General features: G+C 39.3%; 4 protein-coding genes across 8 annotated transcripts in view; 2 read left to right on the top strand and 2 right to left on the bottom strand.

Annotated features, from left to right (window-relative positions):
* Window positions 1–25,183, bottom strand: part of cdc42 (cell division cycle 42) — a 57,157-nt gene extending 31,974 nt beyond the window's left edge. For both annotated transcript variants that reach the window (XM_039755800.1, XM_039755801.1), the window contains exon 1: window positions 25,079–25,183. The gene's annotated coding sequence lies outside the window, so the exon portion shown is untranslated. The remainder of the gene's footprint in view (window positions 1–25,078) is intronic.
* Window positions 25,184–40,867: 15,684 nt separating this feature from the next.
* Window positions 40,868–57,250, top strand: ap5b1 (adaptor related protein complex 5 subunit beta 1). 2 transcript variants are annotated; one of them, XM_039755794.1, is made up of 3 exons: window positions 40,868–40,992; window positions 49,370–49,531; window positions 53,867–57,250. In XM_039755794.1, the coding sequence occupies exons 2-3, from the start codon at window positions 49,382–49,384 to the stop codon at window positions 56,537–56,539; spliced, it is 2,823 nt and encodes a 940-aa protein (XP_039611728.1). In that variant the 5' UTR covers window positions 40,868–40,992; window positions 49,370–49,381; the 3' UTR covers window positions 56,540–57,250. The 2 variants fall into 2 exon arrangements, with proteins under 2 accessions (XP_039611728.1, XP_039611729.1); XM_039755795.1 differs by lacking the exon at window positions 49,370–49,531.
* A 26-nt stretch (window positions 57,251–57,276) lies between these two features.
* c6h1orf50 (chromosome 6 C1orf50 homolog) lies at window positions 57,277–68,737 on the bottom strand. Of its 3 annotated transcripts, none has more exons than XM_039755797.1 (5): window positions 68,508–68,737; window positions 67,652–67,767; window positions 63,684–63,770; window positions 62,277–62,408; window positions 57,277–58,098 (listed from the first exon to the last, which is right to left on the bottom strand). In XM_039755797.1, the coding sequence occupies exons 1-5, from the start codon at window positions 68,545–68,547 to the stop codon at window positions 57,913–57,915; spliced, it is 561 nt and encodes a 186-aa protein (XP_039611731.1). In that variant the 5' UTR covers window positions 68,548–68,737; the 3' UTR covers window positions 57,277–57,912. The 3 variants fall into 3 exon arrangements, with proteins under 3 accessions (XP_039611731.1, XP_039611730.1, XP_039611733.1); XM_039755796.1 differs by lacking the exon at window positions 68,508–68,737 and adding an exon at window positions 68,355–68,500 and having other exon boundaries at window positions 57,379–58,098; XM_039755799.1 differs by lacking the exons at window positions 57,277–58,098; window positions 68,508–68,737 and adding exons at window positions 58,657–60,489; window positions 68,355–68,500.
* An 18,193-nt stretch (window positions 68,738–86,930) lies between these two features.
* p3h1 (prolyl 3-hydroxylase 1) lies at window positions 86,931–143,037 on the top strand. The gene is made up of 15 exons (XM_039755793.1): window positions 86,931–87,460; window positions 89,669–89,821; window positions 97,419–97,608; window positions 97,693–97,824; window positions 99,280–99,419; window positions 99,535–99,624; window positions 100,099–100,151; window positions 108,030–108,151; window positions 108,749–108,876; window positions 115,478–115,573; window positions 115,655–115,805; window positions 123,670–123,787; window positions 129,140–129,215; window positions 133,129–133,269; window positions 142,699–143,037. The coding sequence occupies exons 1-15, from the start codon at window positions 87,011–87,013 to the stop codon at window positions 142,942–142,944; spliced, it is 2,286 nt and encodes a 761-aa protein (XP_039611727.1). The 5' UTR covers window positions 86,931–87,010; the 3' UTR covers window positions 142,945–143,037.
* The last annotated feature ends 1,142 nt before the right edge of the window (window positions 143,038–144,179 follow it).

Here is a 144,179-nt window from a genome sequence, read left to right as displayed (position 1 = left end):
CTACCTGCATCTCCACATCATGGGATCCATAGAGGCTCTAGAAAGTGCATAAATATTATAAAAAGTGATGAAGTTCTAGTCTCTATCATAAATATTACAGTTCATTTCAAAGCAGCTCACTTTATTGAAAAAGTATTTGCTAATTTGTAATTAACCCTAAAAGTGCTGGTTACACAAGCAGCTGTTCACTGCCAACCCAAAAGCAGAATCTGGGACGGTAAATTTTCATTTTCAGATGATGTTCTGGTATCTGATTACAGATAAAAGCAAAATAGTCCACATTGCTGAAGACTAGGGCTTTGCAAGATATCCTGCTACAGCAAACTGTTTTAACATTTATGCAGAAAAATAAAAAATGTTTTCTGCTAGCTAAGTTTTCATTTATTGATTCGCTTAACTCAAGGATTTATTCTATGCTCACTGTTATTTTCAATCTAAATGCTCTGATCAGGTCAGACAATATCAAAACATAAGGTGAACTACTACAGTTGTGCAAAGGACATTCAGCTTTACTTCTCTATAGCAGGTGATGACTATGATGCTCTGGACTCTCCACTTTGTATTTCTGAATGAGTAATTAGTAATTTCCTCAAGCTAAATGACGGTTAAAAAAAATGGGTATCTTAGTTATTGTCAAAAATGGAAAGAGTGAAGGTCTTAGAAACATTCTTGATCCCTTAGCATGAAAAGTCAAGTCAGAACTGCCAGGGCCCTAAAACATACTTGGTTGTAATGAAAATTTTATTGTAATGAGATTCTGTACAGTCATGTGAAAACATTAGGACACCCTTTGAAAGCATGTGGTTTTTTGTAACATTTTTAATAAATGGTTATTTCATCTCCGTTTCAACAATACAGAGAGATTAAAGTAATCCAACTAAACAAAGAAAACTGAAGAAAAGTCTTTTCAAGATCTTCTGTAAATGTCATTCTACAAAAATGCCTATTCTAACTGAGGAAAAAGATAGGACACCCTCACATGTATTCCCTCTTAAATTGGCTCAGATCTCACACAGGTATATCACACCAGGTGCACATAATTAGTAGATCGTTACTCTGCATGTTGAATGAGGCTTGCCCTATTTAAACCTCAGACATTTAGTTTGGTGTGCTCCTGACTGTTGAAGTGAGAGTGAGCACCATGGTGAGAACAAAAGAGCTGTCAGAGGACTTCAGAAAAGATTGTAGCAGCCTATGAGTCTGGGAAGGGATTTAAAAAGATCTCAAAAGATTTTGAAATCAGCCATTCCACTGTCCGGAAGATAGTCTACAAGTGGAGGGCTTTCAAAACAACTGCCAACATGCCCAGGACTGGTCGCCCCAGCAAGTTCACCCCAAGAGCAGACCGCAAGATGCTAAAAGAGGTCTCCAAAAACCCTAAAGTGTCATCTCGAGAACTACAGCAGGCTCTGGCTACTGTTGATGTAGAAGTACATGCCTCTACAATCAGAAAGAGACTGTACAAGTTTAACTTGCATGGGAGGTGTGCAAGGAGGAAACCTTTGCTTTCCAAGAGAAACATCGAGGCCAGACTGACATTTGCCAGAGATAAAGTTGACAAAGACCAGGACTTCTGGAATAATGTTCTTTGGACAGATGAGTCCAAAATTGAATTATTTGGACACAACAGCAGAGGACATGTTTGGCGTAAACCAAACACAGCATTCCAAGAAAAGAACCTCATACCAACTGTGAAGCATGGAGGTGGAAGTGTCATGGTTTGGGGCTGCTTTGCTGCAGCAGGACCTGGTCAGCTCACCATCATAGAATCCACGATGAATTCTACTGTGTATCAGAAGGTGCTTGAAGAACATGTGAGACCATCAGTTAGAAAATTAAAGCTGAAGCGGAACTGGACCATGCAACATGACAATGACCCAAAACATACTAGTAAATCAACCAAAGATTGGCTGAAAAAGAAGAAATGGAGAGTCCTGGAATGGCCAAGTCAAAGTCCAGATTTGAATCCCATTGAGATGCTGTGGGGTGACTTGAAAAGGGCTGTACGTGCAAGAAACCCCTCAAACATCTCACAGCTGAAAAAGTTCTGCATTGAGGAGTGGGGTAAAATTTCCTCAGACCGATGTCGAAGACTGGTAGATGGCTACAAGAACCGTCTCACTGCAGTTATTTCAGCCAAAGGAGGTAACACTCGCTATTAGGGGCAAGGGTGTCCTATCTTTTTCCTCAGTTAGAATAGGCATTTTTGTAGAATGACATTTACAGAAGATCTTGAAAAGACTTTTCTTCAGTTTTCTTTGTTTAGTTGGATTACTTTAATCTCTCTGTATTGTTGAAACGGAGATGAAATAACCATTTATTAAAAATGTTACAAAAAACCACATGCTTTCAAAGGGTGTCCTAATGTTTTCACATGACTGTATTTGTCACTGTAGTGCTTTCCTTAACTTAGGTCCAGGCGTTTGCAATCATTTCAACAGCTTCTTACGAGTTAATTGTAATTTTCTCCTGTATACAAGTTATGCTGTGCAAATGGGAGTGAGGAGTTCAACGCAAACATTATCTAAATGCGGAAGCATGTTGTGTGCAGCACAGTCATCAATCAGAAGCTGAATCATTCTTTTCTTCTTCATATTGTAAAGTTTCTGAACTTTTTTGGGATCCCCCCCGACTCCCCACCCAACGAGAACGTTACGGTGAATTGTGTCCCGAAGCGCGATTGCCGCGTCTTTGCAAGATTGTTTGTCCATTGCCGGGGCAGGGCAACAGTAGACTCAATAGCGGTGCAATGAGGTGCCACAGAAGCAAATCCTAAAAGATCGTGGTCACACAATAAGCCCCTGTCTTACACCCCAAAACACGATGCTAAGTCTCAGTACTATAGCAAAACCAGCTTTACACAGCTTAAAACTGGAACAGCATGGTTATTTATTGTAGTGGGATCTGCCACTCTCCTATAAACAGACACAGCAGTCAGACAGGGTTGTGATTATGTTAGTGGCCAAGTAATCCTGTTACCTGCATTTTACAATGCATTACCCAATGATATCTTTTCTGTTTGCTTCAGTGCCGAGCCACACCAGAGCTATGAGCCTGCTGTTGGTCCGGCAACAGATAAACAGTATGCCACAGATGCGGTGATCGCACTTAAGGATGCTTTTCGGCATGTCGTCCAGTTGGGGAAGGTCCCAAGAGAGTTTAGAAACCTCACATTTTCTTGAATGACTGCAGCATTAATAAGAATATTTCTTGAACGAGCATCACTTAACCACATAAAAACGGCTTTTTCAATGTCTTCAAATGTAGCAGTTCGCATACATTTGCAACCCGAGATTTTTCTTCTTTTTTGCTCGGTCTTTCAAGAAAGTTGAGAGTGCCAATGGCGAAATTCCGAATTCACTGGCAAAGTCTTTTTTCTTTTTGCTGCTTTTTCTAATATGAACTGTTATAGTTTTTTCGTGTCTGCCGTTTCTACAGGAGAGTGACAATGAGTTAAATTCCAATGGATGTTTTTCAAATGTTGATGAGCAATAAGCAAAAGGTATCACTGACAACCACCGAAAACAAAAACAGCAAAAAAAAAAAAAAAACAGTACAAAGAAAGTTCAAAAAAAGAATATATTTTTTATTTTTTTTTTTAACAATGTTTCTGTTTGGGGATTGTTGTGCACAACTGAGCTGCGACCACAGAACTAAATGCTCTGTGGCCAATTCATTCAAGCATTCAAGGTCTTTTGGGCACTTAATTGTAATGAAAATAGACTTGTGTCATATGAGAAATTGTCGGGACCATAAAAACACTTCCGTTGTAATGAAAATTTCATTGTAAAAATATTCATTGTAACGGAATTTTACCTGTATATATATTCATTATATATATAATCATTCGTGTTAATGCTTTTGTCAGACACTGCTCCTGTGCTCTCAGCTCTTATAAATTTTTACATTTTACTCACTTTAAGTTCCCAATAAAAGACTTATGTCCAAATCTTATTGAAGAATTTCATCCTCAAGTATTATCAACAGAAGAAATTAGTACACGGGCAATCCTAGCACCAAGAAACAATGTAGTTAAATTAACTTACACGAAAATTGTTGATCGGTTACATGGCAAATTGGTTAAATGCGTATCAATAGACTATGCTCAAAAAGTTGGTGGTAATGTTGTGGAAGATAAAAATATCAATTTACAATATCCTGTAGAATACAGTATCTACAACTGTTAACACCGTCCAGTTTTCCACTGGCCGAATTACAGTTGAAAGAAGTTTGTATCATAATGTTATTGCGTTATGTCTTGAGTGATGGGATATGCAATAGGACAAGATTAGTTATATTCAAAATTGGACGAACAATTCTGACATGTAAAATTTTAACAGGCGACAAGACATGTAAAATTTTAATAGGCAACAAGAAAGGTATTGTAGTAAATCTTTCGCGGATAACATTATACACCAAAGGAGACCTTGATATGCATTTGTATTAAAACGTTTACAGTTTCCCATTAGAATAGCTTTTGCTATGACAATTAACATATCACAGGGACAAACATTAAAAAAAGTCAGTTTATTAGTAAGAAAGAAACTATATTCACTCATGGGCAGTTATACATTGCATTGTCACAATGTAAGTTCAAACATAGAATCACAATTCAATACAATATTGATGAAAAGTTAATTTAAAAAATTGCTTTTACTCAACTTTTACAGTAAAAGTGTAAGTTTAAAAAGTAATTGTGTGTTAATTTCAAAGCCAAACAGAACAAAAATATATAATGCACCTCAAATGCAACATGAAAACAATTTTCTTTCAATTTATTACATTTAACTAAGGTAAATTACTTGCTGTAATGTAAAACAGTTCTATTATGCATATGTAACAATTCCCATGAAAATAACAATCTGTTTAAATTGTATATCCACATCCCCATAAGCGAGTGGCTATATCCACGAAATGACTAGCGCATACCGCCCGCCCTGGCGTTGTCGAAGCGAGCAGAGCCCCCTAGTGTGTATTATATATTTACTTATTTAAATATTTGCATGGAGGGGTATGTCCATCACGTGAAACTGAGAACGAGTCCAGTGTAACAGTATTTCACTAGTATGCCAAGAAGCTGAAACTGGAAGAGCATTGCTCAGAAAAGTAAGAAAAGGGAGAACATGCAGCAGACAACATCCAGATAAGGTAATAGTAACCATGATGCTTGAACTGTAGAAGTGCACAATGCAATGCTTCAAACGTATATCATAAGCAATATTCACAAATCAAGCATTGCATTGAGTCCTTCAGCAAATTCACTGTTCTCAATAAAGTCAAAACTAACTCAGTTATTTCATATTTTGTACCAATAGCATTCTGTAAACTTTCCTGCTCTTCCTCAATCATATATATTTTTTTTTTGAAAAAGAAGCAGACATTTCCTCAGTACAAAGTTCAACTCTAACTGTGCATCAACCATACAATTTCCAAGCAGTCTCGCAAAAGCTTTGTGATAAAGGTGAGATGTCACATAATTTAATTATTACATGTAGTATAAAGGATCGATCATAGACAACTATACATCACTCTACAACAATATATCTCTGATTTCTTTTGTTTTATACTTTGGTGGCATTTGAGCCGCCACCACCACCACTTGACCAAGGCACTATGCAGCTGCCTGTGATGCTCAAATGAAGGTGGATGTCCCAGCTGGTCCTTGAGGCCCACGATATCATATCCTCTAAGACAAAGCCTAATTAACAATAAGGAACATCATAAGTACATTTATGCTAATTAGAATACTCAGTAGAGGCTAGAAGTATTTTGGTCTTAGAACCTGTACATATTTTGTTTTATTCACTGGCATCTCGCCCATGGAGGTTTTTTTTTTTTTTCCTATCCTCCATAGCCACCTGTAAATACCATCTGACTCAACATTAGAGACGTTATCCTTTTTTTTTTTTTTAAGTCTATATTAGGACTCTTCTCATATATTAATTGTAACCTTTTTTTCTGCATGTTACTTATTAATATTAACTAATTATAATGTGTTTTTATTTTCTTATAAACATTTGGTTCACATCTTGTTAAGCACTGAGATAAATCCTGTGTAAGAAAATGTTCTATAGAAACAAATGTTGTTGTGAAGTTATCCGTTTCTGGACAAAAGGAACCCCTGCCAAACATGGTAACATCAGGCATAACCACTGTGGAAAGGGTACCAATGTATCACACATGCATTCAAAGTTAAAAAGTCAAACTTCTATTCAAACCCACAAACACAAGGAGAATGTGAGGATTCCCCTAAAACACTGACCTTGTTTAGAATGAAAGCCCTGCTTCCAGGACAGGAAAAAGCAACAACACTAACCGCTATGCTGCCCAACAAGTTACAAATTTCACATAACACTTCTATTGCAATGAAGTCTACCTTTTTGATTAAACCATATATTGCAAAATAAAAACAAATGGGATATATACTGTAGTGTACTATTTTAACCTCCACCAATGAACATGCAGACTGATGAAGTATTATTCTATAAATTACCTGTGCTGAATAGAGCTCTGAATATTCAGTGTTAAGGCTGAATAGAGGTCTGCATATTCAGTGTTAAGGCTTGCAGTGCACTATCTATTGGAATGTATTTTTGTAATGCATGTAATAAAATCTATATATATAATTCACTAAGGCAAGACAACCATGGAAAGCACGCCGGAAGAGGCGTGGATTCACTAAGCTGCCGACAAGCGAGACACCTATGGCGCACACAGGAAAGAGCCACACCCACCAACTCCAAGACCATTGGATATGACGAAAACTCGCAGGGCCACGCCCACCAACTCGGACGCGACGACACAGAAAAAATGGCGTCATTTATATTCGTCTGTCGTAGAGGCCACATGCAGTGCAGGTCAGGTTAATGTCATGTGCATTGACTGTTCATAGAGGCATGTTTCTCGCGGAGGTGAATCGCCATATGCAGCGTGTGAAACGGTTTGCGAGGGGTATCCCATGGGATCCTTAAAACAATCCTTTACAACTGAGGTTGAAGCACAATGAAGTAAGCAGTCTTTAAAAACCAACTTTTCGGTTATGATGCATGACCGCGTGCACCATACCAAACTGTTTCACACGCTACATGCAGCAATTCGCTTCAGCGACAAACATGCATCTTCTTAGATGCTCCTGCACTTTGTTCACACCCCCCTCCCACCTCGCTACTACCGTGATCTGGTATCTTCATGGATTATATATAGAAAGGCAGCCAAAACTGCACAGAGCAATGAAAAGTTCCATCTTTTCATTCTCATTCTGTTGTATCCTCAAACCCTCTCTTTTTAGACAACTGTATCTTTCCAGAAGTGTTCAACCATCATTAAAAAGTTATGCGGCCTTGGTTATGCCACGGGTTCACTATTGTGTTGTATTTTGCTCTCTCCAGAGTTCCATCTTTTCATTTGCTTACTGTTGTATTCTCACACCAACCCATTTTAGACAACCGTGTCTTTCCAGAAGTGTTTAGCATTCAATAATTAGTTATGCATGACATTGAGCGTGTGTCGACCCGGCGTGGGTAAGCCGTTGAACCCCATTCAGGCTGCAAACTAAGTCCCACTAAGTGTGACTCCTACGCTCCTACTGGTTGCGTCCCAACCCTTTGTACACACCCCCCTCCCACCTCGCTACTACCGTGGTCGGGTGTCTTGGTGGATTATATACAGAAAAGCAGCCAGATCCGCACTGAGCAATGAAAAGTCTACGTCACTCACAGGTACATCTGGACTATGTAAAGACGGCAACTTGACGAGTTGGAGGTGGGCACATGTGTGGGCAGTGCATACTGAACGAGAAATCAGCAGACTAGCATGACGGACAGAGCTGAATGGACGTCATTCTCCTTTCCTCCCGTTCCACACTCCGCGCCATGCACCCCCATCCATCCGTCTGGCAGGAGAAGCGCGAGGGCGGCGCCAGTTTTCAGTCACTTCAGACGATTGTGTGTTGATTCGTTCCGTGCATTGTTACAATGTTGCTTTTCTTGCTGATTTATTACATTACCGATTTTTCAAATGTTAATTTTCTCCCTGTGCTTAAAATTCATTAAAAAACCGGCCTCATTATGTGGCGTATGGTACGCCGCGGGTTGGCTAGTATATTGTGTTTTTCATTCTTACAGATTGTGCATTACAAATATTTATAGCAATAAAATGCATTACACTGGTCACTCCAACAAATGGTACATCAAAAACATTGGCACTGATTTTTTGAATCCCATAGTAAATGGCATGAAACAGAGGCACAGCAACCAGATGGACACACTGATACAAACACGCACACATACTCTTGTTTTAGGTGGATAAGAATTAATTTATTTTCATCTTTTTTAGAATACATTTATAATTGCTCTATTAAATATAGTTTTCTACTTTTTAAAGATTAAATATTTTACCAAGTAAAAAATAACAATTAATAAAACCTGGATCAAACTAAGTTCAGACTTGCAGCCAAACATCGCTACAGCCCTGTGCAAAACAATTACCATGACTCAGTAAACACTGTTTAAATATGCAGAGACAACAAAATACTAATTTCACTAACTGTTGTTTACCCCATATCGTAGCACTAGACTTGTATCCTTGCAAAATAATAGGAGATATGTTCAATGCATATTTTCATCTTGTAAAATTATACATTTTCTTTGCCCAAACAGCTCTAGTTACATTACTGTTGGTAATAATCACAAATATAAAATATACAACTCATCAGAAAAGCATATCGGCTAGTGACAAATTATGTCAAACACTGTAACCCACCTTGGCAGTACCATTTTAAAATAAGTACTATTTAAGTGTCTAAATGGCTTGAAACTCTTTAGTTTATGGTGGAAAATAAGACAATATCTCCTTTACTCTGAAAAGTGTGTGAGGTAACACTGCTAAAATACCATAAAGCTTACTAGCAAAATTACATTTTCTTACATGCACCAACTTGACACAGGAAACACTCTGTATCTGCGTCACTTATTTGTTATATCCACTTTCTTGAGTTCAAAACTGTGGGCAATTGAAGCCCCTCGGTAAAGAAGTTAATACGCTCTCTCCAACACACATATACAGAGGCAATTTACAACTGTCAAATCATCTAACATGCTTATTGTAAAATATGGGAGGAAAACTCAAGTAGCAGGGAAAAAAAATGAAGCAAAAATATTCAAACAATAAATATTAGTGTCAGAATCTGGAATTCAAACCCGGTCTTATGAAGCTGCAAGGTAAACTACCCTATCCATCAAGAGTCTAGAGAAATGATTGCTTTCTACCACATAAATTAGAATATATAAAATAAAATAAAAAAATGATCTAAACTGATCTAAAAAGTAACTCGGACGTTTACTTAACTTGCCACTCTTTATTAGCTGAACTCTGCTGTACTTAGCAGTTATATAGCATATGTATCATTTAGGTTTTCTTCTAAAAAAGCCAACAACAACAGAAATGGGGATCACAAAGCAGCTTTTGAATAACAGTAAATGACAAGTAATCACAACAAAGTACCACCAACTACAACGGACAGACACTCAGGTTATGATATTTCTGCAGCGTAATTTAAATTATAACTGAGTTACTAAGATAATGGTCAACATAAATACATTTTAAATCTAATGGATTTGCTATATCAATATAAAAAGAGGTTATCTGTGTATTATTAAAAAAAACTTAGAAAGGGAATATATTCCATTAAAAATGATACTTCTTGTTTTAGGATAAATATCTTTTAATCTTCAGTATAGAGATGGAAAGATTAAATAGCTGTTTCTCTTTACATATCATACACTGAATCTGTATATATTTCATTTTTGAATGCTTTATTCCTGCAAAATATATTGCCAGGGAGACTTACACATTCTTCTAGACATCTATTCAGTTTTTTGCAATTTAAAAATCACTTTTCCATACATACTAAAAAGTATGATTAAAAAAAAAGTCTAGATAATAGTCAAAAACAGCAGAACATTTTTTCCTTCAAGCATTTAAACCTTCTCATTCAAAAACATCTGGGACATCTGACAAAAATGAGTCAAAAGTTACATCTTCAACTAGACAGTTTAAAACGGTTGTGTTCTTTTAACTAGGAACAGCCACCCAAAGCTAGCTTACTCTTCTGTTTCACACAGAGGAGAAAGCTACCAATTAAAGCAACCATTTAATATTTCATTAGTTTGACTGAAGAACCTTGCAGCTGCCACTCAGCTTATTTCTGCAATTCATGTGCTGATTTTGTACTGAGAAAATGACTAAACACTTCTTAAAAATTGAAGAACATCAGATTTATATGAAGAGTTGACAACTCTAAGCTGCTTATGTTAATGTTACTCTAGATGAATAAAATGTAATGTGAACTTTCCTGATAGGGAATATCAATCACACGCTGCAAAAGTATTAGTGTGACTTATGGATGTTACAGGGTGAGCACATACTACTGTGCATTACTGAGCACACAGAGCCTCAGTTACCATCATACAGACTTTTCTGGGAATCTGTACATTTTTGTGACACAAAAACAAATTTATACACATTTGTGACCCTGTTTCATGTTTAATGTAAAACATTAAAAACCTTTCAGGAAGATAAGTACAACTCAAAAGCACAATTTACACTTTTTTGAGTGTATTTTTTATCAGAGAATGATGAACTGGTTGTTATTATCAAAAAAATACACTTGCCTGCATAAGAACACATATTTTAACACATCTGACAAACAATTTAACTATGACAACTAAACACCTGTATGCACAAAACAGTGGAAGAATCACAACTAAACAACAATAGATTTGTATGTTTAGAGGGGTATCTATACTTAAAAAAAAAAAAAACTACATTATATGAGGTTCAGGAACATGAAATGTAAAAGCCATCAAAATTATGTCTAGGTCTGGCTGCTCTCCTATTGAGAGCAAAAAGGAAAGAACATCTTTTTTTTTAGATAAGGGAGCAGGATCTCTGTGGCCACACTCCACAATTCAGATGACAAATTCAAATGTCAACAAAGACAGTCTTAGCTTATTAAACATAATCCTTTGCAATGTATTCAAACACTGGTTTTTCTTTCACACTGCTTCCTGTTATATAACTACTTATAGTTGTAATGAACAGATTTTTAAATACTTCAGCATGCTTAAAGTAGCCTTCAGCTCCCGATCCTGATTAAATCTTGTAACCAAAATCTATGACTTACTACTATTTAAGCCGGAACTTTTAAATATCCATAGCAGAATGTTGGTTTACAGTGGTCAAACTTGCTTAAAATGACTAAGTGTGAATACTTAAGTGAGCAGAAGATGAACTACTCTCAAAAAGTAATAGACACATTTCTTTAATATTTTAGGCAGAAAACATTTTTATTTCCACACTTCACAAGTACAAAATACCAAAAAAAAAATGAAAAGGGCCTGAAGGAAAAGTCTGGGCACCCGACATGTTCAGTACTTAGATACTTTATACTTGCCAAACGGGGTGTTACTATCTATCTACCACAGCTTATAAACACCTTTTTGGGCAGTTAAGAGTCTTTCAGTTCTTACCTGGTGTACTTTCACCCATTTGTCCTGGCAAAAAGCTTTTAATTCAGCAAGATTCTTGGGTGGTCTTGCATGCACTGCTCTTTTAAGGATTTATCCACAGATTCCAAAGATGTTTAGGTCGGGGGGCTGGGACGGTCCGAGGTATTCCATTGTAGATTTTGAGATGTGTCTAGAATCATTATCGTGTTGTAAGACGCATCCTCTTCAACTTTGATACAGATGGTGTGATGTTTCCAGAATTTGCTAGTATTTATTTGTATCCATACTACTCTCTACCAATGACATGTTCCCCGTGCCACTGGCTGTAACACAAGTCCAAGGTATGATCTATCCACCACTATGTTTAATAGTTGGAGAGTTGTTCTTTTCCTGGAATTCGACACCCTCTTTTCTCCAAACATACCTTCACATATTGTAGACGAAAAGTTATATTTCGAATTCATCAGTCCACAGGACTTATTTCCAAAATGCATCAGGCTTGTTTAAATGTTTATTTGCAAACTTCAGGCAATGAATTTTGAGGCTAGGATGCAGGAAAGGTTTTCCTCTGCTGACTCTACCATGAAGGTTGTAATTGTTCAGGTGTCACTGCACAGTAGAATAGTGCACCACCACTCCAAAGTCTGATAAATCCTCTTGAAGGTCTTTTGCAGTCAAACAGAGGTTTTTATTTGCCTCTTGAGCAATCCAACAAGCACTTTTGTCAGCATAGTTTCTTGGACTTCCAGATCTCAACTAGACTTCCACTGATCCTGTTAACTGCCACTTCTTAATAACATTACAAACGGAGGAAAACAGCTACCTGAAAATGCTTTGCTATTTTTGTAGCATTGTCCAGCTTTGTGAGCATCATTTTATTTTTCAGAATGCTAGGCAGCTACTTAGAGGAGCTCATGGCTGCTGATTGTTGGTACAAGGTTTGAGGAATAAGAAAATGTATACAGCTTTCCAATTTGCATCACATGGGGATTCCTAATGATGACTATGAACAAGCCATAGCTGTAATAAGCTCATGAAGGTCTGTGACCTTAGTAAAAGTTATCCGAGACCTCAAATATCTTGGTGTGCCCAAACATTTGCATGGTGCTCCTTTGCTTTTTTCCACTGTACAATGGAACGAAACAAAAGCAATACACTAATCTTGCATAAAATGCTGAAAAGAAATGTGTCACCTTTAACCTTACACCTTTTGGTGATCAGTTCATCTTCTGCTCACTTAACTATTAGCAGTAATGGGGATTTTAAGCAAGGATGCCCACACTTTTACATGCCATTGTAGCTTTCTCATTAAATACAATATAAAAATGCTTTTGTTAATACAAGTTTTAAAATTACTATTTTAAATAAAATGTTCAGCTTTAACAATACTCAGTTTAGCTACCTCAGCTAACCAGGAGTTTAGCATGCAGTCTGTGCTTTATTTGGCTAATAATTTGACTTTTGACATTACCTAAAAATAATGGAAACAATTATTCAGGTGACCTGTACTACATTATCACTATAACTAGAGCATGGGATTGAGTGTAAGAGAAACTTACTTTAGTTTTCAGTAATTTTTTTTATCAGCAACTCTAAAATGGCCTCCCATGCAACAGAATATCAAGTCTATACACCCTATTGTCCACTAACTGCATTTTTAAAGTTTTCATTTAGAATTGGAAAAAAAAAATAGTCTATGCTTCTAGTGCTTTACTGTAAAATTATGTACTGTGTTTTGTTAACTTTGTAATTTCCTGATAATCAAACATAACTTACTGATTTTTTTGCAAGATAACTTGAATAAAGGCAAATACATAAATAAGTCAGACATTTTTAAAGACTGTCACAGTGTAACATATAGTACATTCACTTGTTTCATTTGTAAAACATGCAACTACCTAAAGTTATACACTGTAAAGTATGTATGTAAATATTACATCTTCTAATCTCTAGAATTAAAAAACAGCATATCTGAATAAAGGAAATTTAAAAAAGACCAAGTTTAACATGTGCGAGCACCCAATTTGCTTGGATTTCGTCATGTGTAGTACAGTTACATACAAACAATGTGAAGTATGCCGAATTCCTTCCTGATGCTCAAAAATGTTAAATACTAACAGGTGTTTGTTTTGTGTATGTGTTGTATATGTAAAGTTAAAGCTAAGAAAATACGCAGCAACATTTTAAGTGTATGTTTTGACGTTCATAAAACATTCCCACTACTTTACTTTCAGTGGTTTGTCTATGTTTCGTAAAAATTGAGAAAACACCAACATCATGTAAAATATTTTTTGGACTGCCCAAGCCTTCATTCTCAAATCTGTTGCTGGAGATATCATTTGTCCTCATCTATTTTGCTTCTAGGCAGCATGTGAAACCAGCTGACTTGAAGAAAAAATAGAGAAACAAAGTTAACTAAGCAGTCTTAAATTATAGATTACACAAAGCGGATTTTGTACCTTGGAATGGCAAAACATTTGTATTCAGCTCTCTACAAGTTCACTTACTGTGCCATTTTCTGTATAACTTTAATATTTGTTGTAATTCTGCTCTATAAAAAGAAAAAAAAAACACATTGGGAAGCAAAACTTATCGCTTCTCTATCATGCAAAACCCTACCCTAATTCAAAGCTGCATATTATAATTGCTGATGCCAGAATGAGTATAACATCCCAACTCAGCTGCTGCATTGTCACTGACAGTATGCAAGTATAAGCACATGAAAGCAGTCAAAACATTCAGAGAATGCAGACTGTGCAATTCTCACCTTGCTTACATCTCCTAAATTTACATGAGCAAGCATATCCTGCACCATACTAGAGCAACTTTAACAGAGTATGTTGTGAACTCCTGAATTGTCTGTGAGCTGTAAAGGCTTAAACTGGAATTGATCAAATTTATGCACTCTTCTGCAGAGTTGGATTGATATGATGGTTCTTATCAATTTAAACTAGAGCCCAGTGACACTAATGTGTTAAAGCCTGTACTCTTGTCTGAAGTTTTCTGAAGCAAGGCAAAATGCAAGCTTCTTTTGTGTAAAACTTCCAGCACTACTGGTAGTTTCTGTGAGATCAAGCAATAAATACACATTACAGTAAATATTCAATTACACTAGTGGGATGATGGATGATGGCCCTACTTTGCTAAAGGGAGGAACAGATTGTGACAATGTACGACAAACATATTTTTTTTTTTTGGATACTTGAAGTACAATGCCATTTTAAATTCTAGATTGGAATTTTAAAGTTTCAAAAAGGCTTTGAAAATAAATCACAGGTAAAGGACTGTGAATGAAGGAACATAAAGATAAAGCAGCTAAACAAAAATGTATCAATAAGAAGGCCAAGAGAACACAATTACAAAATGATCCGTGCAGCATCATAGTCTATTAACAGAAAGAAGTACAGAACCACGATTCAGCCTTTCCAAAGTGATAAAAAAACTCTATCCACAATGCATACCTGTAATGTTCTAGGCAGCACATAACCAAAAGAAGGTGTAGTCTCAAATAATTCTGGGTAGCTAGTCTGACCAGTGTTAAAGAATATGGGGGGTTTTCTATCAAACTGAAGGGGAACTGGCAGACTGAACTATTTGCCTACTGATTTTAATTTATGCAACTAAATATTAATTTAAGGTAGAATACTGTTATATGTGTGTTTACTTAGAATTCATATGCACAGAAGAACAAAATACTAGCAACCTTTAAAAATACATACATTTTATGAACTTTTGCATGTCACTTGCAAAAAGCGGACAGGAATTATACTATTAGGAAACAAATGAAAATTACCCAGAACATGGTGTAAAAGACACACAACCATCATGTGACAAACTGATCAAGTTGAGTGAGAGATTAGTAATTAAAAAGCAGTCAATCAAAAATGTCTTGGGTCAGAATTCTATATATGAGTAAAAACAGTTAAGCCTGAGTGTCTCTCCGGTTAAGTCGTATAAATGTATAGTGTTAAACCTGAAAATCTCTCAGGGTAGGACTCTGCTGTCATCTAGAGGATAAAACAACACAATGCTGCAAAAAAAATCATGAATAGATCTATGCCTTTTTCCACTTTATGGTAACTCTTCAATAGTCATGAATAGGGAAGAATCCTCAACCACACAAAAAAGGCAGTTTTAGAAGAAACTCAAACCGAGCGATTACTTGAATCAAGCAAAAATGGTAACAATGTAAACTGGTCATCAGATGTTGACAAATAGTGAAACTAATGCATTCAGCACTGTATGATAAAACCACCAATATGCCTGGTGAATTCAGTCGTGTGTGGATGTGAAGCTGCAGTGGGGCAAAAAGATAAAATGACTGCAATCAAGTAGAAGGACAAGTACTGCCCACAATGCTTCAACAGTCAATGTTTATGTCAGGGGAAATAAGTAAGTCACTAAAGCCTTATGCTGTGGTAGCCCACAATAACCCAATGGGCAATGTCGAGTGTGAGAAGTAGGCACTGACATTTTACTCCTCTCAAGCGCAAGTAGCAGAAAAAAATATGTTAAGTATGCAAAGAAACCTGTTTCTACTTTGCCAACTATGACACTGGGCTGTGTGTTACTGACTGTTGAACAACATATCACACAAAGAACATGTACTAAATCTGCATCAGTACAACAGTAGACACTAAATATATCTTTCCTACTTTTTTTATGTTGACGTTTTAGTATTTACACATTTTTGTTACACATAACATTTTTTCTTGTCTAAACAAATTCACATTTTTGGGTTTTGGTAAATACAACATTAAAGAAGTTACTGTCAAAAAATGTATAAGAGAACAAATACAGCAGTGATGGAAGAGATTTTTTTTTCAGCTTTACCTTAAAAGCCTTAGGTCTCATTTATACTTTACGCTCAGAACGCATATGCTGACGCATCATGGCTGCCACGCGTTCCCACCATTCATTTGATGCGTCCTCTGAGCAGGTCCTCAGAAATTAACGCAACTCGTGCGGGAGTTGCAGTACCAGCAAAAAGTCAGGGGGCGCAGCGTGCTAAAAGTTGGAATGTGACGTCAGAGTCTCTGTTTACTATGTACACGTGACAGAAAGCCTCTATGCGGATCCTACGGGATAGATATGTGCACTTCGATGTTTGATGAATGGTTCGATGCGGTGAAGCAAAATGCCGACATATAGATGCATTTGTGGTGCTTTTATATTCAAGCGTCACATATTCCCGATCGTAATGACATGATACATTTTAAAAGTCTCACATACCATCTTTTGTGTCGTTATTTTTTTTTTTGCAACATCACAAGAGCAACATAATGCACAGCGCTGTATTTGAGCCACAGAGAAAAAAATTAAAGTCATGGTGAAAACGTGTATTTTGTGATTAAAGTGGAAATTTTGGCTTTAATCTCAAAATGTCCACTTTAACCTCGTAGTTTACTTTATTATTAAAGCAGACCGTCGGAAACATCATCCCAGTTTTTAATCGCTACGAGCTTCTTGGACCTGACCTGCAGCGGCAAGCAGCAATAGATTACATTAAATGTATGATATTCCAACTCTCTGCAAATTTAGAATCTTTAGATTTATACTTGATATCACTTTCATGATGAAATGCAATAAAGTATGTATGTTACATTTTACAAATAAATTGTTAATTTCGTTTAAATAATGAATACTGTTAATAATTACACACATGGGGGTGACAGCAGTGCTTCAGCTCCGCCACTATGTCTCGCAGGGAGTCACGTCGTTGGTATTCCCTGCTTGGAGTTTACACGTTTTCCTGCTGGGTTCCCACACTGTGCTCCGGTTTCTTTCCAAAGACATGCAGATTTGGGGATTTGGTGCTGCTAAAATGATTCCAGTGTATGTGTGTGCTTGTATTCACCTTGTATTAAGCCGAGGCCCCGTCCAGGGATTGTTTCTGCCTCATTCGTGCCCAATGCCTGCTGGAATGGACACATCCCTGGACTGATGGATTTAATCATTAAACATCCTTTTCAGAGATATTTCGATAAGGTGTAATCGGAATTTAATGGGTATTCCAGGCAATTCACAACACAGAGAAGCCGAACCTGTTCTCACCGTGATAATATCTCGCACTGCCACCTGCTGGATTCCTCCAGATTTACGTAAAGTATGCGCGCAAGTATAAACAGTCAAACGCTAGCGTAACAAGAGTGTCCTCTGCAACATGCATCGTGTCACGTTAAGTATAAACCCAGCATTACAGTGCAGGATACCTAAAGTTAAGGATGATGCTGCATCCAACCTTCATAATTCAGGGAAATGCAGCTAAAAACATTGTTCTGGTTGAAAATGGTAGGATGATAAGAGAGGTAAAAAATCCAAAAAGATTACTGTTGGAGAAATACAGAAAAAAGCAGAATCTTGGGGTTTCCAAAGCTACCATCAGACAGCACCTCCTTGCCAGAAAAAAAAAAAGCTTTTCCTGTTATTTAACCACAATTGTAAGTGCTTTTAGTTTGTTGAACAGAACTGGAACTTTAACTGGAAATGTGTTCTAGGGTCAGACTAAATGAAAACTGTGCCTTTTGGCAACAAAACACTCAAGGTGGGTTTGGTGTGAAAAGAAGAATGGCTATACCAAAAAGAACCTGACCCCCACTGTCAGGTATGGTGGATGCTCTCTGACACTGTGGGGCTGGTTTTCTTTCAGGTCCAGAGAACCTTCTTGGGGTACAGGAGATTTAAAATTTAGATCTTGGTGATCTAAAACATGCTAAATCATATGTCCAAGTCAACACAATAATGATTAAAGGAACAAAAAATTAAGCTTCTGCCTTGGCTGTATCAGACCCCAGACCTAAATCCAATAGAAAACCTGGGGTGAGCTGAAGAGTAGGGTGTAGAAGGCAGGACCTAGGAATAGTGTTAGATTGATATTAGAATTTTGTATACACGCTAGCTTTTGGACCTCAGTTCTGGTCCCAAAACAGTTTCAAAGCAAGTAACAGAAAACCCCAACCCCCACCACAGCCTCCCTTCTTATTTACGTCTGTCTGGTGCACCATGCCATTGTGCAACACTACATACCACTTCCCTCTACATACCAATGAAGCCCTGATCACATCCAAGTAATAAGGGGTGGTGGGTCCACTTGATGTCTTAATCATCTCAAAGCAATAAATTGTCCCCTATGAAAGTTCCAATAGCATCAAAACATTTTATTTTGTTTAATGAACTCTATGAAAATGGATATTTTCCCACAACTGTAATAGTGAGTGTTGAGAGAAGAAAATATAGAGGAAAGCTGCCAATTGCTTCTGAAACTGTACCATTTTGAATCTTTTAGGTGGTTTTCTGGTACAGTACTAGTATATTGTGGATGGCCCAGTAAGATTCTGTAAAAAGGAGTGGTATTAGATTTCCCACTTTATATTCTCCAACCTTATAAGATGTTATAGAAAAGACTCAGTGATGTTTTATTAGCAAAAGGAAGGTTAAACAAAATATTAAATGCAGGTGAGCCAATAATCACTGCACATGTGGTTTTGTTAAAATTAATTTCTTGATGAGGATTTTTTTTTTTCTCAAGATAAATTAACTTCAGGTAAAGGTTAGACTTCTCTCTTTTTTACAGTGTGAGCTTAAGGTAATTAACCAAAAGGTGATTTTTGAACAATAGTTGTTACTCATCTATACCAGGGGTACCAACAATTGAGAAGCTGACTCAAATGAGATTGCCAAAAATATATAGGTCGACTTTTAGCTATGTGCAGTACTGCTCCAAGAGTGACATTTTATCACAACGTATAGGTTTAAAAACTGAGTGTAATTAATGTAAGGTTCTAATTTATTCTGAAGTTTCAACTTCAACTATCAGTATAAAGCAAATAAATTTGCAACAGGGTGGTATAATTACACCAAAATTAAGATAAACATTCCTACATCAAAACTATTACATTTGAATATGTTTCAATCATATTCTAAATATTTCAGGTACTCCAAATATATTTGTACATATGTGCTAGTCTAAATTTCCCATAATTAATATTTTTACATTTTTCATAGTGTATCTGCAAAGCATGAAGTGCTTACGAGTCATGCACATTTGCTTTAAATTGAAAATGAAAACTGCAGACTTTAAATAAATGCAATCTAGATGGTGTAGTCCTTTACAGAAAAGGGACTTTTACACAGCCAGCAGATGACAGAGACAGCCATTAATAAATAACAAATGGGACAAAGCGAAACGTGTGTTAAATGTGTGTGAGCTGAAACGGCTAAATAAGCATTGCTAGTTCTCAAAAGACTCTTTAAAGTGGTTAAAGCCATTTAGAAAAAGAAAGCCTGAAATGGTGCTATATAAAAACATGAAAATGCAAATTAACTCATCTCACATTTAACATAACACATTTCTTAAACTCATCAGTCATATACCTGTATGAGTCACTAAATATAGAAAATTTTCCATCAAAAAATTCTATTCTAAAGAATTGACAAGCAGCCCCAACCAACATCCCCCCAACAGTCACCTTCTAAAATATAAAAACACAGGCCTGTGATGCTGGAGTGTTGTTTTTGTGTCCACTTTCCTTGTATCTGCTAATTTGGGGGGTAGATTGGTGTCACCACAGAATATGTACAGAAAGTGCTAGATTAAAGCATAACAAAAACCAAAACCTATTTCGACAGCAAAAAAAAAAAAAACTACCATTAAACACCTTGCCTTGCTCAAGTTAAGTCAAGTTAAATCTGCCTTTTTCAATGAAATATTACCAAAGGAGAACAAAAAACTATCAGGCTCCTGACATTTTCTGTTTGGAAAATATTTACCATTTTAAACAAATTAAGAAGATTTTTTTTTTTTTTAAAGAAACACTCAAAACTATCAGTGAAAAAGCGAAGATATGCAAGCCAGATTTTGCAGAGTGACACCTAGCATTACCATACAGATTTTAAAACTTTACAAAATGAGGGAAACTTTAAATCTGGAAATAAGGAAATGGAGTGGGCCAAATACCCTAGCTATTAAGTGGTAAAGGGGTGAAAATCATTGTTAGCCAATTAAAGACAAAGGATGATGAAGGGCCGGAATGGACAAAACCATGGTGGGCAACTTAGGCAGGTCATCAAGAAACACCCTACTCTTTTCAAAGGATGCTAAACGATCCTTAAAGACCATATAGAGTAAGGAACCCGGTTTTACATCTCATCCGAAGTATGTCAAAATTTTTTATAGCACCATGACCCCGTCACTGCACTGGAACACTGGGAACCACACACTTACTAAAACTTCAAGGACCTCAACAGAGATCTAAAAATGATGTCCCATTTAATGTATAAACTGGCCTTTTCTCATTTCTCTCTAAATAGATAAAGTTATAAGATATAGGCATTTCATCAGTATGCAATGTCTGTGAGAAGATAATCTGTTCTAGGCATAAATTGACTGGACAGATCAATAGACGGGGCACCAGTACAAGCCTGGAAGCATTCTGAAAGATCTAGACTTGTGAAACTCTATGGACTATGTTATTGCTACAAAAAATTGTTGAATCATTGATACAGCAATCTTCTAAACATTACACCCAACCTGGCTGACTAATGCTTACATTCTCAATAATATCATGGAAATCATCAGTATAAAACAAGATCTAAGCAAGCTTAAATAAAAATAAAACATTGCACAGGAACTCACTAACTATGCTGGACTGCTCTGGAAAGTTAGGACAGAACCGGCAACTTGACACAGCTCAGAGTTAACCACACAAACATGTTTTCATCCAGAAGCAAAAAAATGTAAAAACGGTAAACTATTTCTTTACTCTAACACAGACAGATTAACTTTTTTCAATTTTATTCCTTAAAGGTGTTGCATGCCCCCTTGTGAAACTCTTATTTAAAAGACAAGTTTCCTATTATAACTAAATATACAAGCATGAGAAGAGATAAAAAACACCCATCAAGACACTGCACAACTATCTCATTGTTTTAACACTATTATTAACAAAACTTTTGTCGTGCCAATAAAAAAAAAAATCATTTTAATTCAGAAACCAGTGGTATGAAATCACCTGTAATCTTACTTGATGCATGAAAGTACTTGAAATGGGCAGACACAAGCAGACCGGATACAAAAACACTTGTCTTTTTCCTCTAAAGCAACTCAAACAAATCATCCGTTTAAAAAAAGAACTTAAAAGCAAGAAGTAAGGCTCCTACATGTGCACTTGCTTAAGCTTTACAACCTGTTACAGCTGCTTCCACCATCGCCTTAGACCTGTCATGAGAACATCAAGTAAGCATCTAATGGTCACTTAAAATAAACTTTACAAAGGATATAAACAAGAGCAACTCAGAAGGTGCCACCAGTACTGTGGTGTATCTTTTTCTATATAAAAATTGCACAAATTTCATCCAAGCTACCCAAATCAAAGGACACTAGCCACAAAACAAATTTATGAAAGTCAACAGCATGAATGGTGTTTCAAGCATGAATAATGAGAAAGCCAAACATTAGTTGCTTGTAAAACCTTGGAAGAAATAAGTACTTTACAAAGTCTAGGTGATATGAAGGTAATAGAATTCTTAACAACAACAAAAAAAAACAAAATAGCACCATTCTGTTCTGTTTAAGACATCTATCAAAACAATTACAACTCTGACAGAAAACAGTTTAAATTCAACAATCTGCTGACCAGAGAAAAGGTTTACGACCAATACAATTAAACATAGAAGATAAGAATTCCTTTTTGACTGTATAAATCAAACTGAAAACAAACTAACCACATTAAATGATTTCCGTTGAATGTAGTATATACTTGTGAAAACAATTAGTCTAGCACTTGAAACAATACTTTTAAAGAACAATTTCATTATTGAAATATGCTGCTGATTAATTCTTTGTTTCAAACATTCCAGGTCATATTGACTTAACACAAATGAATGGCAAAGCACATGAATTAATAATATTCAAAATTTTACAACCTCTCTGCATCAGAAACAATAAACATGGCAGTGCATGGAAAATTTATTTCCCAGCTTCCACGTGTCTATCATTTCTTATTCTTTACACTCTTCAATTTCCTACCCCCAGTTGCAAAAGCAACTATTAGCTAGACTACGATTTTTGGTGGTTGGAAGCTGAGGTTTGATTGATAACAGAGATTTAAAAAAACAAGAGAAAAGAAATGCACATCTGATTTCTCTATAAACTGAAGATCTTCGACAACTAAAAATCATATTACTAATCTGAAATTCGGATGTAACTATTTAAAATCACACTAACTTAAACACTGTCTTAGTCTAAAACTTAAAGAATCTTAAAGTAAAACCTTCCTGTTATCTGATGAAAATAAATAAAATGAAATTAAACATGTTAGAGAAAAGGTAATTATACTGAATGTATTTTATATATGAGAAAGTAGAATAATAAAAGAATTTGGCAAATGCACAAGCAGTATAAGATATAAAAAAAATAACCAGAACATAAGTTTTCAGTGACAATTTAAAATGTTTACTAAAAATAAACTGTGAATTTTAAACTAATATTAAGTCAAACTACAGGATATGAGATGTAACTAGTTGGTGCCATACCCAGCAAAATACCTGCTAAGCACTTATTACACCTGGGACACCAATTACCCTTAGCTGTAATAACATCATTAAAAAATGGTTGTCAATATTAATTTTTTCCCAAAGGCATCAAATATGAAATGAACATTACTGAACAAAAATGTACATTGCTTACAGTGTAACTGAAAATCAGTCTCTTTTTAAATACTAAGAAATCCTTTAACATCACATAAAATCTTATTAGTTGTAACAAAACAACAGTCTATAGAGACTGCTGACAACTATCCACTTTTTGAAACAATATTGCCTTTGTATGAGACTAAACACAATTAAAGCTTCTTGACCTAAATAAAAGTGGAATTCTAAAATAGATTTACCAAAACTATTTCACACAGTGATTTACTCTGTAAGAATTATAAACCTATAATGTTGTTTTAAAAAAGAAAATTAGAGTATCAAAAATACTGCCATTCCCAGTATCTAAAATTACAGACTTCTACAATGGCATAAACTACAGTAAGTTCACATATTAAAAGTAATATAAAGTGAAACTTCATTCCTAAACCAATGAGAACGAAATTTAAAAATGGTTTACTTCAAGTAAATGCTCAACATACCTGAATTCTTGTTTGATGGCCTTATTTAAATTCCAATTTTTCCCAAAGCAGTTGATGTTGGAATTTAAATAAGGCAGTAATGAAAAATGTATCTGTACAAAATTACTAACGTTTGAAACTTGAACAACATGAATTGAACTAGTTTCTTCTGTATTAGGTAATATAATAATCAAGTATCACTCTACTGTAGTCCGTCAATTTGCTCTACAGTTCATATACATCATTTAAAAATGCAAGTGATGGAAAGATGTCTAATGTTATACGCAGTATAATAAAACAGCATGAATACTTCACAACATTAACAGAACTAAACGAAAATGTTTTTAGTTTAGCATAACTGTGATTTTATACAGTTACTAGTTTTGCAATAATGATACAATAGTAAAATGAGTGAGTGATTTCGATTTATACAATTATGCTGTAATGATCAGCATTAACATTTCTTATTGTATATGTAGCCTAAACAAAAAGAAAGGGTTGCCAATCAAACTAACCACAAAAATGAAATGTCGTCTTGCTAGGCAAATGTTGACGACCGAGTTCATCACGGAGGCTATGCGCCAACAGGTAAGATAAAGATATGAAAATTAAAATTGCACATAAAGGGGTCACTGGCTTTAAGGTTACACATGTCGTCTGGCCGCATCTTTGGTGGCTAGATCAACTCTATTCACCACATTTCAGCGCATCAGATTAAGGCAGCGATGGGGGTGGGAGGATACCAAACTGCTGGGCCAGCAATTCTGCTCGATGACAGCGGTCGACATCGCACAGCAAAACATTTAATGGACTTATTAGGATGGATCGGTCATTTACTGGAAATCTCACTTATAGTTTTGTTTTTAGTCCCGATGATTAAGGGTTTCGCTGGGCGTTTCGACAGTCGCCCCAAGCTTCTCTGACCGAGCCCTGCATTTACAGACTATGTCACACTCCCTTCCGGTGCTTACTTTTAAACTCGCTTCCTCCTCTAGGTTCACCGGACCCAGTTCTTTCGATATTACTAAACAGTGTAGCTTTAATTCTTAACTATAGATGAAACGGACAATTCTACATGATTTAGCGCCTCTTTAATCTGCTTCCTACACCACTTCCTCCCTCTCCTCATCTCTCGCCATTTCGTTACTGACACATCGGCCTCTTACCACACTGACAAAAGGGACAAATGTTCTAGGCTTAAAACCTCAGCACACACCGTAGTCTTGCCAGGTGACCGATGACCGGGAGACCCGGCGGCAAACCCGATGCTCAGCCTCCTAGCATTTAACCCCCTATGTTACTGGGTGCTTGTAGGGAAGACATTTTCGTCAATATTAGTCTAATGTTAGCACAGAGAAACAACAAAACCCACAGACGACACACCGTTAGTTTTCCGAAACAATCCCAAGTTCACCGTTCCTTCGAAGCGTTTTTTAGCCACCGTTTTCCGCCTATATTTCTTACCGTAACTCGCCGCTGTTTGTGTCTCTGCGCCGGGCGTTGGCAGCTCAGAGCAAGGGGTTTCTCCCTCACTTCCAAAGGGGCACGTCCGCACGCAAGCGACGCACACTTACGTCATCTACCGGAAGACCTGAGGCGGAGTTAAAAGGAGCTCAAATCACAGGAAGTATCGTTTGTGTTCTGTGCTGGTGTATTAAATATATAAATTAATGTATGTCCACAGAAAGCGATATAATGTTGCATATCCATTGAAAATTCACAAAAATAAAAACATCACGAGACAATAGTTTACATGGTTTAAAGTGGAGAATGGATCTATTCATGACACGTTTTAAACACAAACGGTTAAAAAAATACAGAGTCATTGTATTGTACAAATAATGTGGGTTAATCAGTCGCATCATGGATTCATTTAGTACTGTTAAAAGAACCGAAACGTGTCTTTTGATTCCTTTTTAAATTACACTAATAACGCACGGGTACCACTTTTGCTGCTGTTTCTGATGTATGCATTTTTAATGACGCTGAGAAGTTGAACCAGCAAGAGTTGAGCCACCATTACCATGACTTGATATTCCATCACAAGCAGCAGGGGCCCTAATGAAAACTGCAAGTCTGCAAAGTCACAAACAGAACTGTATCTAGGGTGGCAACAGCGAGCAGTTCTTTTAAGGAAAAGGATACATGTTAAAGAGCCACATCAAGAGCAAATAAATCCATTCTACAACTCAGCTGTAGAAGCAGGATGAAAAGAAGACTTACTGTTTCATTTTAGAAAGTGCTCAGAAGACCACAATGGACCTGCTTGGCACTTTGGACGAGTTGCTGGAGAGTCTAAAGGCTAATATCAGGGAAGACAGCTAAAAGTCTGCTACCTCTGCAGTACAACTACTGCTTCTCAATCTGATAAGGCCCATTGGCCTGGTTACGCAGACACCGGTGGAACGTCCAGTTCATGGATGGTGGGGAAAGTGTTGTTGAGTTGTCACTGACTTCAACACTGACTTCAAGTGAGGCTTATGAAGCAGAGCTGGTGGTAAAAGTGCATAGGCAGAAAACATGTAGCAATGGAAGAAGAATTGCAAAGCTGATATCCAGACCTGGAATGGTGTTTGCAGCATCACTCCATTGAAGGAAAATAGCCAAGAGACCAGTACAAGTGCAGCTCCAGACAAGGAGGTTCGCTTGTTCAAATGTAATCATCATGTGCCTTATGTATAAACGGTGCCTGCGCACAATAATGTTGCGCACGTCCATTTCCACGCTCACGTTGAGATGTGTAAAAACTAAACTTGCCGTAATGCTACGCACATTTTCATGGCAGCCTCAGACCATGCATACGCATGTTTCTGCTTGGTTTTGTAAACGGGCAGCACCCAGGGTCAAATCAGTGCTACTGTTTCTGCATGGTTTCCCTTTCCTTTTTAGATTCACATCAATTATGCGTTTGCATATTGCATATTGTTTACAAATTTGATTGTAATCAATCTGTAACAATATAATGGTGCATGGCCAAACTTTAGCATTGTTGGAAGACATTGTAAATGGAAAAATTAGAACAGAGTGTGTATTTAGAGATCATACTGATTTCTTGTCCCCTAATGATGACTGGTGTTTGAGTCGATTTCAATTTCCAAGAGCTATCCTCTTGGAGCTGTGTGCTGAACTGGTACCGGCTTTACAAAGGTAGACATTTTGGAATTGTGCTCTACCTGTTCCTTTGCAAGTTCTGTCCACTCTCGGGTTTTCAGCCACAGGAGCTTTTCAACATGAACTGGCTGACCGATCGGGCATTTCTCAGTCACCAGTGAGTCAAAACATGCCAGCTGTATGGGATGGTATCATCTGTTCATCATCAGATATAAAAAATTTCCTTACACTGTGGTTGAACAGGCAAACATAAAGTGCAATTCACAGCAACGTCCGATTTTCCAAATGTAATTGGAGTTGTTGACTGCACGTATATTACTATGAAGGCACCTTCAGAGAATTAATTTGCTTATATATATATACAGTATATATACTGTATACACATACAGGGTGAGTCAAAATTATTTTAACATTTGAATAGCACAAACAATTTATTCACAAAACATACTTCATATGTGCAAGATGATCTACTAGAATATCTTAACCTGTTGGCCATCATGTTCAACAAATGTACCCTATATGGCACATAAATTGCCCACAAAAATTGTATATAAGTATATACATAGCAGTACCATTAGTGTTAACATAATTTTGCCCAGTTAGGATGCCCCTTTGACACTGGATCTGGGGGAGTAGTCATGGGATGGACACTTCGTCCTCCTGAACACTTGTTGGAAGTCCCTCTGGGTTGCATCAGGGCCAATAGTTTGGAACACCAGAACTCATTCCTGTTGGGCTCCATGGCCACTGCCAGGGGGAGGTGCATGGCCTAACAAGCCTGTCTGAGTGGGAACGCAGCCACACCCGGAGGTGCAGCCGGAAGTAGGTCAATGAGCACCTGCAGCACTTCCAGGTGGACTATTAAGGGGGCGACAGTCACCACTACACATGCCAGAATCAGGAGAAGGATGGCAAAGCTGCCTTGGAGGGGTGGAGGAGAAAGAAGAGTGTTTTGTGGTGTGGTGTGGATTTTCTTTTCTTTGGTGGTTTTGGAAACTGTGTTGTACCTGTGCCACACAGGTGAAGAAAATAAATCTTTGTTAATTTTTAAGCATGCCTCTGATGTCAGTCTGTGTTGGGTTGAAGCCTATATAGCGCCTTTGCTACAATATATAAAAGGCAAATGGACTGACATCCCAATTGGAATGGAGAATTGTTTTACAATGGAAGGACAGCTTGGCAGGAGCTGCAACCCAGCTGGGATAGTTAGCCATCCCTATCCTGAATGGAGTAAAAAGATAATGAATAAACTGAGTAAACATTGATGTCAGAGGCAGTTCATACCCCAACACAGTCAGTGCAGTATTGCAAGGGAGTTTCAGTGTAGAAGAGCAACACTGATGGGGTCCTTTGGTGCGGAAAATGGGTGCTATTGGAGGAAGACTGGCCCGGTTTCCGTTTGACCTGGAACTGCTCTGGATGACCACTGTTGCGACAATGGAACCATTCCCAAGTCCATTTTAAAAGAACCCTGCTGCATCTCTTCAGAGAGTTACACTCATGAGGCAGCGGACAAAACTCACTTTAAGAAAGGAAGGAGAGAACTTATTAGTTGGTGCTGGTGCTCAATTGTAAAGGTGCTTGTTGTGTATATATATATATATATATATATATATATATATATATATATATATATATATATATTACTAATAAAAGGCAAAGCCCTCACTGACTGACTCACTCACTCACTCACTGACTCATCACTAATTCTCCAACTTCACGTGTAGGTAGAAGGCTGAAATTTGGCAGGCTTATTCCTTACAGCTTACTTACAAAAGTTAAGCACGTTTTATTTCAAAACTTATTGCGTAACGGTCAATGCTGGTCGACAATTGTGTGTGTGCTTGTGTGTGTATATATATATATGACAGCAACACTCATAACAGTGACAAAACAATTACATTGACAAACATGTTACGTTATTTTCAAAATGTTTCCTTTAATTTTTCATTATAACACACTACTTCTCCGCTGCAAAGCACGGGTATTTTGCTAGTATACTAATAAAAGGCAAAGCCCTCACTAACTCACTCACTCATTCACTGACACACTCATCACTAATTCTCCTACTTCCCGTGTAGGTAGAAGGCTGAAATTTGGCAGGCTTATTCCTTACAGCTTACTTACAAAAGTTAAGCACGTTTTATTTCGAAATTCTACACGTAATGGTTGTAACGGTCGACAACGTCCACCATGTTGAACTTTCTTATTTATGGCCCCATCTTCACGAAATTTGGTAGGCGGCTTCCCTGCGCTAACCAAAACCAAAGTACGTACTTATTTCAGTAGTATGATGCCACTGTCGGCCGCCATATTGAACTTTTCAACGGTCTTTGTTACTTATGGGCCCATCTTCAAGAAATTTGGTGCACGGGTTCCCTACGCTAACTGAATCCTACTTATGTACATATATACAGTATGTCCATAGCCTGCAGCTCAGTCACCATGTGAGGCAGCATTGGGTCCCCCATCCCAACGCCTCCCACGTTGTTGGCTGCCTGCCTATATAAGGCCGTCCGTCGATCCGGTCTCTACATTCCCTTCCTTGCTTCGCCACGGGATTCACGTCTCCCTGCTCATAACTACTGCCTTTTTATTTCATCCACGGCTTCTTCGCTGTTTTATTGTTTATTTATTACGATTATAGTTATTATGTAGGTATTTACACTTACTTTACATTGTTCAGGTACCCATTTCCTTTATCATTCCAACCGTACCCCCATTAACATGTCTATCAAGGTGATCACCATTGATCAAAGAACTGTCACTTACCGAGTGGTTTCCATGCCCGGAGATGGCAACCACCTTTTCCATTCTCTTTATTACATATTGCACGGCATTATCAGGCTCAATCTTGATATCCAGAGGAACATTGTGTCTTATGTATTGAATGACTGTGATAGATTCAAGGTGTGGACTGATGACGGTACAGGAGATAATTATACTACACAGGAGTACTATAAGAGTGAAATGCTTAAGCCCTTCACCTATGGTTCTGCATGTGAGTTGATGGCTGCCGCTGAATTGTTCGGTTGCCGCTTTCAAGTGTACCGAAATGACCAAATATTTTACACCTTTCGACAACCGCCAATGCCTCTTAAACATCTTAGATTCACAGGTGATGATTTCAGTAGTGGACACTTTGATGTTTATGAATGCTTAAACTCTCAAAAACTGGATGTGAAGTTATCGATGAAACCAGTTGTATGCTTACAACGCTTGACAAATGCCGAATGTCACTTCAACACAAGTCCTGCAAATACTGTCGTAATTGAAACAAACCATGAAACTCAAACCGATTATGACAGCAGAAATCCAAACTGTGAGATTTCAGACAAGATTACTTTTCACATGGCCAACTGTATGTTGCATGCTCAAGAGTAAGCTCAGCGCACAGCTTGGTCATACTACAACTGGAGGGCTGAACTGACAATGTGGTATACAAAGAGATCCTTAACAAATAATTATTGGTATATTTTCCCTCAGTTTAAAAAGGTTTAATTTTCTTCTTAATAAAAATATTAAGGCAGTGCTTCGCCGCTGCAAAGCGTGGGTATTTTGCTAGTATATATATATATATATATATATATATATATATATATATATATATATATATATATATATATATATATATATTGTAATGGATGGCCGCCATTTATCCCGCCAATACCCCAAGCCAGGTGGAGCCCTCCTTGCAGCGTGGAGGTCCCCAGAAGACCAGCAGGGCATCATAGACATTGGAGTTTTTATGCAAAGCCCTGCTGGATGCCGTGGGGGCCACAGGAGGGAGCTGCAGGGAGGACCGAGGGCTTTTTCGTGCCCTGTGACCCGGAGGTTCGTCACAGGAAGAGCGACGGACTTCCGGGTTGAAGAAAGGGACTATTTACCCTGACCCGGAAGGGAAAAGGACTTGTGGACTATTGGGCAGAAACACTTCCGGGTCAGGAGGTATAAAAGGACTGTGGGAACTCCCAGACAACGAGCTGAGCTGGGTGGAAGGGTGGCAACGCGTCTGGGAGCTGGAGGATTGGTTTATTAGTTATTATTATTGTTGTTAATGAGTATTGTGGAGGAGAGTGTGCTTTGTACACTGTGGCAAGAAAATAAAGTCAACTTGAGGACTTTTACCTGGTGTCTGGAGTTGTGGACAGGGGTTCAAGGGCGAGGCGCCTATCGTTCACATATATATATATATATATATATATATATATCTTATATATAAACGTCTAAAGAGTGACTGGCTGTTTGTCTGGCCCAAAAGTGAGAGGTGGAGTCGGGTAAGGGCTCCACCTCCGAGGAAACAAACTCGTTTGGCTGCTAATACACAAGCGAAGCCAGCACGTTGGCAAAACAAAACCTCGAAGAAAGAAACACTTGCTTAGTCTCTAATACACAAGCAAGGCGAGCACATCAGCAAAACAGTATCCCTTTTACTTCCCCCGCCAGTAATACACAAGTGAGACAAGCACATCAGCAAAACTAAACTTCAGAAGAAAAAGACATTCATTTAGTTGCTGATGCACAAGTGATGCAAGCATGTCGGCAAAATGAAACCTCCTAGGAGAAAGATGCCCAGAGTAGTTCCTTTCAATTACCTGACATCTCTACATTTCAATAGTTTCTAGGACCCTGGGCTTTTTAAGAGCATGGGCTTATATATATATATATATATATATATATATATATATATATATATATATATATATATATATAAAGCATATTTCTCCTGTTCTTCTTTGGTCCCTAGCTGGAAGCTAGAAGAGGGGGCTGACCACACAACCAGTACTCTGCTTTTTATGCTGCAGTATTTCAGACTCTGCTTGTAACATCTTTCAATGCTTTACAGTCTATGGCAATTGTCCTGGCCTGATCAAGGTCAAGGCACTGGCTCTTCAGATCCACTAGCACTTGTTTGGTTCATGTTTTCTTGGGTGCAGTTCATTGGATTCTCCACTGGGTAGGGCGTTGCCTCCAAAGAAGTCTGTGCAGTAGACAGTCTGGGCCCATTCTTCACATATGACTAAGCCACCTCAGCTTCCATAGTTGGATTTGTTTTTCTACTATTGGGTGCTGCTCACATCTGAACCAAATCATTTAATTGGGAATATGATCATGGAGTGAGAGATGCAGGATCTGCTGCAGGCATCACAACTAGAATGTATTGAGTCTGTTCAGATCCATTTGGAGCAGGGACCATGTTTAAGATCCATCATAGAGGAGAACTAGCAGGATAAGCATATGACAGAGATAGATTTTGGTTTTGATGGTGATGTTTTCTCTTTTCCACAGTCACCATTTAAGTGAGGAGAATTGGCCCTTCTGATCCTGCTGTGGATTTCTGTAGTGGATGCCACTTTTTTCTTCAAGACTAGAGATCCCAGGTACAGTGGAACCTTGGTTCACAACCATAATTCGTTCCAAAACTCGTCGTAAAAACTGGTCGTAAAACGATTTGGTCGTGAACCGAAGTAATTTCCCCCGTAGGATTGTATGTAAATACAATTAATCCATTCCAGACCATACGAACTGTATGTAAATATATTTTTTTAAAGATTTTTAAGCACACATATAGTTAATTACAGGTATAGAATGCACAGTTTAATAGTAAACTAAATGTAAAAACACTGAATAATACTGGAGGTTAAAATCCAATAGAAAAAAGTCTTCATTAAATACAACAAGGTTAAAACAATGCTCCGATCTGTCTCTTTAAAAGCAAGCCTTATGCGTCCAGCCGTGTCTCTCTCTCTCTCGCGCGCGCGTGTATGTATGTGTGTCTCTCTTGTGCGTGGGTCTGTATGTGTGTGTGTCTCTCTCACGCGCGAGTCTGCGTGTGTGTGTGTGTGTGTGTGTGTGTGTCTCTCTCGCGCGCGCTTCTGTGTGTGTAACTCTCTCGTGCGTGCGTCTGTGTGCGTCTCTCTCACGCGTGTGTGTGTGTGTTTGTCTGTCTCTCTCTCTCGCTGCACTGGGAATGCATAGGGAGAGACTGAACACTTGCGGAAATCATCGGCGCGCACAAACCGAAAGGGAAACTGGCTTGTTCGTATACTGAGTCTGTGTTTGTGAACAGATGCAAAAGTTTGGCAAACTCTTTGGTCCTAAACCGATTTGTGCATGTTCAGAGACGTTTGTGAACCGAGGTTCCACTGTACTTGATTTCCTGGATTTGTTCGATTTTTTCTCCCTTAAGATGGACAGTGCTATTGCCTTGTGTTTATTTAACCATATAACTGCACAATACGGTCAATATTACAGAGAACGCCCAAGGCCTCTGTGACACTGTCAGCGAATATGGCTGTCATTAACAAACATCAGATCCATCAGGAAGTGATCCTTATCATATTGCACTCCACCCCTGCCCACAATCACCTTCCTCATATTCACATCAACCACTATGTTGAATAGCAGAGGAGGCCACGTTCTCCTGGAGAACTCCAGTCTGAATGGAAAACTCTTTGGATAATTAATTTTGCATCCGCACATAGCTGGTTGAGCCATTGTACAATGCCTGGAGGACCTGCTGTGGTTAGAAACCTGCTTATCCTTCTCCGTCTGGTCTGTTCCCAATTTTTCAGAACCATCGATTGAATGACCTTCAAGAACACCTTGCTGATAACTAAGAGAAGATTGATATAATATTGCACATTCCTTATTATTTCCTTTCTTCTGGATTGGCACAATGATAGCTTTCTTCCATGCTGATGGTACATGCGTTAGAGCAGTTGGAAGAATGCATGGAGTCAATGAAACAGGATGTCTCCCCCAACTATCGTTGCCTCTGAGATGACCTGGCCCAATCCAGCTGTCTTGCATTTTTCAGCGATCTAATGACTGTTTTCACTTCCTCAATCATTGGTCCAACACTCTTGAGTGGAGTCTCAGTTATTTTTGTGTGGTGGAGCAGCTGGCAGTCCCTGCAATGGGTCATTATTGTAGAGTTTTCAGGAAAATTCCCTCCAGCACTTCAGGCATTCACTTGGTGATTGCACAAAGTAACTGTCCAGATGTCCCGGTTTAGCTGCTGATAGCATTCCTAGTTGGTCAATTTTACTTGCCTCTGTTGGGCCATTAGGTCTAGTCTCTGGTCTGAGATCCATGGCTGTGTTTGGCAGAGAATGATGGGGCACAATGGTTTGGAAAATTCCAGGATAGTCTTAGATATCTGCTTCTCCTCTTCATCCACATCTTCTAATAAGGCCAGTATTACAAATTAGTTTCAAATGGCACATAGGGTCCAGCAGATGCAATCAATTGAACTTGGCTGTGGATGGTACCTTGTGCTTCACCCATTAAAGGCATAGCTGCACTTTAACTGAGATGAGGCAGTAACAAGATCCACAATCTGGTCCCCTCATGGTGCATTGTTCTGGAGTGAGAATTGGCATATGGCTGAGTCTGTGCTAGATGGCTTGTGCAATATGTTTGTGTTGTGACTGGTCTCGGTTTGTGTGTAGATGGAGAAGATATGGGTTATGATGGTACCGTCAATGGTGAGGGCTGCTAGCTGACATGATATTGGTTGGAAGGCAATTATGCTTCTGGCATCCCAGCTGCTTACTATGAATCTGATGCATGCTTCTTGTTTCTTACCGCAGGAGTAGAATAGTGTCATTGTTCCATGAATAGTATTGATAGGTGGTGGTAATTTAGTCATCATTCAATATCTAGTGAGTCTGAATTTGAATAACGCCACAATCAATATCTTGCATTTTGATAACTCCTGGATGCTAATTTTCTTTTGACTGACATGATGTCCAGTTCACACGTTCAATGTTTTCACTAGAATTACTGCTTTTGGGATAATAAGTTTCCTGTTTTTGCCAGTAATCCACTCCTTACCAGCAGCCTGGATGTCCCAGATGTGGTAGCACAAGCAAAAATTAAATCACAACCACACAGCACAATATTCTGAGTGCTTCTCTCAAGCCTCTATCACTATTAACAGTCTGTGAAGCATAAAATACTAAATAATTTTTAGTAGCTTTTCCTGGATGCAATTTCAATAAGTTTACATTTCAATAGGGGAACTTCAAGGAATTTAAAAATAACATTATTTTCTCATTTTATGCTTAAATGAAAAGTAGAAAATATTTACTGTAGTCTTGCCATGACACCATATTTGTTCATTGATTATGTCAGCCATTGCTGTGGCAATCTATCCCAGAATAACTCAGGAATGTGTGACATGAGCCATGTTAGCCTTGGAAAGCAACATGGGGCAATGGGACAAAAATTTGCCTAACCCAGCCACATGACAAAGTTTCAGGAAATAATTGAGCAAACAAGTGGCATTGTGAGGGGCAACTTAAGAGGTTTAAGTCCCCCATGTTGTCCCCTAGCACCTGACTTTTTTGTTCATCATATACATGAGTCCACTGATCAGTCTGGCTTTTTATCCATAGCAGCATGATTGCCACTGAAAGTTCAAAGATGTGCAGCATTGGTCATAATGGCACTCAATTTTTCCTTCATTCTCTACTACTTCTGGTGGTCTAGAGTACATCCCATAACTGAACCTTCCTTCTTAATTATCATTTACTTTATTGTAGAGTGACTAGCAAGAGGCAGGTGGCCAGTTGGCCAGGGTCTTCAGGACTGTGAATGTGTCTACCTTTGTCATGTTTATTGTCTCCAAGGATGCTACTGACTGAGATTTTGTTTTCCTCTCCTCCAATGTCTACAGGTTATAGTTCAAAAATTATATTATTAGAACATCATTATGTTGTTCAGTTTTGAGTTACTTTATATCTTGTCTTTTTGATTCATTGTGTAAAGTATTTAGTAATTTGCTTTTGTGTCTACCTGTGAACTTGTCACAGGGTTCTTTGCCTGCACTCAATGAAGAGAACTATACAAAAATAAACTGAATTCAATTAAATTAAATTGACTGGGAAAATGAAGAACGTATTAATCAACAACTTCAATTAGAGGAAATATCTCAACACCAAGTCAAAGAGCTTCTGTCAGATCACAGAGAAGGTGAGCAGAACACCACTGGCAGAAAGTCAACAAGGCAGAAACAACTCCATCCAGCAACTGAGCACTATGGTTGATGGTTCAAAAACTATAGCAAATTTTGTGCTAAATTTTAAAGCAACTGATATACTTTCATTTTTTATATATTAATCTATTTCAGAGATTTTTACATCTCTTCCTAACACAAAGCAGCTGAGAATCATAGCCCAAGATCTTTGTGATGCTAATATTATTGTACAAGAAATCACAGATGTGATAAACAGTTTAAAAAGCAATAAATCCCCTACAACAGATAGACTCACAGCCGAGGTTTATAAATTATTTGTTAAGATATTAGCACCCTTTTTAAGAAAACTGTATGACAAAAATATTCTGAAAATATGACTACCTGCTAAGCTGAATAAATTTAATCTTAAAAGCAAAGACCCTCTCTTGGATGGCAACAGGCACCCAATTTCTTTGTTAAATAATGATTATAACATGATTGCCCTAATTTTCCCCAAGTGACTATAGATTGTATTAGATATTATAATAGATGAAACTGGCTTTATGCAAAGTAGACAAATAGCTAATAATGTAAGGACCTGATTAACAATGGTAGCTTTATTTTTTTAGATTGCTCTAAAGCCACTTAAATCATTAACTCACTACATAAAGCTGAATTGTTTTGTAGATCAGTAGAAATTACGTACATGAATAGTAACAGCTCCATTAGGTTAGAGAGTGGCACATCCCCGAGATTTGTTCTAAACTGTGAAGTCCATCAGAGTGCCCAGTCTTCCTTTACATTGCCTTTTTAGCTGCATAGTTCCTCAGTTTATATGTTTATACTGTATGTTAAAGAAAATTCATTATTGTGATTATACCTTATTTATAGCTTTGTGTACCATGCTATTTAGTTGTTTGTTGTTGACAGAGTATTATTTCATTCTTGTGGGAGAATAAGGGCTCATTGTATTTAAACTTTGTAATTCTAAACTCCTATAAGATGAGTCGTTTACATTTTATTGATTTTAGTTCTCTTCAGCACACTTAAAATCAACTGGTGAAGACATGTTATGAATGCCCATCATCTGTTTGGACAGTGATCCCTTACTATGCCTTTTCACACTTTGGAGGTTTTGAACTTGATCTTCAAATGTAATTATATAATATTACAAAGCTTCCTGTTAAGCATTCCAGTTTTCACCAGCAGGCCTTATAAGCACTGGCTCATCTATACAAACATAACCTTCTTCGCAAACATGTTTTATTTGCCCCAACTGTAATTTTGTGTTCAGAAATAAGTTTTTATTTTATTAATGTTAGCTCAAGAAGTTTGTATTGCTGATGAGTTGGTTAATCAATAATGATGGCCTCCTGTACAATGACAGGGAATTCTTATGCAGATCCATCAAACTCATCAAAGCAAGAGCAATGCATTTTGGTGGGCGTCCCATCTGACATATGTAGGATGTTTAAGAATGGAGGCCACAGGGCATCCCTAACAATGTCCCCTCCTGAGCCAATTAATTTGGTGAGATTTAGTTTTCTGCTTCTGATGGAAACAATTTGTAAATAGCTTGTTTCCTGACAATATCATTTAGATCCTGTCTTGTTGGGGCAATTTACTTCAAAATACCAACTGGAAAAGAGTCTGCTCTAATAAACTAAAAGAAACCTCTTTTAAGATAATTAAAAAATGTTTGCCTGTTAAAGACTTCCTAGGGGAAATCTTGAGGTTCATGTTGATGTAAAATGCTGTTTCAGTAAATTGCACCCCAACGTATTCTTAATTTATTTTGGATTTGAACTCATAAACTTTGGAAAGATTTTAACACCACCATTGATAATAACATTTTAAAAGGTTTCTCTCTTTCTTTAAAAATTATTATTTTAGCTGCTATGAGGATAAATAAAGAGAATGCCTTCATTATTATACATGTATTCTTACTTTTTGAAACATTTCTCATTTATAAATGAAAATTCACAGATGGAAAGCTCCATTTTACAATTTCTATAAAGGAAATTAAACATTTAGGTTCAATTTCCCCATCTTTAGATATAAAACTGCTAAAAGAATGGCAGTATGCTCATAATATAACATAGTTCGTTAAATCTAAACCTTTCCTCTCATACTTATTCAGTTTTTTCTTCTTTATTACCCCTATATTTTATTATCCTAGAACCACAATTGTGTGTTTGGATATATGTATACTTCAGTGAACTCTATATACGTCATATCTTAAAACGTTTTGTTCTATTGTATTTCATCATTCATAACTGAAATAAAGAATTCTTTAAAATATTTTATTCACTCACTGCTATTTAGCTAAAGATGCTGTTTACATTTTGTCCAGTAAGTGTCAGTGTAACGCAAACCTTATGAAACCTTTCTTTCTGGTTAACTTTTTCTCAAATTCTATCTGTACAAAAACACTTGGACGTACATTCGTCATAGAGACACCTGTCATGAAACACAGTTGACAGTCTTTCTTTCTTTCTTTCTTCCTCTCTCTCTCTCTCTCTCTCTCTATCACTTTGGTGGCCCATTTCGTCCGGAAAAAGATAAGGAGGAAACCCACAATCAATAGTTGTCTGAAGAAAATTTTGCAGGGTGGGGTAAATTTTTCATCATATTTGTGTGCCTGTTCGGGGTGTGTTCTGTACCGCTTTGATTATAACATCACTGTTGTTTAAACAGACAGTCGGAACCTGTTTTGCCCAAACTTATGAAGACTGCTGGATGGGAAGTTATACTCTTCTTATCCATTTTTTGTAAACATTTATCATTTAATAGGTGTGCAAGCGAAAAATCTAAAGCACAACACTGTTAACCAGCGACAGCATAAAACGCAGCCTTGATTGAGACAGACAGTCAAACTTCTCGACAGTGTGTGCGCTTTTCACATTTTTTGACGCAGATTTAGAATAGGGGATTTTGATGTGTATATATGTAAGACGCATATACAGTATGTCAGAATAACTTTTGCATAGAGTGATTACAAATAATGAAGGATTGGTTTACAGCTGAGTATTAAAAACCCACCATGCAAACTAAAAGTTGAAAGCGCAATATAATTTACAGATTTGCCCAAGTAATTGCAGCCCAAATCAAAATCGAATGCAATAACGGTAATACAGTACTGGAAAAAAACAAAACAATCAACCCCACATCTATCGCAACCACAAAACCCCCACCTCCACCAGCGGACGCCCTTGCGCTTTACAGTCAGCGTAGCCTACATTTGAGCAACATTTACGTCACTTCTGTCTTGAAACTGCTGCCCTAGACCTGGGATGACGCATGGCGCTTTAGCTCTGCAAGTGGATATTATTGAAACCCACAGCCATTGTCATTTTGTCAACTAGGACACACAACCACTTACTGTGTATATACTAGCGCAGCCGTTGCTGTTATCGAAGGCAGAATTTTGTTGCTGAGATACTCCGCACAACCAATTTTTGGGTCGTATTGTGCATGAGACCACTTGAGACCAAGATCAAGCTTGCATGACTTTAAGCAACGAGGGGGCCCCAAACCATCCATGACGTTGTTACTACAAAGACCTCACTTATCTGTACCTTTCCTTCAGGTAGTGACCCATAGCAAGCATAAAATTCAGATCACTGTGTGGCACTCAAGGCACACAACAGTGTTTTTAACATACCAGTGTAACAGTTAGTAACAGTTACAGTATTGTGCACGACGAAACACCAATTTGACTTTCAGACTAACCATATGATATTATGATATCAACAACAGGAACTAAAGAAATAAGCAATAAGTATCAAGTGCAAAGTACACAGCATGAGCGACAAGGTCACTTCTGCTAGGGTACACAGTGGCCGACTGATATCTGGACAGCTCACAACATCAACAAAAGCTTAACACAATAGCAAAATCCACATCTTCATAAGCTTTTTATTCTGGTGTTCGTTGCGACAAATCCTTTATGATTCTTGTGAAATCCAGTCATTAATGGGTATTACTTTCAAGGGCTGGTAAATACTTGTTATGTCTTCATGGGGCACAAGGTTCTAGGTGGCGAAAATAACGTCGGATATCCATGTGAAGGTGAGGCTATTACCATATAAGCCAGAATTATAGTTACTGGACTGAAATAAGGAAACAGGTCATAAAGGCACAGACATGCAAACATTTTTGAAGTGCCTCTGTTGTCACGTAGGTCATCGACTCACAAGAATATTATACTCGCCCTTCCTTCACTGTTTTTGGACAGTCCACCTTCTCCTTTTTCCTCTTTAGTCAGTGAAAGCAGGCGCAATTCATTTTCCATCTGTAGAGTTTCACTTTCTCATCTATGACATTGTTAAGCATGCAATCCTGACCAAAAACTTTCATCTTTTGACTAACACAATATCAAATGATCAATGCACAAATCGAACGGACCGCAGCAAGTATTAATGAGTTTTGTACACATGATCCCGTGTGCGCGTTAGGTTGTGTTCTGTGCACAGGCTTCACAGGAAATACTTTAGGCACTGAGCCGGTAAAAATGATGTGAAATACGGAGGCACGCCCCCGCAAGCAGGATGCGTGCGCTGGGTTTTTGTCGCGCGTTACGCAAAGCTTTTTCTAAACATTTTCATCTTAAAGTCGATAAGAACAGGCAAAGCTCTTCCATCAGTTGAGTCTCATTTTCTCTGCTGCGACATTGTTAGTTGTTCTGCATTGACCAAAAATTGTCACCTACACCTGACTGACCGTTCGAACGAGTCGTAAATTTGTTTCCGTTGATAACCACGCCCTTTACTTTTCGGTGTGCTTGTAGGTATGTTTTTTAATATGGATCTTGCACTGATCCATAGAAAAGGGCATGCTCAAGTGTTGATTTCTGTACAAACCCAGACCGCAAAGTGTCACAGATTTCGAGGTATGATTGTCAATTTTGGAGGGGGGCACAGAATTGAATACAACATCGGCTTCACGCGGTAAAGGCTGGATGACACTTCACCTTTCCTTTTTTTCTTTTGAAGTCAGTAATAACAGGCGCAACACTTTTTCCATCAGTAGACTGTTATTTCCCGTGCTATGAAATTGTTAGGTATGCGACATCAACGCGTCGTTCAAACGGTCTGCCCCGTTATGAATATAAATATGTTTTGGTGTTAGTGCGCAGGCTTGAAGCCCCAGCAGAAGCGCATTATTGTCACGTGACACTAAAAACCTATCATATGACCTACAGAATGGGAAGTGCAGGCTAGACGAAACTCCGGACTGTTGATACGTACAAGTAATGCAACGTAACTCATCTTTTTAATAAGGTCATTCAACTAAACAGAGCAAGGTATGGCAAAACTTTATTTCTCATGAGCTTGAAGAGAGTTAGCTAGCAGATGGAGTCTCTTTTCTCGAATTATCATACACAAGGAAACTGGCGGGGGTGGAAGGGGGGGTCTTCAAACTCGGTTTTTGGAGCGAATGCTGTCCTGGATGTTCTGTTATTTTTTTTAGCCCAACGTAGCTGTCCACCACTGCTATTTCTACAGATAGATGCAAACTAAAAGCAAATGCAAGTTATTGAATGTTTCTCATCTTATTCTGCTCACATATATCATACTAAAGAAACTTCCCCACTTCCGCCTCCGTAACCTATCTAATGTTCGCTCATTCTCTTTTTCTAATGATGAGAAACTTGTTCATTTTTTTATTACATCAGGCATCGACCAGAGTCCTTACACAGACCTGCAGCAAGCATATAACGGTCATCGTGCTCCGCCTGCAGTGCCTCCCACTATATTACAAGACTGAGTATAAAATTCCAATAACAACGGCCTTGCCCAGAACTACATCAGTACCCTTCGCAATAACTTTGCTGCTGTCCGTTCTTCACGGTCCACTGATTCTGCCAATCTCGTTGTGCCCCAAACTAACCTGCGCTTCATTGGTGACAGAGCCTCCAGCTCCATTGCACCAAGATTTTGGAACAACCTCCTCAAATTAATGAGATCATTCGACTCAATTCGCGCTTTAAAAGAAAAAAAAAAAAAAAGAAAAGAAACATCATAAAACTCATTTATTCAGGAAGGTATTTAACTTACCTGGACATACTGTAATGACCCTTCTTTCAGTTTACCAAGATTCTCAGGATGATTTGCGTTTGTATAATAAATTATGCTATTTGTTGATTGGTTTCTCATAATAATTTTTACATTTTTAATTTTATTCTGGTATATTATCTGTCTTTCTAATGCAATGCTTTGTGTTTCCAGTATCTATCTTCATGTATTGTTTTATGCAGATGTTACTTGACTCCAATGTTGTATATGCCGTGTTGTTCTTTTAAAATATTTGTGAAGTACTTTAAGCATGGGAAAGTGCTGTATACATAAAATGTATTATCAGTTTTAAGGAACGGTGAATTATAACAAAGAAAACATAAAATTTAGTTTTTACAATGATTCCAAATCAGCATTGTGTGAGTGAATAAAAGTGCCTATAGGAAAGAGTTTGCCATGAAAATATTCACAGCTATATAATTACTTGCTGTACTGATTTTTGGGAGTGACAAGATTGGCACACCAGTTAAAACTTGGTGAGTTGGGTCCCCCTTTGAGGAACAATATAAACTACCCAATTAAATAATTCACAGATTATTTATCAGAGTGGGAGTGAGAAGTGATGGAGAGGATGGTTCCCTTGAGGGAGTCAGGAAGAACATGCTGATTTTTGATCTGAGACTTGAGGTGTCAGTGGGTGTGGGAATGGATGGGCATGGTCATAGGTGGGCACAGTTGGATACTAGGTGTAGGGTTGGTTTGCATCCTGTCCCCAATCCTGTCAAGATTAATGTGGAGACCAGCAATTTCAGCTTTCTGTTCATTTGAATGAGACATGAGCTCTCCTTTAAAGTTACCTTTTAGATGCTTCACAGGGTTGGTATTTTACTTTAAATGGCCGAGTTTCAATATTTTATTTTTATAAACTTTAATTTAAAAAAATGAAAATTATTATTTATGTTCATCCACCAGTTTCGGTTGCAAATAACATTTCTGTTTCAGCTATGTAATGTCCGTATAGACTATTATGCCAACGCAGCTATTATGAACTGGCCTGCACTTTTTTAAGATTTTCAGATGGAAAATCTGAAATGGTGACAGCATATCAGTCACTTTAGGGCATGCCGTTATAACCCATGGGCTTTGTTGTCTAGGGTTAATAAACTCCTTCATCCTGCACCTAATTCTTCCACACTGAATGTAGATTTATTTTTCTGTGATAAAATTAAAAACCTGAATAGTTCAACTATTGTTGGTTCATTATCCTTTTCTATATCTTCTAGTCAAATCTGCTCAGCTCCTTTGCTGAGATTTTCACTATTTGAATCCTCATCCGTTAATAACCTCTACTATAAAATGGGTCCTACTATTTGTGTACTTAATTACATTCCCCTCCACACTTTTCAAGTCAATTTTTCTGTCATGTGTACGTAGTACAAGCATAGTAAAATCATATTTGCACTTCTCCTTAGAACCTTTGATATAAATCTAGTACTACAAATTAAAAATACATAAATTCTGACTTTATGTAATAATTATGCCTGTCATAACAGATAAATTTATGTCTTGACACCAGCTGGTTTGAAAATTGTTTCCTTAATGCACATGTTAAAGTCTGATCTTGATTTCTTAAGATTTACTGTATATCTTATTTCACACCTTCATTTTCTATCTGAAATTCTTGTGTGTGTGTTGCGGCTACACAATATAGCAGACTCTTACCGTAACCTGTAATAACCTGATAGAAACCCTTTTGGTCTGTAGTCAGGGTACAGAACATCTGTGAAACTGCTCTGTTTGGAGTAACAAATGATTTACTTGTGGCAGCAGTCTCTGGGAAAGTCAGCATATTAAATCTGTTAGACCTTAGTGCCATATTTGATGGTGTTAATCACAATATTTGGCATTTTGGGTATCCCTGCTACTGCTCTCCAGTGGTTTAAGTCTTACCATTGGCAGCCAACAGTTTGTTAGTCTTGGGGACAGCAGGTGTAGCTTCACGCATGACACAAATGGTGTTCCATAAGGTTCTATCCTTCACCTTTTGCTCTTGTGCACCTACACGCTTTCCCTTGGCAAATTTTTTGCATCTTTGGACTTTGTTATCATTTGCATGTGAATGATACTCGGGTCTTTTTTATTTTTATAAGCGGATGTTCACCGTAGACCTCCTGGCTGATATCTTGCCTTGAAGAAACTAAATGCTGGATGGTGTGCAACTCTTTAAAATAAATTTGCAACGCAACAAAATAGAAGCCCATGTTAAGAAAATGGTATCCTTTCTGGCCTATAGGGGGCATTGCAGCACCTGAAACACACAACATAGTCTTGGGTTTGTATAAAAGGTATTTATTTATACAATATCTTCACAGGGTTTCAGTTTATTTTCTTCTGTAACACACAGCAAGGATTAAGCTTCTCCTCCTACCACTCCCATGCAGTCTCATCCACCTCCACCCAACTCTGACTGCTCAGTGGACAGAATCGGCCCCTTTTATGTCGGACCCAGGAATACCTCCGGTGACAAGGAGGAAGTACTCCTGGGTCAGGCAGAAACCCTTGAAAGTAGGGACAGACTTCCCCAGCAGCTACCTCTGTCTGCACCTAGGGAACCCAGTAGGGCTGCCCCAGGGAACCACAATTCCCAACATGCTTTGCAGATACAAGACCTGGCATACTGGCCCAGGAATGCTGCTCTCCAGTGTGTTGGGCGAGCATGTGCTTTTGAGAGGCAGCCCCCACACCCCATCCATTACACTGGCCTCCGTGCCAAGTTAAGGTATGGAGTTTATCCCAGCTGGGATGTCAGCCTAGTCCTGCCATCCTTCACACCTTTTTATTCGCTCTGTGCTCATGCTATTGTCTTCTGCCAGAAATCTTGATTTTTTTTTTGATTCGTCTATTTCTTACCCAGCCCACATAAATTATATTAAGAAAGTTTCTTTCTTCCACTTCTGCAAGATATGCACTCATTGAGGCTTGTTCATGCATTTATAACATCCTGCACTGACTGCTGTAACTCTCAAGTGCATGGTACCATGTCTAATCTGTTATTTCAGCTTCAGTGTTTTGTACTTGAAGGGTTCTTACTTGGACCCAAAATAGTGAGCACAAAATCCCTGTTCTGTTCCGCCTTCACTGCCTCTGTGTGTATTTTAGAATTGAATATAAGAAAAAAAAAAACATTTGCTAACCTATATATAAATGGCCATCCACAGGACTATGTTAGTAGCATCTTGCACCACTATTTTACTGTTTGCCCACTTCAATCCACTGATGATGTCATTCTTGCCATGACCCAGCTAACCTGTACTCTCTGTGTGTGACAGAAACCTTGGCTGTTCTTCAGCTAAACTGTGGAGTGGACTTCCTAAAGTAATTTGATTGACTGACTCAACTCAAAAAAACATCTGCTCAGGGAGGTCTTTCATTTGCAATGACATTTCGACCTTCTGCATCCAGGGGCTCACGATGATTTGCTGTATTAAAAATGATGTTATTAGCCATGGGCTTCTAACATCTTGTATTTTTATTCCTGTTTGTTTTTCGGAACTTTTTCATGTATTTATTTTTTATTTGCTATTTAATGTTTGATATTATTTTGTATTTAGTGTTATCTTTTTCTCTGCTTTTATTCCTGTTGTACACTTTTAAATGTTTGTGAAGTGCTTGGAGCATGGAAGATACACTATATATACAGTGCATCTGGAAAGTATTCACAGCGCATCACTTTTTTCACATTTTGTTATGTTATAGCCTTATTCTAAAATGGATTAAATTCATTTTTTTCCTCAGAATTCTACACACAACACCCTATAATGACAATGTGAAAAAAGTTTACTTGAGGTTTTTGCAAATTTATTAAAAATAAAAAAACTGAGAAATCACATGTACATAAGTATTCACAGCCATTGCTCAATACTTTGTCGATGCACCTTTGGCAGCAATTACAGCCTCAAGTCTTTTTGAATATGATGCCACAAGCTTGGCACACCTATCTTTGGCCAGTTTCGCCCATTCCTCTTTTCAGCACCTCTCAAGCTCCATCAGGTTGGATGGGAAGCGTTGGTGCACAGCCATTTTAAGATCTCTTCAGAGATGTTCAATCAGATTCAAGTCTGGGCTCTGGCTGGGCCACTCAAGGACATTCACAGAGTTGTCCTGAAGCCACTCCTTTGATATCTTGGCTGTGTGCTTAGGGTCGTTGTCCTGCTGAAAGATGAACCGTCGCCCCAGTCTGAGGTCAAGAGTGCTGTGGAGCAGGTTTTCATCCAGGATGTCTCTTTACATTGCTGTAGTCATCTTTCCCTTTATCCTGACTAGTCTCCCAGTTTCTGCCACTGAAAAACATCCCCACAGCATGATGCTGCCACCACCATGCTTCACTGTAGGGATGGTATTTGCCTGGTGATGAGCGGTGCCTGGTTTCCTCCAAAAGTGACGCCTGGCATTCACACCAAAGAGTTCAATCTTTGTCTCATCAGACCAGAGAATTTTGTTTCTCATGGTCTGAGAGTCCTTCAGGTGCCTTTTGGCAAACTCCAGGCGGGCTGTCATGTGCCTTTTACTAAGGAGTGGCTTCTGTCTGGCCACTCTACCATACAGGCCTGATTGGTGGATTGCTGCAGAGATGGTTGTCCTTCTGGAAGGTTCTCCTCTCTCCACAGAGGACCTCTGGAGCACCGACAGAGTGACCATCGGGTTCTTGGTCACCTCCCTGACTAAGACCCTTCTCTCCCATTCGCTCAGTTTAGATGGACGGAAGGGTCCTGGTGGTTTTGAACTTCTTCCACTTATGGATGATGGAGGTGACTGTGCTCATTGGGACCTTCCCCAGATTTGTGCCTCGAGACAATCCTGTCTCGGAGGTCTACAGACAATTCCTTTGACTTCATGCTTGGTTTGTGCTCTGACATGAACTGTCAACTGTGGGACCTTATATAGACAGGTGTGTGCCTTTCCAAATCACGTCCAATCAACTGAATTTACCAAAGGTGGACTCCAATTAAGCTGCAGAAACATCTCAAGGATGATCAGGGGAAACAGGATGCACCTGAGCTCAATTTTGAGCTTCATGGCAAAGGCTGTGAATACTTATGTACATGTGATTTCTCATTTTTTTTATTTTTAATAAATTTGCAAAAACCTCAAGTAAACTTTTTTCACATTGTCATTATGGGGTGTTGTTTGTAGAATTCTAAAGAAAAAAATGAATTTAATCCATTTTGGAATAAGGTTGTAACATAACAAAATGTGGAAAAAGTGATGCACTGTGAAAACTGGTGAATAATTATCATTATTTACCGTAGGTCCTTACAAGTAAATCCTGACAAAAAAATCTGACAAAAAATGCATCACCCACAGACAAGCCGAATGTGAAAATTTAAGTGAAATCGGTTATTGGTGCAACATATATTGTGGGTAATGCATTAAAAGTAATGAGTGTTATGTAGTCAGATGACTTTTTAAAGTAACTTAACGCAATATTTGTTGTGTTGAAGTAAAAATACCTGCATTAAAAAATAAATTGCTACCAAAGCTTATTCCCTACACTCCAGAAAAAAGAAATAATGTTGTCTGCCAGGGCCGTTAATATTGTACACGTCTGCTCCTCCGGCAGTAAGTTGACAGCTAGTGGGGAAGACATTAAGCAAATTACATCCAGCCAAGTGAAAAGAATTAAATAAAAGTTATTCCCTAGTCATGTATTGATTGATGTTTCTTAAGTATCACATTTTTGCATTTCTGAATATATCAAGTAAACTCTTCAATTTATGTTCAGAGTATGAGGTGTGTACTAGGAGAGTAGTGGTGGAGGTAAAATTAATTCTAATCTGACCCACGTTTGTGTGCATTTTAAGTATACTTTGTACTGTAGTGAAGAAGTAGGAATGATAGCTTATTGTATATATATATATCAAAAACTTATGATGGTGGGTTAAGAGCTGGGATGGACTTTTGAAGTTTGTTTGAAATATATTTGAAAAAAATAAAACAAACTAATAACTGAACATTGTTGGAAAAAAATACTTTTGCCCTGCTCAAAGCAGATGGTACCACAGTGGAAGTGCTGCTGCTTTGCTTTAAGGAGTATATGGGTTCACTTCCCGGGTCCTTTCTGAATGGAGAGCGTTTTGAGTAATGAGAAAAGCGCTATATAAATGTAAAGAGTTATTATTAAATGATGTGCCAAATTTATAGTTTGTTAGTATAAAATCTGTGAAGGGCTTATAAATTGAGTTTTAAAGAATTCACCCTACTTCTGAGTCCAACTGTAACTCCCTCACATGGCCCCGGGAGGCAGTCACCCAATGTCCATCCATTATATTGACCTCCATGCCAGGAAAGGGATCATCTTGTTTTCTAGCTGGAATTATATCCCATCCCTGCCCTCTATCAGAGCAGTCAGGTTTTTGTGATAGCGAAGGATCAGTTTCTCTCAGATTCACTGAAGTCTTGCGTCGTAATAGAAAGAAAATGGTATTAAACAGTAAATTCACTAGTGCCACAAGCAACATGTATTACTAAGTGCACACAGACATAGTGCAAAATAGCAAAAATAAAGGCCAAACAAATACACACATGCAAGGTCCCAGACGTGTACATACAGTTTATACACTAGTGCACATCAATGTACAGTTTCCCTAAAGATGTATTGCTCTTGTGCCAGTATGACTGTTATAACTGGCCAAGAGCACTCATTACAGATTCAGAAAACTGAAGGCAAAACAAAGCCCCAGCATCACCACCTGCTCATTCCATCATGCTGCGCTAAAGATGCTGCAGGACGAGGGATTACTGAGCGTAAGGGTGGCATTAGTTGTGATGGCCTCTTCATTTTGGCATCAAGTGATTTCAAAGTCAGTCCTGTAATGCAGCTGGTCTTTCGGATTAGTTTGCTTAAATGTTTGTGGCATACCTGGAGTTGACAGCACTCACATGACTATGATAGAACATGTCCATCAGTTTGTAGCACACATGAAATGATCTCTGAGCCTTCATAACAAGAACCTTTTACACCCAGCCTTGTGTAATATTTAAAGATCCCCACCAATTTCACCTTGCATTTACAGAACTGCATCACTTCTGTCTCATCCCTCGTAAAGAAGTGATTAGACTCTGATGTCCTCCATACTACTTAAGTTGGCCACTGGGTCATTTGATTGATCAGCTGAAGCTGTTTGACAGAGGAAAGTTAGAGAAGAATGTGTGAATGATTGAAACGTTTACAAGTTGTAGCAAAAATGCTGTTCTTAACGACCATTTAGCACATCTGTCAACTTCAGCAATGGCCGACAATATAGATCAATCAAAATGTTTTTTCATAGACCGGGGTAAGCTGTACAAAGATCTGTTTGGAGATGGAAAGGTGCTGGGATGAGAAGTGGTACAATTATGTTTGGACATTCTTAATATTTAACTTTTTTAACATCCTAGTACACTAAAATATAATTTGGAACTTAAAACATTTTGCTTTATTGCATCTACAGAACAAGAGGTGGATTATCATTTTAAGACGTTCACAATAGTGACTTAGCAGAATATAGGTTTGTGGGATCATTATTGTCAAACGTACAGAGTATTCACATTATACAGATTAATCATCATGTTTGCTAATTTCAAAATAAAAACCAGGTGAAAAAAACCAATGTTCTTTTGTTACAGCTGCTCCCGAAAATGACAAATCTGGACCATAGCAATTGGGCCAACAGGGTTGCTGATTTTTTTCAAAGCCCTAGCCATTTTCTCCTTGCCACATCTACAGATGCTTTTTTAGCGGACATTCTTCATGACATAAAGGATGACAAAATCAGCGAAGGTGCAAAGGTAAGCACCACACAATTACATGCTGTCTTGATTTGTCTGGTAGGCAGAGGAAAAGGTTGAATGGGGCAGGGACAAGATTCAGCAAGGCCCCAAGATGGACTGGCAATGATGGCACTTACCATATCAGTGGATGAGTGAGGACAGCACATGGACTCAGTAAGGATGAGGAGCATTAGGAACTGGTCCAAATACCTGATCCATAGAGGGAAATCCATAATGTGAGATTATTGAAACATTGTTTATGTTGACAATCATCACCATTTTATACAGCACTATAATCTAATGCTGTATTTGAAATTCCTTTTCTCTTCTGTGTGCAGCTGTGCTGTGACATTTTCAACTAGCTGCGTATATAAAGTGTTTTGCTAAGCTTAGTTGTCACAACGTTTCTGGGCACTATGCCTGAGTCTTTCAAAAAGCACTCTGACAAATTCAGCTGTCCTGCGGGGACAGGCTTCACCACATTTACAGAATATATCAGCTACTAGCCAAAGTACCTGTCTTTTCTCAGGTATATTTGTAGAATGGGTTAAGGGAAGAAAGCACTTTTTTTTTTTTTAAATGGTGACCCTGTGGTTCTTATTAACTATACCATCCATCATTTACACTGTCTCTCTGCTAATTTTTCTGCTCTTGTGTGTTGAGAATTTGTTCTTTTTGGGTCCAGTTGGCTTCCAGAAGCATGGTAACTCATTGCTGAGTTGTAACAATGAATGCTGCCATTTTGACTTGACCTCTTGGTTCAAGGTAGACCGTTCATAGTGCTTCAGATGTGAAGAAAAGCAGACAAAGCAGGAGTTAAACAACAACCGTTTGATTCTCCTTTGTGTTTTGCTGCACGTCTACTCTCGATCAGGCCTCACCCAAAACTCCCCTGCAAAAGCTCATGATACTCCTTTTTTATTACAGTAAATAGAAGCAACCAGTTGCAAGGGGTATAGAAAAGAATCACCCCCTTTGCAAATATTCACGTTTTGTTGCTTTACATCCTACAATGAAAACATACACAAAAATAATTTTTAGCTTTATTTGCTCAGTGCAGCCTACAGTCAAGTCCATAAGTATTTGGACAATGACACAATTTTCATAATTTTGGCACTGTACGCCACCACAATGGATTTGGAATAAAGAAATCATGTGATTGAAGTGTAGACTTTCAACTTTAATTTAAGGGGTTTGGCAAAAATATTGTATGAGCTGTTTAGGAATGACAGAGTTTTTATACATGGTCCCCTATTTTCAGTGGCTCAGAAGTATTTGCACAGACATTTTCAATATTTGGTTGAAAATCCTTTACAGTCAATGACTGCCTGAAGTCTGAACCCATGACCATCTCCAAGTGCTGGGTTTCCACCCTAGTTATGCCTTGCCAGGCCTTTACTGGCACTCTCTTCAGTTGCTGCTTGTTCGCTGGACTTTCTGCCATCAGTTTTGTCTTCAGCAAGTGAAATTCGAGTTTATGTTGAAAAGCCTTTGCTTTGCTTTTGCATTATGTTTTGACTCATTGTCCATCTTTACTGTGAAGTGTCATTCTATCAGCTTAGCAGCATTTGGCTGAATCTGAGCAGATAGTATAGCCCTGTACACTTCAGAATTCATCTTGCTACTTCTGCCAGCTGTCACATCATCAATAAACACCAGTGACTGACTTCCACTGGCAGTCAGGCATGTCCGTATCTAGGTTCCTTTAGCCTGCCTCCACCATGTTTCATAGATGATGTGTTATGCATTAAATGATGAGCCGATTCTTGTCTTTTCCATACTCTTCTCTTTCCAACATCCTGGTATATATTCATCATGGCTTCCTTTATCCAAAGAAAATTGTTCCAGAACTTGACAGGCTTTTAAAAAATGTTTTCTGGCAAAGACTAATCTGTCCTTCCCATGCTTGTGGTTTACCAGTGGTTTGTACTTTGTGTTAAACCCTCTGTCTTTACTTTCATGAAGTCTTCTCTTGATTGTAGACTTTGGTAATGACAGGTCGTCCTCCTGGTGACTGTTCTTGGCTTGGCTAAATGTTATGAAGGGGTTTTTCTTCACCAATGAAAGAATTCTGCAATCATCCAGCACAGTTGTCTTCCATGATTGTCCAGGCCTTCTGGAGTTGCTGAGCTAACCAATGTGTTCCTTCTTTTTAAGAATGTACCAGATGGTTGATTTGACCACTCCTGGGGCCTCATGCATAACGCCGTGCGTAGAATTTGCACTATAATATGACGTAAGCACAAAAGCCGAAATGTGCTTACGCACAGAAAAATGTAGATGCAGGAATCTGTGTGTACTCCAACTTCCATGTTCTTCCGTTCCATAAATCCCGGTCAGCGTGAAAAGTAACGCTCGTGCATGTGCCTTCTGTCCCGCCCCCAACTCCTCCCAGAATTACGCCTCTATGTAAATTTGCAAATCAATATAAATCGCCCTTAAGCTCAGCCTTCTGTGAAAAGACAATGGGAAAAGCAAGAGGGAAAATGGAAGAATTTCGGCAAATACCAAGTGGAGGCAAAGGAAAAAATGTACTATTTGTTGGCTTAAACAGTGGTATAAACAACAAAAGGAAGCTGATCGCCTGACATAAGCTCAGTGTTCTGTGAAAAGACTAAGGGCTATTTATATTGATTTGCATATTCAAAGAGGCATAATTCTGGGAGGAGATAGGGTGGGACCGTAGGCGCATGCATGTGCAATACTTTTATTACTGACCAGGATTTATAGAGCAGAAGAACATGGAAGTCTGTATTTCCGCTTTTGTCCGTACGCCATGTTTTAGTGTGAATTCTACGCACGGCCGTTCTGCATGAGGCCCCAGATCTTTTTTTTTAAAAAAAAAAAAAAAAACAGGGACATTCTTTTAGTGTGTTTGTATGTTTTACTTTGTTCGATTAAATTATGTATTTTGTATAAATTTGTTACGATGACCTTGTGTCGTGACATTGACCAATTTAAATATACAAGGGTGAGTCAAAAATTATCCACACTGTGGCTGTAGAATTTATTTTAATCAACTTTCAGAAAAGACAAATGCATCATTTTTGACATAATCTCCCTGCTTTTCAATACACTTTGTCCATCTATCAATAAGCTTTCGTATTCCTTCATTAAAAAATGTTTTGGGCTAAGCTGTAAATCACGAATGCACCTCTGTCTTCACCTCTTCATCAAACATGAATGTTCGTCCTCATAGGGCTTCTTTCAAAACCCAAGTCTGTCATGGATTATTGCATAGGCAGAGCCATGGCTGATTTGCCACATCTACTGTCACTCCTCTGTTCGACAGAATCATTTCACATGCACACTCAATGTTGTCATCAGTCATGGACATGGATGGGCGTCCAGCTCCTTCTTCATGGCTGACACTTGTGTGACCTTCCTTAAACCTCTCTATCCATTCATACACACTTCTTCGCAACAAAACACTTTCTCCATACTGTGCACAAAGTCATTGATAAATATCAGCACCAGTCGCACCCTCAGACTACAAAAATCGAATCACCGCACATTGCTCTTCTTTCGTGCAAATCACAAGTGGAGTAGCCATTGTTTCTCGCATCGCAGTTACAAATGATTTGACGTAACACGTTCACAGCAGTGACTGGGGAGATGGGAACCTCGTACAGAAAGACAGTGCTGCCAACAGACTTTTTTTTGGAATAATCTAGGACTCCTAGTATGCCACACCATTGAACAGTACATCATGCCTACAATAAAACGTGGTGTAGTTTTAATGTTGAGGGGATGCTTTGCTGCCTCAGGACCTGGAATACCTGCCATTATTGAAGGAACCATGAGTTCTGCACTTTAACAAAATATTCTTCGAGAGAATCTAGTCATCTGTCTGTGACCTGACACTGAGACATAATTGGGTTATGCGGCTGGAAAATAACTCAAAACACAAGAACATGCCTACAGTTAAACATTTTAGAGTGGCCTAGTAAGAGTTACGACTTGAACCCAAAACAGATGTTATAGTAGGACCTGAAACAATGCTCACAAATATATCAAAAGCAGTCCTGAGATTCAAATTCCTCAACATTTATGTGATTGATTGATTTATAGAGGTGTTTAGTTGTAATTGTTGCTGCTGCCACATATTGAAATTAGGGAGGCAGTCACTTTTTCAAATTTGTGATTAGATGACTTTGTTCATTAAATAAGGAAATGAATGTTATAAAATGTTTTTTCTCTCAGGCCCCCTTTTCTGTAATATTGCATTTTGTCTTAAGGCCATTCATAAAAAAACAGAGGGTTTTGAAGGGGGCAAATACTTTTTCACAGCACTGTGCCTTATAGTTACCTGAAGAGTCTGTATTGACTATATCTGCTTGGTTCCTTTGACAGGTTCTATTGCTCAGCCCATTGTCGGAGTACCCATCTCTGTTGTGCACATCGCCACACATCGCAGAACAGATAGCATCTTCATTACTAGACATCCTGACTCAAACTCCACACACCCCTAAGACGGTGAATCTGAAGAGCCACCTCATGCTGTCCATCACCAGTGTGTTAATATCCACCTCCTGCATGAAACAAGGACTTGGGGTGGCTGAGAGGCTTATAGAAGCTTTGATTCAAACTTTGCAGGACACAAATGACCAGAAGTGTGGAGTTTTCTGTCGACCCATGAGAACAATTGCATGCGAGTGTCTACGAGAGTTTGAAGTTTGTTACCCGGGACTTCTTTCCCAAAAGTTGGACATCCTAAGCTCCCTCAGACAACATGAAAGTTCACCTCTGCACCAAAGCTTTTCACTTTTGTATTCTGTGGCTCTGAAAAATGCAGTACGCTGGCTGACCCTACAGAATAACATTGCAGACCGAGATTTAAAGGACATTTTGGTGAGAAATGAAGGTCTGGCCTGGAGTGCAACTGAAAGCATGCTGAATCTGCTCCCCATCACAACAGGGGATGTGATTCCAGTGCTTCCTTATGGTATGGAAATTAGGGAGCTGAAGTCTGTTATTTCATTGTTGTTAGAGGAGTCCTATCTTCTCACTCCTGTATGCCAGGCCTCCCTGCTACGGGAGTTGACCCAGGTGGTTGCCATGGTTCAGTCTCTGTCGCCGACAATTTTTAAGTCTCAGCTTTTGCGCCTGTTTGGGACAGTTGAGATTTCCCTTCTGCATGCGATGCTACAGATGAAAGGCACCTTCACAGACAGTCTGTTCACGGCTGAAGATGAGAACTTTCTTCTCAAACGCTTGGTAGGTATGGCTCAGCACCCTCTCCTGGCTGTGCCTCATAAACGTTTCTACATAGACTGTATTCTTCACTTCCCAGAGAACAGACCAATTTGTTCAAGTGGAGAGGAAAACTTGCCTGTGTTGGTGACGCCACAGATGACCACCTTGCTCTTTCCTACTGTTTTTAATGAAAGCCATACAATGTTATCCCGCTTCAATCTTCTTTGCCTTGTGTATCTGGAAGCTGGGAATGAAGAAGATAAAGGAGCAGGCTATATGTATGATCACCTGATGGCCCTTCAGGCAGTTGTTGAGCACCACAGCAGCAGAGAGATAGCAGTGACATTTTTTAGATCGGTGTACATTTTCTTATATTATTTTTACCAAAATGAGAAATATCCAGGAGACCTCATCCAGAGCCTGTGTCAGCTCTACCGAAAGCACTGTGACTTTGCTCCTCATTTTATCAACTTAGCTGAGTGTACCCAGAGGACCTTAGATGATTCCCCGTGGCCTACTGACCTCCTTCAAGCAGTCCAGATTTTAATTGTACAACTGCCTCAAGATCAACTCATCCAGTCAAACCTGACCTGGAATTTGAAAATGCTGAGCAGAATAGCCAATGAGAACCGAGTTTCACAAGGCAGCACCGTTCGCTTCTTGCTGAATCTCCTCTTAAATTCAGGACTGTGCACATCTGGGAATTGGCGGATAGGCAACAGTGTGCTTACTGTTTGCAGAAATGTATTACAGCATCCCAGCTTGGACCAGATCTTCATCGAGCTGGCCGACCTACTACAGTTTATGATGCTGCGTTTTGAAGATCTAGATGTTCAGGATCACGCCCGATTCTATTACACTCTGCTCACTAACCTTTCCAAAGACAAACTTGCCTCTATCTTGGCTAGTGGAGTGGGGGCAAGTCGGACCAAAGTCAGGTCATTGTCCTCCATAATGGCAGAAAGTGAAGAACTATCCAGCTCTTTGACTGTACATACAACCAGACACCCAGTGTTGCAGCTGATTAAAGTTTCAGCAGATGATGGAAGCAGGCGGCAACTTACTGACTGTGGAGAGCCAATGGAGGACACTCCTGATTGTGACCTTTTCAAAAGCTATTGTGATCAGTTTACGCACTTGTCTCCAGTGATTCTTTTGAACTACCATCTGACATTTGTAGGGGGTGTAGATCCTACCTTTGCCAAACTTTTCTGTATCTGTTTACATTTTGAGCTCACAGATGGCAATTACACACCTTGCAGTGAGATCACTGTCCCAAGCCTCTTCCAAGAAAGGAATCCCCACTTGATTGCTCTCACTTTAAAACCCATAAGGCCTTACCCCACCATGCTTAAAGTCAGTGCTGTATTTACTACAGAGGATGGACTCTCATGGCAAACCCAGCTCAATCCAATCTCTGTTGGTTTTTCCGAAGTCTTTCTACCACTTCCAGTTCCTCGTCAGTGGCCTCTACACAAAAAACTGCAACTCTTTGACCAGATGTGGTGCTTTCTGAGCTCGGAGAAATTGGAAGAGTCTGCCACTAGCAGGTTCTGCTTTGAAGCTGATGAACAGTCATTACAGCGCATGATTGATTTGCACTTGAGCATGTTTGCAATTTCTAAGCACCCAGAACCAGAGCCTTACAAAGTTCTTGTGTTTCTGCCTCCAAAATTTCACATTTTGTTGCAGATACAGAGGACAGAAGACGCAGTCTGTGTCAGTATTGTGACAGACAGTTGGCAGCTCCTGCCTTTCATAAATGCGTACCTGGAAAACATCACATCTCCTAGCGGCTTGGATAGCAGTCTTTCTGTATTAAAGCTATAAAAATATATTCATCCTAACTTGCTAATCTTTATTTTTTTAAATGTGCTTATCTATTTAAATATTAAATATGCTTGCAGAAGAGACATAATATTCAGGTAAGAACTTAATATTGTGTGTACTATGACTATAGTGTTTGGATTAACTTCTCTTTTGTGTGTGAAACACAAATATTTGCCAAAATGCAAAAGGGAATAATGATCCTTAAATTTAGAACCTAAAATGACTTAAGTTCATAACTTTTCAGAAACCATTACTTGTTTTTGTGATTTTTAAACATTTTTGATAGAAACACTGATTTTTTTTATACAAAAGATATTAGTAATTCAAGAAATTAACTGGTAGACTTTTAAAAATATTACCCATTCTGGAGATGTACTCTAGTTATCTGTATTATTTTAATGATAAACTGGGTATGGACGTGGTCTGCTTGAAGTCACAATACAAAATTACTGGGGGCATACTTGATAAAACAAGGAGACTGACCTAACAGGCAGATCAGTTCCACAGCTCTTACTAGTATTTTAATGAGTGCAATTTATTAATTTATTCGCAGTTATAAGCCTCAGAGACTGTGTGTGTTCCATTTTTGTTAAATTTCAAAGGATACGATGACTGCACCACCAATCTACTTGGCCTCCTTCATCACACAGGTCCACAATCACTAAGCCATCTCTTCTTTGGCTGGCCCAGTGGTTAGGCTAACGGCAAGCTCTAGCCTGGCCCAAGATGAGTGGGTGTGCCTGGTGATGGGCAGATGCCTCATTAGGGGTTTTTCCCAACTTGTTTCTGATGCTGCCAGGGTCAACTCTGGCTCCAGTAACGCCATAGTTGAATTAAAGAAATGGGTACATGAATAGCGTTTTCTGTATTTTTAGTAATGTTAAATAGCATGGGAAAAAAAATTTTTTGCAAAATTTTAAAAGCATACATTGTTCAATTTCACATTTCAATTAATAGTAAAGAAACAATATACTCATTTTTCAGCAAATGCAAAAGTCCTGAAATTCTGGCTTCTGTCATTAATTATACCTCATATGTTTACACATACAAGAGGTGACAATAAATATTGCAGTCAGTTATTCTTTGCACATTTGACAGTATAGAGAAGGCAGTTAAAAACAGACTTTTGGAACATTCTCCCTATCTTAAGTAACGATTTTATGCATTTTTCTGCACTCAATTTCTTTTAGTATACCGTACAATATATATTAAATAAATGAAAACATAAAGGATTTAAAGAGCAGCTTTGGTAATCAGTGGAAAATATAAAAGACTGATGTTTCTTGATCCCAAACAAAAGTAGTTTTGAATTTAACAAATTAGCAAGTCAGGCAATATGCTGAACATGTGGTCAGTCAGCAGTGAGGCACTGCTCAGTCAACAAGGCCGTGAAAATTGGGCTCCGAGCAGCTTGGCAGAGCGGATTGCTGGGTCAGCAGTTTGTCAATGATGCTAATCTCTGCATCTCTTCTCTCTATTTCCTCAAAAGGTGACCAAGACATGTCCATCTGAAGTTTGTAAGCTCCAAGGAATTCATGAGGACAGCTGGAACCCCACTCCTAGGGAACAGCACAAAACACAGATACTCATTGAAATACAAGCTTTTATGTCACTATTTTCTTCCTTTATATAACAAAGCTGTTGCTCCTACGCACTAAAGTTTATACATACATTCCAACTGTTTAAGATTATCTGAATCTTAACAGGTTTTAAATGATTAAGTTTTCATCTAAATCCTAATAAAAGATGCAGAGACCCCAACTAAACAATTAAAGGATATGTTTGGCATTTAAGTCCATTTCATCACAATCGTGGTCTATTTAAATTGCCACTTGAAATTGTCTGTTCTTGTAGTTTACAATAGGGCTGTAGGGTGAAAGAAAAAACTTAAAACTTTACAATATGTTAAATTTAAGACAGCAAAGGGTTCATAGTAAGAAAACATGACATAGTAAGAAAACTGGCATTTTGATTATTTTGACCCAAAATGTAAAATTCGATATTTCTCATTATAATCTCAAAATGCCTTAAAGATTGTGCATTGCACCATATAAATGTGTATGCATGTCAAAGTCCAAAATACCTGATATTTTCCCACAATATGAAATATTAGCAATCAAAAGTATTTTTTCTTAAAAAAAAAAATAATAATTTCATGAATAGCTGTGCCGTAAAGCAGGTCAAATAACATGTTTTTTCCAACCATTATTTTTTTAATATCTCCTCTACTTTTTATATAATGTAAACTCATATATACTGCATTTGTGTCTGCCTGCCAATAAACATTGCGCTTTCTTTACAGAAGTAATTCATTACTTCACTTATCCCTGATCATAGTATTTGTGCATCTGTATATTATACATGTACTGTTTTATGATTAAAAATATTTGCAGTGGTTCCAAATTATGCATTTGCTTTGTCTTGTCTAGAACAGTTTAACATGCTTACAAAGTAATATGATTTGATTTCCTCCGATAATCTTAAGATTCAAACATCACTGAGATAATGTAGTATAGTGTCCCCGAGTCCAGACCTGAATGGGGCAAGCTTCCCATGGGCCAGGATGCCATTATTTCCATACCTGAGGCATGAACACTGAATAATAGACAACAGGATACTATGAAAGCTACTGTCTTTATTCAGTAATGGAGACCGTACTGAATGAGGATTTCCACAATGCAGACATCTAAAATCCGCTGCAATGTGAATTACTCGTTAGTGTAGTTATCCAACTGTCTTCTTGGAGAAAACTAAACCATTTAAAAAATTCCTTTTCTGATCCTTACTCCATTTTTTCTCCTCACACTCATCACCTCCAGGTAACATGGGTGAAGTTGAAGCTATCATACAAAGACGACTGCTGGAGATTTTGGGGATTTTTTTTTTTAGCATTCAGAAGGAATATATTGTCCAGCCCTAGTTTCGCGTTTAATGAGGCATCCTTCTGATAACAGAAGGAAACTAGAAATAAATCATTTTCACAGATACTTTGTCCTATTTTTCAGAGTTTCTTGCTCGTTTGTCTGCTTGCAGTGGCCACTGTGGGTGAAGCTTTGACAAACTAATGCTGAACCCACTCCAACTGTTGACATTCTTTATTTATAAAGCTTTCAGAAAGAGATTCACACGTGTGAGTGTTGTGAAAAAGAGTATGTGAGTTTCATTGTACTTTGCACAAAAAAATCTGAATTGAACTGATTACACTACATTGCATTTTTATGAAAGGCCACACCACCTTTTCTATGGCATGTTTTTGAGAAAATGAAAAAGACAGAGTCCACAATAGAGCAGACTAAAACTGCATCAATCATTTATTTATTTATATGCCGTATTTACACGTGTACCATGCACATATTTTACCCGAAAATTAGCATTAGAAAATCAGGTGCGCGTCATACACAAGGAAATTAATTCTGTAATGTTTACTTCTTTTGCTTGGGCTCGCTCGCTCTCTCTCTTGCTTTTGAATCAGTTTGGCATTGTCATTCAGCATGCGTTTACGCTCCTTCACGGTGGGAGAGAAAATAAAAGTGATTTTGGAAGCAGAGAAGATAGGCATTCGGGCAGCAGGTCGCAAGTACGGTGCTCTAGAGTCACATGTTCGAGATTGGCAACAGAAGAAAGAAAAGCTTTCGTCACACAACAAAAACAGAAGGGCATTTCGTGAATGATTATTAAAATTATTATTATTTAGCAGCAGAGTAGATTACTGTCATCTCACAGTAAAGGAAAAATAGGAGTGTCCCCTTCATGGAGTTTGCTTGTTCTCTTCCAGTGTTCCAGTTTCCTTCCACAGTCCAAACACATGCAGGTAAGTTGTACTGGTGCTGTTAAAGTGTCCCTATTGTGTGCGTGTTCAGCCTGCGATGGACTGGCACCCTGCACAGAGATTGTTTCTGTCGTGCATCCGATTCCTGCTGGGATAGGCTCCAGCTGCCCCATGACCCTGCCTTAGATAAGTGGGTTAGAGAGGTAGATTATTATTGTGGTTATGGTTATTTTTAGTGTGCATATCACAGACAAAAATATGTGGGGGGATAAAGTAATCGATAGTTGATATTGAGAACAGGAACTATAATTATTATTGGACAGTGCAGTGGTAGTGCTGGTGGTCTCTCAGTGAAGCAGATGGAGTTGTGTCCCAGGTATTCACTGCATGGAGCTTGTACAATTCCAAACCCCTAGTACTTCAGTTTCCTCTCACAGTCCAAATACATGCAGGTTAGGTGGATTGTTACTGCTAAAGTGGCCTGTGTGTAAAATCTGTGTTCACCCTGTGATACACTGGTGCCCTGCCCTGGGATTGTCCCTGCCTTGTGTCCGATGCTTGCTGGGATAGGCCTCTGCTGGCCTGCCTCACTGCCCCCGAAGGGCGGGTTAAGTGAATATACAGATGGACATTAATGTCCGTTTAGTTCTTGTCACTTGATTACATGCTGTACATGAGCTCAATAAGCCGTCTCACTGAAGCATGTGTGGACATTAACAATCCAGTATCAGTAGGAAGGACTTTTACGAAATAAAGAAAAAAGCTTCTGTACAGTGAAAGATAAGATGTTGTGTAACATTTCTCAGTTATTATTGTCTAGATGTTTACAGAATGGAGACAGCAATCTGCATCAACATTCAATATCAAATTAACAGTGCTTGGCAGTGGGTGAGGGGGCGTCCGTCCTGGTTATGTAGGGGGCCTCGGGTAAAGGGCTTGGAAGCCCAGCCCTGTAGGGACCCGTGGCCACCGCCAGGCGGCGCCCTGGTGCCTGAATATTCCGGGAGCCCAGCACTTCCGCCACACACACACACACACACATACATATATATATATATATATATATATATATATATATATATATATATATATATATATATATATATATATATATATATATATATATATATATATATATATATATATATATATATATATATATATATATATATATATATATGTATATGTATATATATATATATATATATATATATATATATATATATATATATATATATATATATATATATATATATATATATATATATGTATATATATATATATATATATATATATATGTATATATATATATATATATATATATATATATGTATATATATGTATATATGTGTATATATATGTATATATATATATGTATATATATATATATGTATATATATATATATATATATATATATATGTATATGTATATGTATATATATATATATATACATATACGTGTATATATATGTGTGTGTATATATATATATATATATATATATATATATATATATATACACACACACACACACACACAAAGTCATCTGACAACCTATGTATGTATATGAAAAAATTTCCACAGTTCTGATTGGGCAACTATATAGTGACAGAATGATTAGGGCCTAAGCGTCACAGCACCAGGGACCTGGGTCCTATTTCTGTTTTCCTTCCACATCCCAAAAGGTGTGTACAGTAAGTTAAGAGGCACATGCAGATGTCTACAAAAGTATGTCCTTTAATGAGTTGGCATTCCAGACAGGTCTGATTCTTTCTTGCACCTGGTGGCACCAGGATAAGTTGCCTTTTATATGTGACCCTGTAATAGTAAAACTGGGTTCAGGAAATTAATGAATGGTGTCCTTGTAAAGACTGGACTTAGACATTGACTAAATCACATTTTATTTTTGACAACCATATGTGCCAATTGTATTTCTGCAAAAAGAAAGAGGAATTATTTTATTTACTTACTTTTGGTGAAAGAATAGAGAAATATCTTTGTCCAGATTCACGCATATATACGTAGTACACATTCCCTGGCTTTTTCACAAAATTACAAGCTACATGATGCAAGTCACCATCTCTTTTGGCATCTTCTAGTACCTGAAACAAAAAATGGGCCACATGGATCCAGCCCCATAGCACTGTGTAAAAAATGATCTAAGTTACATATTCTTAAATCAGTGAAACAATACAATTGATTTCAAGAGTTAAAACAGCTGCGGGCCAGATTAAGTGCATTAGATCATTATTTAAAATATAGGGTGCTCTGTATATTTAATGTCACAACAACATAACAAAATTCTCAAAGCCATTTAATTCTATTCAGGGTCGGGGAAGCAATGAAAACAAATACCAGTCAGTTGTGCTCACTACATGCAGACCTTATTTTTCTAGATGTGGTCTGCATAGATTAGCCAGCCTTAATGGCAGTAACACATTCAGGAGTAACAATTGCATGAAGTAAAACAGTATAATGAAGATGACTTGGAAGGATACTGTGAAGAAGTGGCAGAAATGAGTATGTTGAGATGGTTGTATGGAGTTACAAATAAGGACAGAATATTAAATAAGATCAGAGGTACAGCAAAAGTGAGAAAGATATCTAAAAAAAAAGTACAGGAAAGTAGAAGTGGTATGGACATGTGTGGCAAAAGAGTGAAGGAAATGCAAGTACAGGAGAAGAGAAAGCAAGGGAGGCCAAAGCAGAGGTGGATGGACAAAGTAAAAGAAGATCTGAAGGAAGATTGTTTGATTGGTGAGCAGGCACAGGACCAAGCTGTAAGGAGAAGGTTTGTTAGGCACATTGAGCCACATGGAAGTGGGTAAAAGATAAGAGGAAGGAGGAGGAGGAGTGGTCAAGTCCGAAATCAGACTGGATAAGAACTGAGTTTGCAGTAAATAGCTAAAACTGTACTTGTGTCATTTTAGTATTTCCCCTTTTAACTACCACTGCTGCTGCAAGTAACTTAGTAAAAAAAACAACAACAAAAAAAAAAAAAATTACCAATTGCATTTACAACATTCTGGTCATTGCATTCTTGACTCAGTACAGGCCCACACATTTACAACTAATATACAATAACAGTATAATTCTAAACCTTACACACAAACCAAAAATCAATGGTAAAGCATAATAAAACCAGGAAAATGTTAACTCCAACTAATGTTAGGTATTAATAAATGCCCAATTAACATATAAGGAAAACAAAAAACACAAATTGGCAACACTCCTGGAGAAAATAAACCTGAAAAAAGGAGGTGTCCAACAGTTAGCTATAACAAGGAAATTGTATGTGTTCAAAGATCGCCAAGGACAAACTTGGATTGAAGCCATATATAGCAGCCATTTGAATAAACAAAATAAACAGATGTTACCTTTCTGGCTTGTTCTTGTAAGTATCGAATCTGCTCAGCTATAACTGTTAATTTATTGCATGCATTGCCTCTCACAAACTCATCTGCCTGTAAAACACAAGATTGGATATTTTTGATGATTAAATTAACACTTAAGATTCTCACATTACTTATACACAGTAGACTCAGAAATTACTCTGACCCCTTCACTGTTTGACATTTTCAAATATTGCAGCCTTTTGGTAATATTTAATTTTTTGCCTATCAATTGGCACTCAGTACCCCAGAATGACAAAGGAAAAAACAGGTTTTCAGACATTTTTGCAAAATTTTAAAATAAACTTTAATATGACATTGACAAAAGTAGTCCGACACTTTAATCAGTACTTAATTGAAGTACCTTTAGCAGCAATTCCAGCCTGTAGTCTTCTTGGATATAATGTGATAAAGCTTCTCACACACACACACCTGGATTTGGGGATTTTCTGCCATTCTTCCCCTGCAGGTCCTCACAAGCTCGGTCAGGTTGAAAGCCATTAGTGGACAGCTATTTTCAGGTCTCAGCAGAGATGCTCGATTAGGTTCAAGTGTGGGCTCTGGCTGGGCAACTTGAGGACATTCCCAGAGTTGCTCAAAGCCAACCATATAGCATGATGCTGCCATCATACTTCACTGTTGCATTGGTACTAAACAAATAAACAGTGCCTCATTTTCTCCATACATGACGCTTACCTTGGTTTTATCATACCAGAAAATCTTGTTTAAAACAGTGTGAGAGTCCTTTAGGTACTTTTTTTTTTTTTGCAAACTCCAAGTTAACTTCCATGTATTTTACTAAGGAGAAACTTCTGTCTAGCCAGTTTGCCATAAAGCTCATATAGGTGGAGTGTCATGGTGATGGTTGTCCTTCTGGAAGCTTCTCTCATCCCCACACTCTGCTCCCATTTTTCACAGCAAGAACAGGAGAACATTGACAAAGCTTAACACCAAGTCACAGAAGAGTGGACTGGTGGTCAGGGACATGAAGTACCCACCATTCTCTGCCTTGGTGGTGGTTGTGGGCAAGACTCTGAACAGAATAAACCCATAGAAAGCTGTGGGTCTAGATAAACACACTTTGAGCATGCGTCCAGAGATTTTATCAGTGTTGGTGGATGTCTAAGCAGACACTTTTAACCTGTCCCTTGAATAAACCTCGGTCCCTACTTGCTTCAATACAATGATTGTTGAGCCTGTTGTGAAGTGAATTGTCTGCATGACTATCAACTTATTGTACTATCTACTATTGTGATGAAGTATCATAAAAACTGGTCATGACTTACATCTAGAACATCGTACCAGTCACTCTAGATCTTGTTCAGTTTGCCTACTAAGCAAGCAGGACCACGGCACATGGCTGTCAGTATTGCCATGCATGTACTTATTTCACACCTTGATAATAGAGATCGTTATGTTAGAATGTTATTTATTGATTATAGCTCTGCATTCAATACAGTGAAACTGTCAAAACTGATAGACAACCTCCTCACCCTTGGACTGCCACCCACCATTTGTAAATTAATTCTGGGCTTTCTAACAGCCAGACCCCTGGTACTCTGGATTGGGAGCTATATTTCTAACATGCAGATTTTAAATACAGGGACCCCTCAGGGCTTTGTGCTAAGCCCCACTGATTTATACCCATTTTTCAAGTGACTGTGCTGCCTCCTAGAATAACAGCACTATCATCAAATTTGCCAGGTCACTGGACTGATTATTGGTAGAGATGAGATTTTCTACATGAGGGAGATGGTAAATCTGGTAACATGGTCCCAGGAAAACAATCTCCTCTTAAATGTTAGTAAAACAAATAAGATGACTGTGGACCCATGGAAAAGGTGGGAGCAGCACACACCATTGTCCATTGGTGAGGCAGAGGTGGACAGAGTGAAAACCTTTAAATGTATCTGCTTTTACATTAGTGAGGGTCTTACCTGGTTCCAATTGGTAAAGAAATCTCAACAGTGCTTGTACATCCTGAGAAGACTAAATAAATTTCACATGCCAGTCAGAATCCTTGGTAAACTTTTATAGGGGTACTTTTGAAAGCATTCTTACTAATGCCATTACAGTCTTGTTTGGTAACTGTTCTGCACAGAACTACAAAGCCCAACAGTGGGTGGTCAGGACTACCAAAACACTTCAGGAACAGCTATTCCATCTCTGGAGGACAATTATCACGTTAGATACATTGACTGGGTTCATAGCATTATAAAAAACTGCACCCACCCCAAACACAGTCCTCTTCCCACTCCTTTCATCAAATTAAGGTCTACAAGACCAAGTAGCAGTTTTTATCCACAGGCAATCAGACTTGTGAGTGATTCTGGCACCATTACCTCTCCCCCACACAATATGCAACTTTGGTGACACATACTGTATGTCCAGCTGGCACCTTTTGAATTACGATATCTGTATTACATGTTTCAATCTCACTTTCTGATTTATATTTTTATGTAAACACTCATAGTGTTTGCACCATAGATGCTTACAGCTATGTTACATTACCTGACCTTTCCAGCCACAGGTTTCAGAAGTATCTATTTTTTGTTGGTATCAGTCTAGAAATGACAAGTTGGTTGTGATAAATACGCACCGAATGAAGCAATAATGTGCATGTTAGATGTATACAAATCTTTGTTTTGCTTTACAATATTGTGTTCTTTTGCATGTTTTGGTTATGCAGTATTTACCAATAAGGGAATAAGTGGGTAACACTGAATTAATTACCTACCCTTTGCCACTTATAGTTGGCCTGGGTCTGCTGTGCTTATCATCAGTTGTCAGTGTTTGGATTTAATTAAGAGAGTAACCTCACATAGTTAAAAAGAAAATGACAAAACAAAGTTAAACATTTAAAGGCAATGCAAAAATACATGAATGAGCAACTAGGAAACATCTGTAAGTATGACAATTCTGCACTTGTATTAATGGAAAACAACAGAAGAAACAAAGGCTAAGCATTTAAACAATGACATTTAGAAAACGTAAAAATAATGGATTCATTGTGAATATACTTGAAACAATAATGTAATAATGAGAAGGGGTGTGAATGTACTACACAACTTTACTTACACTATAAATGAATAGAGAATAATATGTGCACAGCAGTTGACAGGTGCAAGCATAGGTGGTGTCTGGCCAACTGTGTCATGCTGGTTTGGACAAAAGTGCAGGGCCAATTTCTGAAGCCTGGCCAGTCCATCCCTGATTACCTGTCACAAATGCCAATGAAGAAGCACTCTTTATCAACGTGGGCTATAGTATAAAATAGACTGAGATCTATAGTGCAGCAGGGAAGGCTCAACAGTGCAACACTAATGTTCACTCATTAAAAGTGCTACTCTTCAACATCATCATAAAGGATTCTTCTGCAAAAAACACTACAATAAACAGCGTATGACGGAAAGGGTATACATTTTTCTATTGTGTTATTTTGTGTTGTGCATTTGCTTAAGGTTTTGTGGATGTTGTGGGTCAAAAGGCCAGAAAGCAGCACATCACTGTGTAGACTGGTGGAAGTGACCTTGTTGCTCACATTGTGTTATTTGCAACTGAGTCACACTGTTCATTCCTGCAGTTGCTGTTGCCAATATCATATGGTTGGTTTAAACACCAGATTGGTGTTTCACAAGCCACATTTCTATTACCCATAACATATTGTTACATTGGTATATTAAAAGAAATGTTAAATGTTTAAGTGCTATGGGTCATTATGGGAAAGTAAGGTAGAGAGGGATGGGGCATTTGTATTAACAGGAAGGTCAGGGGGTCTTGTGACTGGCGTCAGCCTAAGCACCGCCAAGTAGTTAATCCACCCCTGCTGTTGGCCAAAAGGGCACACAGAGGAAGATGTTCATTGTACATTGTGACTGACTGTTCAGTGTGCATATGACAGTAAGTTCTCATTCATTCACTCAAAAACGATGCCCAAGTATTCAATTTCTTACCTTCTGTACTTGCTGAGCTAATGCTACCAAATCCATTGGATCTCCACTTCTGTTTGTTTGCTGTGGATTTACTAAGTGAAGGCCAGAAGGGTTGGCATTGTTCTCAACCAAAGTGACTAGTTAGCAACATTAGAAACAAAATAACAAAACAAAATAAAAAAATCACTCGGGGGAATAGAATGGTTAATAACAGTAACAGCTGCTAAAATAAATCCATTATTGGTATTACTCTGTGATTTTACACACGTGAATAAATAATTAGGTGTCTTAAAACACCAAGCATGGCAACGTGGGCAGCAGACGTTCTAGAAGCATGTTAAAAATGGTCAATGATTTGGTTACACGGCTTGGCAGCATGCTTCTCACAAGATCCAACAAATACTTAACATGTATACAGTCAGATATATACTATAGTGGCATCATACACTATAGTTAAACGGGGGGCTGTTACCCTGTAAATCACTTTAACGAAATCCATTCGTTTGTATAAAGAAATAATTTAACAAATAAAGAAAAAGCAGAACAACGTCAACCTGCATCAGCAAAGGATGAGTCAGTCTAAAAAACAGATTTAGGGATGTGCTCTTAATGGGCATATCTGCGCCGAACACACAGCACAGTACAAAACAACGGGGTAGCTGATAACACATTGCAGAGACACTACAATTTCTCTTTAATACAACTATTAGGAAGCGTGCTTTACCGGTGGTCGTTGCAGGCAAAGACTTAGGCACTGTAAGCGTGCCATCCATTTTCCGTGTACGTTAACTTAATGCTAAACAAAAACAAAAAAAGTGCACAAATTATCGTGTTACACGAGCAATGTTGCGCACGGCGATGACACCAACTCATATACCTGCTTCCGGAGAACTATGCAGCATGGAGAGGTTGTCCATCTGACTGCCTGAGTCGTCCAATTAATCGCATACAATTACGTTTACATTTAAACTCTGTGGCGTCGACGCATGTGCTCAAAACTAAATAAACACCGTACGTGAATATTAATCCCATGATGCAAGGGTGATTTTTTTATTTTACATTTATACTTGTCTTCTGTACGTTCACTATTTGGTTTTATCACAAAAACTGAAATGCACCCTGTCGTGTTTTTACCGACAGGCACATTTCTAGACGCTCCTCTGATTATTCGTGGGTTCTCCGCCTGCTTCCTCAATGATTGGCATTGTTATCGTCCCGCCCTGTAAATTACGGCCTTGAGCAGTAAACTGGTAAGGACTCCACCCACATTCCTTTGACTCGACGTTCTTTCAAAAGCTCAAATTATGCTTAACTTCACTCCTACTATATTTAAAACGATAAAGCTATTGAATCTAAAAATAAATCGTTGTTTCTGCAAACGTGTTATGGTAATAATATTCTGTTAGCATCTTAGCTGGCAAATGAGGATAGTAATTTATATTCTTAAATTGAATTCTTGAAGACAAATCACCAGTGAATCCACATAAATTTGCTATTATCTTTAGTGCAATTTCTGATTTAGTTGTGTCTTTCAAAAAGAGATACTTAAATCAGGTTGACTTTGATGCTTCTGTATTGCTTGCATTGGATTTATAAATGAATTAAGATTACAAGACAGTAAATGCATTTGTGTGCATCTGTGCATTTTGTGAAAACGAGGAGGGATCTGTAACACATTTATTTGATACCTATATACAGCATGTACAAAAAATGTTTGGTTAGATGTTCAAAGATAAATGTATCACAAAATCTTAATACTGGTATTACGTTTAAAGAGAGGGATATTTTATTATTTTTAAGGTTACATTTATTTTTAATTAACCTATTTCCTAATAATAGGTGGAAATGGATTTCCAATTCGGGCTAAATAAAATAATTTGAACCATGGGTTGTGAGGAGCGCTAGAGGTCTGCAGCCAGATTCTACTTGTGCCCATTGGAGTCAATGCCACCTATCTACACCCACTTGAATTAACTCCACCTACTTGGAGCTCCATCGTGGAGGATCCGGGCTGCAGACATTATTTTCATCGCGTTTAGTACAGTTGATATTTGTAAAATATGTTTATTTGCACTCATTTGTTAATACGTCTGGCAATATGTATTATGTAATAATTGTTATATTTTGAGGGCCTGTATTTTTCTTATTTGTATGAATTTATGAACTCTAATGTCGTTTTTAAAAATCTAGTGGCTCTATTGAGGGTCTGGAAGCTTCGGGAGCCTCCCCTAAATCAGTGTCTTCTCCGGGACCTCCGCAAGCGATTCACAATCTTCTGGAAATCCCTCTTCTTGACAGTTATTTTGGCAATACCTATGTACAAAAAAAAAAGTTTTAATTCCACTACTTCTTTCTCTCATGGAGTGATACCATTCAAGTGCGATTGCGTCCAGCATTTTACAGACGCTTCGTAATGTTAACTGCACGCACGACACGCACTACACGTGTGCTTCCTACAATGTTCGTGTACTGGTAACGAAGAAATGTATTTAAATTTCGCATCAGATTACACAAAGGTTTATCCTTACTTTATACCTTTTAAAAAAAATAACTTGACATTAGCTCGTTGTATCGTGTCTAAAAGCGACTTTCCATAGCCGGCGGTGGTTAAAGAGACTGCAGCAGACAAGATGAGGTGAGTGAGGGTGACATGAGCGGCTAGGTCGTTGCAAAATATGTACATCGGAGGTGGTTACTTAAATGTGTATGAATGAGCAGATTGCAGGTATATTTCACAGACGGCTGAAATCAAATTAATTCCGCTTTCTTGCTAAGACGATTACTGAGAGGAATAGAATATCTATAAATGTAATATGTGGAATATCAGTTTTAATCCACTACACACCCTTCTATATAAAAGCGGTCGGGTGTCCTTCCGTCCCGTGAGTGCTACGCAGGCGCGGAGTTTCACACACGCCCCGTCCATTTTGCAATGCACGATGGGATATGTAGTTTCGTTTTTCCAGGTAAAAGATGATTTTGTACTCCAGACTGTGCGATATCTTCTTCTTCTTTCTTACTATATAAAAGCGGTCGGGATTGTCCTTCCGTCCCATGAGTGGAAAGCGTAGCGGTATTCCGCTTATCACAGACTTACTACTTGCAGCTTGCGGTAAGAAGCGACATGATGTGAGCAGAGTTCTGGTGCTCCCATCGTTCCTTTGCTTTTGTGCGCGATGCGCTGGAAAAATAGACAAAATTATGTCTCTGGAAATAATTAATATTGATGGAGTAGAAATGCCTCACCACGTAGTAAATATCAGGGGGGTTCAAAAGGGCGACCTCAATATAGAAAAAAAGTTTAAATTTCATCACAAAAATAACAGAAACTACGAGTATTAAAGGAATACCACTCAAATGCAATATAACCAAATTAATGAGTTAGTATAAAATATCAAATTGATCTACATATTGAATTGCCTTAAGAAGTGGTCAACTTAAAAGGCGGGTGAGCCTAGTTATGAATAAAAAGTGCAGTGCAATTTTGTGAAATGTCTGATTATTTTGCATTTCATCAGAGAGAGCACATCATGTAGGGAGGCAAAGCGCAGAGAGGGCAGTAAGAACAGTTCGATATGTTTCTTAACAACAAGGCAACAGGAACATCTCAAAGAAAAACTGCATCCAGCCCTGCAAACAGGTCCACCATCCTGCAGGGAAAACTCGGGGTTTGATGGCAGGATTGGCACTCCAGTCGCTGTAAAAAATGTATGGTGCTGAGGTGTCACCCATTGAAAAGAAAGTAAAAAAAAAAGAATGTTAATTGGGGTAGTGATGAAGAAGTGATTTATTTATTTATACTCTCCTCTCCACCAGAAAACCTCCCTGAATTCAGTTTTTCAAGGTTGAAATATATGTTTATGAAATAACTTGCGCATTTCGCACAATAGTGTTTAACATATGTGCGCGTGTAAATTTGTAGCCAAATTACAGGGGCTTATTTAAAAATAATCCAGCGTGGTTTAATTTAATAAACGGAAAGAATCCCGTTGCTTTTTCAAGGTAAACAAACACCATTGCCGCGTTTATAGGACTAATAAAGAAATAAAAATAAATTATTTCTGCCATTGATTTGAACAATCAGCTGTCAGATTTGCATATTATTATTATTATTATTATTATAATAATAATAATAATAATAATTTTCTCAGATAACGAGAGAAAGGCTTCATGCTCATGCTCTGAATATAATTGATAGTTATGCAGTTGTCCATCCAAAAATCCATCTCTTTTCAACTGGCTTATCCTGAGAGAAATTTGTTATGTTAAATTTGGCATAAACTTTATAAACTCCTTCTTTACACAAACAACCATAGATGCTTGGACTAAATTACCAAGCAGTGTGGTAGAGATTAGGAGTTTAGGGACTTTTAAAATCCTATTAGTGCTGGAGGTTATTATTGGGCTGAATCACCTTAAAATTGTTTAAATGTTCAGCTCCACAGGGCTGGAGTGTCAAGTCCAACTGCGCTGAATGTGAGGCAGGAACTAACTTTGGTTGAGCTAACAGGCTCAGACAAATCCACACCAGAATTGGCTTCATAATACATTTGGTGGAAGTGAATTGGGTTTTAGCTATGGATGATGTGTAATTACAATAAAAGTAAAACCTATAGTATTTTTGATTTACTACAAATATGCCTGAAACTGCCTGTGCAAAAGACTAGAACTTCATCCTATATATAACTCCAAACTGAAGGATCACAATGTAGCTTAATAAGTTCAAAGCCAAGCACAGGTTGTATCTATCAAACATAAGCACACAAGTTCTCACATGAAAAAATCCTAATGCTCAATACAGTGCAACGGGCAATCACAAAACATACAAATAAAATAAAAAGTAAACACAGGCTTAGAAACACAAGAATGACACTTCTTTAACTTACATGCAGCTAAGCTGGCAGCACCTTCACGATTTCTAGTCAGAGTGGATGTTAATCCTAATGACTACAGTTGCTGATCTCATTGCCTGAGGATGTTAGATTACACAACATTAAACTATAGAGATTGACTAAATATGTGACTCCGTGAAAATGTCTGAACACAACTTTAAATTTTGTAAATATTGACATCTTGCCTCAATTTGTGACAGCCACCTACTTCATGGTATGAACAACATGATTTATCAGACAGATGAATGTTTGTTCTGTTTGCTCAGTCCAAAACACCCTGATTCCCTATTTCTTGTTGCTGCATTCCATTTACCGAAATTCTGGGTGGGCGTTCATTGGTTGTCAGGCCTCATACACACAAACTCACCACAGTGACTTACGACAAAATTGAACCAGTTTGACTTAGTCGGGGCAAACTGCAGACTCGTCTGGCTGGAGACATCAAAGTTCATGACTGGTGGTCACAGGAGCCGTGGAAGAATAATTTTAGGGTAACATAGCATTCATGTTAAAGAAATATCATAAAGAGTTAATAAATGTGGGAAACCAAATAAAGGTCAAGTGAACAACAAAATGTACAAGGGTGCGCACAAAGTCCGTATACCCCTATGTTTAGGAGCATTTACAGGAATAACCATGACAATAGGGTTCCTGTGGACATCAGCCCAAGTCTTTCTGGTATTTCGAGGTGTGTTTCCGACATCCTGTCTGGTGCTGCCACCTGCTGCCGCTCAAGAAATCGCAACAACGTGGCGGTCGTTCCAAGACGAAGCAATGGGTGACAAGTGTTTTCACAATCAAGGAGCGTTTGGTGGCCACTGTGTGAGTTCATGAGCGGCCTGTTACTGGGAAATCGGTCAAAAATGTCATGGATGACTTTGTTGTGCGTTTTGGTAAGGCATCGCCGACAAACAGAACGTTGTTACAGTGAGAGAAGAAGGCTTTTGCAACGGGCAGCGTCCGAGATGCGCCACAAAGTGGAAGACCATCTACAAGGCATGAAACGTGCAGATGTGGCAGAGTCTGTTCAACGATCCGAATAGCGGAATCGACAATGCAAAAACACATTAAACAGGACTTGCAAATGAAATGTTGGCGTCCATTGCACGTTAACGAGTTATCAGATGCTGACTTGGACAGACGTCAGGAAGCTTGTGATCTGATGCTGCACAAATTTCCAACAAATGCTGAGAAGGAAAAGGTTATGTTCTCTGACGAGTGCGCGATTTATCGTGTCTTCAAAATCCTCCAAAAGATAGGGGTATACGGACTTTGTGCACACCCTGTACACTGAAATATAAGATTTGGTGTAGGAAAAATACTGAGATGGTCAAGTAAATAAAGAATGTACCAGAAGAAAGGTTGAAGTAGTATACAAAATGCACTGAAGGATGACTAAGAAATCAGCAGATGTACTAGCAACAATTATGGACAATTGTTACATGCACAGAAATTTCAAGGGTGGTGGCGCAACTCAAAGGTATAAGAAGAACCAGAATATAATATAACAGACTTTTATTTTATATAAATCATTTGAGTGTAAACCAACGAACCAACCAGAGTAAAATGTATGCATTGATTGACACTGTATGTTAATTAAACCGTTTATAAAATGAACCTCTATACTTTGTTTCTCTGATCATTCTGACCGTGCTGTAACAGACTGCTTTTGCAGAATGTTCCCTCCAAGCCGTTTTGCTGAGGAGTAATTAAAATATACAATGAACAGCTTTTCTCCTGCCTGATTACTGATTTGTCTTGTTAGAGGATGTTTCTTTCTTTAATATGATGTTAAATTTCTACCTCAGAGCATATACCACAACTACCCCCAACTTTCAAAGACCATGTAAATGAAGTCTGCAAGTGTAAATCAGTGTAAAAATTGTGTAGTTTGACAGGGCCTTAACAATGCTACTGAAATAATGTTGTTAAAGCCCCTGTCACAACACACAATTTTTCTAGTGATTTTTACAAAGATCTCAATACAATCTGAATTTGTCTAAAGTCACAGTGGCAGGCTCATGTGAGTGTGTGTATGTGAGAGAAAGCTAACAACCAATGCGTGCCCACCTGAATATGCAATGCATATAATGTGTAAAGCAGGAGTCTGGAATTTAAGACTACACAAACAAAAGAAGCTTATCTGATGTTTGTTGTACCATCCCAGAATGGAAAAAAAGGGCCATGATTGTGACAGAGCTTGTCATACCTGTAGAATTTTTGTACAGGCATCTGCACTTGCAGGCTGAACGTTAATTGACTGTTTTTGAACACAACTTGCAATACTTGGGAAAACTGAAAGTTTGCTGAAAGGTTGTCAAAGAGTTGGGTAATTTGTCGTCCTACGAGATTCCTAGTTTTGTAATCTGACATTCTCAAAGCAATGAGATCCAGCAACAGCAGTTATTATATTTAACATCCTTTCTAACTTGAAATCGTGCAATTTACCAACAGCCTAATGTGCAGTTGATTTAATATTTAGCTATCAAAACAATCTTCTAACATAAAGTAATACTACACAAAGGAAGGGAGATATTAAATCAGTGAACTAGACTCAAGAAAAGCTTCATTGATAACTCTGAGAGCTGACTTTCTTCTCCACTTGTTCCTACTTTCTGTAACATTTTACAATTCTCAACAAACTATTGCTTTATTTTATTAAGAGACAGAAGAATGGCCTAGAAATTCAGACAACATTGGTAGTAGGTAGTCCTAAAAAGGACTGCTAGCTATTGCATAGCTGAAACCATCATTTCCTTCCCCATCTGCCCTCCAGCACTGCTGTAGTATTCCACTGCTACATCCATACAGCTTTAATGTTGATCTGCCACGGTACATTAATATTTCCAGTAATACCTCAAACCGCTTACTTGGGTTTAGAGGTGACACCTTCTGCACTCATTCTCCATGAGCCAATCCAAGCCAAGATCCCTTCCTGAGAATCCATGGCAGCCATGCCACAGAAGCCAATTGAATGAATCAGATGAGAGGGTCTCATAAGTTCCGTATCTTAAAGGGATTGATCCCTCAGCCCCCTTGAGCCTCATCCTTAAAGCCAGACTTGTAGCTGACTGCCCTATGTGGCTCTGCACCTTCTGATAGAGATTCAAACATCTGAGCAACATCTGTCTCAAGTTGGGCCTGCCGACTTTACAAAATATATATGTTAACAAAACGAGTCTCTCACATGATAAAAGAACGTATGAGGCCTCCAAAAATAACCACAAAACAGGTTAGGACCTTCAGTGGACAGCGCAAAAGGTTTTCACCCGAGTCCAGCTAGTCCACCAATTGCTAGATTCATGACCCTGGCCTAGCAGTCCTGAAAATGAGGGAACTTCAAAATGCTCTTAAAAGTTGGAAAAATCTAGAAATTCCTCAGAAGAGGTAGAAAACCGACAAATACTGAGAAATAAAAAAAATAAGCACAGGTCTGCAAATTTTGTTTTTTCTATAAGATCACCCAATTTCAGTCGAATCAATCAAAGAGTTTTTGAAATTTTGAGAGATTTTTCAGTTATGAGGATGGAGGTACAAATTACAGCTTTCTAACTAAACAAGAATTTTTTTTTATTTTGATAAGTGAGTTAGCGAATGTGTCAGCCAGTAAACTTTGTATTTGTATATTGTGGACTATGGTCAGCAGATTATCCCAGCCAATACCCTCAAGCCACCAGAGGGAGCCCTCCCTGCGACATGGAGATGTCCCGAATTCCAGCATGGCATCATGGACTATGGACTTTTAATGCACAGCCCTGATGGATAACGTCGAGGCCACCAGGGGATGCTGTCGGGAGGCACAGAGACGTTTATTTTCCATACAGCCTGGAACTATGTCCTAGTCACATGGACAGAAGAAATGACGTACTTCCGGGTTGAAGAAAAGGAGTTTTCACCTGACCCGGAAGTGCTGGATAATCACATGGACTGAGGGATCAGAAGCACTTCTGGGTCATGGACTATAAAGGACTGTGGGAGATCCCAGACGGTTGACCTGAGTTGGGAGGAAGGGAACAGTGCATCTGGGAAAGGAGGATTATTGTGTATTGATTATTATTTGTGATTTATATGTGTATTGTGGAGTGGAGGGTGCTTTGTGCACAATGTAGTCTAAATAAAACAAATTATTGGACTTTTATCTGGTGTCTGGCGTCTGATCCGAGGGTTCAAGGGGACGACAGCGCCCCCTATCTGTCACAATATATACATTATGCATTTTATTTTATTTACTGATTATTTAGTTTTTAGTCTTTGGGCATTGATTTCCAGATTAATGTATTTGGATTTTGTTGTGAATTAGATTTCAGGCAACTCCTTTCATCCCCTTTTATTTATTTGTTTGTTTGTTTTTCTTTTTTGTGCATTTTGTTATATTTTTTGAGAGCTGTATTAATTTTTTTTTTAATAAAGATTATTTTGTTATGTATTTCTTTACAGGCCAGGGGTTTGCAGTAATACCCTCCCTTATTTGGCATTTGGATTATTTTTTGGGACATTCTATAGTTTTGAACTTTTGAAGCCAAAGCAAACAGTTGTAGCTGCATTTGTTTGGTTTCCAAACCTTCTGCAGCTTCTGCAATAAGTGTGACTCATTGATGCGTATGTAAAGAATTGCACAGTTCAAGAGTCTTCATTTTGAAACTGTTTTGGTAAAAATTCAAAACAAAACAGTTTATACAAAAATAAAGATAAAAACCTGCATTATCAAATAAAAGTTCTTATATAAGATGTTTCTATTCAAGGCTTGTATATCATATGCTTCTTTGAGTTTCCCTTCTAAATTCTTTATATAAAATACAGTTACTGTATATGTTCATGCATCAAACTTGCAGACACAATGCCTGAATGTTCAGAAAACCATATGCCATTGTTACCTAAGTGAAAACAAGGCAGATCATACAGTTATGTTTCTAGTTATGTAAAGAGTTACTCAAATACTGAAGTTCAGATAAAGGTGAGCCCCAAGGAAGTTCCATTACAAGTTAGCTTTAGGGGTTAAAAAGAAACATTCATTATCTATTTAGTTCTGAGAAACTCACATTCTAAACAAATTAAGCAACCCGTCATGAAAATTTAAATATTAACATTAAACATTCTAATATTGTCTCTTACAACAAAATTTGATCTATTATTAGTATTATTGTAAATGTAAATGGTTAACATGAGTATGTTTTTATTTTTTTAGAATTTCTGTTGTGATTAGGCCAAGGTGGCATGAAGCCTTCGAAACACCCAGAGAGGCAGGTTAGAATCCCACCAGCCTTCCCAGAGGAGGTTGACCAAAAAAAGGAAGCATAGCTTTCACTTTTGTGGCTGTCTTTGGTCTATAACAGGCAAAAAGGTGCTTCATTCTAAAAGTTAAAAAATGTAATGTCTCAAATACACTGAAAATGCTCCAAAAGGGAAAGGATCTCTGTCAGCTACTAGCTTGTGTACAGCTAAGCCACAAGACATCTTTATAAAGGAGGAGGTATTGAATGAAAAGGAAAAAAATAATGCAAAAGATTCAAAAGAGCAATAAATAATCTAAACCTAAAAGGTAATCCAAGGTAAATGAGTTCCAAATCAAAGTTCACAAGAATAATCCAAACTGAGAACCAAAGCAAAAGTCAAAGAAAACCACGATACTCACAAGAACTACCAAAATCCAACTAGAACATATTTAAATGAACCATAGTGGGACTTCACTTCCCAGCCTGCATTTATAGGGCTGGGGGTGGTGCCTTAACTGTGATGGACAGGTGGCCCCACCTCTTGGGGATCCATCAAAAAATAACAAGGAATATGAGAGAATTACAAGACATACATAACTAGTAAATGGTAACCAAATAGAATATAATGCATATTTAAACAAATCATAAATGAAGTTAACAATATTATGAAATATAATGGAAAACAATCAATTATAATGAAAAAGAACAAAGAAAATAAAAAGAAGCACTTTAAACATGAGCCAGGTAGGAGCCCTGTCTTGACCATAACAATTGTATGAATGTACAGTGTAAATCAATAGTACTGTTTTTCTGTACTTGTAAAGTGTGACGTGATTCTAATGCCTAAGTAAGTGTACCATATAATTCTGTGCAGCTGTGTATTTTCCTTTGTTTTTTCATTTTATTTCATTGAAAAAAATGTCTAATTCCCTGTTGCTATAGAGTTATCTAACATAGAACAGACATTGGTTTAAATATTAAGGGAAAACTTGTATTGATGGAGTGCACCATAAATAGGTCTATAGGGTCCTTATTATCACATGTACAGTGAAATTTTTGCATTAATGTGCTAATCAACATGGGACCAATCATTGTTCTCCAGCACCATGATTAGTGAGTAGAACTACCTTACTTCAAAACGTTTGTCTCCCTTATCTGAAACGATGTGTATAACTGGCTTCAATTTGCACAGCTGGTGTCCCTGTGGTGAACCATCTTCACTTGTCACCAGGGATGTAAACCTCGGGTCTTTATTGCAGAGAAAAGCAGAAAACAGCCACCTTAGCTCTGTCAAAAGAGAACTTGCGTGATTAACTGGGATTTGGATTGCAAGGGTGTTCTGTGCAGCAAACTCATTCCACTTAAGTTCAGCTGCATACATGCAGTTCATTTATAAGAAAAAAAGTACATTTCCCATGGAAAAAGAAAACAAACTGAAAGAAAAGAAAACAAGAAAACACAAATCCTTGACCGTTGGACCTTCATCAATAGAAAGTGCTTGATGAGAATGTGAATAAGGAATGGTACATAAAGGGACTGAACTGGGTAAGCGGTCAACTGTGGCAAATAATGAACAGAAGTTCATTCATTGTGGACCTGGCTTTGATGAAGGATAGAGATCCAACCAAGGAAGCTTAGATCAGTCTCTTCAAATCCTGTTTTTTTCATTTTCCTTCTCCTCTGTTTGCTTTGCTTTCTGTGAACCCTCAACCCTTTTCCAATTTGTTTGTTTGTGTTTTGATTTCTATTAAAACATCACGTATTACTCCAGAATAATAAAGTAAAAACAAGAATTTAGGAATTGTTACAAATGTATGACAAATAAAAAAAATGAAATATCCCATTCACACTTGTATTCAGGCCATTTTTTATGAAACTTGACATTTTGCTCAGGTGCATTCCATTCTATTGGTCACCACTGAGCTGTTTCTGCACCTTGTTTGGAGTCCACCTGTGGTCAATTCAGTTATTGGAAATGATCAAGAAAGTTATACAGTTGACAGTTTGTATCAGAGCAAAAACTAAGCCATGAACTGAAGGAATTGTCTGCAGAGCTTGGAGACAGAATTGGGTTGAGGCACAGATCTGGGGAGGGCTACAAGAAAACTGGAAGCATAAACATTTCTCAAAAGCACAGCAGCTTCTATAATTCTGAACTGGAATAAATTTGGAACAGCCAAACTTAGCAACTAGAGGAGAAGGGCCATGGTAAGAAAGGTGACCAAGCATGTGATGGTTACTCTGGCTGAGCTGAAGGGAAAAGCTTCCAAAAGGACAACCACCATTGCATCACTCCGCCAATCTGGATTTTTTGCAAGAGAGACCAGACGACACATAAAAGCCTGGTTGAAGTTTGCAAAATGACAACTAAAGGACTCATAGACTATGAGAAACAAGATTCTCTGGAGTGATGAAACCAAGATTGAACTGTTTAGCCTCAGTTCTAAGTGTCATGACTGGGTGAACCCAGGCACCGCTCATCACCTGTGTTACATCATCCCAAAGGTGAATCATTGTGGTGGCAGATTCATGGTGTTGGGTTGTTTTCAGTAGCAGGAACTATAGACTAGACAGGGTTGAAGGAAAGAACAGAACAAAGTACAGAGATGTCCTTAATGAAGTCCTGCTCCTGAGTGCTCTGGATCTCCTACTAGGCCAAATGTTCACCTTTCAACAGGACAATGACTCTAGGCTCAAAGCAAAGGCAACAAAGGAATGGCTTAAAAAACTCTGAGAATGTCCTTGAGTGGCCTGACCAGAGACCAGAATTAATCCCAATCAAAGCTCTCCAGAGAGTCCTGAAAATAGCTCTTCACTGACAGTCTACATCCAGCCTGACAGAGCTTGAGAGGATCTTCAGTGATGAATGGAAGGAAATCCCTAAATCCAGAAGCATGAAGCTTGTTGCATCAGACCCAAGAAGACTCCAAGCTGGAATTACTACCAAAGATACCTCAGCAAAGTACTGAGTTAGGGGTCTGAACACCTGTGTGTATGGGATATCTCAGATTTTAGTTTTAATAAATTTGCAGAAATGGCATTCATTCTTAATTGAGTGTAGTATGATAAGGGAAAACGGAATTGAAACGATTTAAGCACAAGACTGCAACATATAAAAATGTCTTAAAGTGAAGGGGTCTGAATCCTTTCTGAAGGTGCTTTATAGTAACTGCTGTTGCATTGTGCTATCGACACATGTCTTTGGGAGACATGCAAGTAAGAATTTCACTGTACTGTGTGACATGACAGCTAAACTGAACTTGAAATTAAAATATTTACTAGATGTTCAAAACACAAAGGCAAATTTAATAACTTTAATAAATATGATAATCATAAACAGGATTTTGATTTTTTCTTAATTTAAGTGGAGAATCATCTTTGGATGCTAGACGCTAGATAATTGTACATTTAGTATCTTGTCAGAAATATATTTAACCACATTGCTTGGAGATAACATGTTTTTTCCTAGTCCAGTCCATAGTTTGGATTTGTTGTGAGACTCTGTGAAAGTCTCATCTGTTAGAGCAGGGATCTCAAACTCCAGTCCTGGATGGTCGCAGTGGCTGCAAGTTTTCATTCTAACCATTTTCTTAATTACTGACCTGTTTTTTGCTGCTAATTAACATCTTTTGAATTCATTTTAATCGACTTGCTCTTGAAGACTCAGACCCAGTAACTGTCTCTTTTTCCTTAATTAGCAGCCAAACAATAATGAGATACAAAATGAACCAAAAAATGACCAGCAAACTGTGACCATCATACAATATCTGAAAATGAAAAGGACGGAGGTCTCAGGATGGTTGATTTGCTCAAGTCCCCAAAACATTTGTACAGTGCTCTTAGAAAAGTAAAGAAAATAATCAACAATTTTTTAAATGTATGCCATTACACAATGAGAGCAGCAACAAGCCATGGAATTAAAGAACGGGTTTAATTAATAACAAGACAACTGGTTGGAGTGAAATTGGTTGGAGTTTGGGGACCTAACTTAGTTGGTCTTCTGTTGGCTCACTCACTTCACATTTCATTTCTGTCTAAGGAAAGAAATCAAGCAATACAGAGGAATGATAATTTCTTCCAAAAACAGGTTGCTAATTAAGAAAAGGGTTGGAATGAAAACCTGCAGCCGCTGTGGCCATCCAGGACTGGAGTTTGAGATCCCTGTGTTAGAGTATACACCAGCAATGTAGCACAATGATTAGAGCTGCTGCCACCACAGCCTTGCGTTCAGTTCAAAGTCTGTGAGTTGTTTTTGATTTTTTTCTTTTTTCTTCTGACTACTTTAATTTCATTGCACACCCCAAAGATAAACAATGAATATTAACCACCACAGTCTAAATACTGACAATCCATATTGACATAAAAGAGAAGTAAGATGAATTAGGAGAACATCCATTACTAAGAGAATTGATTACGAAAACAGTTGTCATGAAGTGATTAGTGATGTACAGCATGTACTCAGCTTAGTCATTAGAACTTGAACTTTATTGCCAGCCAACAAAGTTGCTAGGAATTTTTGTTGCTACATCTAAAATAGATAACATAACAAAGTGCATAGAATTAAACAACACAATATACAGTGGTGTGAAAAACTATTTGCCCCCTTCCTGATTTCTTATTCTTTTGCATGTTTGTCACACAAAATGTTTCTGATCATCAAACACATTTAACCATTAGTCAAATATAACACAAGTAAACACAAAATGCAGTTTTTAAATGATGGTTTTTATTATTTAGGGAGAAAAAAAATCCAAACCTACATGGCCCTGTGTGAAAAAGTAATTGCCCCCTGAACCTAATAACTGGTTGGGCCACCCTTAGCAGCAATAACTGCAATCAAGCGTTTGAGATAACTTGCAATGAGCCTTTTACAGCGCTCTGGAGGAATTTTGGCCCACTCATCTTTGCAGAATTGTTGTAATTCAGCTTTATTTGAGGGTTTTCTAGCATGAACCGCCTTTTTAAGGTCATGCCATAGCATCTCAATTAGATTCAGGTCAGGACTTTGACTAGGCCACTCCAAAGTCTTCATTTTGTTTTTCTTCAGCCATTCAGAGGTGGATTTGCTGGTGTGTTTTGGGTCATTGTCCTGTTGCAGCACTCAAGATCGCTTCAGCTTGAGTTGACGAACAGATGGCCGGACATTCTCCTTCAGGATTTTTTGGTAGACAGTAGAATTCATGGTTCCATCTATCACAGCAAGCCTTCCAGGTCCTGAAGCAGCAAAACAACCCCAGACCATCACACTACCACCACCATATTTTACTGTTGGTATGATGTTCTTTTTCTGAAATGCTGTGTTCCTTTTACACCAGATGTAACGGGACATTTGCCTTCCAAAAAGTTCAACTTTTGTCTCATCAGTCCACAAGGTATTTTCCCAAAAGTCTTGGCAATCATTGAGATGTTTCTTAGCAAAATTGAGACGAGCCCTAATGTTCTTTTGCCTAACAGTGGTTTGCGTCTTGGAAATCTGCCATGCAGGCCGTTTTTGCCCAGTCTCTTTCTTATGGTGGAGTCGTGAACACTGACCTTAATCGAGGCAAGTGAGGCCTGCAGTTCTTTAGACATTGTCCTGGGGTCTTTTGTGACCTCTCGGATGAGTCGTCTCTGTGCTCTTGGGGTAATTTTGGTCGGCCGGCCACTCCTGGGAAGGTTCACCACTGTTCCATGTTTTTGCCATTTGTGGATAATGGCTCTCACTGTGGTTCGCTGGTGTCCCAAAGCTTTAGAAATGGCTTTATAACCTTTACCAGACTGATAGATCTCAATTACTTCTGTTCTCATTTGTTCCTGAATTTCTTTGGATCTTGGCATGATGTCTAGCTTTTGAGGTGCTTTTGGTCTACTTCTCTGTGTCAGGCAGCTCCTATTTAAGTGATTTCTTGATTGAAACAGGTGTGGCAGTAATCAGGCCTGGGGGTGGCTACGGAAATTGAACTCAGGTGTGATACACCACAGTTAGGTTATTTTTTTAACAAGGGTGCAATTACTTTTTCACACAGGGCCATGAAGGTTTGGATTTTTTTTCTCCCTAAATAATAAAAACCATCATTTAAAAACTGTATTTTGTGTTTACTTGTGTTATATTTGACTAATGGTTAAATGTGTTTGATGATCAGAAACATTTTGTGTGACAAACATGCAAAAGAATAAGAAATCAGGAAGGGGGCAAATAGTTTTTCACACCACTGTATACTACATGACACGATCCCAGCATTACATACAGTAAACATTCATTTGTAAAACAATATACTAAAGTAGAACTGCACTCCCACCCTGTAATATATCAGGTAAGTCCTATATAAATAAACATAATTTATATTGAGTGGAGAAGAATAGAAATCAGGAAGAGGAATAAATTAGATATTTTGTTTAACCACGGTGACTGTTTCCGTGTCTAGTAGTTCTTGCCTTCACTGACCAGTTAACATTTCCTTGATATTAATAACTGGAAGAGCTTGTTGCCTGGGATGTGTTTAGTCTTTGATTGTATTTCTGGATCAATTCCTGACCTGTGATGTATGCAGCACCTGAATGGAGTCTAATTTCACTCCCACAATCTTTTCTGCTGTCTGAATAACACGCTGCAGCCTTGCAGCTCCATTGATTGGGTTCGACTCCTTGTCCTTTCTCTGTCTGGATAGCGATTGCAGACTCTCCCTCTGTCCATATGGGTTTTCCCAGTAAGCACTTCTTTACACAACGAGTTGTGGGACTCTGGAACAAACTACTGAGACATGTAGTTGAAGCACAAACCTTCACATCCTTTAAGAAGCAGCTGGATGAGATGTTGGTACAGCTTAGCTGTTAACTAAACAAACTGGCTTGATGGATTGAATGGTCTCCCCTCATTTTCAGATTGCTTATATTTCTCCAGTACTAGGGTGTTGCACCGTGTTAGCCATTATGAATGTAGTGAGAAGTCAAGTAAAATGACATCTTTTATTGGCTAACTAAAAAATATTACAATATGCAAGCTTTTGAGGCAACTCAGGCCCCTTCCTCAGGCAAAATGTAATCTTGTAGAAGGGTCCTGAGTTGCCTTGAAAGCTTGCATATTGTAATCTTTTTTAGTTAGCCAATAAAAGGTGTCATGTTACTTGACTTCTCATTATGTTTCTCCAGATACTCAAGTTGATATTAGTTATGCTTGATCTGTTGGAATGGCAAATGCAATGCATTTTATTACTACATGCATTGCAAAATACATCCCAATAGATGGTGCACTGCAAACATTAACACTAAGGGCTATACTGATTTCTAAGATTTCAACCCATCTTAGACAGGTAGCACTGCTAGTTGTTAATAGTTTGTCTAAAGTCAAGAAACTGTTAAACAATTGCAATTATTGAATTTGATAAGGTCATGTTATATAGTCTGCGGTGGGCTGACACCCTGCCCGGGGTTTGTTTCCTGCCTTGCGCCCTGTGTTGGCTGGGATTGGCTCCAGCAGAACTCTGTGACCCCATAGTTAGGATATAGTGGGTTTGATAACAGATAGATGGATGGATGTTATAAAGATATGAGGAGCCATTGGTGCAGAAATATAATGTTTATGTTTGGAGGTTAGTAAACTTGTTAAAAGTTTTATGTAACCAGTCTTCTGTTCCTTTAATTTGTGACTGAAATTGATTAACTATGGACCATAACTGATACAATGTTTTGGATATCATTTATGCAGTATGCAAAGTTCTTACTAAACTTTATTTGTATTTGAAAATCAAATAGATGACTATACAATTACATTCAAAAGAATAAATCATTGAACTGACTTGTTTTAATTATGGCGCCTCTTTCCATTCAATCCAATAGTTTTGATTTAATATATACAGATGGTTTTATGTCAGCACAATGTGCAATTGTTGGTAAGTACTCAGTTTGTTTGGCTTTTATTGATCAAAACAGATGTATTTTTGTTAGCCTAACCACATTTATTTTACCCACATGAGGTTAGAGATTCCAAAAAAACTTATTTCCTATACAATTTATTGAAGTTATCCAGAGATGATGAGTATAATTAATATTGAAATAGTTATATATACTCCATCAGTACAAACAATTAAGGATATGGAAAACATTTTTAATTTATTTTGAATGACTGCTGTTTTGTGTTAACTTAACATTATACATCATGTTATATAGAAGACAAAGAAAAAGGATGCTTTTGTGATGTAGGGTGGGCAACAAACTTGCCTGTGTACACTCTTAATGGGTCTTTCATGGCGCTTTATGATTCTTTACTGGGTTGTGTGGAACTACTGCTTCACAAAGCACCGTTTCTTTCTGGGAAGGGTTCTTTTCATATGGCATTGGTTCTTTATGCTTTGAAAAAATGTCCTAATATGTATAAAAATTAAATCTTTAATGAATGGTACGCTACCTAGCAGGACACTAACAGACTAAAGAAAATCTAACCTGTTATTGTATACAGCAAGAGTCCTTGTAAAACCTGGACCTATTGGTATATCACAAATCACGGCATTCGGAAAAAAAAATCAATTTACTAAAAGTCTTTTAACTTTTATTCCAACTGTACAAAGGCGTGGAGATCCCATACACCACAATGGAACAAAAGCGGCGGATCTTTAGACAAACATAGGATAGTCACGTTACGTACATAAAGTATTTGTTTTAAGTTAAATCAACTTAATTTAACTGTGCACAGAGGAAATGGGAATATGTTTCGAGTATTAAACTAGTGTTAATTTTCTGTATGATTTACTTAAAATGGGTGAATAATGACGACGTTCACTGAGGCTGTAACGCTTATATCAAAATATAATAATTTAATAGTTTTAATAGTTTTATTTCAGCATGATTTAATTCTGTTAATGTGTCATCTAAGAAATTATGTCAACGTATATAGAAAAAGCTACGTAAAATCTACACGTATTAGTATATTATCTTACATTAGGTACTGTACACAACCCGTTAGTTTATGTTTAAGTGTCGAAGGTGACTATTCATAACATATTACTTATAAAATTTAGGGTAGGGTAAACATAGATAGATCCTACCTATTGCAATATTTTGTTTTATAGCAAATGAATATTTCATACGCGAATTCATTTTCCCTCGTGTGCTGCTTTATTCTCCTTATTTAATTGCCTCCGCCCAGTGTTGAGCCGCTGTACACATGGAGCCTAAGGCTCTGAGGTTTTTTTGTGAATTCTACGCCGTCCAATCAGCGATCCGTTCTTCGCCGGGACACACTCTGCGTGTCTGCGCGGCCGACTTGGGGGAACCGATTTAGGAACAACTTCATTTTCACCATGTCGCGCCTAGTTGCCTTGTTGCTCCTCGCTTTGCCTGCGATTGCCCCTCAACAATCTGCGGAGCCACCGCTGGAGCCCTACGACCAGCTCTATGATCGTGGGGTAGAGGCGTACTACCGGGGCGACTGGAAGTCCGTCATTCTGAACATCGAGCGGGCGCTGCGAAATAAAGGGGCAATCCGCCGGGCAAGAGCGGAATGCCGTCTCAGCTGCGCCAACCGCACTCAATTCGGGGAGCCACTGCCGGACTTTGGTGTGCCTCTGCCTGGCCAGGGGCCGGTTCACGATCTGGCCTTTTTCGATAAAATCCTCCGAAGGGCCGACTGTTTGCAAAATTGTGAGTCGGGGAAACTTGGAGCAGTGTCGATGCATAAAGTGAGCGAAGAGACTGAACTGGAATTCCAGAAGAGGAGTCCGTACAACTACCTACAAGTGGCATATTTCAAGGTAAATTTGTTCAGTAAGTTGTGCTACTGAGGTCTCAGTGGGGTTTCTCCTCAGAATGTGTGGTGGGACAAGGGATCAGCTGCGGCGTCCCGAATGTGTGGCAAGAGGTACGTGTGCGAACGATCATTTTGCTATAAAGTGCCATTGTGCCACATATATGGAAACAAGTCAACCTAATTTCATGTGACTTCATTCATACATATTCGGATGCTGTATTGACGATTACTGAATCGTAATTTGTATACAAAAAGTTTGACCCATAGATCTTTGCATTACAGTATGGCAGTAAAGTGCGAGCACAGTGAAGGCTCTGTGATGCCCGCACTCAATCCACCCGTTTTCTAACCCACTAATTCAGTGTAAGGCACGTTCTCGTAGCATCATTTGCACACCTGGATACCTTTTCACTTTTTCATGCATTGTTAGCTAATGCACGTGACGGTTCAGCACTCACGAATTGAGCGAACAGAGCATTGCGGGACCGGTTTGAGTTTTAACCAAAGGGGATGCACTAATTAACCAGCGGGAAGCCCATCTTGACTTTACGTGGCAGACATAACAGATCTAATTTCTGAAAAGAGCAGTAACAGACCCCCAGTATTGCACATGTATTTACAATTTGCGATGGCAAGAAGCTGCCGGTGGAGGCGTTGAAGTGATCGGGTAACACCCCAGCCCCCCGCTGCAAGACTTGTTGCCACGTAGTCGGCACGGATGACTTCAGGGAGTAACTGTACATTTAGCAAAGATAAAAATAGTGTTTTTAACCTCTTGCTACTACTTAAAACCGCTGAAACGAAAGCTGGATTTCTCAATCTGTAGTGGATCTCGCATAACGTCCGAATGTTTCTAACGCGAAGAGCGTATATCGGGAAGCCCAAAGACACCAGTAGAAAGCACAGACGAGGCTGCACAGCATCTGCCTTTTGCCGGGACGTGTACACGAATGACTAATGGACGGTAACAGTACTGTCTAATTGGGAAATAAAACATGTTGTGCCAGAGCCGCAGTATTTTAACAAGTAGTATATCCATAGAGCACTTATCTAAACTTTATTTGCTATTGTTATGCGTTATTGAATGTTAACAAGACTTTATAATGTCATGATCTGTTTATGTTAATCACTGAGATCCCTTGTGCTTTACTTTGTGTTTAACATAATCTGTATATAAAAATGTTGCATAGTTTAATAATTTATTTTTAATTTATTGTAGTTGCATATATGTATATATATCCACGACAGAATGGAGAATGAAATAAAGGGCTGAGATTACGGCTGAACTTGTCATAGCTGATAACCCTTTGTACAGCACCAGCTCTGTCAGGCAGCATGGTTTTGACTGTCAGAAAAAGAGGCAAGCACAACTGCATTGAACACGTATGGGCACAATGGGCACTGGCTGGGGGCCACAATGTTTCTGATGCCTGTGTATGTCTTTCTTTTGGTATTAAGCAGGGGCCCCAGAACATTACTTTTCCCGGGGGTCTATGGTGCTTTTAAGATGGCCCTGATATAGGCGACATGCGATCGCTAAATGTGACATCAGTAGGCTTGCTTTGCGATTTTCTTTTTTGGATCTTTTATTGAATTTATTAAAATCATATAACATTCCATACAATCAAGTCAAACTTAACAAAATTAAATACAAATCAACTCCATGAGAACGAGAGGAAGGCCACTTGTGTATTTTAACAAGTAGTATATCCATAGAGCACTTATCTAAACTTTATTTGCTATTGTTATGCGTTATTGTGATGTAGTAGTGAAAATGACTGAAAGATATAATAGCAAACAGGATTAATGTTTAAATGTCGAGCACCTGCTTTTGAAATGTATATAGAAGGCACAAGTGGTGGAAGGTACAGGTCATCATCAGATCTGAATTTGACTGAGCGGCAGTGGATCCCTAGTAGTTTATTTTTCTGTTGTAGTTTTTATATTACTTCTCTTGGCAGTGAATTATTCATGTCTCAATTTGAATGTTAACAAGACTTTATAATGTCATGATCTGTTTATGTTAATCACTGAGATCCCTTGTGCTTTACTGTGTGTTTAACATAATCTGTATATAAAAATGTTGCATAGTTTAATAATTTATTTTTAATTCATTGTAGTTGCATATATGTTTTAGAATCCTGTGAGGATTCAATTGGGAAAAAAGTAATAAACTTGATTAAGCTGTAGCAGATCTCCTCTTTGCTATTAGATCGATAAGCTTGACAAAGCTGTGGCGGCAGCACACACCTTCTTTGTGGCAAACCCCACACACATGGAAATGAAGCAGAACCTGGAATACTACAGGATGATGGCCGGCGTGCAGGAGGCGGACTTCAAGGATCTGGAGGCAAAAGCACACATGGTAAGGAGACGTGAATGGCTACAATGCCCTTTTCGTTATCATTATCTGCTACCACCCCAAGACTGCATTGGAATCCCACTTGTTACTAATTGCAATTAATCCTATATCACATTACACGACTTTTCAAGTAATTTTTAGTTGTAGCCTTAATTTACATAGTTGGTGGTGGGCTCTGTGAAGCCAGTCACTTAATGTGGAATGCCCAATGCCTGAGATCAATTTGTTTGCAACTTGCTAGAATAAAATCAAACAAGTTTAATTTTTTTGTTTAGTTATAATAATAATAGATTTTATTTATATTGCACTTTATATTTAACAATCTCAAAGTGCTACAAAATAAGAATAAATTAACAAACAAGAAATCTATAGAAATAATTTAACAAAATGCCTTTCTAAAAAGATAAGTTTTAGGTTTCGTTTGAAGGCATCGGGACTGTGGGGCTCTCAAGTAGTCAGGGAGGGAATTCCACAGCCTCGGCGCCACTGAAGAAAAGGCCCTATCACCCATACTGCTAAGCTTAGTTCTGGGAACTTGAAGAGTGTTGGTATGCACAGAGCAGAGTGTGCGTGAGGAAGTATGAGGGATAAGGAGTTCCTGTAAATACAGGGGAGCAGATCCATAAATGCAGTGATGGGTAAGGAGGGAAACCTTGTACTCAATTCTAAGTGGTACAGGGAGCCAGTGAAGGGTTTTCAAGATAGGAGTGATGTGGCTATGCTTTCGCACCCTCATCAGGATCCTGGCAGCGCTGTTCTGAATGTACTGGAGTCTCTGGATACTCTTGCCAGGAATCCCAATGAGGAGCGCATTACAGTAATCCAGCCTGGACGAGACAAAGGTTATAGGGGCAGGCTGTGCATGCAGGAGATCTGACAACCAATAAATAGTCATCCAGGAGTATAATACATGGAATGTATGAGGAATAAGTAAGCTTGCAAACTGATGGAAGGCTCAACCTTCTGGTGTCTCATGTTTTGGTAAAAAAGAAAAAAAAAGCTGTGGCAGAACCTGTTAACCCTTCGTACAGTGCTGGCTCCGTCAGACAGCATGAGGGCTTTGGACCTCACAAACGGAAGTGAAGCTCGTCAACCTGACATCTCATGTTTTATATTCCACGACAGAATGGAGAATGAAATAAAGGGCTGAGATTACGGCTGAACTTGTCATAGCTGATAACCCTTCGTACAGCACCAGCTCTGTCAGGCAGCATGGTTTTGACTGTCAGAAAAAGAGGCAAGCACAACTGCGTTGAACACGTATGGGCACAATGGGCACTGGCTGGGGGCCACAATGTTTCTGATGCCTGTGTATGTCTTTCTTTTGGTATTAAGCAGGGGCCCCAGAACATTACTTTCCCCAGGGGTCTATGGTGCTTTTAAGATGGCCCTGATATAGGCGACATGCGATCGCTAAATGTGACATCAGTAGGCTTGCTTTGCGATTTTCTTTTTTGGATCTTTTATTGAATTTATTAAAATCATATAACATTCCATACAATCAAGTCAAACTTAACAAAATTAAATACGAATCAACTCCATGAGAACGAGAGGAAGGCCAAAAACCAGAGCAAAACTGTTAAGAGTAGTAAAGAGAAAAAGAAGTCTTTTCCCCCCAATATAAATGCTTATTCTAAAATATTATTAATTAGATCCTGCCAGGTTTTAAAAATGTTTTTCACAGATCCTCTAAGTGAGAATTTGATTTTTTTCCAATTTCAAATAGTATATAACATCAGTTAGCCACTGACTTAAAAGAGGTGGGCTGGGATTCTTCCAGTTGAGCAGGATAAGCCTGAGTGCTAATAGTGCAGTAAAGGTAATTACAGTTTGTTTGTCCTCCTCCACTTTAAGCCCCTCTGTGAGCCCACCAACCACAGCTGTTAGTGGATTAGGTGAGATTGTGACACCAAGGCTGTCTGATAGGCATTTAAAAATTCTCGTCCAGAATGATGTTACTTTGGTGCACAGCCAAAGCATGTGGCCCAGTGAAGCTGGAGCTCGATTGCAAAGTTTGCAGGTTGGATCTTGCCTTGGAAACATTTTGGACAATTTTAAACAAGGTAGATGTGCTCGATAAAAGATTTTAAATTGAGTGATTGAATGTTTTGCACATATGGAGAGCCCTGTGATTTTCAGTTATTTAAATTGACACGGTCCGGTGGCAAGATCAACAGGGTCAGTCGGCTAATCTGACATACCCCACAACTGAAAGTTGCATAATATGACATCAATTTTACAGTCCAGTAGGTTTTTATCCTCTATTATGGGACATTATTAATACACAGAGGGCAGACAACCATATTACAACTTTCAAGATGTAGTTCTGCCCATTCTTATGTCTTTTAAAATAATTTCATATTGATGTCAGTGCTATGATGATAACCTTGACAATACCAAAATGAAGATCAATAGTTTTGTGAGCGATCTATACTAAAGCACGTTAACACAGATTGCAAATTAAAATCAAGTATGGATTGCAAGATAGCACTCTTTGCTTGTAGATTATCGTCAATTAACAGTATTAATGCATTTTATTAAAAGTGCCCAGGCACACTGTATAAATTAATTAGAGATCAAAAACATTGTATTTCATAATATGGAGATAAAATTAACCATCAAAAATAGGTCATGGCATTTTCTAACCAGCTTAATCCAGACCAGGGTCACGGAGAGGCTGGAGTTTATTCCAGCTAGCATAGGGTGCAAGGCAGGAACAAACCCTGGAAAAGGCGACAGTCCATAGTAGGACAAACACACGCACCCACTCACACATCTACACACCAGGGCCAGTTTTGTGTTGCCAGTTCATCTAACCTGCATGTCTTTGGACAGTGGGAGGAAACCGGAGCAACCATTTGATCCCACACAGACATGGGGATAACAGACAAACCCCACGCAGGGAGGACTGTGATGCAAACCCTGGTCTCCTGACTGCGAGATGGCAGCGCTACCAATGGTGCCACCACACCTCCCATTCAGAAATATATGCCTCATGTTATTCAATGAAAAAGGAAATGTTAATATAAAATCTGTGTATTCAGGGAATAACACCTAATCATGTACAGATGACAGCAGTCAAAGCTCCTGATGTTGACACGTTTTAGCATTGAGATAATTTACTAAATCGCTTACAAAACACCACTAGTAGGTGCCTCCCAGCCAATTGCTGTGAGCCTGATGGAGAATCGCGTCTATTCATTGGGGAGATAAAATATGGTCAGGTGTTCTCATCTATGTCCTAGTTTATGGCTCTGTAATTTAACGGAGTGTGTAGTACAATGTTGAATTCCTATAGTAAATTTATTTCAACCATTATGTTACGTTTATTTTGAGAGGAGCTACTTCATGTAAAACTTGCTTCAGAGTTGTAGCTGTTTTAGAAGCTTACCTACATTATCCATCCTTCCATTATCCAACCCGTTATATCCTAACTACAGGGTCACGGAGGTCTGCTGGAGCCAATCCCAGCCAACACAGGGTGCATCAAAGGGAAACAAACCCCGGGCAGGGCTCCAGCCCACCGCAGGGCACACACACACCCACCCACACCCACACTAGAGACAATTTAGGATCGCCAATAACCTGCATGTCTTTGGACTGTGGGAGGAAACCAGAGCACCTGGAGGAAACCCACGCAGACACTGGGAGAACATGCAAACTCCACGCAGGGGGGGATCTGGGAAGCAAACCCGGGTCTCCTAACTGCAAGGCAGCAGTGCTACCCACTACGCCACCGTGCCGCCCTACCTACATTATAATTTTTTTAGCTAATTAGCAACATATCAGTGAACCATAAAGTACTGTTACTGTTTAGATGTTGTAGCATATTTATTGTCAAAAGTAGAAGCTCATTGATCTTAGATGACAATGCCACAAGTTTTGGCCAAAGATAAGATGATTAATATAATGCATAGTACAGCAACAAGAGTTCTAGGATAATTTAATTAATGCAAAAGCCCACCTAGTCAAATGGGGATAGAAAATAAATTGTTGAGGTTGTTCAAATCTCTTTCTATTCATATTGTGGCCGGGTGCAGGAATCACAGGTCTCAAAAATAAAAGTTGGGGCGCGAACTGCATTGTCCCATTTAATTTAACAAAAAAGTTTAACCAAAAATAAATAACCGTCTCGGTGTTTAGGTGTCTCATTTTCCCTCAGCTGCTGCGTTTGGCAAGACATGTTAGTAAAAGCATGGGAGGCGTGCTTAGAGAATCACTTTCAAAGACTGCAGGTATAAAACTGGACAGGAGGTGAGAGAAGTGCCTCAAAAATATTAGCACAGTCTGAGAAGCAGGCTTTACGGGAACACACTCAAGAGGAGGAGTGTTGGTGAGGAGGCATTGACATACACGCGAATACAGAGGGAAGGCGCTGAAGGTACATGAGCGGAACGAGTTAGCAAACATGTTTTAATTATGCTGTTACTTGTCTGTGACAGATGTTATGGCTAGTTTTGTAAGTTAAAAAAATGATGGTGGAGGTGAAGGGTACCAGAGTCCCATTATTAAAAATAGTCTTAAAGCTTACGAAATACATCAAATTTTCAAGCCAAAAATGTTATTGAGTATTGATCAGCATCTTCAGATTACATACATATTGCAAAACATTTTTAGAAGAAAATAAAAGCGTAACGCAAACTATTGTTGTCACGTTCAGCCATTTTTAAATTTGACCGGCTTTGCACTTTGCTCCACCACCTGTCTTCCTCTGTCGAATCATTTAGTGTGGGGATTCACCTTGGAAAGTCATCAATAAGCAATGTTACTGAAACTGAGTGTTGATGCCCAAATGTGAACTGCTGCCTCGGTTCTGTAGACAACTAGGCAATAATAACTGGAAATAGTTACACTTATGGTTACTTATTTTCTTTCACTATACGGAAGCTTATTTCATTATTATTGCTGTCGCTGGACTGCTAGTACATGCATGTGTTTCAGTGAGATAGATTACTGCCACAGTGGTAGAGCTGCTGCTTTCCTGTAAGGAGATTGTGGGTTTGCTTCCCGTGTCCTCCCTGTGTGGAGAATACTTTGAACAGTGTGGAAGATGACTCGGACACAGACAGGCAGACACGTTTAAATCACCCCACACACGTTTATTGTACATCCTTCTATTTACAACGGTGCACACCAAACCCCTAAAGTCCCCAAAGTCCTGGCCAACCAACAATGCCTCACTTCTTCAGGCCTACCTCCTTGTCTCTCCTCCCAGACCTTGTCCTCTATTCTCTCCTGACTCTAGCCTCAATATGAAGGGAGGCGGCCCCTTTTATATTCCCCTGGATGTGCTCAAGGTATGTTCCGGCAATCTTCTAGTATGGCGGAAGTGCTGGCTGCATCCCTGGAAGCACTCGGGGTGTCCCTGCTCCTCTTCCTTCCAGGACTTCCGGATGTGGCGGAAGTGCTGAGGTCCAGGGCTCCAAAGGCATAGGGGCACCCCTGGTGGTGACCACGGGCCCCTACAGGGTTGAGCTTCAAAGCTCTGTACCCGTGGCCCCCAAAGGTACCAGAGTGGTCGCCCCCACATGGTCTGGGGGAGGCGTAAGCCCTCCTCCGGTCTTCCTGGGCATCCTGGCCGGGTTGCCCCACCCAGCCATCTCCGACAACAGTAAAAGAAGGTCTATATAAATGGAAATAATTATTATTATTATTATTGTAACAATCTTAGTGGCACAAGAGTCGAAGAAACGGAATTAGCCACTTTACACTGACTGCTGGGAGCAGCTGCTTTTTCCTTTTGCCTGCTCAAGCATGCCACCCACCTCCACCTTACTCTGCTCATTTGAAGACAGAGGCAGCCTTGTATTCCATTCTTTCCCCCAGTTCCTTTACAGCAGCTACTCATCAGGGCTGATGGACTCTTAACAACCAGGAGACTCATCTGAAGTACTCTCTAAGTACTGCGTCTGCACGTGCTCCTAACTCCTCCACCGCCACTAGCTGAGCTTCTTTTATGCCATCTTCTCCAAGTGGGGCAGAGTTGTCATCATTGCTTCACTGCACCAGGGTCTGCATGAGTTTTATATGTTCTCCTGGTGTTTACAGATTGATTGGTAGATATAGAACAAGTAGCCAGTGAAATAGTTGAAATGACAAACCTGAAGTCAGAAGCTTGACAGACAGAAGAACATCAAGAAATTAAAGCAACAAAAGAAAAAGAAAAAACGTACATTGAGAACAAAAAGAATTTTGTAACTCTAAAAGGAAAATAAAAGGATCGCTGCCTAACTACCCAATTTTTCACACCAAATTAACCAGTAACTAATACCTGTTTGTTTCTGCCTTTTTTTTCTTTATCCACTGAGAAATGGTACATGTTGTCGGGGCAGCCATACTTAACCCAGAAATAATTGACTTGACCCCCAGTCACACAAAGGATTTTACTAATTGGGGCCGCCAGACAAAGACAGATCACATGACATGCAAGTTCCGGTTCTGGTTCTGTACATTTTGCAGTGAAGAAATACTTAACCAAAAACTGATGAATTTAAAAGCCTCACTAATCATAACAATAAAAGGATGTAGTGCAACCAAAACAGCGAGCAGTCGGTGGGTGTGGTGGCTCGTGAATTTGGCTGGGGAATTTTGGGATTTTTAAAATCGATGCCAGATTAGCAAAGTAATTGGATTATAGGGAGGTGGATTAGTGAAGGTCTCCCTGAATTATGTTGCAGTTGATGGCTTTTGATCTTTCTAACTAATTTTTTTTATCATTTACGTCATGTTTACACTTTTGGCTTTGTTATTTATTACAGTACCTCTTGTAAAGTTCTTTTACTCAAGATCTTTCCCTTTGCAAGTATTTGCTTATATACTTTCTTTTTTCATTCCTTATTTTTTGATTCTTCATAAGTTTCTGTTTCTTATTGGCTTTTTGCTTTATAGTTCAATTGATTTTTACTCAATTATTGCTAAATAAATATATCTAACTGAAACATTTATTGGTGTTTGGGGACATTTTTTATATGGATTTGGCCTTTTCAGATGAGATTTATTATCATAGCATTTTGAAAAAACCCACTCAATCCAATTCCTACATCATTAAAAAATAAATTGAAGAGCCTCTCCCATTAGAAGAGTAGCAATCCCAGTGGGGGCAATAAAATGATCATGTAGGGAAATGGAGAAGGGATGTGAGGAGCCCATGGGGCCTCATCTGTTATCATGTCTAAAGAGTAAAAAGGCAAGACAGATTATTCATGACTAACATAACACAATCCTGCTAGCAGCTTTGTTGTCTACAGAAAGAGAAGTCCTAAACTTCCAAGCTTGTTATTCTGCTTCATCGATTCCTGATGTATAGCTACTTTAAAACCTTTGCTAGTGTTCTATTCCCTAATGTCACTTACTACACTGCAGCTGCTCCTGTCTTCACGATTTTTTGATGAGCCCACTTCCTAGCGCAGCTTTAATAATAAGACCTCGGTATCAGTCAGATATGCTTGACCACTCCGCCAGTCCCCAAGTCAGTCCTTGTGCTTCTTCTACCTGTGTTGGTTGTCACAGGTGGCAGACCCCATTTACGAATGATGCATGCCCATTTCTAAACAATTGCATGGTTTCCTTCTTGACTTTCCTGTTCCATCCTTATTTTCAGGAAGCATTCAAGGAAGGCGTGTCATTTTACACAAATGATCAATTTCAGGAGGCAATTCCTCACTTGGAGGCAGCAGTAGAGGAGTATTTCAGTGCAGACCAGGAGTGCCGCTCCTTATGTGAGGGGGCCTATGACTATGATGGTTACAATTACTTGGAGTACAATGCTGACCTCTTTCAGGCCATAACAGGTGAGCCAAAATGCATGTTGTCTAAAGGCCATGGTTGACCCTGAGCTGTTACATATTCACTTGTTTTCCTTTCTGCCCACTTAGATCACTACACGCAAGTGCTAAACTGCAAACAGAACTGCGCTGTGGAGCTTGCCAGCAGGCCTGCCCAAGAAAAACCCATCGAGGACTTTCTGCCTGGTCACTTCAATTATCTGCAGTTTGCCTACTACAACAGTGAGTCCCATTTGAGTGTCCTGGTAGCTGTTTTTTTTGGATAAAGTGTTTATTGAAAGTTACAAAAAGCTAACATGGTAAAAAAATAGAAATAAATTTACCTTAACAAATTAACAACTCAATGCCCTGCACTCCACACTCCTCCAGCCAAAATCCCAAACCAGCTCTGCAGGGTCCAAAGTTCTAAATGAGCATGAAAGAAAAGTCGGTGTGGATCAAAAAGTTATTAACAGCACTGCATCAACTTCATCAAAGAGGTAATAAGCTAAATATTAGGGCTGCAGTCATGATCAAGAGCCAATCACCGATGCACTATATATATAATTTCTGACCATTTATCAATGTAGGGGCCAGGAGTCAGGTTTATAAAACATGTAAAAAGTGGCCTGAACTGTGCATATACAACTTTGCAAGCAAAATTCAGATTTATAAAAGTAAACTTGGTGGGAGAACTTGCAAATATCTTATGGCAGCTCTAACACATGTGTATGCAACATTTCAAGGTAAGTGTAAAATGACGACACCTATGATAAAGTAGGTGAATGCAGCCAAACCAGGTGAATACCGACTCACATATATAATTAATCATATCACCAAACTGTTATCATAACATGAGTTGACATGACAGACATATTAAACCTCAACTATGATGAATTTAACGTAAAGATTCTATTTTAGTTTGCTTTAAAGAGGGTCAATGCTGCGTATTTGCACTGAAGAACTTACTTGGGTTTTCCTTAGTTTATATTTGCTACCTTTTGTCGCTACTCAGGATTCAAAACCAAATTATCCCCTTATTGTCAATGACTGCATTAAGTAAAAACACAGACGCGATTTACTCCTTGTATACAGAAAGCCCTAAATCACATACCCTACAGCATATTTATAGCATAATTCTTTAAGACAGCATAGCTTGTTTCACGCTGCTTGAAAACTGTGCAAAAATACATACAGTACAGCTAGTCATCAACTTACGAGCTATGAGTCTTATGACCATTCGACTTACGATCGCTATCATGTCTCATGGGCAAATGGCAGTTTTTGCCACGCGAGCTCCGTATACCGTGACTCGTTCATCTTGATCTCAGTTTATTACCTGCGGTAATAAATATTACAAGCCATATTAAACCGAGCAGATCAAATTAGGAGGCCACTTATTTTAAAGTGACATTACATTGTATAAGAATAAAAATGAAGAGGAAGGTATAGTGAAGGAAGAGTTTTGTTATTGGAATGCTTTATAGCCAATTTTGTCAAAAATATCATCCAGAGTATGAATACCCTACCAGCCCAGGGCAGGAAAATAATGGCTTCATCTCCAGTGCATAGCATCAGGTTAATCATTGCCACATCTTGAGCTTTTGACCTCCTAGGGTAGGAACAGTGATGAAGGCATTCATTTCTCTTTCTGTCTGATTTGGCAAGGCTGGACATTTGCATTTTATTCTTTTGCAGGTGAAAACTATGAGAAGGCGATCGAGAACGCCAAGACATATCTTCTGTTCCACCCCAGAGATGAAGTGATGAATCAGAACCTGGCTTACTATTCAGCTGTGCTAGGGGAGGAGATTGCTGCCAACATTTCGGCCAGAAAGGTTGGGAAAATTGCAAGACTTGACATTGTGTGGAAGGAGAGGTGGAGAGCAAGTTTTTATCACAGGAGTGAGAAAGCCAATAGTGATGACTTCTGTCTTTCTCTTTTTTCCGCAGAATGTTGAGATGTATATTCGACAGTCTCTCTTGGAGAAAGAACTTTTGTTCTATGCATATGAAGTCTTCGGCATCACATTTGTTGATCCAGTGAGTCATTTTTTTTGTCTGTCTTCCACCTGTCATAAAAAATGTCACCTGAGGGCTGCAAATTAGACACCAACTTGTTACATACAGAAAGTGGGAAGGGAAGGGAATCTTATGGTATCAGAGGTGCTTGGTATCACTACTTTTGGAGGTGTCTAATGGTAAACAGGTTAATAATATGTAAGATAGTTCTAATAATGTATTAAGTGGAAGAGATGTTGGGGAATTTTCATTTCTTCCTTATCTGAGTTCAGTTGAGTGCTAACGAGTCTCATAGCAGCCCATACATGACTAGCTTTGAGGCTGAAAGAAATATGTTGGGCAGCTCTGGTTAGAGAGGAGAAGGAAAATGAGATTGGGAAAGGAAGAAATTAAAAATAGAAAATAGTATTTTTGTTAACCTTTTAAGACTTGTAGTGATGCTAGAAATGTAAAATGTCTTGCAGAAGCCAACAGTGTATTTTCTCTTTTAATTAGGACACATGGACCCCTGAAGAAATAATGCCACAGAGACTTAGAGAAAAACAAAAGTAAGAATTTCCAGATCTAAAGTCTGTGGGTATGAGCAGTAATGGCTTTAGTATGCCATACTCTAGGCCTCTGTGTTGCTTTGACCGTAAGGTTTAGCCATCTACTATGCGACTTCTGGTTCCCGGGTGAAAATGGAGGCAAATGGAAAGTGATGTTGTTTAGATGATGATCTTTGTTTCTTGGCATTCCTAAATCATGTCTGTTTTGGTATTTACCAGGATTTTGCTACGTATATTCTTGTTTAAACCTTTCCCGTAAAACAAAGATCCTTTACTCCAAAATCAATCCTTCCAGAGATGAAAATGACAATAATACAGACACATGAGAAACTGAACTCAAAAGGATAATCTGTCACTGAGAGTTTGACCAGTAATGCAGGTTTCCACATGGAAGAATGTACACCTGTAGAGGCGTTTTGGGTGAAGAGGCTGTTGGTATTAAAACTCCGTAATTTTTATATTTTTGTGCTTGTTCGAGTGATTGTTTGGAATTTTCAGATCTCTAGTATCAAGTTTTGAAAAACAGAGAATCCGAGGTTTTGTGTTTGTTTTCCTAACAAAGTTGAATTTTTGTTTACTGTCTACTGTGATGCCATTTTGTTTTCAGCACAGGCACTGAGCATTGTGCTGGCTGTTGCCATTGAAACCCATCTTGGAATTCCTGACACACACTCATTGTTAATGTCAAACAAGCAACAGTGTTAAGTTCAGTCTAATTAATTCTGGGGTATCTGAGCTTGATGACTTATAACCCTTTACTTAGCGACTAACTATCAACTCCCTGTCTCTGTTCGTTTTTTTTGACTCTGTATTTTGATTGCCTTTTGGGCTCCGACAAAAGATTCTTTCTGATTCCTGGACTTGATATTTGGTGCGTATTTTAGTTTTCACACTTTCTGGTCATTTTCATTTTTTGACCTCTAACTCTCTTAAGCAGAACAATCAAGTCATGCACTGATTTTACGAAATTTCCATTTCCATTTAATCACCAAAGAGATGCTTTTGTGCAAAGTGACTTACAAAAGAGGTCAACATAGTGAAGTAAACCTCAGTCTGGGAGACTGTTTTGAAATAAGTACTAAAGGAGAAGGTTCCAAAATTAACCATCATGTACGAGAGCTCCAAACCAGTCTAGTTAAATCTTTCCTTAGGGACAAAGACTTATGATTAAATCCATAATCAATTAGGCATATATTCACTTTTAAACAGTGTAACCCTGTTTTATCTTGGTAGAGTAATATATATATTGCTCTACTTTCCCCTATTGTATTATTACTATGTAGCCTTAGAATGCCTAATCTCACAGACTTACCACTGTTTATAAGGTATTATTGTATACTAGCTGAAGCCCGCCATAGCATATGGCGGTGTAAGAATAGGAACGGAAAACTGTGAGAAAGGAATTCAGTATAACAAAGGCTTAGGAAACCACCGTCGCAGTATAACGAAAATAGCAAGGAGCGAAACCAATGCCAATGGTCGAGAGAGTACCTTCCTGTAGCAGGCTACGGAAAACATAGACATATATAGATAGACGCCGCATTCACTGTGTTGCCCAATCAACACGATAAGTCAGCGCGTCCGCCCTATTTGTAGTGGTAAAAGTGCCATTTAAACTAATACAGGTAGACGTGGAAACCGGGTTTTCTGATGAAAAAACAATAATGTTTTAAACAGTATTGTTTACATACAACCGATTTTTTCGAATTGTTTACATCCAATTATTTATATATTTATATATTTATACACTAAATGCATGCGTATCCCATGTTCTTAGAGTTGGTGGGAGGGGCTCTGTGAGTTGACAGGCGTGGCTCTCTCTCTTGCGTGCGCTCTCTGTCTTGCTTGCCCTTAGAGTTGCCGGGCGGGCTTTGGTGGGCGTGGCTCTCTGTCTTGCGTGCACTCTCTGTCTTGCTTGCCCTTAGTTAGAGTTGGCGGGCGGGGCTCTGTGAGTTAGCGATCACGGCTCTCTGTCTTGCGTGCGGTGTAAAGTCAACGTGGCTCAGAGGTGTATGTGGACTTTTGCACAGACGAAAGCGACTGAGGCTGTGTTTGGTGAGTTGTTGCGTGCCTCGAGAGCGACGCTGGACTCGGGAGGACGGTTACAGTTGGCGTGCGTGGCTTTGTCATGCGTATCCCATGACGCGGTAGGAGGGTTAGAGTTAGCGGGCGGGGCTCTGTCGAGCATATCCCATGGTCTTAGAGTTGGCGGGCTGGGCTCTGTCTTGCTTGCGCTCACTGACTTGTTTGCCCTTAGTGAATTATATATATAGATAACGTATCCTCACCTTCCCATCTATATCTATAACCTCAAGCAATTAGATGTAGTAAAAAGACACGCAGGAGTTAAGTTACACATAAAATAATGTATTATTGATAATATTCATAAATAATAACAATATGCAAAGTACATTTGAATATTGGCAACCATACAACCTGATTAAATGGTGATGTGTAATTCAGGTGGCACACAGACTTGTAGTTTCTTAAAATGTCTCTAGTTAAGGCATCATTGGTGATTAGCTTTCAGCCACATGTCTGTTCAATATGGCTGCTGAGCTGTGCTCTTCACTGTGTTGTCTTCATCATCACAGGTTAGCAAGAGATGCTTCTTTCAGATGTTAGTAAGAGAGAGAGTGAGATAAAGCAAGCAAATGTACAGGTTTTCTGTCCAACCCCTACAGCCAATAGGTACTTAAAAGCCATACCTCAGACTAATGGGGGAAATAGAACATCTTAACACCTGACCCCAAACCATATGTTAAACATCCTGGCTTCCTTGCGGGGGGTTGAAAGACTTTAGCAGAGAAATACTCGACAAACTGGTTTAAGAACCATCCTCTCCCAACTCTGTCGTAAAATTACAAAGAGACTTAGTTGTAAAGGTGGGGGGCAAATGCGAATGCCTCTCACCAAAGTAACACAAAATCTCTCACCACAACAAACCCCAACAAATATCATGGTGTGGATTATTAGGGAGTGGGACTGTGGATGACTGACAGGTCTAAACAATCAATTGATCATTCAATAAAAGTAATTCGAGTTTGTTACCAAAGTTCAGAATGTGTTGGACACTAGTCTGACCCATCGTGTTTTATCTTTTAATCAACATAAATTTTTAATTTCTTTTTTGAAATATTTCATTATTAGTAAGTTTTTTCGTGAGTGCGGCCATGAAGTTAATAGTAAACAAAGCTTGATATATAGGATGTTTTAGACATTTTTCAACATGTGTTGCAATGACATAGGCTTTGTTAAAGAGGGCAGTGTTCTTGCATTTGATCTTTAAGGCCACTTATTGATATACATTAACTTCTAGAGAATACCATTGGTCTTGAATGATCTGTCTCCTTTCACCTTTTGATTCTGATTAGGATTTTGGTTTTGAAAAAATATCTTGCAACATTCCATTCATCAGATAACTTGCCTGTTCCTGATAATACTGTTGGAAAAAATGTCTCCATAACTCATCTTTGTTGCAAACAAATTCCAGTTTAATTTGACTTCACTTCCAGTCCGTTATTAATACAAATGATTGGATATTCTGACACTGGTGAGCAATATTCCCTCTAAGGAGTAGCATATAGTGAGCAAAAAGCATTGTTTATGAGCGACATTTTGTTTAAGCCAAAAATTTATGAGCACCAATTTTCGAGATAAGTACGAGCGACGCCGTCGGAATGAGCGATCGTGCGGGAAGCATGAGCGACGCTCTGAATTCGTGTGAGCGATCGCTCACACGCTCAGCATAGAGGGAACATTGCTGATGAGTGGCTACTTGTCTCATTGGATTAGCACATGCAAGTAACACTTACACTATACTCTGCCCACGTGACAATAAAGATCCTGTAAACATTGCCTCCTCATCTCGTGAAATGCAGACCTGACCTCCGGATCTTGTACTATAGTCATTTGTTTAAGACCAAGCTCAAAACTTGAAAGCATTTTGATGTGTTCTCAGATGCCACCAGATGGCAAAAGTGGCAAAGTGTTTCAAATCGAGAAGCTTACATTTTACCCAATCCCAGAGGTCAGAAGTATGAGTGCAAGATTAGTGGAGACAAGTGTGTGGTTTGTGGCGCCAATGCATCGTCCTGTATAAGAGAGGTTGAGAGCATACATTGACAGCACATTGCTGCACGCACCACACAACAAACTTAGGGCTTGGGGCCCGAGTGCAGAGGGTGACACCTCAGCACCACACTGGAACAGTATGTACTGTAGTTATAAGATGATGACATATTGCATTAGTTTGCCTATACATTGGATTGAAGATTTGTTTTATATATTTGTGTTTTGTGCGATAAATTTTTCATTACTGCTGTATATGTTGTGATGGTGGTGATGTGTATGGATGTAACACCAAGAGAAATTTCTAGCAACTGTGTTACCTGGCAACAACAAATAAACCAAAATAACCTGAGACAAATGCAAATAAATAAGTCTAGTGTTAGGGGAAAGTGAAACAAGACAGTATTATGACTGTTGCTTTGAGTGATTTTAAGTACATTTTAAGGTTCTGTTTTGTTTTAACAAGTCCTTCTGAGATTTTTGACCCCAGGCTAAAGCCAACACACTTACTGGCTCACTTTGCTTCTTCCATTTCCTAGTTAAACATCATCTCATTTCTATGAAAGTAACTCCAGTGATCCCCTTTGCGGAGGTCACAACAATAATGATTTTTGACCTGAGAAAAGGAGGGTCACATTACTTGGCTTATCAGCTCCAGCTCATTCACATGTGACTCTGACTTGATTTTTTACTGCTAAGTTTGTGTGTGAATGAAAGTGGCTTAGGAATGAGGATTATAGTTGTGTTCCTTTACCTGTAAACCAGGCATCTGGGAATAATCAACATTCATTTGTATCTAGATTGTTTTGGAATTAGTTTTATTTAACTAGTGATTTAAAATGTATTGTTTATATTGTTTTGGTTGGTATTTGATGAAGTCGTCTAATGTTATGTCACCCTGGTCACTGTGGGTGCTTCCCAGTTGGGGTGCTAAAGTGAGGTTGTGCACTATTCAGTTCCTTGATGGATGCCAGGCTAGTTAAAGGTGAGGCTGTTTTGTCTAAACTCCATCTTAAAATTGAATAAATGACTGACAAATATGAATTTTATTAAGAACTTCAAGATTCCAATTTAGGGCGGCATGGTGGCGCAGTGGTAGCGCTGCTGCCTCACAATAAGGAGACCTGGATTCGCTTCCCAGGTCCTCCCTGCGTGGAGTTTACATGTTCTCCCCGTGTCAGTATGTGTTTTCTCCGGGTACTCCGGTTTCCTCCTACAGTCCAAAGACATGCAGGTTAGGTGCATTGGCGATCCTAAATTGTCCCTAGTGTGTGCTTGGTGTGTGTGTGTGCCCTGCGGTGGGCTGGCGCCCTGCCCCGGGTTTGTTTCCTGCCTTGCGCTCTGTGTTGGTTGGGATTGGCTCCAGCAAACCCCTGTGACCCTGTAGTTAGGATGTGGTGGGTTGGATAATGGATGGATGGATTCCAATTTAAGCATTCTTTCATTTAAGGTTCTTGTCTTGCCCTTTTACCAGAGTTTGCAGGATTGTCTGTATTTTGTGGTTTTAACTTCTTAATCTTCAAGTTCTACCACTCTTTTAATATAAAAAATGTTTTTTGATTGTGTTATCATATCACATGTGACATGCATCTAATTCGAAAAATTCCAACTAACCGCTTAGGTTCATTTCTTAATGGTGGATAGGAGGAAATGTCAACACCGGCTATGTAACTGTTACCTGTAACCTGTCTCACTGTCCTTTTTGTACCCTATGTGTTTAACCCCAGGGACCTCTAATGGCAGGCTGTTTGCTGACTGGGACTGTCTTTTACTTTCACTTCTCACTTCAGTCCAGTTCACAATCAAAAGAGAACTTCACAAAGCATCCTCTGTGGAACACAGCTAGAAAAGAAATGATAATGCAACACTCAGGAGTGCTAATAATTAATAATCTTTTACTTAAAAACTACATTTATTTGCGCAGTAATCACTTGCAGCTAATATAAGCCATACTAGTATTACACAACCTGGGAGGGTTCATGCAGTCTTCATTCAGTCTCAGATGGGAGTTTCTTTGTTACTGATTATAATTCCTTAATCGAAAGGTGAAAAGAAATATTTCTTACCAGATACAGAACTTGTTGAAAAGTGTCCAGAAGCTAAGCAGACAACAAAAAAGGCAGCCACTCTCATCCCTTCTCCCCCAAAGTGAGTGCCTGGCTTTCTTTGGCTAGAAGACATTATCAATGTCAGTTCTCCATGGGAATCACAAGCTGCAGTAAGCTGCAAACAGACTGGCCTTTACAAAACATCCCCCGTACAACTGCCACATGTGATCAACGTAGTTTTGCAATTGTCCAGTTCATTCACATTTTGGTGATAAGTAACTTAGGGGTTGATCCTTCTCTCTCTTTTACCTACCACAAGGGTGAGATTTCTTTTTTTAACTCTTTGAAGTAATGTTGATGTGGATTTAGCTGGCATCAAGGCAGGAAGGACCTTCTTGCTTACTTACCTTCAAAAAAGAGCACCATTTTCCAGTCTGATCACTTTTCAAAGGGTATGAGGAGGACAATGTGGTACCACCGCTCCCTTCTACCAAGAGAAATGTCACGTTCTGTAATTCAGTTGTGTTCTGAGGTGGCTGGGGATTGGGGTCTCGTTTTGTCACTTTTACTGGTTATGCTTTGTATCGGCAAACCCAAAAGGAGCCAGTAGTCTGTCAGTATAATGGCAGAAAAAGCAATTTTACATAAGTTGTGCCATACTGGACAAAAGAATGTAGAAGATGCCTTAAATCAATATATACCTGCAGAAAAAAAAACATTGATTTCAGTATTTTAGTTTTCTGATGAATGTTGTCTTCCTTTCTTGACTTTACCCACAATTATAGTTCATGACATGTCTGATAAGGTTAACACAACAACAACAACATTTATTTCTATAGCACATACAAATAATGTAGCTCAAAGTGCTTTACATGATGAAGAAAGAGAAAAAAGAAAAAGTAAGAATTAAAATCAGAGAATACTAATTAACTAGGAATAAAAGTAAGCTCCGATGGCCAGGGAGGACAGAAAAAAACAAAAAAAAAAAACACCAGATGGCTGGAGAAAAAATAAAATCTGTAGGGGTTCCAGGCCACGAGACCACCCAGTCCCCTGTAGGCATTCTACTTAACATAAATGATCAGTCCTCATTGTAATCAGGGTTCTCATGGAAAGACTTGATGATGACGGTCATGTGGACTTCTGGCCTTTAATCCATCAATGTAGGGACGTCATGGTGCTTTGATTAGGTGGTGGTGGCGCAGGTCGCCACCACAGAAAACCGGAAAAAGAACAGAAGAGAGAGTAGGGGTTAGTACGGATTTTGGAGCCAGAAGAACAGACAATCTGTGTTTTATTGTTTTCTAGTTAATGCTGTATGAAGCAACTTTGGATTTGAATTAAGGTGCTATACAAATATATCTTGTGACATAAAAGTTTGATACGTACAGTATATCCGGCTGATTAAAAATTTGGCTGATCCACAAAAAGCCATCAGAAAGTTTAAAAACATTTTAAAATTTTATATCTCTGAATTTGTTTTTGCAATGCATGATTAAAAGAGAATCTAAAGGAGAGGTGAGTGAAGGAATAAGAGGATAAAAAAGATGACTAATGCCATGTTAATGGAGATGTTGGTGCTTAATAGCAAGCTTAGTGAGAAATGCCAATGTTTTGAAATGGTGCGGCTAATTATCTAGATGTTGGGAGATGTCAGAGGGCCTGTTTTAACTCAAAACAAAATCAAATAGCTTGATGTAGATGGTTTAAAGGAGGCTACTTCAACCTTGTAATGTGACTCGGGCAACTCTTCTCACAGGGCAGAGAGGGAGACGGCTGCAAGGATCACAGAGGAAATAGGCAACCTGATGAAGGAGATCGAGACCCTGGTGGAAGAGAAGAGCAAAGAGTCTTCAGAAATGACCAAGCTCATCCGGGAAGGTAAAGGGATTCTTGAGAATCATTAGCAAACGTAATCAGATTGAGTTTATGAGACCGTGTTCTCCCTGGCCTGGGTCCTTCATGGTAGTGGTGACATATCTCAAAATGTAGCAAAGGAAATACAGATTAGTTCACACGCTACCTCATGCCAGAAAACAAACTCAGTATGTAAGGGACCAAGGTTTAATCCATATCAGGCACTAGAAATGTATAAAATTGAAATTGTGACTGGGTCGAGGGTAGCCTTTGCTGGCTACCTTTGCTAAAGCCAGGCTGGAGTGGCACAAGTATACAGCTGTACCCTATTAATGTCTAGGGAAGAGGCAGAATCAAAGCACCATAAATCCCGAAAGTGGAAAGACCTTACATTCATGTCGAAGGGTGAAGTCAAGGGAGGTGGATTTTTTAATAAAGTTTTAAAAACACAGAATGAGTTCCCCTCATAGTGCCGAAAAGAAGGAAACTGCCTTCGTCAGAGGTTCAATGATCTTGTATTTCCACTTCGCTTTATTTTACTGCACTAAATTAACTCTCTAGCCAGATTTTCCTGACCTGAGTAGATTTCAGCAGCTTTTTTTTTCCCATTTTGTTTTCCAGGAGGAAGCATACTGTTTGACAACATTGTCATCACAAACACCTCCAAGACACTCAATGGGTCTCAGAGAGTGGTGCTGGATAATGTGGTAACAGAAGATGAATGCCGAGAGCTCCACCAACTGTCCAACGTGAGTCCATGTGTATAATGTAATAGCGTGAGAGACCTGGCATGCCAAGGCAAGGGGGACCAAAAATCTTGGGGGGTTTACGAACTTGAAACTACAAATGTTGGGTTGATTCAGACTACCTAGAATTGCCTACCATGGGAGTTTTAGATTCTAGGTTTGTTGAGATAAGGACTGCCAGTCTCTGGATTGGAGCTACAAATTCTGAAGTAGCTTGGACCAGTCAGAGTTGCCAGACCTAAAGGTCGTGTTTCAGATTCTATAGCAGGGGTCCCCAGCTCCGGTCCTGGAGGGCCGCCATGGCTACAGGTTTTCATTCTTACCCTTTTCTTAATTAGTGACCTGTTTTTGCTGCTAATTAACGTCTAGTGGATTCACTATTGAATTGCTTTTTAAAGATTTCTTCATTGTTCCTCTAAATTGCTTCATTTCTTTTCTCAAATGGCATCTAAACAGAAATGAAATGTGAAGTAAGTGAGCCAACAGAAGACCAACTAGTCAGGGCCTCAAACTCCAACCAATTTCACTCCAAACAGATCCTTAATTAGGTGTCGATTCTTGTTGGTTATTAAACCCGTTCTTTAATTCCATGGCTTGCTGCTCTCATTGTGCAATGTTTTCTAAGAGCACTGTTAAAACATTTTGGGGACCTGAGCAGATCAATAATCCTGATACCTTCATCTTTCTTTATTTTCAGGTATTGAATGATGGACACAGTTTGCTGGTCGTGTTTTGGTTCATTTTGTTTTTGATTATTGTTTGGCTGCTAATTAAGGAAAAAGAAAAAATTAAGGGGCTGAGTCTTCAAGAGCAAGTCAAATAAAATTAGTTCAAAAGAAGTTAATTAAGAGCAAAAACAGGTCACTTATTAAGAAAAAGTTTAGAATGAAAACCTGCAGCCACTATAGCCCTCTAGAACTGGAGTTCAGAACCCATGTTCTAGAGTTACCAAGATCACAGTTGTTGATCTCAGGACTGAGACCCTGGGAGTGCTGAGTTCAGGGTGAGGCTTTGAATTTAGGGTTACAGTTGTGGTTGAAAGTTTGTGAACCTTTTAGAATTTTCTATATTTTTGCATAAATATGACCTAAAACATCATCAGATTTTCACTCAAGTCCTAAAAGTAGATAAAGAGAAACCAGTTAAACAAATGAGACAAAAATATTATACTTGGTCATTTATTTATTAAGGAAAATGATCGAATATTACATATTTGTGAGTGGCAAAAGTATGTGACCCTTTGCTTTCAGTATCTGGTGTGACCCCCCTTTGCAGCAATAACCACAACTAAACATTTCCGGTAACTTTTGATCATTCCTGCACACCGGCTTGGAGGAATTTTAGCCCACTCCTCCGTACAGAACAGCTTCAACTCTGGGATGTTGGTGGGCTTCCTCACATTAACTGCTCGCTTCAGGTCCGTCCACAACATTTCGATTGGATTATGGTAAGGACTTTGACTTGGCCATTCCAAAACATTAACTTTATTCTTCTGTAACCATTCTTTGGTACAACGACTTATGTGCTTAGGGTCGTTGTCTTGCTGCCTGACCCACCTTCTCTTGAGATTCAGTTCATGGACAAATGTCCTGACATTTTCCTTTAGAATTCTCTGATATAATTCAGAATTCATTGTTCCATCAACAAAGGCAAGCCCTCCTGGCCCAGATGCTGCAAAACAGGCCCAAACCATGATACTACCACCACCATGTTTCACATACGGGATGAGGTTCTTATGCTGGAATGCAGCGTTTTCCTTTCTCCAAACATAACGTTTTTCATTTAAACCAAAAAGTTCTATTTTGGTCTCATCCATCCACAAAACATTCTTCCAATAGCCTTCTGGTTTGTCCACGTGATCTTTAGCAAACTGCAGATGAGCAGCAATGTTTTTTTGGAGAGCAGTGGCTTTTTCCTTGCAACCCTGCTTTGCACACCATTGTTGTTCAGTGTTCTCCTGATGGTGGACTCATGAACATGAACATTAGCCAATGTGAGAGAGGCCTTCAATTGCTTAGAAGTTACCCTGGGGTCCTTTGTGACCTCACTGACTATTACACGCCTTGCTCTTAGAGTGATCTTTGTTGGTCGACCACTCCTGGGGAGGGTAACAATGGTCATGAATTTCCTCCATTTGTACACAATCTGTCTGACTGTGGATTGGTGGAGTCCAAACTCTTTAGAGAAGGTTTTGTAACCTTTTCCAGCCTGATGAGCATCAACAACTCTTTTTCTGAGGTCCTCAGAAATCTCCTTTGTTCGTGCCATGATACACTTCCACAAACATGTGTTGTGAAGAGCAGACTTTGATAGATTCCTGTTCTTTAAATCACACAGGGTGCCCACTCACACCTGATTGTCATCCCATTGATTGAAAACTCCTGACTCGAATTTCACTTTCAAACCAACTGCTAATCCTAGAGGTTCACATACTTTTGTCACTCACAAATATGTAATGTTCAATCATTTACCTCAATAAATAAATGACCAAGTATAATATTTTTGTCTCATTTGTTTAACTGATTTCTCTTTATCTACTTTTAGGACTTGAGTGAAAATCTGATGATGTTTTAGGTCATATTTATCAGAAATATAGAAAATTCTAAAGAGTTCACAAACTTTCAAGCACAACTGTAGCTGTTACTGTCTAGTATTGCCAGTCCCACAGGCACTGCAGTGAAATCTGGGGATAAAGTGGTCATCCTGGTCACATGGCTCAGCCATGCATATTGAAATTTAGACCAATGATATATTTCACTTCTTATTCTTAACAAAGTATTCTTATACAGGACTGATAGATAATCAATTACAACAGGTGCTTAGCATACAATGGTATCGATTGCTAGGGGGCGACAGTGTATCTTGTTTAAGTATCCTAATATAAGGCATTCAACAACTTAGAAAATGTTTGCCTAGCACAGGTGCATTTAATGACTAGTTAACTGATTTAAGTTGGAGTATTTTACATTTTTTACTTATTTCAACAAAGACTCAAAACAGTGTGTCAAATTCAAAAATAATAATAAAAATATAATATAATATAAAAAATAATAATATAATATAATGCAATTACATGCATTAATAGACTACGTCAAATATGTGCTTTTTAGCAGAACAACGTCATGTTGTTGAAAAACATAATCCAAAAAGACTTGTGGTGGCTCAATAGTTTTCTTAGACAGCAGTAACATAAAAATAATTTTATATCCCATTGTTAGTTGTTGGCTGTGTAGGATCTGTGACTAAATATACTTCAAATTTCAGAAACATAGTATATTTGAAAGCCTAACCTGATAGTTAAAATCACTGTTGAAGTGTCAAGGTAAAATTGTTGGCTGCTTTTATTAAATTATATTTATTTAATTACAAAGCTTGCGTAGGCACAAAAAGAGGCTTGAAATTTTTGTATGCTTCTTCCCACACAAACGTCGGGATTTATAAAAGAGAAGGGAAACATGCCTATATTTACAGCAACCCTGACCCATGACTATGCAATATTTGGGAGAAACTGGAAAATCACAACACCCTTGGTAAAGCAGAGAAATTCAGTCAAACCAGCAGAATGACAACTCACATACATAATAATTAATTTCGCTAAGTTGCTATTATAATGTGTGTTGATGTGACAAACATTAAACCTCAAAAACAGTGAATAAGATGTACACACTTGTTACCTTTAAAGTTTTTGCACTGAAGAGCTTATTGTTTTTTGTTTTTTTGTCATTTTTGGCTACCTGTTGTCGCTTCTCAGGGAACTGGGTGATAGATCACTCCATCATGCCAGCTGTGCTGGAAACCAATATCCGACCAGTGAGGCACTGCATCCAGTTTTCATATGGCGTGGGTGTACACAGAAAAAACAAGTTTTTGCCAACAGAAAGAGTTCTTTTGCAGCAGTGTCTGGTTCTCCTAATGTAATCAAAGCCATATACTGCACTCATATTGTAATAAGGGCACCTAGTGAGAATGAAGCAGTTACATTTCATTATTGCACAAGTCATCCACGATGTGACTGGTAAACATGTCTCCATGGCCTCAATCCCTGATTCTTTTATTTTGAGGCAAAGTAGCTTCGACAGATGTGATGGTGCTGTAAGTTGTGTCTGGCTTGTTGGTACGCTAACTGGCTGAACCCTGAACCCTTGATATGGCTTTTACCTATTCATTGTAACATGTGAGACTTGCCCTGACACCACCAGTCGGAAACCACATCTTTATAAAAGTCACATATTTATTAATCACAAAAACACAGTCTGAAAACACAACTCACAGTGCTCCTAGCACCAATCACTCCTTTTCCGGGCTCTCTCTCAGTGTCCGTGGCCGCCTTTCCTCTCCTTATGGGAGCTTCGTCCTGCTCCTGCTCCTGACTCTAGTTTCCCGACTGTAGGGAGGCAGCCCCTTTTATTTCCACCTGGATGTGCTCCAGGTGCCTTGTGACGTTCTTCCGGCAGCACTTCCTGGTGTGGTGGAGGTGCTGCCCTTTGCACCGGAAGAACTCTGGGCGTCCCTGGAAGGCTCTTCCTTCATCTTGCCGCGTGTGGCGGAAGTAAATATTTCCCAGGTTCCCTGAGGCTTGAGGTGCCCCCGGGCGGTGGCCATGGATCCCAGCGGGTTGGGACCTCCTTTCCTGACTCAGGGCAGTTGCCTCCTTGTGACCTGGAAGATATAAATGTCCCCTTCCGGTCCTTGAAGGTGTCCCGACTGGGAAAGGACCCCAGCCATCTGTGACAAACAACAATCACGTCATTACATGTGACAGGTGATAGTGGCTGCCCGCTCAGACAATGCTGCCTTACAGAGCAGAGGCACTATAATGCCACTCATGTTCTTGCGCTCTTAGTTGAGGGAGACAGTCTGATGCTCTTGAATGTAGTTGGTGGGGTCTCGATACATCAGGAGGGAGCTGCTCTACCAGCCAGGGAAGTCCTGCAGCACCGTGACTGCATATGTATGAGGTTGATTAGCATGCTCCATATGTGGATGTTTCATTGTTGTTTAATGGCATGTTTACATGTGCATGTGATGTATAAATGATAGATTATATAAAAAATGTGCATACACCAGGTTTTATAAATGTGACTTTTATTTTTTTTTTGGTTAATGCTTTTTCCTAGTTTTTTGGCATACATATATTTTCACACTCAAATCCACACAAAGTTTTATAAATTAGTCTCCTGGTCTGAAGCTTTACTGGTGAATGATGACACCAGAAAAATAATGCGTAGGTAATGCAGCTGTGTGGTTGTTGCTAGCGTAACATAAATACTGAGGACTTATTTGTTCATGCTGTGTTAACAGAGTGACGCTTGCATAATTCCTTTCCCCTTATGTTAAATTCTATTTTTTTTTTAATTAAATCAAGTAACAGAAGAACTGTGCTTATGTGCAAGCAGCTTGTGTGTACCTCTTCAGGTGTTTTACCAACTTGTTATAAGGATCGGTTTTGTCGACAGCAGTGGCTGTCGGATAAAGAGGAAATATACAGTAATCTGCGGTGGGTTGGCACCCTGCCCAGGATTGGTTCCTGCCTTGTGCCCTTTGTTGGCTGGGATTGGCTCCAGCAGACCCCCGTGACCCTGTGTTTGGATTCAGCGGGTTGGAAAATGGCTGGATGGATGGATATACAGTAATACAAGTTGAAGTAACCTCTCTAAAGGTAGACTTGAAATCGTAAACTAATCTGTAAAAGAAGTTGCCCAGACTGTTTTAAGACAGATGAGTTTGCAAATTTGCCAGTGTTTTTCAGCGGGAGACTTGGAAATCTCAAAAGGTTGAGCAGTGCACTCTATTCAAGATGTCCATCCATACATCCATTTTCCAATCCGCTATATCCTAACACAGGGTCACGGGGGGTCTGCTGGAGCCAATCCCATCCAGCACAGGGCGCAAGGCAGGAAACAAACCCCGGGCAGGGTGCCAGCCCACCGCAGGGCACACACACACCAAGCACACACTAGGGACAATTTAGGATCACCAATGCACCTAACCTGCATGTCTTTGGACTGTGTGAGGAAACCGGAGTACCTGGAGGAAACCGACACAGACACGGGGAGAACATGCAAACTCCACGCAGGGAGGACCCGGAAAGAGAACCCAAGTCACCTTAGTGCAAGGCAGCAGCGCTACCACTGCACCACCATGCCACCCCTATTCAAGATGTCTCAATGACAATTAAACTTTCCCAACAAATGTCTTTGGAGTATAAGAGTGGTAAACCAACAAAATCAATCAACTGGGAGCGGAGTTGTTTCACATGGATGGACGGACAGACAGGCAGACATTATGATTGCAGTAGGTACTCTTTGTGTTACACGGCAAAGCCAAATCCTGGAATGAATACAGGAATAGTCAGGGGTCTTGGGCAGCTTCATAGTAGGGGCATCTTATATAGACTTGTGAATGAAAGTGAGAAGGCTGTTCACACCAAATATAGAAAAATGTCATGGTGTATCATAATAAATGGTGCCTTTGATCTGATTCAGTGCTCATCACTTTCTATAAAATAAAATGCTGTGTATTGAAAACATGTTAGCACACTCTTTATTCTTTCTCAGGGTGCTTTGTCAACTTGAATTATTTTTTTCTCTTTCTTCTTTTATAGGCAACTGCTTTAAGGGGGGATGGCTACAGGGGCAAACCATCCCCTCACACACCCAGTGAGAGCTTCCAGGGTGTCACTGTCCTCAAAGCCCTAAAGGCAGGTATCTGTGTTAAAGTGCCATTAAGGCCTTGATGTGTTGGAGCAGATGTGACAGTCCATTTTCTGTTCTTTTTCTAGCTTGCTCAGGAGGGTAAAGTACCCATGAAAAGTGCCCAGATGTACTTTGACATTAGCGAGAAGGTCCGAAAGGTCGTGGAGTCCTACTTCCGCCTGGAGACACCACTTTATTTCTCTTACACGCACCTTGTGTGCCGATCAGCTATAGCAGGTAAGTCAGACATATCCATACACACAGAAATTTAGCCTGGTGACAGTACTTACAAGTGAGCAAGCAAGTGTCACTCTGCATCTGGTGGAGTCCTCAGACCAACCCAGAAAAGCTGAGGGGAGAGACCTGCCATTGAAGGCCCATTTAAACAAACCTGACCCTGCAGCACTGGGGCACAGGAAGTTTTACAAACATTTGAGACCCCTCAAACATTCCCAAATATATTGGTATTTCCATCATGTGCTCCTGCTCATGGCAGTTGTGTGCATGCTCAAGTTATCGTTAGAGTTAAAAGAGGCCGGGAAATGACTGTTACGGCACCCGATAAAATTGTGAAAAAGGTACTAAACCAAATGACAAGTTGAAGGTAAAACCAGAAAGGGTTTGTCTTGAAACGATGCCAGAATCAAAAACTGAAACAAATCTATTGACTTGGGCATTGAAGATAAGCTATCGAGAACTGCAACAAAGAGTTTCTTTATCCACCGAAGGATAACTCTGTGTGTAAATGCCACAGTATACATTGTGACAGTAGGGGTCGCTGTTGACCCTTGAACCCTGCAGACAATACGTCCAAACACCAGGTAAAAGTCCCAATAGTGAATTTATTATTACAATAATGTGCACAAAGCACCTCCACCTCCACCATTCTCAATAATAATACAAATAATCACAATAAATCAATACAATAACCAATCCTCCTCTCCACCTAGCAACTCTGTCGCACTTCCTCCCAACTCCGGCTCAGTCTGCTGGGGTTTCCCACAGTCCTTTTATATTCCTTGACCCGGAAGTGCTTCTGTCCCTCAGTCCATGTGATTTCATAGCACTTCCGGGTCAGAGAAAAACTTCCTCTTTTCTTCAGCCCAGAAGTACTTCATTCCTTCCGTCCCCGTGATTAGGGAGTACTTCCGGGCTATAATAAAAACACTTGTGCCTCCCTGCAGCGTCCCCTGGCGGCCCCCACTGTATCCAGCAGGGCTGTGAAGCTGAACTTCATTGTCCATGATGCCCTGCTTGAATTCGGGGCACCTCCATGTTGCAGGGAGGACTCCATCTAGCGGCCTGGGGGTATTGGCCGGGATAAACTGCCGGCCATATATCACAACATACATAATCAACATTATGTCATTGATGCCACAGGACTGATCACATGACAGAATGACATTACCATAAATGTAACACAGTGTTAAGAAATGTCAACATTATTAAAAATTAACAGGGTGCACAAATTAAATAACAGTACTAAGGCAGCAATAGTGGTATCCATTGTGCTACCATGCTTCCTGCACCTGGATACACAAATATAAAAATAAAGAAATAACGTAGATTTATCTTCATGTTGCAGACTCCACTTAAAATATGTGTATGGAATCATCTGTTGCATCTCTTCACAAATTATTATTCCCAAATCTCCCCTCTTATTCTCCACATCTGACCCAGCTGCAAGTAGTTTACTTGCTAGGCCACTCGGAGATATGAATTTGAATGTGGTCATTTCAGAAAATGTACACCATGCAGAAGACTCAGCAATGAAGTCCATGATCCTCTCTGTTTTGCTTTGCTTTAGAACTTTGTGATGGGCGAAGTCCACAAGAAGCCATTCAAGCATATCCATTCATTTTCAACTCTTCTTAATCTTTAGAGTCATCTTTCACAGCAGTATTGGGCACACACTAGAATTAAACTTGGATGGGACCTCCATTTGTTGAGGGGCACATTTAAGTACACCCCACACACACTATGTATCGCCTTGGGCTGATTAATCTAGCAGTCACACATCATTGGAATAAGGTAGAAAAATTGGAGATCCAGAAGAAAACCCTTACCCTTCATTAAACAAGTGAAAGATTAAAAGACTACTGTGAGGCTTTTGAGAACATTGTTTAAAAAAATGACTAAGAACCAAATGACAGATTTCCATTGCTGAGATGGGAGGACCTGACCTGAGGAAAACAGGCTTCACAACACTTTGGTGTTGCCTCAATGGAGCTTGCAACATCTGAAATCATTTAGAACAACTTTTCTGGCCTGCTGAAATGAAAGTTGAATGCTTTGTTGTGAATGGGATTTGCTGTGCCTGGCTGCTTGGCTTTTTTAGTTTCTCGTATACACAGTACAGTATAGTGAGAGTATAGGAATCGTGAAAATATTCAACCTGGAAATTTTTATGAATCTTGACGTTTTAGGCCTTCCTGAGTCCAAAAATACCATTTTTGAAACTATAGTCATATGAAAAAGTTCTTTGGATTTTTGTTTATCATTGGCTGAGCTTTCAAAGTAGCAACTTCCTTTTAATATATGACATGCCTTATGGAAACAGTAGTATTTCAGCAGTAACATTAAGTTTATTGGATTAACAGAAAATATGCAATATGCATCATAACAATAATATTACATTAATACTTATTTGATCCTCCTTTTGCAAATATAAGACGCCTCCTATAGCCTTTGATGAGTGTCTCAATTCTGAATGGAGGTATTTTTGACTGTTCTTCCATACAAAATCTCTCCAGTTCAGTTCAATTTGATGGCTGCCGAGCATGGACAGCCTGCTTCATATCATCCCATAGATTTTCGATGATATTCAAGTCAGGGGACTGTAACGGCCATTCCAGAACATTGTACTTCTCCCTCTGCATGAATGCCTTTGTAGATTTCGAACTGTGTTTTGAGTCATTGTCTTGTTGGAATATCCAACCCCTGCGTAACTTCAACTTTGTGACTGATGCTTAAACATTATTCTGAAGAATTTGTTGATATTGGGTTGAATTCATCCGACTCTCGACTTTGACAAGGGCCCCAGTCCCTGAACTAGCCACACACCCCCACAGCATGATGGAACCTCCACCAGATTTGACAGTAGGTAGGAGGTGTTTTTCTTGGAATGCAGTGTTCTTCCTCTGCCATGCAAAGTGCATTTTGTTATGACCAAATAACTCAATTTTTGTCTCATCAGTCCAAAGCACTTTGTTCCAAAAAGAATCTAGCTCGTCTAAGTGAGCATTTGCATACAACAAGCGACTCTGTTTGTGGCTTGAGTGCAGAAAGTGCTTCTTTCTCATCATCATCCTGTCATACAGATGTTGTTTGTGCAAATTGTGCTGAATTGTAGAACAATGTACAGATACAACATCTGCAGCAAGATGTTCTTGCAGGTCTTTGGAGGTGATCTGTGGGTTGTCTGTAACCATTCTCACAATACTGTGCATATGCCACTCCTGTATTTTTCTTGGCCTGCCAGATCTGCTGGGTTTAACAGCAACTGTGCTTGTGGCCTTCTATTTCCTGATTACATTCCTTACAGTTGAAACTGACAGTTTAAACCTCTGAGATAGCTTTTTATAGCCTTCCCCTAAACCGTGATACTGAACAATCTTTGTTTTCAGATCTTTTGAGAGTTGCTTTGAGGATCCCATGCTGTTACTCTTCAGAGGAGAGTCAAAGGGAAGCACAACTTGCAATTGACCACCTTAAATACCTTTTCTCGTGATTGGACACACCTGTCTATGAAATTCAAGTCTTAACGAGCTAATCCAACCAATTTGGTGTTGCAAGTAATGAGGATTGAGCAGTGACAGGCATTCAAATCAGCAAAATTACAAGGGTGCCCACATTTTTGTATAGCCAGTTTTTCACATTTGATTTAATTGTATACAACTAAATACTGCTTCAGTAAAAATCTTTATTCGAAAAATACCCAAGTACTCAGATGTTCCTAGGAAATGAAAGACATACCACTGTTATATATTTTTTTTTAATTAGAGTAAGTTATTATGCAGGCTGAAAGGGGTTCCCAAACTTTTTCATATGACCATATGTCTGTCTGTGTGTAAACATGATACAACAACAACAACAACAACATTTATTTATATAGCACATTTTCATACAAACAGTAGCTCAAAGTGCTTTACATATTAAAGAAAAAAAAATGAAAGACACAATTATAAAACAAAATAAATCAACATTAATTAACATCGAATAAGAGTAAGGTTCAATGGCCAGGGGGGACAGAAAAAACAAAAAACTCCAGACGGCTGGAGAAAAAATAAAATCTGTAGGGATTCCAGACCATGAGACCGCCCAGTCCCCTCTGGGCATTCTACCTAACATAAATGAAACAGTCCTCTTTGGATTTAGGGTTTTCATGGAAGGGCTTGATGATGATGATGGTCACGTAGACTTCTGCCTTTTAATCCGTCCATCATTGTTGGAGCATCATGAAGCTTTGAGTAGGTGGTGGTGGCGCAAGAAACCGGAAAAAGAAACAGAAAAGAGAGTAGGGGTCAGTACGGATAACTCGAAAACGCTTTAACTGAGGTCAATGAGATTTAGTACACCTTCTTTATATCCAAAATAAGAAATCCTATCAACTTTTGGGCGAAGTAGTACTTTACCTGAACACATTTCAGATTTTTTCAACTATACTAAACTATAGCTATAAATAAGATATATTATTCATATTTTGTGTGAATACTAGAAAAGACGAAAAATAAGTAGATATGAAATTTCACTTATGTGAATTTTCAAGTAAACTATGGTTATAATTACGGATAGATGATTCAAAATGTGTATAGATATTTAGAATGATAAAAAGCAAACAGATGTAAAATTTGAGAAAAATTATTCAACTGGAAGTGGTATTTTATTTAAACAACTATTCTAATTTTTTGTATCATGGAAATATAAATATGTACACAATATTAAAAACTGTATTCAATACAACGTATATTCTTTCTATAACTATTATTCATTTTATTTTAATTTTTACATCATCAGTTTAACAACGTGTAAACATTGAACATGCCATGTAAATATTAAAATGTAATGGGAAAAATAAGCTGCTACGTCCCCGTTGTATTCCTAGTAATACATTTAATTTTCTGATTTTGTTTTTTTTTTATTTCCACCATCATTAACTATACTAATAAAAGGCAAAGCCCTCACTGACTGACTGACTGACTGACTGACTCACTCACTCACTCACTCACTCACTGACTGACTCACTCATCATTAATTCTCCAACTTCCCGTGTAGGTAGAAGGCTGAAATTTGGCAGGCTCATTCCTTACAGCTTCCTTACAAAAGTTGGGCAGGTTTCATTTCAAAATTCTATGCGTAACGGTCATAACTGGAAGCTATTTTTCTCCATTTACTGTAATGGAGTTGAGCTCGAAAGCCGTGGGGCGGAGTTTCGTGTGACGTCATCACGCCTCCCACGTAATCACGTGAACTGACTGTCAACGCAGTACGTAGAAAACCAGGAAGACCTCCAAAAAGCACTGAAGAAAACATGCATTATATAATTGAGAAGGCAGCGAAACAATAAACAACCATATTCATGAGTGCTGCTACTTCGGAAACAAAGCACGGTGTAAACCTACACTTTAAATTAAGTTCATAGACAGGCTGCCGCTGGCGTTTGTCATGCCCACGAGTAATGCAGGATACAAGTTTAATGAGAGGACGCAGGATATAAACGAGAGTTTTGATCACTTTGTAACTAAGTTAAAATTGCAGGTGAGGGGCTGTGCTTATGCAAATTCCGAGACTGTGTTTGTGGGGGATTGACAGTTAAGGCGGGTGGGAGAGTCACGTCATCATCTCCCCTCCCATTCACCTCATTTCGCTGTGAGCTGAGCTCTGCAGCTAACGCCGTCTTGAGGAACCAACTTTGTGACGCTGCCACCAAATACTCACAGAAAAATCCACAAGTTAATACACACGCTGTCTCTAGAGTTTCTCCACACTGAATCCTCCTTTTCTTGGCACAAGCACAGCTGAGAAGCTTCGATGCATGTGCTTCATAACGCGTTAAAAAATAATGCATTTAATCACACTTTGCATTCCAAACAAAGGGGAACTTCTATCAATGCATGATTTCCTGGTACACCGATTACATTGATCAGCGCTTCCCGATTCATTTTAGCCTCGCACCCCCTTGGTTTGAGAAGAAGTATGAAAAAATATGAGGTTAACACAGAAAAACAGATCACCAATTGAAGCTTTATGAATAATCGATTCGCCATCAATAATTGTTTTGGTAAAGCTATACTCAGTGTAATCCTCCTTCAATTTTATTATTTCTCCGCCACTAGCCATGATTAAATGAACTGTAAAAAAGTAAGAGCGAAGTGAGGGTGACTTATTCAGGCAGGCAGGTGACAGCTCAATAGCTCGAATTTGGATATAAGGAGGTTCTATTTAGTCGCCAGAAATATCTTTGGTAGGAATGGAAGTTGAATTTAGTCTTTAAATTTCTATGGTAGAGAAAAAGTTATGCAATGATGACTAAATTTAACTATATAAAGTCAAAACTTGCATATATAAAGTCATTCCCGAATATATAAAGTCAAAACTTGATTATATAAAGTCACTGTTGGAATAAATAAAGTCAGAACTTCAATATATAAAGTCAGCGCTGGAATATACAAAGTCAGCGCTGGAATATCCATCCATTTCCCAACCCGTTGAATCCGACCACAGGGTCACGGGGGTCTGCAGGAGCCAATCCCAGCCAACACTGGGCGCAAGGCAGGAACCAATCCTGGGCAGGGCACATGCATCATTTTCAAAACATTAACCAAACAGTTTTTTTTATTTATTTTTCTGAATACTTTTTTGTTAACTTAGTTCAGTTCAGAGTCGTTTCAATCAATATATTTTGAATTTGACTTTATATATTCAGGAATGAGTTTATATACTCCGATGTTGACTTTATATAATCAGGAATGACTTTATAAATTCCGACGCTGACTTTATATATTCAGGTTTTGACTTTATATATTCCAGCGCTGACTTTATATATTCTGACGCTGACTTTTTATTATTTAATTTTATATAAGACTAACACTTTTTCTGTGTTGTTAGATGTGCTTTAACTCTTTTTGTTTTGCAAGTAATCTAGATAATGCATATGTAATCATGAAAAAATTCCACCACCGTTTTCGATTTCCCTAAGTGCAAAAATATCATCTCTGTATATAGTAAAATCCAACATCTGACTACATCGCACTAAGTATCATAGTTCACTTGCGGTTCAGATTTATTTGCTCAAATCCAAGAGACATGCAGCAGGCATAGGGGAGAGGGGCAGGGCCCTCCTTCCTCATGCGCCAGCATTGGGACGTGTCTTACATCCGCTTAGCGAGCGAAAGAGAGAACTTCTTCACAGATTTAGATCAGGTTTTTTTTCTGGAATTTCCCATTGATTTTGCGACTTTTATCATCGATGTAACAATCATAGTTCATTGCAGGAGCAATATATTCACACTAATCCTAGACAGAAGCTGCGGGTCGAGGGGAGGGGGAAGCATGACGTCAGGAGTGGGGCACCAGGCAGGGCCCTCCTCACTCATGCGCCAGCCTCCATTCGAATTGCTCTATCTCTTACCATGTTTTGGAGCAGACATTGCTTCCTCTTAGCTAGCGATACTTGTTTGTTTATTGATTTTTAAAGTTTGTCCTGTTTCACTACTACGCGGGTGATGCCGCGGGGGACAGCTAGTTTTAATATAAAATTTGATTATTAATAGAGATAAATGATTGTGTATCAATATTTTCAATTAGTTATAATGAGAAACAAAGAGATATGATATTTTAGAAATATTGCACAACTGAAAGTGGTTCTGATGACCTTTTCCTCTATCTCAGTATATGATAAATTCGAGGGGAGCACACTTCCGATTTTTTTTAAACAAGCATTAAGCCGATAACATAAAATGTCTCAGCTGAAGGAAATGACCAGTGACTGACAGCTGCTCCATATCTGACTATGATACCAGTTATCTGACTGTGGGTACAGCCTCAGAGGTTTGCAGAAGGACTTGTGCCAGCCTGACATGTTCTGTTGCTTGTGTTTCAGAGAAGCAGGAGGGAAGGGAGGACCTCAGCCATCCAGTGCATGTGGACAACTGCATGCTGCAGTCGGAAGCCCTAGAGTGCATTAAGGAGCCTCCTGCCTATACCCACAGGGACTACAGGTAGTGCCAGGCTAGCTTTTCTTTTCTGTTCTACACACATAAATGGGCTCAAAAAATGGCCAGTTTTAATGAAACTTGTCACTGTGCTTTATTAGAATGAGATAATTGCTCTCTTCCATAAATTTACAAAAAAATGCTAAATCAGATGGGCCACATGCATCACTCTGAACTTTTGTCAATGCTTTGAACCCGGGTTCTGAATCTGCTTAGGACAGGGAGTGTGGTATCATCCTGCAATCTCCATGTACTTTAGCAGAAAGGACTTGATGCCCGGATTGTGAAAGTGTATTTTATTTCTCTGGTGGACTTATGTATGTAGGTTCAAAACCAGAATATTAGTTATAGTTAGAATTCCCATCATTTAAATGAATATTTTACTGATAAGTTAATATTACTGAGGTTACATAATTCAGTTAATTTACAGTGGTTGTACATAATGAAGGCAGTTTATAAATATTTTTAAAAGTTTTATTTGTGTATACCCTGCCTATTACACAATGTCTCAAAAGTAAAAGGTCTACCAGAGATGGTTTGAGGGCAGCAAGACCACATACACCATCTTGACAAGTCAGAAATAAGAATTAACTTAATGGATGGTCTTGCATGTTTGCTTTAAATAGGCAATGTGTAAGCTAAAAGGAATCATGAGAGAGAAGTCAAAGGCAATACCATGGCACTGGAGGAGAGTCTACTGTTCTTTCATCTGCAGCACCATACCACCTCATTTAAAGGCTGTTAACTTATTTAATGTTGTGAGTTTTACAGCTGAGTAATATCTTTTCAATGTATTATGTTCATACTCATACTATAGCCATACTCATAATAACTCTCATTCATTTTAATTTTAATAAAGATTGTTGGGCAAAACATTTCATCACCCAAGTGCCCCGTGTTGAGCATAAAAAAGCAAAACCCTTCATCCACATCCTGACATAATGTTCTGGTTGGCACACCCATGCAAACAAGAGCGGCCTCCTTTCAACCTAACACGGTCTAGCTTTAGCCACACTTCTAGGTCAGGTGCTTATACCAAGATTTCTTGTATTTGTGCACAGTCTATGGTAGATTTGACATTACAATCATCTCTCCACTCTTCCCAGCATTCCCTCAGATCTAATGACATTATTGACTATTTTATTTTTACAATGAAGAGCAGCTCAATTACAATTAAACCCAACCGACTTAATGAGTCATAAAATCAGGGCACATAGAGCACAAGTGCTGAGATCTCGTTAATGTTGCGATCTATTTGAAGAGTCAAGTTGGAATTTTCAACTAGAATGCCCCCTCAAGTTGGATTTCCGACTCAGGGCTTTTCTGTCAATTGTGAGTTTATCCGACTTCAGATTGTGAAGTCAATCCAAAATGAAAGCTGTAGTATTATACTGTTTATTAGCACTTCAGTCTATTTGTGTCTCGTTAAATCATTTGTACACACAGTACCACCCAAATTCTATCTGTGGACACATTGCTAAATTGTTTGGATATGAGAAATACCATGAATTGCATTGTGTGGTAGATAGGGGGCACTCTCGCTTCCTTGAACCCCTGTCCACGACTCCAAACACCAGGTAAAAGTCCAATCCTTGACTTTATTCAATCTCCTCCACAATACTCATAAATCACAAATACTACACAATAATACAATCCTCCAGCTCCCAGACGCGTTGCCACCCTTCCACCCAGCTCAGCTCGCTATCTGGGAGCTCTCACTGTCCTTTTATATCTCCTGACCCGGAAGTGTTCCCAATCCCCAGTCCATGTGATTCTCAATCACTTCCGGGTCAGGTAAAAGTTCTTTTCTTCAACCAGGAAGCCCGTCGCTCTTCCTATGATGAACTTCCGGGTCATAGGGCACAAAGAAGTCCTCGGTCCTCCCTGCAGCGCCCTCTTGTGGACCTCCATGCTGCAAGGAAGGCTCCACCTGGCGGCTTGGGGGTATTGGCCGGGATAGACGGCCGGCCATCCTCCACAATTGTTATCAACATTCTGTTTACTCCAACGGTGCAAGTACAACCAAGGTTTTCCTGGACGCATCCATATTGGTTTTCTGAATGTTTTACTAGAACACGGTCAACTTGGGTGTGACGTCATTCCCAGCATCTTTCGAGGTAAATGGAACACAACATAAGACAATAAGGATCAGTTTGTTCAACTACTCTCTCTGCACCAGAGCTTCTCAAGCAGTTTTTGTCTATTAATGAAATTCCTGACCTGCTATGACTCTTTTCAGTGAAAGAAGGTACTGTACTTCTGAAAAAAAGTAATGTCAAAAATGCAAATATATATTCAGTATTTGGCCAAAAGTATGTGGACACCCTTCCAAATTATCGAGTTCAGGTCTTTCACCCATTCCCATTGTCAACAGGTGCACAAAATCAAGCGCATAGCCGTGCAGTGTCCATTGACAAACACTGGCATTAGAATGGGTCATACCAAAGAGCTCAGTGACTTTAAATGTGACCCTGCCATAGGATGCCACCTGTGCCACAAGTCAATGTGTGAAACTGCCTGTCTGCTAGACCCACCCACATCAACTAAGTGCTATTATTGTGGAGTGGAACTGTGTAGGAATATGACACAATTCACAATTGTACCCAACACAGTCTCGAGTTGAAAAAAAGTATTTTATTACAAATAAATCACCAAATGTGCAGAAACAACCAACCACAAATACTATCAAAGTGTCTGTTTCTCTCCTTCCACTTCTTTTGTTGAGTGTTGCCTGCTGCCTTACAACTCTGACTCCTACCGGTAAGACAACGGGCTCCTTTTAAGCTGGACCCTGAAATGCTTCTGGTGCCACAGTGTGTTCTCTTGGAAGCAGTTCCAGGTTATTTGGAAACCAGGGAGGTCTTCCCTTGACAGAGCCCCCTAAAAGCATCCAGGGACCCCGACAGGGCTGCACTTCTAGACTCTGATTAACATGTATCTCTGCGCATGATCAAACTGGAATGCCTTGGGACAACAAAAACAACATTTATTTCTGTAGCACCTTTTCATACAAATGATGTAGTTCAAAGTGTTTTACGAGATGAAGAAAAAAAAAATAAAAATAAGATTAGGCAATACTAAGTAACAAAGAATAAATTAAGGTCCGATGACCAGAAGGACAGGAGGGCTGGAGAAAAAAACTAAATCTGCATGGGTTCCGAGGCCACGAGACCGCACAGCCTCCACTCGGACAACCACTACCACCTGTTGTAGGGAGGATGGAACTTCTCCTGGGTTCTGGCTTACGCTGGTCCATCCATTATGTGCCTCTATCTGGCCAAGAAGCTGTTCTCTCATCCAGCCAGTGTGCCTGTCTGACCTTACAGGAGCAACTACAGCTCAGCCATGAAGTAGCAGACCAGAAACTTGGAGTGGGGTCTCTGAGTGCTGAAGCGCATAGCATTTGAAGATCACCTGTCCTGTATTGCACCACTCACAACAGAGCTCCCAGCAGCCTCTGTCAGCAACATGAGCACAGGAATTGTGCATTGGGAGCTTCATGAAGTGGGCTTCCATGGCAGAACAGCTTAACACAAACCTAGGATCACACAATGTCAAGTGTTGGTGGGAGTGGTGTAAAGCACTCTGCCAACAGGAGTGAAGAGTCATGCTTCACTATCTGGATTTGTGATGGACAAATCTGGGTTTGGTAGATGCCAGGAGAACGCTACCTGCAGGGCTGCCTAGTGCCTACTATAAAATTTGGAGGAGGAGAGATAATGGTCTTGGGCTGATTTTCAGGGTTGCGGCTAAGCCCCTTGGTTTCAGTGAAATGTATGTTATGGCATACAAAGACAATTTACGCAGTTATGCCCTTTCAACATTGTGGCAACAGTTTGAAGAAGGACAATAATAATGATACATTTTATTTAATAGGCACCTTTCTTAGCACTCACGGTCACCTTACAATGAAATTAAACAGCATTAGTAAAATAAAAACAAAGAGAATGATAAATTAAAAAGCAATAATTAGCAAATAAACAAAGATAACAGGCAGTAACAGTGCAAAATTCACAATTGGTATGCCAGTTTGAAAAGATAAGTTTTGAGGGCAGTTTTAAACTGTGTTATTGAATCGAGCTGACGTATATGAGAGGAAAGAGAATTCCCGAGTTGAGGAGCACTAGAAGAGACGCTCGAGCTCCCATAGATTAGAGTTTGATGTGTGGTGCAGAAAGTCGAGCTGCAGATGAGGATCTGAGTGAGCGAGAGTAGTGTAAGTCTGTAGGAGATCAGTGAGGTTGTGGGGAGCTTTAAAAATGTTAAGAGCGGTATTTTCTATTTTATCCTGTAGTTAACAGGGAGCCAGAGAAGTTGAGAGAGAATAGGTGTAATATGTTCAGTGGATTTAGAACAGCAGGTTATTATCCTGGCAGCAGAATTCTGAAGAAGTTGTAAGCGATGGATACATTTTTGTGGGATGCCTGATAAAATAGCATTACAGTGATACGTGAGGTGACTCGGGCATTAACCAATACTTTACTACCCTGTGCACAGAGCCAGATTCTTAAAATCAAGATTTGATGAGTTTGGGGTTCAGGAACTCAAATGAACTGCACAGAGTCCTCAACAATATTGAACACCTTTAGGATGAACTGGAACACCCGTGGTAAGTAGGGTCTTCTCATCTAACATCAGCACCTGACCTCATAAATTATCTTTTGGCTGAAAGAACACAAATTCCCACAGACACACTCCAAAGTATTGTGAAGAACTTCCCAGAAGTGTGCTGATAGCTGCAAGAGTGAGGTTAACCCCATATTGATGGTCATGGTTTGGGGATAGGATGTCCAACATGGTCATATAGGTGCAAAGGTCAGATGTCCATAAGCATTTGGTCATATAGTGTATCATAACCTTGTGCAGTGAATTGGAATGGATTTGCAAATATTGTTTTAGGAGAACTCAGATAAAGGGTGTGCTATATGGCATTCCTTAAGCCCCAAGTCTCATGGGTAAAATTTAGAGTACGTCATTTGAATTTGATTTTCCAGGTTCAGCTGGTATGAATATGTTGCCGAATGACTGCAAAAGTGACAGCAAATGTCAGGTTGCACCATTTTACCTTAGTTCGTCAGAATTGAATCGCCATCCATTTGCTGCCACATTTTCTACTAGTGCTAGAGTGAATGGAATTTGACACACATGCGTTGGAGTCACCGTACGTTGAGTCAAATCACTCCAGTAGATTTGGGTCATGGCTGAACTTAGAGCACAGCATGAAGACTGGATCTGTTGTGGACAACTGCCATGGCATTATACCCATGTTTGTACCATATTGATTGAATTCAGTCCGTTTGTTTGCTGTGGATGAATGTTGCTGCATTTCAGATGGGTGATTTTTTTTTGCTTTTGCAGTGCTATTCTTTACCTGAATAATGAATTTGAGGGAGGAGAATTCATCTTTACGGAGCTGGATGCCAAAACTATAACTGTAAGTCATTTGTAAATTGGGTTATGAGGCTTCATTTTGTGGTTAAACATAACCTGGTGGTCCTCTCCTATTTGTAATGTACTCTTTGGTTAAAAAATATTGTGCACAGAAGTAGCAGCTTAATTTGCCTGAAAACTGACATGATGCGTGAAAAAGTATTTTACAAAAAAAGAACTAAGAAATTATTTATTTATTTACCTGCATCTTAATCTGAATGGAGCTACGCATAGAGGGCATCAGTTTTGGGCGGAGCCCTCATGGTTGCTGATACAAGTGGCCATTGTTACAATTGCGTTAGATTATTAATTTTGTTACTTGTTTTTGAAACAGGGTTATACAGAGATTTATATGGTTTTCATGTTTTTTTGGGGCCTCTTTCTGGTTTTAGTTTTTTCCCCAAATTTTATCAACATTTACGTATTTTGGCTGACACCTTTATCCAAGGTGAAACATTTGCGATACAACTGGTGTCACAAAAATCAAAAGAACCCACAGAAAGGTTTGGGGCAGCCACCTGTGTATTATTCCCTTGCTGCAAAACGGTTCTAAAGTCATTTGTGCTGATGTGTACAGATTGGAGTCCAGAACAGAACTAAGGGGATGGAGGAAAGGTGGCGGCTTTAAAGGCTATTATAGGAAGTGACCTCAAAGGGGCAGGAACCAGAAGGGTCTTCATCCATAGGCTCGCACCCAGAAGTGACGTCAAAGGGGCCGGAATCAGGAATGACGTCATCAGGGCGAGGTGGAATTTCCCATGAACGGTCTACAGAAAAGTGAGAAAAAGAGTCAGTGCACTCCGCTACCTCCCAGTCTGGCTTGGAATTACACTCATTCAAGCCTTTTAGCTGCCTTCCATGTGCACGTGTGGTTATATTTCTTTTGTTTCAATTGGAGCACATATTGTCAGTACAACAACAACAATATTTATTTCTATAGCACATTTTCATATAACAATGTAACTCAAAGTATTTTACAAGACAACACAAAGATTGTTATATGAAATTAAAAATGAAAAAGATTAGGCAATAATATTAAGGAACCAGTAACGGCGTACTGCACGATATAACGTGCAGTGAATACACTTGACTTGAGCATTCCTAGTTTTCATTCTTTTTCTCTGTATGTTTAGCATTCATTTGCTCAGAGGTTGTTGCTCCAACTGCTTCCTGAGCAGCTCTTCTTTTCTCCACCCTAGTGGCCCGCTGCTTCTCTTCTTTCGTCGGCCTCTTTTCGCATTACAACTGATTAAGTTAGTTTTTGTGTTGCGATGACTTAGTACGTTTTCTTTAATTTTTCACTTAAGCTGGCACTTAAGTCTTCAATCTGCCTTAAGAATGATTAGCAAAGGTGGTAGGGAATGAGAATGGTGCCCATACACATGCGACGCATGGCCGCCCTGCTTCGCGCTGCCGAGAGTTGATTCTACAATAAAATAAAATAAAAATAAAAAGAGTAATAAAAATCTTCACCCTGAAAGCGGATAGTAGACGTCACGTAGTATATGTGTACCAAATTTCAAGTCAATAGATTAAACGGTTTACGAGCTACAGGTGATTTTAAATCCTGGACAGACAAACGAACAGTCACGGTAGCGTATTATATAAGAAGATAAGAAAAAAAAGGAAAAGATAAAGTCAGATGGCCGGGAGGACAGAAAAAAACAAAAAAAACTTCAGTCTGGCTGGAGAAAAAAAAATAAAATTCACAGGAGGTCCAAGGCCAAAAAGACCACCCAGCCCCTAGTGGGCAATCTACTTAACATAAATGGTCATAAATCAGTCTTCGGTTTCAGACTTCACATGATAGTATTTCATGATGACACTCCAGTATACCGACAGTATTATATCCAGCACGATTCACCAAGGGGGACCCCACTCTGCTCTTTGAACTTACTGTATATATTAACAACAGCTAGAGACTCTGAAGACTTGTAGCAAGGAGGAAGGCACTCAATTGTGCTGCAGAGCAGGGTGGCTGCTGTAAGGCTTGGGGTGATTTGAGGAGTTTTCCGTTGTTTGCTTCATTACCGTTTTGTAGTGGTGCTATTGGGGAGTGAAACTTCAATTCCCACCAGTCCCTGCAGTGGCTGTGATTGGTCGTCTGCTGAGGGTGCAGGGGCTGCTGGGGACAAGGAGGCCAGTGCGACATTTAAAAGGAGGCCAGTTCTACAGAGGAGAAAAAGTCTTTTGTCTTTCGTGTCTAGAGTTGCCTGTCTTGTTTGCCTTCCCGTTTTGATACTTGTGGATTGTCCTGGATCATCTCCTGTTTTGGGTGTATGGACTGTCTAATGTCTTCCTGCTGCATGAGGATTGTCTGAGGATTTGTTGTCGTCCTGTAAAGAAAGGAGTGCTCCTGATCCCATTCACACGTCATCATCTCATCAGGAAATACTGGTTGGACTTACCTTTACATTCACATACAGAATGCTGATCTCTGGACTATCTACCTCCATCATTTCATTTCATCAGTTTTCATGGACTTCATAGTGTGTGGTTTTTGTTAGTGGTTTGTTATTGCTGAATTTGTGTTTATTGTGTATTGACGTAGGGGGAACTGGGGTGGGATCATTGTAGTTTGCATATATTTAATTTATTACTGTTTAATACATTCTGCCATTTCTGTTTTATTACCGGTTGTTTTTTTGTCTCTGTGAGAGAATGTGTGTGATTCGGGCCAAGGCTGGGTGCGTTCCTGGGATCTCCACCGAAAAAATAAATAAATCAGTCATATCAACGGTGTGAATCTTAGCTGGGTTTTTTTAATCCACTACAGTTTTAATACCTTTACTTACTTCTGAAAATGGTATCGATACCAAATGATTGATTGATTTACCTGTTCAGTCGTTTCTGGCTTTCGGCAAGTCTGTGGACTGGCTTTCTATGCGTTTTTCTGTTTTGTGCAGAATCCCTTAGCTACTACAGATTCATGCCTGTATTATTGTTGATGATATCTATTCAGCTTGTTTGTTATAGTGGTCTTCGTGTTCTGCTGACGTTTTGTAGAATAGATTCCTTACTTGAAACCATTGCCATGCAACTTTGATGCAACTCTGTTTTTAACTTTTGCTGTCGACAGAATGCAAGGCAGCCTTCTCCAGTACCGTAATTCAAATGGATTGATCTGTCGTATGTCTGCTGTTTTCAAAGTCCAGATTTTACAGTCATACATTAGCACTGGGGAACACGATAGCATGGATAGGTCTGCATTTAGCTGTGTGACTGGTACCTTTGTTTTCCAGATTTTGTCCATGCTCATCATCGTGTTTTAATCCAAGGCTATGCCTGATTTGCCATATCAGTTGATTTTGGGTTCCCAGGAAAATACATAAACTCCCCCAAATACGCCTCTCTAAAATGGGTGCGAACATAAGGGTCATAAAAAGTTACACATCTGCATACATGGCCTTACTGATCTCCCATGCTAGTTTTCATGCAATCTGAACTGTCTTCTTGGTGCAATTATTTGGCTTTTTTATTTAAATTTTACTTTAATGCTCTATTAAAGGAAGGCTCCGTTTTTTTTAGTCTTTGTATCTTTTTTGGTGATACATCACCCTTCTGCTCTCTGCTCACCCCATCCTTATTGTAAGCTGCAAGAACAGACAAGGTATTTTTAGAATTATTTTGTATCAGTTATGATGGTTTCTGGAGGGAAGAGCCAGATACAGGTAGGTTAACCCCAGAAGAGACGTCATGGAGGTCGGCACGTCAATCCTCCTTTCTGCAGAGGGGGAAGAAGAAATACCATCCTTGCTTAGCACCCGGGGTAATAATGTCATTATCTAAGCCTGTAAGTTGCTCCCCAAACGCACGGGTGTGACAATAGAAATAATACATTTGACTTGAAAAATACAAAGCTTATCCTTTAATAGTGCTCAATGCCTTGCTGATGCAATGTTGGTTTTGACTTTTAGGCTGAAGTTTCTCCCAAATGTGGACGGGTTGTGAGCTTTGGAGCAGGGAAGGAGAACCCTCATGGAGTGAAGGCAGTTACTAAAGGACAGCGGTGTGCCGTGGCAATCTGGTTCACACTGGACCCCCGACACAAAGAAAAGGTACAGCTAACTGAACTTGTCCTCCTCCACTGGGAGGTGGGATAGCAGCACTGGGAGCTGTGCTGTTTACTTCTACTCTACGTCTACCTCTTTCTGTCTCTCTGGCCAAAAACTTCCACCTTCCTTTGCTCATCGTAGCTGCATTTGTATGCATTATACTTCTGGGTGAGCTCTCATTGGTTGTCAGCTCTTGCACACACATGTGTCTTCCCATATAACTTAAAGACAAAGTCAGACCAGTTTGATTTAGCTGGGATGAGTTAAAACCAGTCTGACTTTATGACTAGGGATGTCAAATAACAAAAATGGTGGTTACAAGTGCGTTCTGCATTGTTTAGATTATACAGATAAGGGCTATGATGGAAATGGCTATGAAGGAAATTCACCCGAAAAGTTGTGTAAAGTAACAGGGGCTTCAAAATACTATATATAATATTATTATACTAGCAAAATACCCGCGCTTCACAGTGGAGAAGTAGTGTGTTAAAGAAGTTATGAAAAAGAAAAGGAAACATTTTAAAAATAACGTAACATGATTGTCAATTGTTTTGTGACTGTTATGAGTGTTGCTGTCATCAAGGATTTGATTATCATTATTTCTTTCAATCAGGTTCGTATTTTGAGGATGTGTTGTGTTCAAGTTACATTCCCTTTTTATCTAGTCTATCCCTGACCATCTCATCTTCGTTGTCAACCATTGTAAAGATAACAGGTTTCATTCATCAAAGTGATCGCTACCCAAATCGGTACTCGTGAATCTAAGATGTTTAACAGGCATTCTCGGTATTAAGTTGTGGATTTGCCTGCAAATATTTAGCGGCAGTGTGTCTATGAACTTAATTTAAACTTAAGCTTTACACCTTGCTTTCCTATTGATATGTCTACAAAGGCTTGTTCAGCGTCAGAGGGTTGTTCCTTTCCTACTGCATCAATAAGCAGCTCGTCTTCCTCTTTATCTGAGACATCACACACTGCATGCAGTCTTGCAAAGTCAGTTCACGTGAGCCGCTCGGAGTACATGCATCGAAGGTTCTCAGGTGTGCTTGTGCTATCTCGTGCGATCTTGCGATGTCCACGGCTTTATTTAATGTTAGCTCAGACCCGGCACTTAAAAGTTTCTCTTGCACTTTTGCTGAGTTTGTACCAAACACTATTCTATCCCTGACCATTAATCTTTGTTTGCATAAGCACAGTCCTTCACCAGCAATATTAACTCCATTACAAAGTGATCAAAAGTCTCGTTTATACCCTGCGTCTTCTCATTAAACTTGTATCTCACGAATATCGTATTCGTCATAAGCATGACAAACGCCAGCGGCAGCGCGTCTATGAACTTAATTTAAACTTAAGGTTTACACCGTGCTTTGTTTACACAGTAGCTGCACTTATGAATATGCTTGTATGCGTCACTCGCTTCATATTCTTTTGCTGCCTTCTGAATTGTGTAATGCATTTTTTGTTCAGCGCTCTTTGGAGCTCTTGCTTGTTCTCTGCGTACTGCGTTCACAGTCAGTTCACGTGAGCCGCTCGGAGTACATGCATCGAAGGTTCTCAGCTGTGCTTGTGCAATCTCGTGCAATCTTGCCATGTCCACGGCTTTATGTAATGTTAGCTAAGACCCGGCACTTAAAAGTTTCTTTCACACTTTCGCTGAGTTTGTGTCAAACACTAGTCTATACCTGACCATCTCATCTTCGTTTGCATAAGCACAGTCCTTCACCCGCGAATATTTAGCGGCAGCATGTCTATTGGATTGCTGCTGACAGACGGCCTTATATGGGCAGGCAGTCAATTACGTGGGAGGCGTGACGATGAGGGACGCAACACCGCCTCACACGGCGACTGAGCTGGAGGCTAAGGCCGTATATATGTACGTAAGTAGGTTCTAGTTATGACCGTTACGTGTAGAATTTCAAAATTAAATCTGCCTAACTTTTGTAAGTAAACTGTAAAGAATGAGCCTGCCAAATTTCAGCCTTCTACCTACACGGGAAGTTGGAGAATTAGTGATGAGTGAGTGAGTGAGTCAGTCAGTCAGTGAGGGCTTTGCCTTTTATTAGTATAGATGTGCAGTAGTTTGGTGGACAAAGTGCATTTTATAACATCAAGTAGGAGGGCTTCTATGATAACTGACTTTTATGGATATTTGTTGGAGCAGGAGAGGATGGGTGATTAAAGGGTGTAACAAAGATGCTATACCAGCGCCTAACCTGACACAGACTAATGCAGGAGGCACACTGATAAAACAGATATATTGGCTTATTTTTCTTTTTTTCTGCCTGTGGGTAATGCCTTACCTGTTTCCACAGGCACAACACAGTCCCAGCACAAGCACAATACCACACACTATTTTTATCCTTGTCTTTTTCCCCTCCCCTCCTCCTCAGCAAGCTTTGTCCTCCTCCTCCTGACTCTGGCAACCAGAGCAGTGGCTGCTGGCTCCTTTTATAATGCATCCAAAAGTGCTCCAGGTGCTTAATGACTGCCAGGTGTGGCAGAAGGACTCCCCATAAGCGCTCAGCAACTCCAGGGAGTCCAACTCCCAGGAAGCACTGCAGGAGTCAGAGGCACTAATGCAGCCCAGGGGGGTTACCATCTACTGTCCCGGGGAGGTAACGTTCCGGCCATGCTTGCTCCCCTGGTCCTCCCAGCCTGGAGGCACGCTACAAGGGCAAAAATCCATTGTGTAATTTGTGAGCTGCAAAATGAATTTATTCCAATATAATAAAGTGATGATTAAGATTCTACAAGGAAATCTGTTCTATTTTTGAAGATGCTGTCTCAGCAAAGAGGTCCGGTTAAATGAGATCCCAGGACAGTTGAGGGATGAGGTGAACAGGTGTACCAAAAGACTCACATTAACAAAAAATTGACATTTGAAATGGACTATTTGTGAAAGGTAGAGTTGCTTTCAAAGGAAAACTGGATGTCTGGTGTAATGGCTTAGTCCCCAGAGCTTGGCATCTTCCTGTACCTGGGATACTGATAGCCATGAAATCGAGGATGGACTAGTGCAATGAGGACACCGAAACAATAAAATTGGTGCAACAAAATCTTAATCTTATGTCATTCTTGAGGCAGATTGAAGACTTAGTGCCAGCTTAAGTAAAATATTAAGGAAAACGTACTAAGTAATTGCAACACAAACACTGAATTAGTTTTAACACGAAAAGATGCTGATGAAAGAAGACAAGAAGCCGGCTGCTAGGGTGGAGAAAAGAAGAGATGATCAGGAAGCGCATCAACCTCTGAGCAAACTAATGCTAAACGTACAGAGAAAGAGGATGAAAACTTGGAATGCTCAAGTCAAGTGTATCCACTGCACGTTATCGTGAAGTGCGCCATTACTGGTAAATAAATTATTCAAAGAAATGTTAAAATCAAGGACAAAACATGTAGATAAAGTCAAGATACTTTTCATTCTTCCTCACACAAGTGCAGTCCTAAATTAAACGACTTGCGTCCCAGCCACCTCAGCTGGTCCTCACTGGGACACCCAAAGCCGAGCTCTGTTGTCTCACCACAATTCTTAGATGTCTATAGGATGATTCCCGAAGCCCTTTGACTGCTCCTGCTCCCTGAATACTCAGCAGGAGTGACCCTCACCTGGAGTACAGGTCCCCTGACTCCCTGTGGGGCCACCTCCGCCTTGACCACCTTGCATCCCGTCAGCTGCTCTGGCTCTTTCTCTCGATCCTCGTCCAGGCATTTTAACAATCATCTGTCCCTTCTTTTTTTTCCAGTCTTGTCTCTCTGTCAATCCTCTATCCTACTCAGACTCTGTGGGTGCAGTTGCTTTCAGTACTGACCCTTGATGTATTGACAACTGAACTGGCTGACCTGTCCGTGTTTGCTCATAAATATGCAATCAGTCAATTTCCTCATTAAACACTCCAGAGTCACACGGCTTTCCATTGGCGTGCACCCAAACTCATAAGCCCGAGCCAGACTTTTTTATTTAAAAACTCTATTCTATACCATGGAACCCGTAACTCTCTTTACCACATCTGGGCACAGGAGAAGTAAGATAGACCCATAGTATTGAATGCAATTACACATAAAAGGGAAGCGCAGTACCAAAGAGAGCATCCAATGTGATCGTGTCAAGATGTATCCAGGCAAAAAGAATAAAGGGTTGACCACAAATTAGCAAGATGTGCTTATCAGGAGTTGGTACACGTTTCATTATGGTGGTAAGGGCCCGACTACATTCCTGTTTTGTGCGTTATGTGCATAGTGTGTGCTGCAATGGGTCCAAGGTGAAATCCACAGGTCCTGAGATTCAAATTGGCACAAACAATTGTATTTCATTTATGAGCGGGGGAATCCCAGCTGGAGGGACAGAGAGGATTACACAGCCCTAAAGGTGGCACATAAGCCTGGTTATAAATCTTTTAGTGGGATGTCAGTGCCACATCTGTTGTGGATCACTTTGTTTTGATCCTGATCTTTTGCCATTTGCTGCCACTGTGATGTAAAATGGCATTGCCTTTTGTCAGTCTTTCAGTCAAAACAAAGAATGTGTTTGTCAACGAGGACACCAAACACTGACATCTGGTAGGTAACATGGCTCCCTACTGCATCTCATATAGCAAGAACACAACTGTTAATGGACAGGTGCAGCACCATTTGTAAGCTGATGTGACCCTTTGTGTAAATTGAAAGGCCCATCACCGTAATCGACAATGAAACATTTAATCACTGACAAGAAAAGGGACATAACCCCCAAATACACACACACAAACACACACACACACACAATATAGTGTGAACACAAACCAGAATAACTAAAACAAAAGAAAAATTCTGACCTGACAGTCCCAGTCCCAGTGAGGCCATTATGCAGGCATATTGCCATGGGTATAAAGGAGCACCCATAACATTTCTTGACACACTTCTGCTGAATAATTTGTTGGCTGAAAGTCCTCAGTGTTGGAATGTCACAAAGAGGATGTGCAGCGTTGTTCACAATGGCACTCAGTTTTGTTTTCTTTCTCTCCTTTGTTAGTACCTCCAGGGGGTCTAGAGTGCCACCGATAACTGAGCCTGCCCTTTTAATGAATTTGTTAACTTGGTGGGCCTCTCTTGAAGTGATGTTACCAGCCTAGCCCACCACAGCGTAGAAAATCCCACTGGCCATCACATATTTATAGAGGATGTGAAGGATATCACTTTCCTTATTAAAGGAATGCAGTCTCCTAAGAAAAAAGAGCCTGCTCTGCCCGTTCTTCTATAGTTCCTCTGTGTTCTGAGACCATTCCAACCTGTCATTAATGTGGACCCCCAAGTACTTGTCAGAGCAGGCCACCTCTACATCCACTTCTTGAATGGTGATCAGACATAGAGGCTCTTTGGTGCATTGAAAGTCAATAACAGTTCCTTGGTTTTGCTGATGTCAAGTTGCAGACAATTCTGTTTGCACCAAGAAACAAAGTTCTCCACCAGACTGCTCTCCTCTGTCTCATCCCCTTATCAATATACTCCATAAGTGCAGAATCATCTGAGAATTTCTGCAAGTGCCATGACCTGGTGTTATATTTATGGTCTGAGGTGTACAGAGTGAAGGGTAAAGGTGACATCACTGTTTCTTGTGGTGTATCAGAAACACAGTCCTTGAGTCTCACAAACTGTGGTCTGCCTGACAGATAGTCCATTATCGAGGACACCATAGGCTCATCCACCTGCATGTCTCTCAGTTTACCCTTTGTAAACATGCGCTTTATAGCGCCCGACCCGGCATAGAATACGCAGAGGCACGTGTTCACACTCAAGGTCTTTATTTTTCTTCAGCTGTGTGACATGTCTTCCCCGTGCCACACAGCCCAAACACAGTCCCAAACACAAACACACAAAGAAACCAAACACTTTCCTGCTCCACCACTCCTCCCAGGCAACCTCGTCCTCTTCCTCCCGATTCTGGCCCCGATTGCTGGGAGGCAGGCCCTTTTATGCCCCACCCGGGAGTGATCCAGGTGCCTGACCAGCTGGTCTTAATTGCACCTCCGGGTGGGGCTGATAAACCGTCCAGTGTGGCGGCTGGATCTCTGCAGCACCCCCTAGCGGCCACCCCATCTCCCAACCGGGCTGCTGTGGTGGACTCCATGTCCCATGGAGCCACGGGGGAGATTGAGGAGGAATCCAGTGCCAGGGAGACTGCCCCCAAGCGCCCCGGGGGAGGTATTGCAAAGTCCATGATGGCTCCCCCGGGACATATGCATCAGAGGCGTCCTGGCCGGGCATGGGACCCGGTTGTCCGTCACACCTTTAATAGGGATGGCTGGATGGTATTGAAAGCACTGAAGAAATCAGAATACACATAATCCTCACAGTGCTGCCAGCTTTGTCCATTTGAGAATATGCCTTGTAGAAGAGATGGATAATTGCATCCTCCACTCCAATCTTCAGTTTAGTTGTCATGCAACTGTTCACTATAGATATAGTTGGATGTTAGTTACTTCACAGGACATTTCTAAAATACTAGAAAACAAAATCACATTAGGCTGTTTTTCTGATTAGTTTTATGAAGGTTTATGCAGTGTATTTGGGTTTAGGAATTAATAAATGCTGGTCAGTGAAATTTGCACTTTTTCATACATAATAAAAAGTAACACACTGTTTTTAACACATTATATTTTATAGCTAGCCGTCCCCCATAGCTTCACTCGCGTATAAGTGAAACAGGACAGTGAGGAGGGCCCATCCAGCTACTCCTGACGTCACGCTTCCCATTCCCCTAGGCCAGCATCCTCTGTCTTGGATTAGCACAAATACATCGCTCCTGCAATCGAGCTATGATTATTAGCATGAAGATAGAAGTCGCAAAATCAACTGGAATGTTCTAGCAAATTATAGGAAAGAAACCTGATCTAAACCCGTTATATAATTCTCTCGTTCACTAGCTAAGACGATGTAAGATACGCCCCTCGGCTGGCACATGAGTGAGGAGTGCCTCGCCCCCCTCCCCTCGACCCGCTGTGTGTCTCTCGGATTCGTGCAAATAAATTGGTACCACAAGCGAACTATGATACATATCGCAATGAGAGAAGTTGCACAATCAACCAAAATGTTCAAGCAAATTAGAGAAAAAAACCCAAACTAAATACGTTAAGTAGTTCTCTTGTGAAAAATGGACAGACAGAGAGACAGATGTTGTATTTTATATATAGAGAGATAAGTAACTATATAACATCCATCCATCCATCCATCCATCCATTATCCAACCCGCTATATCCTAACTACAGGGTCATGGGGGTCTGCTGGAGCCAATCTCAGCCAACACAGGGCGCAAGGCAGGAAACAAACCCTGGGCAGGGTGCCAGCCCACCGCAAACTATATAACATGTTTGTTTATTTTTTTTTTTTTTGGAATTAATGAATAATGCAACTAACTTACTTTTAAAAGTATCATTCCCATCAGTGGTAAAATGTAGAAACCTCCGAAGATTTGAATACTTTCTATAGGCACCGTATGAAATGGGCTACATTGGATTAGATTAGATAAACTTTATCAATCCCATGGGGAAATTCAGATGCATAGAGCAGCAAAAACATAAACATCAAGGATATGACCAATCAATCAGTAAGTAAATAAATAAATGTGTATTTGTGCAGAAATTTGAATATTAACTTAAAGAGTGTGTTGGGAGGAAGCATTACATTGCCAGATAGTAGTAGACAGAAAGAACCCCCAGATGTGCTTCTTTGGAATGAACCTGTGGCTAAAAATGCTCCAAGAGAGCGACTTCTGGAGGAGATGGAGGGGATTTTTCATGATGGCATCTGATTTTTGCCTCGTTCCTCCTTTTCACAACAGCTTCCACTGTGTACGGGGTTCACCCTGTGAATTTCCTGAGAAGTTTCATCAGACATTGTTCATCTTTTGAGCTCAGATTTCTTCAAAGGGGGACTTCAGCATAGAACACCACAATGGCTGCTATGAACTGATAGAGCATTTCCAGAAGTTTGCTGCATACACCAAAACACCCGAGCCTCCTTGGCAAGTTCAGTCATCACTGGACCTTATTGTATAGGGCCACGGTATTGTCAGACCAGTCCAGTTTGCTGTTCATGTGAACCCCCAGGTACTTGTAGCTCTTTACCACTTCCTTGTCCTCCCCTGGATGGTGACTGGTCTCTGAGGCTTCCTTGGCACACACCTGAAGTCCACCACCAGCTCTTTTGTCTTGCTGATGTTAAGCTACAGGTTGTTGTCCCTGCACCACTTGACGAAGTTCACAACTTTCCTGTACTCTGACTCTTCTCCATTAATGCAGCTTATAATGCACGAGTCATCTAAAAATGTCTGTCAGTGACGATCACTGGAATTGTACTGGAAGTCTAGTGTGTGAGGTTAAACAGGATGAGAGACAGGACAGCTCCCTGAGGTATTGCAGTATTACACACCGCCATTTTTGACACACAGTCCCTCAGCCTCACAAACTGCTATCTGTTGGTCAGGCAGTCCGTGATAAAGGGCATCAAAATGCAAAATGCTCACTGGGAAAATAAAACAACATTATCCTGACCGTGGTGTCGGCTTTGTCCAAGTGGGTGTCAGCACTGTGGAGCATGTAGATGAGAGCATCCTCCACACCTATACGTGTCTGATAGGCAAACTTCAGAGGATCTGGGTGTTCTGAACCCTGGGGTCATTGCTGTTTTATTGTAATGAACAGTTGTTATAAGCTGGGATAGGCTGCCTCTCAAAGTCTACCACACCTACCCTGAAATGGATTGAGTGTGTCTGAGAAACTTGCGTTTTGTTCATAAGAACACTGAAGAGACAGGATACAGATATGTGAAGTGAGACTTGTAACGACATCTTGATACAACAGGTGAATTTTAAGCCCACCTTCAGTTCTCAAGTACAGAAACTAGAAACCCCATTGAGGAAAGCATTTCATTTAAGAGTTCACTTGGGGCTGAGTGAGTTAATGCAATTCTACATGATCCCAAACCCAGTCAGTCAGAGTCGATCCTTGAAACATCAGAGTTAAGGCCAGACTGCTGGGCCATCCACATTCACTCACGAAGAACTAATGTGGCATTACCATAACGACTAAGGGGCACATGTTTGAGGCGTGGGAGGCAAATGTCAGCTGATTCGCCCTAGGTAATCCTTGGTGAGTTTGGGTGCAGTGTGAATTCTGCACAGGAAAGGCTTTCAGTGGATTTCAGATTTCTACTTCAGAGTAGAGTGTCTGTTTGAGCTGATATGGACTGAGAAAGCCCCTTGCATCTCATGCATCTTTGGGTTACTCTGGAGCGCTCATATGACCACGTACCAGTTCTTAACTGAACTTTTCACTCTCTGTCTCAATGTCTTTCTTTGTCCGCGTAGGCCTGTAGTTTATAAAAGCAAACTGTTATGAAGTGTGTGTGTGGGACAAGCTACTGGAGATGAATAAAATTGTTTTCTTCTACCACCAGGACAGAATCCAGGCAGAGGAGTTGCTCACCATGCTTTTTAGTCCAGTGGATGCTGAATTTCAGGGAACTGAAAAAGAGGGCACGAGCTCTGTTGAGGAATCAAAAGATGAAATCCCTAAACCAGATGGACCTGGCAACACCTCACATATGGAGACAGAGAATCAGGCACAGGGACCAGACAGTCCGGACTCGAAGGTAGCAGCAAATTCACCCCTGGACTCAGAAAATGGAAAGGATGAATTGTAATGCACACAACTACATTCTTTTGCACAAGATTAAAAATTTCAATTTTGTTATATTTTTTATTGATGTGGGCTAATAAAATATTTTGTGGGGTAAGTCTGCACTGTGATTTAATCCTACCTCGGGCTGTGTGGCTCTGGGACAATAATCTTTAAGAAAGAGTTTTGACTCAAAATGTGTTGTCGACTATCTGTTGCCAGATGCTTTCTTTTTTCCTTTCTCGTATACAAAGTATAGGGAAAGTATTGTAATCGTCCAAAAAAATTTGATTCCGAGATTGTGATGAATCTCAGCGTTTTAGACCTCCTTGACTTTCTCGTATGTGAAGTGTAGGGAAAGTATTGTAATCGTCCAAAAATTCGACCTTGAGATTTTAGACCTCCTTGAGTCCAATTTACTTTCACATAGGGAAAGTATTATAATCGTCCAAAAATTCAATTTCTAGATTTTGATGAATCTCAACATTTTAGAGTCTGAACATTATGTCTGTGTGAATGTAAACACAATAACTTGAGTACGCTTTCTCTTAGGTCAGGGGTGGCCTACTCCTGTTCTAGTGGGCCGCAGTGGCTGTAGGTTTTCATTCAAACCCTTTTCCAATTCAGCGAGCAGTTTTCACTGCTACAGTGGAACCTCGGTTCGCAACCATAATTCGTTCCAAAACTCTAGTCGTAAACCGATTTGATCGTGAACCGAAGCAATTTCCCCCATAGGATTGTATGTAAATACAATTAATCCATTCCAGACTGTGTGAACTGTATGTAAATATATTTTTTTTAAAGATTTTTAAGCACAAATATAGTTAATTACACCATAGAATGTAGATCATAATAGTAAACTAAATGTGAAAACATTGAATAACACTGAGAAAACCTTGAACAACAGAGAAAACTAACATTACAAGAGTATGTGCCTTATGACCCGATCGCTAAAAACACATTTTTTTAATGAGTTTTAAGCACAGGGGGAAAAAGGAACATTTGAACAAATCCGAACTTTATTTAAAAGCCAACTACAAGCAACCAAGAAAGTAACATTGCAGGAGTTCACACCAATAGCCTTACAGCCCGATCGCTGTTAAAACTTTTTTTAAAATGAGTTTTAAGCACAGGGGAAAAAAATTAACATTTGAAAAATCCGCGAACGAAAAATGTAATACAAAAACTAACCATAAACCACCAAAAAAACTAACCTTGCATGAGTCGAGTTCTGGCATGAAGTGAGGAGGAACTGGGTGG

Source organism: Polypterus senegalus, chromosome 6, assembly GCF_016835505.1.
Source record: "Polypterus senegalus isolate Bchr_013 chromosome 6, ASM1683550v1, whole genome shotgun sequence".
NCBI lineage: Eukaryota > Metazoa > Chordata > Cladistia > Polypteriformes > Polypteridae > Polypterus > Polypterus senegalus.
Note: the sequence above shows the minus strand (reverse complement) of the source record. Positions and strands in the feature narration are given on the sequence as shown.

Excerpts from the sequence above, each read along its gene's own strand:
- ap5b1 (XM_039755794.1), top strand. The coding sequence starts at position 49,382 with ATGACAAATCTGGACCATAGCAATTGGGCCAACAGGGTTGCTGATTTT. Across the intron at positions 49,532-53,866 it reads AAATCAGCGAAGGTGCAAAG|GTTCTATTGCTCAGCCCATT; the intron begins GTAAGCACCACA and ends TTCCTTTGACAG.
- c6h1orf50 (XM_039755796.1), bottom strand. The coding sequence starts at position 68,403 with ATGGATGGCACGCTTACAGTGCCTAAGTCTTTGCCTGCAACGACCACC. Across the intron at positions 67,768-68,354 it reads TTTGCCTGCAACGACCACCG|TCACTTTGGTTGAGAACAAT; the intron begins GTAAAGCACGCT and ends GTTGCTAACTAG. Across the intron at positions 63,771-67,651 it reads TAGCTCAGCAAGTACAGAAG|GCAGATGAGTTTGTGAGAGG; the intron begins GTAAGAAATTGA and ends TGTGTTTTACAG.
- p3h1 (XM_039755793.1), top strand. The coding sequence starts at position 87,011 with ATGTCGCGCCTAGTTGCCTTGTTGCTCCTCGCTTTGCCTGCGATTGCC. Across the intron at positions 97,609-97,692 it reads CCTCTTTCAGGCCATAACAG|ATCACTACACGCAAGTGCTA; the intron begins GTGAGCCAAAAT and ends CTGCCCACTTAG. Across the intron at positions 99,420-99,534 it reads CCAACATTTCGGCCAGAAAG|AATGTTGAGATGTATATTCG; the intron begins GTTGGGAAAATT and ends TTTTTTCCGCAG.